Below are 137,471 nucleotides of genomic sequence, written 5' to 3' on the forward strand. Positions count from 1 at the left end.
GATTTGCAGACCGATTAAGAGTAAAGAACGGTGCTGTGCCGTCTATATTGGATCTGACAGGATTGTGCAACATCATTCGATTGTGTCGAATCATTCCGGTTGCCATTTTACAACATTGGACGTTTTCAAAACAATTTCCCCCAAAGTGCATCGACGAGTGAGTTGAAACTCATTATAATATGCAAAACTGTCATCCACTCACAGCAGTGGGCGTTTACTTCCAAGTTTTCAGTGCGAGACGCCCATAAAAAACGAGCGTTTCTGAGCTAGGCTCAAAACTAGGGTAGAAAATAGCCTATTACTTATTCATTTTGATGTTTTTGAATGCAAAAACCAAGCGAACGTCATAAGTTGACCTCAGAAAACAATATAGTAAAATTTAAAAAGCCAGTTCATGACCCCTTTAAAAGCTTTACAGTGCAGAGTTATAGTTTATATTTATTCTCATGCTTCTTTTTAGTGTAGCTTTAGTGAGTGATGGAAGAAAGGAAAAGAATAAAAACTACCGTGAATAATTAGAAAAAGTAAGATTTCACGATGCACAAACAAGCAGTTACGGCACTGCTCACTGCTCATGCACACAACATACAACAGAATGACTGAGAAGCATGGAGGAGAAAAATTTTACCAGGCAGTGAGGCTGACAGGATCCGTCTTAGACTAGAGTTATTCCACTTGATCTGGTTCTCCTGCAATCAGAGGGAAGTGCAGGAGCAGGTCATGTTCTTTGGGTTGATATTTCCAGGTTTACGCATTGCTGAATTAACTCAATTGGATACAACAAAGTTCATCGACCTGTTTACGAAAACCTCACAATGCAACATCCTGTTAGCATCAAAGACGGCGATGGGAGGGGAAAATAAAGATGAATAGAATGAGGAAAGAAAAAGCTTTATTTTATTTTCATCTCCACAATTAGCACTCCATTAGAAACAGTCTGTCTCGAACATCCTATTGAATAAAACAAAATAAATCATTATATTTTAGTAAATAATGCGGAACACAACAACTTCAACCGGCTACTTCTTGGCACAATGTACTGTATAATCTGCATAAATATATTGGCAATGGTTTTAATATAGTTTTATAGTCGCATCTGTTTGGGGAAAAATAAAATAAAATAAAATAAAATGCACCTTCTGTACGACACATTTGTAAAAGTGCAAAACAACCTTACATGTGGCAGCAGATACACCAACTGATGACATTTTGACAAATATTTCAACATGCTCGTATGCATTTGAGAGTACACGTAAAAAAAGTAATGCCGAATGTTACGCAAAAAAGGAGACCAAACACATATTTCTAAGCCTCCATGTTTTTTAACAGTGTTGCTCATGGCACGACAATGCTACCTCCGCATTATTTTCTATTTTCAGTAATGTGACCATCGCTGCTAATTCTCTTCTGACTCCATATTTCAAGCGCCATTTGTTTAGTTGCTTGACCGAGGTGTTTTATAATGAGAAAACAAAAGGCACAGCCTCAAGCCCAGTGTCTTCATGCCGCCATCATTAAATCAATATCACACCCAACTATTTTCAGTATATTATTTCAGATATGAGTTTCATACTCCACGGCAGGGATCGATAATCATTTCTGTAATGTCTCATCGCTCCAAAGCCATTCTTTCCGTCCACATTTATTAGATCTTATTGCTATTGATCTGAATCTTTACGTGTGCCAATTCTTTACATCCGTTTCCTTTTAACTTGTCATTGACGGAACACAAACACATCATTGTTACAGTGGATATAAATTGTGGTGAACGTTTCCAAGTGTCCCAGGTGGATGTTATCGTGAGAGCGTAACATGCTCACCCCTGTTGTGCCTCCAGTCCACTAGGGGCAGTGTGGAGAGTCCTTTCATGAGAATAATCACTCGGCTCTCTGCCACTTGCTTTGAAGCGTTTTCAGCCTCTCACACAGTCACCTCAGTCTTACTGTTGGTTACAAAGTAGGGTTGCGTTGGTAGGTAATGATGACTGCGGGCAGTGTGGAGCTCATTAACTCGCTCCATCGTGCACACCTTCCTAGGGCCGTAGGTTTTGCGGCGACCCGCAGTCTCTGCGTTCTCCCAGCTCCTGAGCATGCCGGGGTTTGCGATTGTATTGGAGCTGTAGGCCATCGCGGGATGGGTCACGTTGGCTTTAATGCTTTTGGGCTTCTGTCCATTCTGCTTGAGGCACGGGACCTCAGTGACATAAGAAGCTGTGGGCTCCACATGCTCCATTCTGACTGTATGAAGCGGCAGGCTTCCCTTAGCCGCCAACTCGACCAAGTGGCGGTGTTGCTTGTTGAGGAAATCACCATTGGCTTTGGCCGCTGACGAAGAGATAGAGAGGAAGAGTGAGGTTAGTTCAAGCTCAAGGGAGATTGCAGTAATGTGAAGTTGTCATACATAAAAGTTTCATATAGTGAGAAACTGAAATTTTATGTACCCAGTTCAAAAAAGCATTACTTGAAATTATGCGACAAAAAATTGCCTATCACTGAGGAAAAAGTAGAACAGATGCTATTACTCCTGAAGAGAAAAAAATATATTGGACTGTTTTGAACATTATGTTCAATTGCTGTTGTTTCTGTAGAAAAGGGGGCACACTGTGTACCTACTCTAATGGTTGTTTTTGGTTGAAAGGTTATAGCATAAATGTTGAACATATTATACAGATGTTAAAGAGGTCATGTCATAAAAAAATTAATCATTAAGAAGGGGTCATATCATATTTTTTATTATTTATATTTTTATGAAACTTATTTTTTTAAATGTTTTTGTTTTATAACAAAATCATAATATAAAATAAAATATGTAATATTTTAAAAGAAATATTGGTAACACTTTACAATACGGGTGCACTAATATGCATTAATGCATGCTTAACTAATGCACAGATAATCATGAGTTAATGTATAACTCTTGAAGAACTACAGTAAACCATTCATTAATGATTACTGCATCAGCAACTAATAAAGATTCTGTAGGATTAATAGATTAAGTAATACATGAATTGCTATTAATTCAATGTGTCGTTGTGTATTAATTTCTTAATAACATATTTTATTAACTAATAGTGTAAATTAATGTGTTAATTACCACAATTAGTCAAATGCACTTCAACTTCCAGTTGTCTGCTTTAATTAATCGTTAGCTAATGATTTGCAAAGGCATCATTATGTTATGACTTTACTTGTTGGGGCACATCATTATTAACTAGTAATTTAGTAATTGAGGTATTTTGCACATGAATTTGCACTAACAATCAAATAATTAATCATGTATTAATGCATATTAGTGTACCTGGAAGTTGAAATACAAAGCTTTGGCTTATTCTGGTAATTAACATATTCATTAACACTACTAGTCAAAAATGAGTAAATATGGAATTAATCCACAATTACATATTTAATTAATAACAATTAATGTATTAACTAATACATTAACCTTACAGACTCTTAATTAGTTCCTAATGTGGTAATCATTAATGAATAGCTTAGATAATCATTGGTTACACATTAATTCAGTATTATCTGTGCATTAGTTAAGCATGAATTAATCCTTATTAGTGCACCTGTATTGTAAAGTGTTACCGAACTATTTTAAAAAAAAAATTAAGTAGGACCCCTTTAAATCAAATTTATTTTAATAATTAAAACGATGTTCATCTGAGTGAAATGGATAATCAAAAAAATAAAAATAAAAAAATGGCTGGGACTTGGTTCTCTCCATCGGTTGTTGATATGATGGAGGCAGATCTGATTGTGAGCTTGAGGTCTATTGTAAGAAAGGGGCGGGGTTTAAGATTGCACAATACGGCACCGTTTTCAACTAAAAACGTAAAACGTTTAGTTCCGTGGGGAACAACTATTGAAGCACACCCAGTTCACAGTTGGTTCTTTAATCCCTCTCAAAGAAGAGTAGTGTCAGCTGTCTTACCTCGCCTTCTTGAAGTTAAGCAAACACAATCACCACTGAACACAATTTGGGTAAAGGAGACCAGATTGACTAGGCAACGATATGGAAAAAAATTCTGTAATAAATTGGTGATTCAAAAAATGCAAATCACCAATTTATTCATTTCAATGTACTGGCCACCAAAGACACGTTCCATCACTAAAAATCATCTCCAAATCCTCACTGTAATTTTTGTACCAACCCTACCAACACGTGGGAAAATTCATGCATATGGTGTGGAAATGTGAGAAGGTTTTTTGAGTTTTGGGAAAAGATTACATCAGTATTGTCTAATAAGATGCAACCAGCTGTACTCCTTCTCTAAATGATGATTCCAATTTAGGTTTCACTGAGCCACAAAGAAAGATCTGACTGGCAGGTCTAACATCTGCCAAAAAGATAATTGCACAAAGATGGCTCCCAATAATTTATCTGTGCGACACTCGCCATTTCAGTTACATTATATAGTAATGTTATAACTTTTAACAGCTAAGCCAAAGCCAACCCTGCTCAACCTGCTGCAGATGAACTGACAGGAAAGCTTTAAGATGGAATGATTTAATTTGTTGGACAATTTGAACTTGTAAACCTCTGATGATCTTTGTTATTATACTTATCCTAAGTTTCTCATTTTGCAGTCTGTATCTGTGTTTTGTGTTTATGAATCAAAATTTTTATTGCAATTTTATTACAAGTAACAGTGAATCCAATCCAAGAGTTGAACAAGGTTTTATCTGTTTAGCAATTCAATCTGTGGACAGTGTAAGTACGGCATGTCGCGTTCCTCTGGGTGATGTGTCATTTAACCAGGTGATTCATGTTTGTAAGGGGATCATTACTCTTAAGCATACTGGGGATCCTAGTGTGGCTTCCTCAGTCTGCTTTTGATGGTCGGCTGCTTTGACGACCTTGAAGATCAACTTTTCACGCTTAAAACGAGTTTGGTCTGCGGTGTGATGATAAATCTTATTTATTGCTCGTCTGCCCCTGTGGGAGAAGACGGAGACGTTGTGCGTAGCGGACATTTTTTCACAGTTGCACCGCTCCCTGTATCAGATACATGGATCATCACAGCAGACGGGTGAATCAATTACAGTGCTCAACAGTGCACATCGTCAAGAGCCACAATCAAGATGAATCGTGGTTTTGTAATAGTGCCCCCATCGGCTCGAAAGTCCGTGACTCCACCACGCATGGAGTTAGTGTCATCAGGATCTCAAAGGGTTTTGGTGGGAGGATATTCTAGAACAGGCCTTTATTAGAAGCTCCACTTCTCTATGTCGGGTGGAAATCCAATTTTGTGACCTTAGATATGTATTTGGGGACTGAGAGAGAGAAGTATTGATTTGTAGAATTGGGACTTATCAGCACTAACACCTCTGCACCTTTGGGAATTTTCATGGAAAAGGCCATTAAATAAGAAAAAATAACAATGATTCCAGAGGGTCAGTTTTTCTCTGCTCTTTAGGCATCGCCACATTGATTGAGGAATTCTCAGGAGAAACAATTGTGGCAACAGTTAAACCATGGCATTATATGCATTTGTGTATTTGTATTTAGCAGACATTTTTATAAATAGCAACTTCAAAACAGGGTTATATATTCAAATCCACCAAAAAAAAATGTGTTCATAAACAGCTGGGGAACATGCCTCTCTATACATACCACCTAGTGGTTACACCATGATTCTACGCTTTTTCTCTATACTATAACCAGAAGGTGCTAATTTTCTTCAAAAAATATATTTTTTTTTCTGAAGGCCCAAACTCTATATTAAACAAAAATATTGCATTAAGAATTTAAAAAAATATATAATAATAATAATATATATATATATATATATATATATATATATATATAGAAATATATATATAGAAATTTCCATTGAAAAATAGACCATAAATATTGCATAAATATTAATAAATTCAATCAAATTGTCTCAAAATACTAAATTAAAAAGAATAAATATTATATAACAAAAATAAATTGCATTGGTTTTGCTGGGATGGAAGAAGTTTCATTTTTAGGCCTCCGGTCACTTCTGACCGGGAAGGCCCAGGACGTGACTCATAAAGGAAGACCATCAGAGGGTTAATACAAGGGGGTTGTAAACATTTCATGTTTTCTAATATGCCATTTCATATTAAAACATATTTTATCTGATTTTTTTTTAAGTCATGAAAATGTATTGTAGTTTAGTTTCAGTTTTCCCAGTTATGTTTATTTCAATCTCTGTATGTACACTCATCGCCCACTTTGAATGTGAAATGAACGTCAAAATGGATTTTTAATGATGAAATAGAATAGACAATTTTAAAAAAATTGCATTGGTTTGCAAAATTTGCAAAAGTGCATAGACTTTCTAGCATTAATATGAGGCTATAGCAACATTTAAGTAAAGGACAGTCTGTTTTGCACATTTGATTGGCACATTTGACACATTAAAGCTACACTGTGTGATTTTTATCCCCATCTAGCGGTGAAAGGGTATATGACTATCCAGTGAATATTAGTTTCTGTTCCTCTCAATTCCGATTTCGTTTTAACTCCTACGGTGGACAATGTAGTCCAAGATTAACATGGCTTCCAGTTCGACCTCGTCCATGAGTGTTAACTCAAACGTAAACGCGAAAAGCGAAGCTTGAATTAACGGGTATCTTTGGCTAATGTACTTTCAAGATGGAGGGGCAACATGGCGACCGACACTAGAACCCCTTACCCGTATGTATTTTCAATGGCATATTATACACTCACGAGAATACTTTATTACTTGAACGAAGTAAATATACATTAATGTACATATATTGATGTAATAATGTGCATATATGTTTGAAATATAAGTGTTTTTAGCTAAGAATAAACTAAAAGAGTTACACAGTGTAGCTTTAAGCTACGAACTTCCCGGGCCACAAAGAATGTAACTCTATGCTGAGTAGTCTAAAGGTATAAGATTATTATTATTATTATTATTTTATGTTTTTTTTATGTTTAGGGGGCTAGATAACTGGTCATAGTCAGTTGATTACTTCATTGTATTGTTATTGTTTATCACTGGCTTTAGTATCATAAAAGTATGCATCTGTTAAAGCATCTGTTTGTGTTATGTGACGGTGTCGCAATGAGTGTGTATTTTATAGTAAAGCAGACACAATTAATTACTTTTGGTGTAGTGGTAATAGCATAGTAACCTGTCTGTATTAATGTCAAAACTGCTGAAATTGTGAATCTAAGGCTTGGTGAGTCAAAATGGCTCAGGCGATTTTCCTTTCTGTGTTATGTAGTGATATAATTCAATGCTCTTCCATCTGTATTTGCTCAGTAGATTTTAGTTTCATAGTTGTTGTAGCAATAGTTTTTTTTTACAGTCTGATAAATACACGAATGGGCCATATACTGTAAGTTTTTAAAATCTGGTAATAGTTTGTGTTACATCACCGCCCCCACTTGTTACAGTACATCATACAACCCCTTCTTTAGTGCTCAACTGGTGCCGGCTCTGCTTGAACATGACGATGAGTTTACTAAACTCAAATTGCCTCAATAGTCACCAGATCTCAATCCAATAGAGCACCTTTGGGAAGTGGTGGAATGGGACATTCGCATCATGGACGTGCAGCCGACAAATCTGCAGCAACTAACATTGATATTTCAACTTCAACATTGATAATCATAAGAAATGTTTCTAGAGAGCATATTCGAATGATTTCTGAACGATCATGTGACACTAATAGCTGCTGAAAATTAAGCTTTGCCATTTCATTATATACATACACACACAGACAGTTTTCCTAATAAGATATATTTGAAAACTCCCAAGTGAACTGTAATGAGGTACAGTGACTCTCTTTCAATACAGATCCAGTGATGAAACAACTCTCAAAGCCTCTTATTCTGGGATTCATTAATCATTTGTAAAATATTCTGTGGTAAATGCTATGTTCAATATTGCACAGGAAAGATCCACATGATAGTATAACAATGACATGCTAAAAATGATCCTTTCGAGCGTACTGTATATCCTTACCCACGGCCTTCAGTGAGGCGTATTTGTTGAGCTCTTTTGCCAATTGCTGTTGCTCATAGACATGGGATAGCTGGTTGAGGGCTGGATACTGGTGCGTTTGCATCATGTTGTTTATCTGGCCGCCTTCTGCAAACAAACAAAAGAAAAAACATTGTTAAAGGGTTGCATCATTATTTTGTCTTAATGTACACAATGGTTTAGTCATCCCATATACAGTAATATGTCTTGCTTACTGCTGACTAGTGTCACTTGGGATTCAATTGCCACCAATGACTAAAAAGAAACAGACACATAAAGGCTCTAAAACTTTTTGTGCATCCAGTAGGTCGCCGCCGGCAGACGAAAGAAGAATCCAACTGAATGGATCTGATAATGAGCTGTGCGATGATATGTGTATGCGGCTAGTGTCGCAACCCGGTCCAATCTGCCTCCTGTGATGTGACAGTCAAAGAATAAGCGATGGTATGTATATACAACCGCTCGCATTGATTTCCTCCCTTGACTTCCTCCTGTTCATAGAGATGAATTGTCAGCGGTGAATGACGATCAAAGAGGTGTAACCTGCGTGGCAAAGCTGTCAGCGCAGAGCTCCTGTTGTGACTAATTAATCACTTAGCCCTGCAGCAGGGTTGCTGACACACGTCTGTACGGAGCGCCACGCAGTGAGTCATACCACACCAGACATCACACAGATTACTGCTCAACAGAGCTTCTGAAAAACACTATAGACTATACTGTACACCCATTAGCACTTTTCTCCAATGTTTTCGTCAAATAATAACAGATCATTTTCCTTTGTTTTGCCGAAGAAAAATATCATTTATTTATTAACAGAAGTTCGTCGTTACATCCTTTTATGTAATGTGCAAAATTGGATGACTCAGGGAAACGGATACTGAACACTTTGAGTGCACCAGTGGTCAAGTATTTGAGTAAATGTCATTAGTTACTGTACTTTGGCTACTTTGTATCAACACTGTAAAATCTAACATTGTTCTTACTAAGAATTTTATGTTAACTTTACTTAAAGTGCAATAATTTGTTGAACTTACTTAAAATTTCTTAGTAATCTGTACTGTTTGCATGTGTGCTTTCGTTACTCAGAAAAACCTAGTAAACGTTACTTGACTGGTTTGAGTACCATTTTCAATTTGAATTGGCTCATTTTCCAGTCATCTTGAGTGTTATTGTCAATACACCTAAATATTTTTGGGAGAACATCAAAATTCTTTAGTTGACTTGTTGATTTCCCTTTCTCACCATTATTGTGATTGATGTTCCCTTTGGTTGGGCACTTGGAACTTAATTTATATTATGGTTCTCTTCCAATTGTTTGCAGTGATGCAACTTGAAATCATAATTATTTGATTTCAAAGGAAGTGAAGTAATTTATATATATATATATATATATATACAAACACACATTCTTAAATTAATTAATAAATTATATATAACATAAATATATTTCATGTATAATAATGATCTTTTAACATTTTATTGCTAACGCTTATGGCATAAATCTTTAATTGGGTTGATATAATCCCTTTATATTTGTGACAATATCTTGCAATTTTGGTTGAGTCACACACAGACTTCAACATTCAGCATGCAAACCACAACAGTGGTAACATTTTAAAAAACTCTAAAAAACTTTAATTAATTAGACATTACAATTTTATTTGCTGTCTCTTTTCAGTATAACCCCAATAACGATAGCAAATAAAATTGTAATAAAGCCAAAAATAGTAAAATAAAGCAATTAATTTATTCATGCCGCAATGCACTCTGGGAGTACACTTCCTCGGTTCACAGATACTGGAAAGTAAAAGATCAAGTATAGTATAGAAATTATTTTAAGTTACTGGAACTCTCTTGTAAGTGTACACTACTAGGCATGCACTTAAGGACTACATATAATTCCTATTTCACTTTACTCAATTTTTTGAGTGCAATCGGTTTGCATGCTTTTTTCAAGTAAGGTGTACTAATTGGATTTTACAGTGAAGGATATAGAGTGCCGAAGTTATGACGTCACTTTGTAGGACAACTCGGAGGTTAGCGGCGCATGGGTTTTCTCGATTGAAAAGCTATGCATTTTCCCCATAGACTTTTGGAAAATCGCAAAAAATAAGACTAAGAGTTAAGTGACCCTTACACTTTTTGTCTATCAAGAGAATCTTTACAAGTTAATCCAAAATGTATACATTTTGAAGCCTATATAAAATTTAAAAAACACAAGCAGGTTATAACTGGTGTGTTTTATGTCATAGATCAAAACGTGAAAATATTTACAGGCTTAGTTCACCACAGATCTTATTTCAGGCGATTTAGCAAAAATCAGCCCATTCTCATCCCAAGGCGTCATGTACTGACGCTTTTGCAAATGCGTATACATCCAACGCACATGGCACCCTTTAGCGTCAATATGAGACGCAGATATATATTCCTCCTAGTGGTCTAAACCTACCCATAACCGAAGCATTGACACTAAAGAGTGCCATGTGCGTTGGATGTATACGCATTGTCAAAAGCGTCAGTATATGACGCCCTAGGATGAGAATGCGTTGCAAAAACCCATTCAACTCAATTCCGCGTTTTGGCCTACAAGTGACGTTATAACTTCGGCACTCTATTAGCAACTTTTACTCTACATTTTTGAATAAGTATGTCCTCTTTAATCCAATTCATTTGTAATGACTAATGTAATGGCACCTAACTTTTTCTGCAGCAGTTTTTTTCTTCTGTTTCACCCTTACAAATGTGAGTGTATTAGTTGGTAGCTGCTGGTTTTGCAAGTGTTTTATATTTGAGATGAGGACATGGCTGCTGAGGCCAAAACCAGTACGTCCACTGCAAGTGGGCTTTGACTTTTTAGGCTTTAATTAGAGTTAACATTATTTTATGTATCCATAATATTGAAGGATATTGGTTGATGTCCTTTTTGAGCACTTGAGCTTAACTGAGACTGTGTCAAACTGTGTCAATATTGAGGTGTTCAGGTTTATTTTGATTTTAGAAAATAAGCATGTGATTGCTCTTCTCACAACTTTTTCTTGTTTTTTACTGGTATGTCTCTGAGGTGTTGAGTATTGCATCTTGAGTAAAATACTTAAGTACTGTTACAATAAGATACTCTGTTGCCTGCTCAAGACTGTGTGATTTCTGCAATTCTATAAGATCTTTACCAATCACACTATATGACATGGATCTAATAAACTTGGGTACGTACTTTGAGTATGTAAACTATTAAATTGTAGGCTACGACACAATTTAGTATAGAAGAATAAAACATCATTATTAGCATGCACTAGTGGTAAACAAACAGAGCAAGATGAATCTCACTTTGGCAGTTGTGAATTTTATGTGTGCTGAAAAAAAGAAGAGGATGCGAAAGAGAAGAATATGGACACGGTCATTGCTAGGGAAAAGAGGCCAACTTGGAATGCATTTTGCAAATGGAGGTTGATGTAAGTAGTTTTAAGTTTAAAGGAGTAGTTCACTTTTAAAAAAAACGTTTGGTGAAAATTTACTCACCCCCATGTCATCCAAGATGTCCATGTCTTTCTTTCTTCAGTCGAAAAGAAATTAAGGTTTTTGATGAAAACATTCCAGGATTTTCTCCATATAATGGACGTTAATGGGAGCCAAAACGGTTCAAGGTCCAAAAGATAGTTTCAGTGCAAACTGCAAACTGTTCAAAGGGCTTTAAATGATTCCAGACGATGATTTCAGCGCGTTCGTGACTCTCCTTTTCGAACTCGTTCATCAAAATGAACGAACCTTTTTTCGAGTCATTTGGTTCATTCAACGAAGAAAATCAACGAATTGACTCGGGGAAAAAGATTTGTTCATTTTGATGAACGAGTTCGAACAGGAGAGTCATGAATGCGCATCAGAGCAAGCCGAGCATTCTAGCTTATAAAACTTCAACTTTTTTGTTTTTTAACGATCGATCGTTTCGCTTGATAAGACCCTTATTCATCGTCTGGAATCGTTTAAAGCCCTTTGAACAGTTTGCACTGAAACTGTCTTTTTGACCTTGAACCGTTTGGTTCCACTGAAGTGCATTATATGGAGAAAAATCCTGGAATGTTTTCATCAAAAACCTTAATTTCTTTTCGACTGAAGAAAGAATGTCATGGACATATTGGATGACATGGGGGTGAGAAAATTATCAACAAAAGTTTTTTTTAAAAGTAAACTACTCCTTTAAGTGCCATGTCTCTTTGATCAATATGCCGTAGGTCGTAGCAGCAAACACAATTGACTTAGATGATCATGCAAAATTTTTCACACTTTTAGAAAATTATTGCAGGCTGTCGTTGGTCGCAAGGCCGTGACAACGGCCGTCTTTGACCCTCTCTCACTGTACAACATTGGACCACCGTTTAAGAGCAATGATCATAGCCACGAGTGGTCATCTTTCACCAAAAGTGAAATGAAAAAGTCTAAAGTAAATGCAAAATAACATCTGTACAATAGAAGGAGCAGCTCAAACATGCCTTTCACCTGCAAAGCTTCTGCGGAAAGAGCAGTTGCAGGGCGGCAAGTTCAAACTAAACGGACTTTTAAGAGATACGGTATACAGTTATTCAAATCACTTATTAAACAGCATTTCGCCACATAAATAATTATGGACATAAGATACTGTATGTCGATTTCAAATTGTACCTGTTTGTATCTCATAATCCAACAGTGTACAAAACAAAAGTCCCAAAATGGCAGCAGCTGCGTTTGTTTGAAATAAGAGAGAGCGAGTCCACGATACTGGATGGCATAATTAAACAACTGTACACAAAATATTTATTCGACTGAGTTTTAATATTTTATTAGCTCACCAAATGCAAAACTTCCACGAAGAAAAACTGACTTGAGTAACCCAGATGAGCCTCCATTATCTGTTTTGAGTGTTGTTATCTGGGAATAATTTAGCTGCATGGCACTATTGACCAATCAGAATCCAAGTATTCCACAGAGCCGAGTAATAATAAAGTGAGATTAAATACATAAAGTATATTTGTGTTATTTAGCATATTTAATTACTGCCAGTTTGATTCATATTCTGAATTCACATTTCACTGTTTTAATTCTTTTTGAGAAATACTGAATCTGTTTTTGTGCACATGAGATGAGTAAATAAATGCTCACATTTACTCTAGAACTACAATAACCATCATGTTTACACAGCACCACAGAATGCCTTTGCATAAATGTGAACTTTTTTAAAATCCTTATTTAAAAAGTAACTCAGACATTTTGTGAATTTAAAAGTAGTACATTTCTTTACTAGTTACTTGAAAAACGTAATCTGACTACATAACTCATATAACCTACAACACATGTGACACTGAAGACTGGAGTAATGGCAGTAATTTAATTACTCCAGACTGGAGTAATTTATTACAGTAGAAAACAGTCATTTTAAAAGGTACACTGTGTAGGAATTCCGTTTTTGTCAAACGGCGACTCCTGTACTGTCGTAAATAACGTGTGGCCCCTTTAAGAGCTGCGTGCGCTGGGTTAATTCTGTTTGATGCTCATTTTTATCCTATTTTAAGTGAAATCCTGACCGAGTGAGACTCTTATCCGGTTTTCTTACGCGGTCAGTTTCTTGTTTTCTTTTCCTGGATTCTTCCGAGCCTGTGGTCACGTAACGGTTGTAAAGCGATATGTTCTGAAGGCATTCTCCAGGTCACATGACCTGGCCAAAGACGGTCCGTTTCCTCCAAACTTCCATAGGAATTATTTCGAGAGGGCAGCCGCACGGAGCGCGGAGCATTGATAGTGTCAAGCGCTGTGTATTGGCGTTAAGAAACATTTAAAATAACTCTTTTGGCCAAAAGTTACACAATGTGCCTTTAAGTTTTAATACTATTTCCAAATATTATTGAATTTACTGTATCTTGTCTAAAGATTTGGTGAATATAAGTGACTTCAATTCTTTAGATAGGGGAGCGAGCCCTTTAAATACTTAAAATTTTATTTTAATCTAGTTTTAAATGACAGTTTTAAATTTTAATCTAGTTTTAAAGGACAGTTGTAAACTGTTTATTGTGTCTTTTTAATTGATTTATTTTTTTACATTTTTTTTTTTTTACAATATTTTTATTCATTTGGTACAAACCCAATTCCATAAAAGTTGGGACACTGTACAAATTGTGAATTAAAACAGAATGCAATGATGTGGAAGTTTCAAATTTCAATATTATATTTAGAATACAACATAGATGACATATCAAATGTTTAAACTGAGAAAATGCATAATTTTAAGGGAAAAATAAGTTAATTTTAAATTTCATGGCATCAGCACATCTCAAAAAAGTTGGGACAAGGCCATTTTTACCACTGTGTGGCATCCCCTCTTCTTTTAATAACAGTCTGCAAACGTCTGGGGACTGAGGAGACAAGTTGCTCAAGTTTAGGAATAGGAATGTTGTCCCATTCTTGTCTAATAAAGGCTTCTAGCTGCTCAACTGTCTTAGGTCTTCTTTGTTGCATCTTCCTCTTTATGATGCGCCAAATGTTTTCTATGGGTGAAAGATCTGGACTGCAGGCTGGCCATTTCAGTACCCGGATCCTTCTTCTACGCAGCCATGATGTTGTAATTGATGCAGTATGTGGTTTGGCATTGTCTTGTTGGAAAATACAAGGTCTTCCCTGAAAGAGACGATGTCTGGATGGGAGCATATGTTGTTCTAGAACTTGGATATACCTTTCAGCATTGATGGTGCCTTTCCAGATGTGTAAGCTGCCCATGCCACACGCACTCATGCAACCCCATACCATCAGAGATGCAGGCTTCTGAACTGAGCGCTGATAACAACTTGGGTTGTCCTTGTCCTCTTTAGGCCGGATGACATGGCGTCCCAGTTTTCCAAAAAGAACTTCAAATTTTGATTCGTCTGACCACAGAACAGTTTTCCAATTTGCTAGAGTCCACTTTAAATGAGCCTTGGCCCAGAGAAAACGCCTGCGCTTCTGGTTCCCGTTTAGATATGGCTTCTTTTTTGACCTATAGAGCTTTAGCCGGCAACGGTGAATGGCACGGTGGATTGTGTTCACTGACAATGTTTTCTGGAAGTATTCTTGAGCTCATGTTGTGATTTCCATTACAGTAGCATTCCTGTGTGTGATGCAGTGCCGTCTAAGGGCCCGAAGATCACGGGCATTCAGTATGGTTTTCCGGCCTTGACCCTTATGCACAGAGATTGTTCCAGATTCTCTGAATCTTTGGATGATATTATGCACTGTTGATGATGATAACTTCAAACTCTTTGCAATTTTTCTCTGAGAAACTCCTTTCTGATATTGCTCCACTATTTTTTGCCTCAGCATTGGGGGAATTGGTGATCCTCTGCCCATCTTGACTTCTGAGAGACACTGCCACTCTGAGAGGCTCTTTTTATACCCAATCATGTTGCCAATTGACCTAATAAATTGCAAATTGGTCCTCCAGCTGTTCCTTTTATGTACATTTAACTTTTCTGGCCTCTTATTGCTACCTGTCCCAACTTTTTTGGAATTTGTAGCTCTCATGAAATCCAAAAGGAGCCAATATTTGGCATGGCAATTCAAAATGTCTCACTTTCAACATTTGATATGTCATCTATGTTGTATTCTAAATATAATATTGAAATTTGAAACTTCGACATCATTGCATTCTGTTTTTATTCACAATTTGTACAGTGTCCCAACTTTTATGGAATTGGGTTTGTATTTATGTGTACAGTAAATGTTTTGCTGCTATTGGAATGACGTGAGTGGCGAGCCGTAACACACCAAGTATGTGTTTCAAGGATGGTGAGATCAAAAAAAAAAAAAAAACACAAAAAAAAACTCCATGAAGCCAGTCAAATCGAATATACTATAATAAAAATGGGGAGATAAACACCTCTGTTTTGAAGGACATTTGTCGGGGTTTTTTTTGGGCTAAAATGTTCCTGTTAAGTATACATGCTGTTCATTTTGTACACCAGATTTTTCGGCCTACTCTTTTGAAAATTTGACAGACGTAGCAGTATAAGTGGGAGTGATCCCATGCTTGGTTCTATTCAATTTCCTGGGTATCTTAGTGTTTGTTTTGTTTTGTGTAAGAAGCTGACTCATTTCCACTGGGAGAACTTCCTCCCAAGTGTTTGGTTGCAAATTGCCTTTACACCATCTTCTCCTTGTGCTATCGTTCTCGTCATGGCAACACACGCGTTCATGCTCTGTTTGCAGTGTGTGCAGCCAGCCTCTTGTATGGGTTCCACCACCCACATGCTAAGCAAGCTCAGTGCTTGCAGTTGATGGACCTTCGGTGTTTGTTCCGCTGTTGTTAAATACCCCATCTCTACCAGCCCGCCGAACTAGGAAACATTAACAAGCCCATTAATTAGCAATTGTTATCTGACACTGAGGAGGAAGATGGTTTTGCTGGGATCACATGGAAATATGGTATTAGTGGACTGCAGTGTGATCTGCTACGAGGATATAAAACGCCCCTTAACAGCTCACAGCGGATCATCCCTATAATACAGACCGTAGTAAGTTTGTCAGTCAAAGTTCAACGGTAACAGTGGCGTAGACCATTTTGCAAGATGTAAACAAGAAGCATTTCCTTTTTCAGTTTTTTAACACTACATAAAAGCTGGGATAAAATACAACCAACAGAACATGTAAAGCTGAAACAAAAAGTTAAACAACATCTTTAAGATGTTTTCTTTACATGTGAAATAAAGGAAACAGTTACAAACTGAAACAGGAAGTGTTTCTGGACCAGTGTTGTTTACATCTTGCAAAATAAGCTTTTAGGGAAGGGTGATACTTAATGAAATGAACTGTAAAACTATCCTAAGGAAAAGATTCAGTGAGACGACAGCTTACAGCAGTTGTGAAGAGAGATAATCACTGATTTTTAAGAGTGGTGAGACAGCCGAGTTGATTACAGAGTGTTTTTTTTTTTTGAGGATGTAATGAAAGATTATATATATATATATATATATATATATATATATATATATATATATATATATATGTATGTATGTATATATATGAAGAGTTCAGATGCAAAAGCCTCTAAATGCCATTTGAAATTTTCTTCTAGAATGATGATTTTTATCAAGCTTGTATATTTAAGTTCAGTAATTTCACTTAAATGGCAATGATAATTACCTATTAATTGTTATTTAAGTGAAATTACTGAACTTAAATATACAAATTTGATAAAAATCATCATTAAAGAAGAAAATTTCAAATGGCATTTAGAGGCTTTTGCATCTGAACTCTTCATATATATATATATATATATATATATATATATATTTATATTCACTTCACACAAACAGTTATTAATTTAAAATTAATGATTGGTATTTGGTTATTGGAAATTTGTTGATAAGTTATTGGTAAATCTTCGTGTTTAATAAAATCATCATATTCATGCTGAAAATAGATAATCAGTCAATTGGCTTATTTTATATTCTAGCTTGTCATCGTTTTAACAAATGTTTTCATTTGTCACACTTCTGACTTTGCTAGATCAGAAATTTGAAAATGAATATACATCAAAGTTCACAAGCAAACACTGATCACCATTATGGTGACTTCAAAACAATTCCAGTGGTAAACAATTCAATTTCTTACAGTGACATGGTTAAAAGACAACTATATAAAGTGAACTCACAGTAAAACAATAGCAGCAAATGACTGTGATGTTCAATTCTGCTGCTGATTAACAAAAATTTGTACGAAAATTACATAGCATTCAATGGTTACAGATTACACTGTAGATATGGCTACGGTAATTTATTGTAAAACACAGCATGCTATTTTTTGACCCCTCTTATAAGGCGGTCAAAAAACAGACAGATAGTAAACTTATAACCACAACTACTCTTTGTGCAGGGACAAATTTGATTACTATTTTACTGACTTGTTTAACTTGATGGATACTATTTGGCACTTCACAACTCCCATTCAAACGGACAGATAGCAGAAGCCAGATAAAAGTATAAGCTGCTCTGAATAAGTTAGGTCACAATTCATTTTGAGCACAATCCTGTGAAACTGCTGCATATGAGCGATAGAGAAGAAGTGTGTGTGTGTGTGTATGAAAGCTGTTTGCTTCCATCATGATCCGCTATTGTGCTTTAAATGAGCTGGCCTGAGAGAGGCAGAGCATTTTCTTCCTTTAAAAATGAGGTCAAAGGGCACTTGATCATAAATATTTGTTTTCTTGACTTCTGTGCACATCTACTCCACACTCTATGACACATGATAAGAGGAGAAAGATATACTGTATGAATACATATTGCTAAACTAACATGATCAAATAAATGGGTGAATGATGATCAAAAGATAAACAATAAAATATACAGTGTAAACCATGTTAAACATCCGTAAATGTGCCAACTCTTAGAGAGTGTGAGATTGGACTGCTTGGTGTTATAAACACTGATGTCCTCATTATCCACTCCATATGTTTATTTGCTCACTAGTGCTCATTAGACATGCAGGATGCTGCCTCTCATGAGAGAGCGCCACAGAAATCCACACAAAGTCATTACCAACAACCTACAAATGTCAGAGTATTGTTGCATTTCAAACTGCCTGAAAGTCAGACAAAAGATGAAGCACGATATATTTCAGATCCACTGAGTTGATATGAGAAAGAGTGTGAATTAAAATAAAAGGAAAAAAAAAAAAAAAAAGCCAGGGACTGGTATGTGGAAATCTGATAATGAAAATAATGTATTATTTTTGATTTTGATAGATTTGGCAAACCCACCAGAAATATGAAGGATAACTAATAACACTGAGATAAAAATTGCAGTATTTCTTTTGCACTAAGTGTAAATTGTAGTTAGATGCTATTTATTCTTTGTGCAAACAGTGTCAGTATATTATAAAACAGTATGCAATAATAACAACATTCAGTGACTATATTTAACCCCTTAACGTCTGAATTTATATAGCTGTATATAAAAAAATGTTTTATGTGTGTTTTTGCCTTTAAGTAGATGGTAAATAATGTTGAGATTATCAATTTCACTTTTGCACAACAAATAAATAGAAATTTTGGTATGTTGCAAATCTGCAACAACGGGCATAATGGTCAATTTGGTATGTTGAAAATCTGCAACAGCGGGCATAATAGTCAATTTGGTATGTTGCAAATCTGTAACAGCAGGCATTAATGCTCAATTTGGAGTCTATTTGGTATGTTGCAAATCTGCAACAACGGGCATAATGGTCAATTTGGTATGTTGCAAATGTTGCAAATGTTCCTGACCGGAGAAATCCTCGTGCCTAAACAGGAAATAAGTCCGTCACTTTGAAACAAGTGCTTGTCGAAGGTCCATAGGTCCGTAGTGAATATGCACAAACCGGCATTGGGGGAATGCAGACGTTATCTCGGCTGGTTGACTGAGTCAAATGGTTTGTTGCATATTTGCGACAGTGGCCGTTAAGGGGTTAAAGTCATAAATGAATGGCGTCTTATTGGGACATTAATTTGCCTTGTTCCCAAAGGCCTACCCCACCTGATAAACAATTTATTCCCACATTGTTGGACACTTTATTTCCACTTTCGAATATTTTCTTCATTTTAATTTAAAATAATGGCCTCTTTGAGCTGATATGCGATGGGAAGAGTGAGAAGAATGAGCCACAAGATGAGCTATTTGCACTTGGTTTAAATAGACACTCAGATGAAATATATGCATGTTTTTGTAATTTAAAAATATTATAACTCAGCTGTTTAATCAATGAATAATACAGTAACACAGTTTTGCATTAATAGATACACTTTTAATGGAAAATTGTGCTATTCTTTTGTATCATATTCAAGCCATTCTTTCTAACTGATGCTAAAACATATTGTAGGGCCCAATGATGGACTGGAACGGCAACATTAAAGCATGAGTAGAGGAAACATTAGAGAGTGGAATTCCATTTAGAATTCCATGAAAATAGTTGAGATTCATTGAAATGATACAACAAACAAATAAACAAATACATAAAGTTAAACAACTGCTTTAACAATGAACTAATACTGAAAAAAGTGATCCAATCTAACTCTTGCATGACAAGCTAATATCTGATGAAGATAAATGAATATGTATCCATAAACGTCTGTCTAGATGAAAAGCAGCCAAGTGATCATTTTGATGGAGTGCTATGAGTAAAACAAAAGTTTTTAAATACATTCAAGGCCAGGTAATGGACAAAGGTTCTGAAGGTAATCTATTACAGGTTTAAAGTGCGACTACTCGTAAGAAAAGATCCAGGCGCCGTCTGAACAACACCACTGATAGTCTAAATGCTCCACTGAGTCAGATAAACAACCCAAATATCATTCAGCTAACTAAATCCCCTTGAAAAGCACCGTCTTTTTTGAAAGAATGCAAGGGTTGCAATGCCACCCTGTCTCGCTCCAGCACCCTATTTAATACATTACTGGCCTGAAAAAGATGTAATGCCGCACCTTAAGTTATGCATGGGTGTTTTCCGTCTTGTACTGTATCTGGGTCAGAAGCCTCCCTTGTGTCTAAAACAGCAGATGAAAACTGCCACTGCTGGACAGTGCTGTGCTATTATGATAGTTACAATCATTACACTTTCATTTGACAGCTTCTTTCTGATGAGAAAAGTTGAAATTGCTCTGCTCTCCAGGAAACACTTAAATCAAGAGGATAGCCATCAACTGAATGGGACAGCAAACGCGTCTTATGTGCTCTGTGTTCACTGCAGCTGCTGATTCGTAAAATATCACCACTTTGATTTAAGAGATCAATCTGTCCTTGTTAGATGGAGGATGGATGGACTATAATGCCCTTTCACTTTGATTTGAGGTTTGTGTGTGCAGTGATGGAGACATAGCTTACAGAAATGTGCTCTAAGAATGTTTCGCTAACTTCCCATTAAGTATAAAAATGCTATTTCTAAATCTTCTAAATGTTCTTTGGTCCCACTTTATATTAAGTGGCTTTAAGTACCATGTACTTACATTGAAATTAATAATTTGATACAATGGACTTATTGTGTACATACATACATGTTTTTATATTGTACTTATATTTAAAAAAATACCAGCTTACCTGTCCCTAACCTTACCTGTATCCCACCTCAATAGCACAAAAAGGGATTTACAATACAACATGGGCACAATAAGTACATTGTACTTATTTTTAAATGTAAGTATATAGTACTTAAAGCCACTTAATATAAAATATAAGTTTTTTTAAAGTTTGTTATGTGAACATTAGAAAAACATTAAGGGAGTGTTTTCTCTGTTTGATAATTTTGCATGTATTGTAGGAACAATACATTTAAATGAGTACATAGAAATGTAAAAAACTACAATTTTGTCACCGTTATTAAAGATCTATCAATCCATCTGATAAACCTATAAACTCTGAAGGTGTCATGTCTGATATAAGTTGGATTTTGAGTTGGTTTTGCACTGTATAGTTCAGTTTTCTGTTTCCTTTGTCATAGTTTTTCAATATGCATTCTTTTCTGTACTTGTGTTCTTGTGGATTTGTGAAATGTCATCAGTACCTAAGACATTACCACCATACTTATACTGTGTTTGACCCCCTTTCGCCTTCAGAACTGCCTTAATTCTTACATACCATTGATTCAACAAGGTGCTGAAAGCATTCTTTAGAAATCTAGGCCCATATTGATAGGATCCAGGGCACAAAGCTCCCATTCCATCACATCCCATGCTCTATTGGGTTGAGATCTGGTGACTGTGGGGGCCATTTTAGGACAGTGAACTCATTGTCATGTTCAAGAAACCAATTTGAAATGATTCGAGCTTTGTGACATGGTGCATTATCCTGCTGGAAGTAGCCATCAGAGGATGGGTACATGGTGGCCATAAAGGGATGGACATGGTCAGAAACAATGCTCAGGTAGGCCGTGGCATTTAAACGATGCCCAATTGGCTCTAAGGGGCCTAAAGTGTGCCAAGAAAACATCCCCCACACCATTACACCACCACCACCAGCCTGCACAGTGGTAACAAGGCATGATGGATCCATGTTCTCATTCTGTTTACACCAAATTCTGACTCTACCATCTGAATGACTCAACAGAAATCGAGACTCATCCAGTATTCAACTGTCCAATTTTGGTGAGCTCTTGCAAATTGTAGCCTCTTTTTCCTATTTGTAGTGGTCATAAGTGGTACCAGGTGGGGTCTTCTGCTGTTGTAGCCCATCCGCCTCAAGGTTGTGCTTGTCACTTTAAGACCCAATGCAATACAACTGTTTACGCCCACTTAAGACAAAACCGACTGTGTTTACGAGGATATTTTGACATAACTTTGTGTGTATTTGTGCACTATATGAGAGGAGGGTTTTTTGAGCAGGTACTCTGGATATGGCTGCACAGAAAACAGTGTGCGTCATCCTGCACTTGAATGCAACACACAGGATTTTGATAAGAGGAATCAAAATCGAAATAATCCAAAGTATTCAATTCCTGACCTCAAGTATTGAGAGTTCAGAATGGCAGCACCCTCTACTGTACAAGCATGAATTTGCATTTCCTTTTGCATGTGCACTTTTTGAGTGAAAGGGCCTTTACCTTACACGCCGTCAAATGTCCGTGCGAAACAAACTACATCTGGGGAGTGATCTTTTTTATTCCTAAGATGGTAAGGGAACAGTCATAAATGCCATTAACCTCAGTGACGGTTAGGTTTAGGGACGGGGTTGAGGTAAGTCATATATTTATATATACAGTAATAACGTTAAGTCAACGGCGTTCATTAACACGCTGAAAAGCGATTATGCGTCTTGATAGCACGCCAAAAATGGAAAAACGAATTGGCGTGTCATACACACGCGACTTCATGAGATCAGTCTGGTTTTTGCCCAGCCCAGATAATGGGTAATGCAAAAAGTAACCAAGTTCCATTAAAGGTAACCAAGTAATGCTATTCAGTATTTTTAGGGAGTAAGGCATATTGTAATGCATTAATTTTTTTCAAATAACTTTCCCCAACACTGATCTTAAGTGATGCTAAAGTAATGCAACAGTGACTTCACCCCTAGGATCTTGTTTACATCGCGAGACCAAAGTGAAACCTACAACAAAGAGATCATTTTGAGATTTTAGCAGGTGGAGAAAATGTGTTGGCATCTGCTTTACCATCTGTATGTCAATCAAACCTACGCCATCTGTTTTGATACCCCCGTTTATCACTATACATTTACTACGATTTATCTTTGCGCCATCCACTTCTAAACATCCACTTGCAATAGCATCTGCCGGAAAATCCCCAGACTCCTCAGAGAGCTTGAGGTTAAATATGTCAAGGTTATCATAAAGCACATAGACTGAGAACAAATCAACAGTGTGACTATAAGATACCTTTCCAGTTTCTCATTAAAGATGCAGGAGGGTATTTCGGGAGCTGCACATCCCTCTGGGATGGAAGTGGCAGAAGGGCATCTGAGCTCGCAAGTGATATCTTCTGCAAATCAGAGAGGACTATTCTCTGCGTGTCTCCCACTTGCTCTTGACATTAGCAAAGTGCAGCCATGGCAGGAAGAGGGAAGCACAGTGATTGCCAGATGTCAAGTATCAGCGCCCGTGAGACACTCAGTGCCCTCACCATTGTTTTGTGGCTTTTGTTGTACGCTGCGTGTACAACTGAGGATGTGGACAGTGGGGTCACATAAGGCTATTGCTAATTAAGTCACAATTTGGCTTTTGTCTTCAGGTGTTTGAGAAAATAATGAATGGCAATTTTATTTGTGATGAATAAAGCGTGATCTTTAGCATTGAATAATCTGTAATATAAAACAGTTTAAGCATGAAATTAAGAACTGCTTGCCAGATATTCAAATGGAAATGAAATGAAACCTGGCTAAAATGTTTTCGTTAAAAACAATTACTGGTAACACTTTACAATACGGGTGCACTGATACGCATTAATTCATGCTTAACTAATACACAGATAATCATGAGTTAATGTATAACTAATGAAGAACTAAACCATTAATTAATGATTACTGCATCAGCCACTAATAAAGAGTCTATATGATTAATAGATTAAGTAATACATGAATTGCTATTAATTCAATGTGTCATTGTGTATTAATTCCTTAATAACATATTTTATTAACTAACAGTGTAAATTAATGTGTTAATTACCACAATTAGTCAAAGCTATGCACTTCAACTTCCAGTTGTCTGCTTTAATTAATCATTAGCTAATGATTTGCAAAGGTATCATTATCTTATGACTTTACTTGTTGGGGCACATCATTATTAACTAGTCATTTAGTAATTGTAGTAATTTGCACATGAATTTTCACTAACAATGAAGTAATTGATCATGTATTAATGCATATTAGTGTACCTGTCATATTATCTGGAAGTTGAAATACAAGGCTTTGCCTCATTCTGGTAATTAACATATTAATTAACACTATTAGTTAAAAAAATGAGTTATTATGGAATTAATCCACAATTACATATTTAATTAATAACAATTAATGTATGAAATAATACATTGACCTTACAGACTCTTAATTAGTTCCTAATGTGGTAGGCATGTGCCGGTATCAAATTTTCATGCTGCGGTTAATTGATTGAGCTTTTATTGCGGTATACGGTATTATCACGATATTTTAATGAAATTATATTTCAAGAAAAACAGATGCATTGTGGGTCTCTAAAAAAAACCTCAACTTGTATCAATGTGTAATTGTGATTTTCAAAACATATGGTAAACTAAACCAAATTGTTTAAAGTTTAGTGACAACATGTTACAATGACTGGTAGGTTACTGTTTGTATTATTCAATTAAATTCTTGGATTTGATTTCAGTCTTAATTCAATATTGACTCATTTGGATAAATATTAGGCAGGCCTCAGTCTGTTAATGTTTCTCAAGAAAAAAAAAACCTCACATAATGCTGTAAACATACAGAGAGAAATTAAATATAATATTTAGCAAATTACTCCTTGCTATTTTCTAATGTGCTGGTCATTAAATGGCTTTCCTGAGGTAAATGTAACGTTTTGACACAACTGTTCTCCTGCAGTGTTACTGACCTCTTTCCGTGTTTGAAAACACTGATTGATCGTTATTATGTACAAGTAAATATACCTTTCGGTAAGTTATACTGTATCTTTAAATAAAAACGAAAGTAACATGATGATCGGTTTACTTGAACTGAGGAGCAACGATCTGTGATCAGAACCTAAGAGCTGATTTATCAACTTCAATTTATCAATAACAACTTTCATATCAAAAGTAACCTGCTCTGTCTAGTCTGTCGGTGTCAGTGTCCTCTTTGCTCTGTGATTTTTCTCTGTGGGAGAGCGTGTGAAAAGTGTCAAATGCGTTAAGCGCCTTTCAGACAGGAAGCGGAATGCGCGACGCTGGTTCAACGTTGCCCTTCAGATACAACGCGATTTGCTATTTTACAAATAAAAAGTTTAACTATTTTGAACTTTAACACCGGCATGGTCGATGCAGGTCGACGCAGCAACAAAACATCCCTGCGCGTCGCGCGCGTATTCCGCGTCCTGTCTGAAAGTCAAGCTTGAGTCTCAAGCGGAATGTCTGAGAGTTTGGCAGCCCTGCGGGGATAAATCGTCGGGAGCGTTCCGCCATGCTTCTTCATCATGTGAGGATTGTTTACATTAGACTAGTGCGCACTGTCGCAAGCACACAGTGCTTATACATGTGGGGATTGTTTACATCAGAGTGCGCGCGTGTTCTGCGCAGCACGCAGTGTTTGAGCGGTTGAAGGAAAATAAGCAGCTAATGCGCGCTCTAAAAGTCTAAATTCGAATCTATTATTTTCCACTGTATTTTGAAGAGCCCGCGATAACAATATCGTGCATATTCATTACCGCGATTTATCGCATTACCGAATACCGGCACATGTCTATAATGTGGTAATCATTAATGAATAGCTTAGATAATCATTAGTTACACATTAATTCAGTATTATCTGTGCATTAGTTAAGCATGAATTAATGCTTATTGGTGCACCCGTATTGTAAAGTGTTACCCAATTACTTTCATTGGTTTAGTTCAGAGGTTTTCAAACCGGGGTCCTTCGGGGGTGTGTGAGTTAATGTTAAAGTACTAACTGATGTTTTTGTAAAAAAGTACATAAAGTTTGAAAAGGGAGTATTTAAACTAGGTCTCTTCATGCATTTTACTCATTGCATAGCTGGTTTACATGTCCTGCAATTGTACATTCATCACTCAAACTAACTCAGATAGATGTTACACCTTAAAAATGGGCGTACACGCCAGTTTATGGAAGTTTGGGAGCTGTGCAATTGAATTTATTTATATCAAATATATTGTCGAGATCACATTTTCACAAAGTCCAAAGTGCTGATCTACATAGCCTCCTCTCTTGTTCTCTCATGTGCCGTTATTTTCCAATAGAAGGATCATTCTAGGATATGAAATGGGGTGACAGCAGCAGTACTGGAGAGATGGTGCTGCAAGGCAATGGACCTCGTGCCGTTAAATGAAAAAGACTGATGCCAAGGCATGCCGTTCTTCCAAGGGTGAACAGTCCATGTAAAATTGTAATCTCATATGGAACCTCAATATCCCTTTTAGCAAAGTTTGAAGCTTTTTTGCCAATGGAGAGCATGCATGAGTACATGAGAGTACAAGAGATGAGAAGCTTATAAATATTATACATCACGGCAGGATTACAGCGTAACACACTTGCAATATGACATTAAACCAGAGAAAGCTTTGCAACAAACTTCTGTTAATTGGATCTATAAAACTAACATTTTGTGGATATGCAATGGTGTCGTTGTATTGGAAACAACATCTATGTCACCATGATTATCAAAACGAACAATTCTTATTTTGTATGGAATATATTTATAAATGGTTTACATGGCATGCACATCTTTATTTTTATAGGTAGTATACATAATTCGGTAACACTTAACAATACAGGTGCACTAATAAGGATTAATTCATGCTTAACTAATGCACAGACAATACTGAATTAATTTGTAACTAATGATTATTTAAGCTATTCATTAATAATTACCACATTAGGAAGTAATTAAGAGTAGGGTTAATGTATTAGTTCATACATTAATTGTTATTAATTTAATACGTAATTGTGGATTAATTCCATAATAACTCATTTTTTAACTAATAATGGTAATTAATATGTTAATTACCAGAATAGGCAAAGCCTTGTATTTCAACTTCCAGATAATATGACATGTACATTAATATGGGTTAATACATGATTAATTACTTCATTGTTAGTGCAAATACATGTGCAAATTACTACAATTACTAAATGACTAGTTAATAATGATGTGCCCCAACAAGTAAAGTCATAACATAATGATGCCTTTGCAAATCATTAGCTAACAATTAATTAAAGCAGACAACTGGAAGTGCATAGCTTTGACTAATTGTGGTAATTAACACATTAATTTACACTATTAGTTCATAAAATATGTCATTAATGAATTAATATGAAGAGTTCAGATGCAAAAGCCTCTAAATGCCATTTGAAATTTTCTTCTTTAATGATGATTTTTATCAAACTTGTATATTTAAGTTCAGTAATTTCACTTAAATGGCAATGATAATTACCTATTAATTGTTATTTAAGTGAAATCACTGAACTTAAATATACAAGTTTGATAAAAATCATCATTAAAGAAGAAAATTTCAAATGGCATTTAGAGGCTTTTGCATCTGAACTCTTCATATACACTGACAGATTGAATTAATAGCAATTCATGTATTACTTAATCTATTAATCATATAGACTCTTTATTAGTTGCTGATGCAGTAATCATTCATTAATGGTTTAGTTCTTTCTGAGTTATACATTAACTCATGATTATCTGTGCATTAGTTAAGCATGAATTTATGCATATTAGTGCACCCATATTGTAAAGTGTTACCCATAAATCTCCTAAATATCTGACCCATCGTCTTCATCCTTGTCTAATTTTCTGTCACTCTACATACATCATCTGGTTTCATTGAACCGATTGGCTATGAGCTACGTACAGGCGCATTTGATAGACATTCATAGCCCCAATAATACGGCTCTGGGGATTCGTAAACTACGCCTCAAATACGAGAAAATGAACATGTGGTTTCCAGACCACATCTAATTCTCAATGATATGTGGTCTGGCATGTTTTACTGTATTTTTTTTTTATTAAATAAATGCAGCCTGGTTGATCATAGACTTATTTCAAAAACATAAAAAAAATCTTACAGATCCCAAACTTTTGAACAGCAGTGTAAAACACAAATATGGAAGAAAAGACTATTGCAACTTCTGATTCATGTCAACTTAAACTTTCCTGCTATTAGTTAGGCCAGTGGTTCTTAACTGTGTTCTCATGCTCTCATTCATTTCTTATGATATTCTTTATTCCCTTTTGGTATTTTCAAAAAGAAGTAGGACATGAAACAAGCACAACAACTTAGGGGATATCCTAACCAATAGCGAATAGAAACTCGAGCCTTATCGCAGGTCTGTTCTGAAAGAAACATTTAATTCATCAACCTATAAAATTCTGCCTACTTAGGACAGCAAAATAGGCTATTTTATGAAAAAAAAAATGCAAAAATGCAAAGAAAATACTTGAAATAATATCTATTATTCCTAATGTCAAAGGCTGTGCATTCAATCAATCTCGGCACAAGATTTTAGTGCAAATTCATTTGTCACCTGCTAAAACCAGCAGCCAAACGAGACAGATGCCAATAGGCTGCCTGACATGCTCTCATCCATGAAAAACAAGAACAGAACCGGCAATTGTGGGTTCAAAGATAAATCACACTTTTTTGCATTTAAAAAAAAAAAGATACATTTTCCAATTATACACTGCTGTTCAAAAGATTTGGGGTTGATTTGGGGTTGACTCTAATGCTCACCAAGGCCACATTTATTTGATAAAAAATACAGTAAAAAACAGTAATATTCATCCATTCACAATACCTCTTATCCTTTCAAGGGCTCACACACCAGAGTCCCAGACATTCATACTCTCACTCATATGGCAGTTTTTGTTTTTCCAATTCCCTATCCAGCATGTCTTTGGACTGTGAGGGAAACAGAAGTACCTGGAGCAAAACACATGCTGACACGAAGAGAACATGCAAACTCCACACAGAAACCTCCTGGCTCAGAAGGGCCGATATACTATATCCATTGAGCCGACGTGCCACCCAAAAGAGTAATATTGTAAAATATATATTTAAAATAACTGATTTGTATTTTAAAATGTAATTTATTCCTGTAATGCAAAACTGGATTTTCAGCATCATTACTCCAGTCTTCAGTGTCAAATGATCAATCAGAAATCATTTTAACATGCTGATCTGGTGCTCAAGAAACATACTGTATTTATTATTATTATTATCAATGTTGAAAACAGTGCTGCTAAAATTTTTGGTGGAAAGTGATCCATTCTTTTATTAATTTCTTTAAAGGGGTGGTTTACTGCTTTTTTCTTTGCATGATTGTGTTTATGGGGTGCAATATAACATGTATTCGTGGTTTTTCTTTTTTTTTAATTCTTATTTTTCATAAATTTCACCTTTATTGTCAGCCGCGTTCTCCTCTGTCATTTGAACGACCGGTTGACTTCCTGATTCTATGAAACCACTCCCTCAGAAACAGGCAGTGGGCTCAGATTGGTTAGTTTGGGCCGGTGTGTTGTGATTGGCTAAACTGTAGTATACGTTGTCCGCAAATTCACTCCCATTACCTTTACAGGCGAAAGTTGCATGCGTGTTCCTGTCAAATGTAAATAATGGTGTCGATACTGCCGTATCAGTTTGAGCCAGAATCAGACCCAGAAAGCGGCGATGAAGAGAGGCAAGCAGAACCTCACCACACACGGCTCTTACTAAACGTTTCTGAATGGTAATTTGCCTATATTTTTTTTTAACTTTATACACGTTTGTTTTACACAATATCATCGAACTGACTGGCTACTATAAACACAAACAGCGTTGGCATTGGTCTACGTTCTAGATCAAATCATAAAAAACTAAAATAACGTCAATCAAAGAAAATAACGTCATAAAGTATATATATACATGAAAAATACATTTACAACATTAGTACATATACAAATTCAGGTCCATAATGTTTGTATGCGTTTGTTGTAGACACAAAATAGCATAACCTAGCCTAGTGGCTATAAAGTCAGCGCTGGCATTTGATAAAACTAAAACATTACGTCTGAAATTATACATGCAAATACATGTAAAATGATGAAGTCTTAGCCTACTTACAGGTTGTGGCGCAACAACTGCTGCTTCTGGTTTTAAAGTAGGAACTGCTTCACGTTTTAGTAATAGTTTCTTGTTGAATCCGGCACTGAATTCATGGAGATTGTTTTTATAAAATGCGCAGCACAGAGAGCTAAATTACGATCGTCATTTTCAGGAACATAATCAAACATAAATTGTATCCACTGTTCACGAACAACAGTGTCCATGGGAAGCCCAAACACAGAAGACCTGACAGCTGGATGAACATAACATACTTTTGATGAGCCACAGAAATACTGTATGGCCATGCCCTTTTTTTTGCATATTCCGGAGGGAGGGTTGATGTAAATGTATGGGTTAGTGACGTATAAAACCCGTTGTAGTCCCATTCGAGACGTTTTCGTAGGCTTTAAACTTCCTGATTTATAAAAGACGATATCTCTGCTTACACTAAACTTTCAGCGCTGCAACTTTGCAGATACTATTCATGCACCAACAGCAACATTACACACTATTTAAAATGAAAAAAGTGAAATCGCAATCAACCACCCCTTTAAAAAAAATCTGAACCCAAACTGAATTATACTACATTACTATACTAATATATTAACTACACAATAATTGGTTTGAAGGCAAATTATGCATTATGCACAGTTTTAATACTTTGTTAGTCATTGAGCCACTGAGTTATACTGATTTAATGCATAATACAGCTATAATGATCTTTGTTTAACTTATGATGCTCCTGAGATGGCCATGGGCCTCTCTCTCTCTCACACGCACACACACATGAATCTATTAACAACACTGATTTAAACTGCCGATCATCAGATCCATCCACTGTAACACCTATTTCACAATTAACTCCAGTCATTGCCTTTGGGGGAAATTTGCCATCACTATAAAATCAGAATAACATTGTAAGTCTGTCTCTGTTGCTCATTATAAATTCTAACCTGAGTCCTGCCCCTGCTGTCTGGGATTTCATTTAATGAAGGAGAAATTAATCATAAACATTTTCACTGTGGTGTTTGATGGAGTGGCACTCATCCATTACCACTGCATTAAACAGCACATTCAATTGAATCTAACTTAATCTTGCCTGTAAAACTGCATTTGGATATCCTTTCGACCTCTCGGGGAGCTGATTATTCATTAGGGCCTCAACTGTGATAAAGAAAGCTAGCTGTCCACTTAAAGTTGAAGTCGAACAGACAGGACGGAAACGATTCCTGTTGCTGTCATGTCAAATGATAAACAGTCTGGAGGTGCTAAGTGTTCTGCTGAAAACAATAATCTGTAATTTTCCCTCACTGTTGCATGCAACATGAAATGAATTATGCATTGTTTTTTGGGCAGTAGTGTGTTGATCTAAGGATTGGGAGCTGTGCGCTTTTGTGAAAACCATGACAACAGACACACTCAGTCATGTAGGGAGAGGAGAGCCACAAGGGATGATTCAAATCAATGCATACATTAATGACATCTACGTATATAGGTAACAAAGGTAGTCTGGGAATGATGTGATTCAGTAGGTGCTAACAGGGGAAAACCCCTTCCAATGGTGGTTGTTCTCATTATGCTGTCAGCCAATGTTTTTTGATTAAAAATGTTCCGTAACAGTGGAATTCGATTCCCTTTGGTGTCATTTCGACATCTTATGTGCGTTTTATCTGTCTTGGATGGTGGCAGCTATCAGTTTGGAACAGTGTATTTTTTTTCTAGGCACATGAACATCTTGACAATGGGTATGGTGCAGTAAAGTGAAAAAGAAAAGATGTTTTCTTCAGCTTCCCTGCTTTGCTTGACTAGAGAGTAGATAGCATTCGGACAGCTTTCCTTCCAGTCCATCAGTCTTTGCTTCTTTAAAGGGATAGTTCACTTTGAAATAAACTTTTGGTGTGTTTTAGATTACCTCAAGGGCATCAAAGATGTAGGCGTCTTTGTTTCCACAGTAGTTTCAACCGTACTTGTGTCTGTCAGTAATATAATGCAGGTCTATGGTCACCACCTCTAAGGGCATGCACAGAGAAGTCCAAATTAAACATGATTTAATGACTCGGAAATGTACAGTAAGTACACATTGTTGGCCTAAGACATGAAACGAGCGGTTTGTGTGAGAAAACGAACAGTATTTATATAGCTTTTACCTCTTGTAACCACAGCCACAGAGCGCCCGCGCCCTCAGATCACTTGGACGTGGCTGTGGTTATAAACCTGCATTATACAGTATGACGTAGTGTTGGGCGATATGCTCCATTTTCATATCGTCCTATCGTCAGCCTGTGAGATCGGCGATACACGATATTATCGTGAGGGGGCGGGGCTAACTTATTTGATTATTAACTTGATTATTTAGCCTACTCATTAATTTGCTTGTTTTATTAGCCTTTTATATTCGAGAATTGCTAGCAAAGGTGGAGTGTTTATTAATAGGATCAGGTTATTTCCTGGTATAGTGAAGTAAAAAAAAGAGATCCTAATCCTTTTGTTTGTCAACGGGAAATTTACGGACACATTAGCCTATTCTCATGCCATTACATGCAGCATTTTGGTCTATTTCTGCACGAGATGAAAACACGTTTTAATAATTTCTTGGGTCAGAAAGAGTCGGAGTTTGCGATATGTGTCCCCCTACCAGTGCGCTCTCTGCGCACTTCACATGCGCACTTCAGTAAGCAAGAAGTACGCGGGTTAATGTGTTTTAAATGCCGATAGAAACAAGAGCAAGGGCCAAACGTCTAGCTGAGTCGATCGGTTTATACTTATACTTATGACTTGACTCTGATAAAGGAAACGTTTATATGACCACATGCATTGTCAAGTTTATTCAACATAATCAGGTTAAGAACGTCGTCATGTAAACGCGCTCTATCTCTGAAAGTGAAAGTAAAAACGGACTGCTTTCGGCATCTGCATTAACGCCGCGTTCCCTCAGAGACGACGATGATAACGGTAACTATAATACTATTTTAGTGATATTATTATTAATACTATTTAGTAATTGTATTGTTTTTAGTGTTAGTGTCATTAAACGTTTTGTTAATGTGTTACAGAAACAAATACTGACGAACAACGATGCCGTTTTCATCTGTACGAAATTGAATTTTGCGTCTGTTAAAACGAGCACACTTGATAATTTGTGAATGGATCACCTTGCGATTGAATTTTGATGTGGGATGTTTTTTAGTCTGTTTTAAAAACATTCTCTTAGAGGAGTCCTCATTAGTGCGTGTGTTGTTGCAATTGTTATGAGGTGTCGTTGTAAATTTAGGCAAGGCAAATTAATTGTAGTTCCTAATATTCATTTAATAACAATACTAGCTTTATAATAATAATAATAATAATAATAGGCCTAATAATAATAATTTAATACATTATGGTAAAACGAGCCAATTATCGTATTGATATCGTCAAAGGCATCTGCCATCGGCGATATGTCAGACTATCGTCGATACACGATACTATCGTCTATCGGCACAACCCTAGTATGACGGACAGACAAGAACGGTTTGACCTAAAAATATCAAAACTGAAACTGCTGCGGAAACAAAGACATCTACATCTTGGATGTCCTTGCAGGTGCTGTGCCGTCTATATTGGATCTGACAGGAATGGTGCAACACACGGACTCTGGGTTGAACATGTACGGGCGAATCATTCCGGTTGCCATTTTACAACATTGGACGTTTTCAAAACAATATCCCCCAAAGAGCATCGACGGGTGAGTTGAAACTCATTATAATATGCAAAACTGTTATCCACTCACAGCAGTGGGCGTTTACTTCCAAGTCTTCAGTGCGAGACGCCCATAAAAACCGAGCGTTTCTAAACTAGGCTCAAAACTAGGGTAGAAAATAGCCTATTACTTATTCATTTTGATGTTTTTGAATGCAAAAACCAAGCGAATGTCATAAATTGACCTCAATTTAAAAAGCCATTTCATGACCCCTTTAAATAGTAATAAGCAGTGAACCACCCCTACTACCACCAAAATTTTAATACCAAAATTAAAAAAAAATATATGCTGATCAGAGGAGGAATATTCAAATCACTGTTGTGAGATGCATTTTTAATTTATTTTAAAAAAGCTTAAATAGGATGAAAAATGAACATCACATCATTGACCCATTTATGTATGAGACAGTATAAAGCTCAAAAGAAGCAACCTACATTTACTGTAACATTTAGAATCATTCCAAAATGTAGTATGAGCAATGATTTCCATTTAGACCTTACGCCAACCACATACTACACAATTTTAGCCCTGTTTTCCGCTGAAGCGCTGATACCGAGAGATATTTAGCAGGTCTGCGATCCAAGTCCAGTAGTGTGAAATGTGTTCTGACTGGAACTGACATCGGCAACAACAATAACGCACAGTCACATTAACCATAGTTCAGTGAATTGTTGCTGGCAAAATCCAGTCATGTCAGACACCCACACAATAGGAAATTTTGCGTGAAATGGAAAGATTTCCCTGCACACAACTGCATGATTTGAAAGTGACTTGTGATCCGTGCTTTGTACATCACTACACTATTGACAATGGGCCTTTTTTGACCACAACATTTCACTAATGTGACCTTACTCTACAGACTGGCAGTGGTGGGCCATTTCATGAGAATTAATTTTCTTTTTGAATTTCCTCTTGCAAAAAAAAAAAAAAGAATTAAACCTCACATTTATTATTTTTTTGTCATTTTATTAGGATTGGAGCATCAAAGATTGCATTTCCTTGTGACAATGGGCACCCCGGTGGGGTTCTGCATGCGAAGTGAAGTTAGCACTGGCATCAAGTAACAGACCAGTACGAGCCCCATTTCAGTGACGCACATCAGATGGTCACATGTCCCTCTTCCCCCAACGTGCTGGAAGAAATAGGCTGCCAGCCTGTCCTCTGGGTGTGAAATCAGAGCCAGATCTCCTTGGTGGAGTTCTCCGTGTGGGAAGACCATGCTGACCTGAATGCAATCCCGGTGGGGGGCTTTTGCCATTGTAGCATGGCAGCATTGGTGGCTATGGTCGCTGAGCCAACAGAAATATGCTGCTTGCCTCAAGGAGCGTGAACCGTGGCCCAGTAAATGGGATGGGATGGTGCCTCAGGTGTGTGTGTGTGGGGGGGGTGCAACGAGTACACACGCTATCCCCTTACACATAGCCAAGTCCAGTGAAAGGAAAAAAAGGGTTGCCGAAAAGGGAGGAAAACAGTTTTTGTAATCTATATTATTAATTATATAATCAATGACTTTATTGTTTTAGCGCAGAAACATGAGCACTCCAAAAAATTTGATTTTTAAGATTTTTAAGACTTTGAAGATTTAAGAATTAAGATCTTACCACAGTTATAATCTCTATTTATGATTTGTCTTGCATCTTATGGTTATAAAACAGGACTAGCTTACAAAACTGACATTTTTGCATGCAGATCACAATTCATCATCTTGACTAGAAATCTAAAATAACACTGTTTAGTGGTGATCCATTTCCAAATGAATAACTGGCTGTGTCCAGAAACTGATTTCAGAAAGACTTCTAAAGCAGTGTCATGGTTTAATGATGTACAACAAAATAGAGCGAGCTTTGGTGAAAACTAAGCAAATATTGAATTAGTAATTTCTTGCTAGAAATGACATCAGAAGTGGTTGGTCAAAAACTTACAATTACACACAACTTGACCACAAACCCCAACTTTCAGATGCCATCTTTATTTCTTAGCTCAACTGTCACAGAGTGGAAAGCACAGGATTGTGGGATATCCAAGGCAGCAAGGGATACATCTATGCTGCCTTCAAAAATCGATCAGATGAAGGCATCTCAGGAGACAAGAAGTGAAGTCAGCATTGGATTCAGACGGGCTTTGATGCCTTCCTACATTGCAAGGCATCCTACAAAAGCACAATTTTAAGCTTTCGGATGCAGCCAGTGTTTTTGAACGAATTCAATGATTCAGTCAAAAGGAATTCAGCTCATTACTGAATGAATTAGTGAGTGATTCAATGACTTATGGGGCAGTTGTGGCCTAATGCTTAGAGAATCTGACTTATAACCCAAAGTTCACGGGTTCAAGTCTCCGAACTGGCTGGAAATGTAGGTGGGGAAGGTGATTGAACAGCGTTCTCTTTCACTCTCATTATCCACAAATGAGGTGCCCTTGAGTAAGGCACCTAACCCCCAATCACTCGCCAGGCGCCGCAGCAAAAATGGCTGCCCACTGCTCCGGGTGTGTGTTCTTAGTGGGTGTGTGTTTAGTAGCCGGGTACTTAGAATTTGTGCTCTGTGTAACCCCTCGACCCGGGTCCTACTCGAACCCTAGTCTCCGGCATGAGAGTCGGGTGCTCTAACAAGGAGGCTAAAGACTACAGCAGCTAGCGTCTGTTGCTAAAGCGCCTATTGAGATCAGAGGAGTGAGGTTTATTTGCACAGCAACTACTAGCTGGGCTCACTTACATCTGCATTTCATCCATCCAAACATGGGACACCATACGGCTACACGTCATGTCACTTTCACTTAAGCTTAAAGAGCACCTATCATGGATTTTTGAAAACGACTGTTCATATAGTGTGGAATATAGCTCTAGTATGGGAATGAAAACATCCTGCAAAGATTTATATCTGTAAGTGCACCGAATATAAAGTTATTGTCTTTCAAAAGTGAGAGTCGACTCTGAGTCTATGAAATGAATTGTTTTTGAAACGAGTCATTAGCTGTTACGTGACGTAGACAGGTCATTGGCCGCTCCCAACAGACTTGAAGTGACGTCTAGAACACATTCAAATACTTCAGCTGAATCGCATCATGTCGAGAAGACGCTGTGTTCTACATTGCAAAGACAGTTCAGCCACTTGTTTCCATTGTCCAGGGACGAGCATGTGAAGAATCAGTGGTCAGAGTTCATATTTGTTACAGTATAGAGAGCCTAAGTCCCGCCCCTCCGCTTCCGGCTCATGGGACCTTATTTCGGAAAAAATATGAATTACACATATGATGTTTGTCAATTTAAAAGATAATTCTGAAAGTCAAAAACATCGCAGTTTGTCATACAACAGAAGAGTAACATTTAGTTTTATGTGAAAATCGCTCTATGAACTACATCTCCCGGGAAGAGAAACGAGATCCGCTGCTCGTGTGTGTGCAGTCTGGTACAAAACACTCGGGTATGACGGCGTAACGTTACGATTATAATGTAAGACTATAGAAACAATGACAGACAGCCTCAGTAAAGTTGGCTTCATTCATTGAGAGAAAATGTGCGCCTTTGGGGTTTGTAGTCTTTGTAATTACGTATTTTCACAGTCTTATACCTCAACGGTTTTACATCAAACTGCGACTTTCTTTACTTTAAAATGTATTTTTTAAATTTACAAACATCATATGTGTAATTCAGGGCATAATTCAAACGAGATCAAAATATTTGTTGTCTCTCGCCATTGACTACCATTCAATATTTTTCCGAAATAAGGTCCCATGGGGGTCGACCGGAAGAGGAGGGACTTAGGCTCTCTATAGCCCGAACCTTGTGTTCTAATAATTTTAATGACGAATCATTCGCAAACCGGTTGTTCCCGAAGGAGGGCTCCGTATCCAAATGTATATGGATCAGGTTCGTCCTCCTCCGAATCACAATCTGTAAGTAATATTAATAATGTTTGCTGTTAAGTTTTCTGTAGCATGCACAATATAGTTATATTGTGTTTTGTGTGTTGTGTACACTCCGCGCAGCTTCTAAGCGAGGTAAAGTTAGTTTTGATTTTGATATTCACCAGACATTCATTGAAAAATGGCAATTACGCTTAAACGACTTTTTAGCCAAATATGACTTCGCTCTATATAATCAGCACTGCCCCTCAAAAGCCGCCGCAATGCGAGTATCGCTGGGAAAAAGATACTGTAATGTAGATTTAAGAGAATATAAGATAAGAATGACTCTTTATGCGTTTTAAAGTCCCCCTGTGGTGAAAATACAGTTTAAATGTTATTTATATGTCTATGTGGTGTTTTTAATGTGTTTAACACAAACCAAGTGCAAATTCATTAGTCAACACCATTGCTGAGTGCTCTCTTTAAAACTGCAGTGAACCAAAGACAGTCTCCAAAACACGGTTTGAAATCGCGGGTGTTTCTGACATCACAAACAACCTAGTAACCATCATGTTAACATGTGGGCGGGATTTAGCAAATCATTAACACCAAACTAGCAGGGGAGTCTCGAGAGATGCCAGGTTATCCCGGTATATTATTCAATGGGTAGATTTAGCAATATAGCGGGTGTATGGTGCATATTACGATGTTGTGATGAACCATATGCCTTTCTCCACTAACCTTCTGAGTTGTTCAAAGCATTTCTGATGATTGTTAGAAGGCAGCTGTCTGACTTTGAGATGGTGAATGGGAACATGGTTTGTGTAACATTAGCAAACACACTATTAGCAGTCAAGCAAAAGGCAAACCATTAATTACCATTATTGTCAGGTTTGTGCAGGTTGCTGAAGACGAGGCCACAGGAACGTCAATGTAATTAATTTATTTACAAACTAAGCTTCCAGAAACATACAGGAACAAAGGGAGAGAAAAAAAAATCTAGTAATTCAGTACACACACAACCATGGACAACAACCAACAAACACTGAGGGAAAACAATGTACTGGGGCTAACGGGATAGTTAACAAGACACAGGTGATGGGAATTTCTAATTAAACAGACAGGGAAAAATTAACAGGACTTATGGCGCGTTCTATTATAGCCAACGAACCGACTCGGACCTCGGATATGACGTCACGTCCACACTTCAAGCGTTCTATTATGTTTTGCGTGTCCGAGTCGGAGAAAAAAATGGACGCCACCCGGAAAGCTGTTGTAATGGTAGCACTTGCCGAGTACCAGGCACTTACATTAAAAAAAAAAAATATTATGAATTCACCATATCAAAATGCAGCCATTTGAATTTGAAAATGTTCACTTTATTTCATGTTTTTCATGTTAATCTTCTGTTAGTAATGCCAGCAACATTAGCAATTGCACTCACAACAACCGATTCCCATACCTACAAGGGGACGCAGTAATACACGAGTGATTATAATCGTCATTTAAAATACCAAAAACAATGAAAACAATTCATACAAGTCACACAGGGCGCAGCCATCTTGAATTCCGAAACGGAATTCTTGCTCGGTGTCCTCGCGGTTGTCCGACGTCCGAGAGGAGAAATCCGAGGAAAGGGGGCATGTTGCTAGGCAACGTCTGTCGTCCGATTCGGATCTCCGAGACGGATGAATAATAGAACGCACCATAAACCAAGATCACAGAACTGAACTGAACTGAACACATCAAAAACGTGACAGTTATGTGTCTGACGTAAAGAGTGTTTACTTTTTTTTAGTAAGTTGAGCAAGTGAATCTCTGAGTTGCTGTGAGTGAGTGGAGGCGGGGCTAGTTAGCATATTCATGGGTTCCCACATACATGAAGCAAGAGTGTAGAGTTGCATTTAAGGAATTTTGAGGCATGAAGATTTTTTTCCCCAGGTAAACTTTTAAATATGCCATTTTGGTGATCAAAGATTAGTTTTAAGGGATTAGTTCACTTTTGAAAAAACTTTTGCTGATAATTTACTCACCCCCATGTCATCCAAGATGTCCATGTCTTTCTTTCCTCAGTCGAAAAGAAATTTAGGTTTTTGATGAAAACATTCCAGGATTTTTCTCCATATAATGGACTTCAATGGGAACCGGATGGTTCAAGGTCCAAAAGATAGTGTTAATAACAGTTTCAGATGCAGCTTCAAATGTCTTTAAACGATATCAGACGATGAATAAGGGTCTTGTCATGCGAAACGATCGGTTATTTCAAAGCTTATTCCAAAAATGTAACTTTTCTAAGGACAAATGCTAGCCTTTCTCCATTCTGTGAGGCGCCTTTGCAACGTCACGTAGTACGTAATTACGTTCAAATGGTCACGGGCGACGTATAGCCAGAAGTACAGAGTCAGTGTTTACAAGTTGAAAGCATAGGTTGAACATGAAAACTAACTCAAACGCCGTTTACAAAAAAGGAATTAAAAGGGAAAACAACGATGTCGGACGATTTTGATTCTGTACTTCCGGCTACGTCGCCCGTGACCTTTTGAACGTAATTACGTATTACGTGACGTTACAAACGCGCCTCACAGAATGGAGAAAGGCTAGCATTTGTCCTTAGAAAAGTTACATTTTTGGAATAAGCTTTGAAATAACCGATCGTTTCGCATGATAAGACCCTTATTCATCGTCTGGTGTCGTTTAAAGACATTTGAAGCTGCATCTGAAACTGTTATTAACACTATCTTTTGGACCTTGAACCATCCGGTTCCCATTGAAGTCCATTATATGGAGAAAAATCCTGGAATGTTTTCATCAAAAACCTAAATTTCTTTTCGACTGAGGAAAGAAAGACATGGACATCTTGGATGACATGGGGGTGAGTAAATTATCAGCAAAAGTTTTTTCAAAAGTGAACTAATCCTTTAAGGGATCCAATTATTGACTACATGCGGGACTTTAAATTAATATCTTACATTAAGAATTGGTTTTGAATGAGTTACGCTGACTGTGTTTGCACTTCTGTTGGTGTAAAGAATAACTTGAGCTTGTCAAATGAAAACTTTAGCTTTGTTAACACTAGGATATGTGTGGCAACATTTAAAGGGTATTAGAGACATTCTCTCACAACAATATTTAATAATAGCATTTCAAAGAGAGCACATTTTTAAATCAACTTGCCCTGTCTGTCATATCAAAGATAAGTCATTTTTAGATTTTACTCTTTGGCTTTTATGAAAATGAAGCAGGAGTAAAGTGAAAAGTTAGACATCTATTTGATGGCTTAAGATTAACATGCCTCTAGACATCAAATCTTTTTGCGGTGAGAGAATCTTCTACAAAGACACGCTTGAACTAGATATGAACTAGGGCAATTCGATGTAAATGGACTTATTGCAAGTAGTGCCAAAGGGAAGAATAATCACATGGATGAAGAATAGGTGAGAAATCCATTCTGTTCTTACCACTTTTTAGTTTTTGTTTTAAATTTAAATTTTTGTTTGAAAACAGACAGGTTTTATTTCTCACTTATCCTTTAAGTCCATACAGAACATGCAGATGTGTCATCTCAACACAGTCTCATGAAAATGGGTATCTATACCACGAATGTCATTTCTCGTGGAATTTATATGGCAAAAATGGTTTTTGCGTGCATATGCTACGCACTAAAAAACCCTGGGGTAGGTTTAGGGGGGAGGGTGTTGGGGAGTTTGCTTATTATACGCCAAAAGTGCGAAAAACGCGTACCATATACACGTAAAAACTGTTTTTGGCGTATAAATGGCACGAGAAATGACATTCGTGCTATAGATACGAACTTTCATGAGATCGGGCTCGACATCTCATAGACATTGGAACAGTGGGGGGCGGGAACAGGATTCAGTAAGGATTATTATTATTATGCATTAGCACACATTGTGTATTATCATACAATTCATACGCGAAAATTCATGCGTTTTCATTTTTTCAGGGTTTTTTTTCTTGAGTTAGTATTTTAGCACTTCCGGTTCCCTCACCCTAAAGTTTATGGGTTTTTTGAATGGGTTTTTGCTAAATCGCCTGAAATAAGGTCTGTGGTTAACAAAGCCTCTAAATATTTTCACGTTTTGATCTATGAAATAAAACACACCAGTTATAACCTGCTTGTGTTTTTTTAAACTTTATTGTGTCTGCTTGTAGTTTTTTAAACTTTATATAGGTTTCAAAATCTATAAATCTTGTATTAACTTTTCTAAATTATCCTGATAGACAAAACGTGTAAGGGTCACAACTTTTTGTTGAACGCCGATCTTATTTTTTGCGATTTTCCAAAAGTCTATGGCGAAAATGCATTGCTTTTCGATCGAGGGAACCCATGCGCCGCTAACTTTCAAGTCAACTTTGGCCCTCTGTAGAGACACATTTAGTGTGATCGGGTTGATTTATGAGACGCGCTCCAGTTCACGCGCCGGCGCCTCCGTTTCCTAATTATATTATCTACTATATTTGCTTCTTGTTAATTAATCCAGTCAATGTGTTGATGAAAACATTGATTAAAATGAAGGTACAATTTCTACAAAACGAAATTCACTTAAAACTTAAAACTTAATAAGTGGTCAGAATTATGTCTGACCCATTCCAAATGTTTTCAAGCACTGATGGACCAAAGAGCATGCATTTCGACATTTGCAGTAAAAACTTTTGCAGTAAAATGCATTTAATACCAATATATTGAAACGTCTTATTATATACTCCATTAATAAAGGAGTCCAGACACTGGAGAAATATGTCCACATGCATTTTATGTTTAATATGAGGGAAAAAGACATGCATGCGTGACACAAAAAAATCTTAAACTTTTAGGTAGCTAAACATTTTTTAGTAATTCTGTCAGTTACACTAATGTTAGATTTCACTGAAAGCAAATTGGATTGGAGACGTAAAGTGAACGAGATGAAAAGGTTAACTCTGTGGCGATGCATGTGCAAAACAGATTTAACTAATCATAAATTCAATCAGGATACATAACATAGCCTACTATAGGCCTACACTAAAAGATGTAATCTGCACCTGCATCATTGTAAGCAGATCTTTGTTCAGGTGTTTGCATTGGCACATAGCTCGAAATAAATACAGCGTAATAGATTTCCGCTGTTTCTTTTGGGAAACCCCATTAAGGTAATTAGTTTGAGCTGTGGCTCTGGAAAAAGTTCCACTTCATCTGCAAGGTTCAGTTGCTCAATACACGGTGGGAGGAAATGCTTTTGTTCCTCAATTCAGGTCACTGACATGCAGAATTTAACAGCATGTACTGTACTATTGAAATCACACTGGGCTTAAGTCTTGATTATTTCATGCAATGACCAAAAAATAAAGCATTCTTCAAGACTTCTTCCTAAAACCACGGGTACTCTCTTAATGCCAAGCTGTGGTGGTAATGGAGCACGGTACCATATCCACCAGAATACTCGGTCATTTCGGGAAAAAGGTCTAGTAATTTTGCACTTTCTGTGAGGTAGCTACACCTCTTTGATAGGATCATTCAGCACATGGTGGGTGAGCATCTGGATTGTGAGCTTCTCAGAGGAGGAATATGAAGAATACTGGATCGGTTTATGTGGAAAAAAAAATCATTTCAGTCCATATGTCAGTATGTGCATGAGCAAATCTGTTTACCACAAGAAAATAAATTAGGAACATATAATGCATTTTCATCTTTAATGCCCTGAAAGGGTTTGTTCACCCAGAAATTTAAATTATGTCATTAATGACTCTCCCTCATGTTGTTCCAAGCCCGCAAGACCTCCGTTCATCTTCAGAAAAACAGTTTAAAGGAGTAGTTCACTTTAAAAAAAAAACTTTTGCTGATAATTTACTCACCCCCATGTCAACCAAGATATCCATGTCATTCTTTCTTCAGTTGAAAAGAAATTAAGGTTTTTGATGAAAACATTCCAGGATTTTTCTCCATATAATGGACTCCAATGGGAACCAAACGGTTCAAGGTACAAAAGACAGTTTCAGTGCAAACTGTTCAAAGGGCTTTAAATGATTCCAGACGATGAATAAGGGTCTTATCAAGCGAAACGATCGCTCGTTAAAAAAAAAGTTTCCGTTTCATAAGCTCAAATGCTCGCCTTGCTCTGTTCTGTGATGCGTGTTCATGACTCTCCTGTTCGAACTCGTTTATCAAAATGAACAAATCTTTTTTCGTGTCATTTGGTTCATTCAACGAACGAAATGAACGAGTTGACTCGGGAAAAGATTTGTTTGCTTGACAAGACCCTTATTCATCGTCTGGAATCGTTTAAACCCCTTTGAACAGTTTGCAGTTTGTACTGAAACTGTATTTTGGACCTATTGGAGTCCATTATATGGAGAAAAATCCTGGAATGTTTTCATCAAAAACCTTAATTTCTGTTTGACTGAAGAAAGAATGACATGGATATCTTGGATGACATGGGGGCGAGTAAATTATCAGCAAAAGTTTTTTTAAAAGTGAACTACTCCTTTAACATAATTTAGATTTAGCCCGAGAGCTTTCTGTCCCTCCATTGAAAATGTATGTACGGTATACTGTCCTCGTCCATAAAGGAAATAAAGACATCATCAAAGTAGTCCATGTGACATCAGTGGGTTAGTTAGAATGTTTTGAAGCATCGAAAATACATTTTGGTCCAAAAATAACAAAAACTACGACTTTATTCAGCATTGTATTGTCTTCCGGTTCTGTTGTGGATCCGCGTTCAGGTACGCTGCTGATGTGTATTTGGTGCGGCTGAGTTTCGTTCACAGTCTGAGGGAGACACGCCATAAACAAAACAATCTTCGCAAACATTTCTAAGGATTTCCACACAGAGGAAGACTTGCATTTAAATGATTGAACCCATATTTATATGAACCCGAATACATGGACACACTAGACACACGTCACCACTGAACGCGGATCGACAACAGAACCGGAAGACAATACAATGCTGAATAAAGTCGTAATTTTTGTTATATTTGGACCAAAATGTATTTTCGATGCATCAAAACATTCTAACTAACCCACTGATGTCACATTGACTACTTTGATGATGTCTTTATTTCCTTTCTGGACAAGGACAGTATACCGTACATATATTTTCAATGTACGACATGAGGGTGAGTCATCAACGACATTATTTTCATTATTGGGTGAACTAACCCTTTAAATCTTTAAACGTTTTCAATAATACATCTAGAGTTATGAGGGGGAATCCAGTCTTTAATCTAACTAGCTTTACATATTTAAAATAATAACAGCAGTTTCAGCAGCCTTTCTGTTGACTCATGTTGAAAGAAAAAGTCTCATATCTACATTTACATTTAGCTGATGCTTTTATCCAAAGTGACTTACAATTGCTATATATGTCAGAGGTCGCACGCCTCTTAAGCAACTAGGGGCTAAGTGTCTTGCTCATTGGTGTCTCACAATGGATTCGAACCCGAGTCTCTCACACCAAAGGCATGTGTCTTAAGCACTTCACCACCACCACCACCACCACCTACCTGCCATTTTAGAGAACTTCTTTTGTGTAAGATGTGTTACAAAATCTGTTAAGGGGTTGTTGGCAATCAGCATCAAAAACTTTTACCAGGAGTCTTAGCCTTTATTTTTATCTACACTCTTTGATAATTAATTCAACCAACCACATCTTTAACGTATCTTTAAGCTTTAAAACACATCTCAACCGGGTCAACCGGAGAATTCAGAGAATTCTCTCATATTTAGATCGCTGGAATTACTTGCGTATGCAGTGTCTGTTCTCCTGATTTCGGTTCAAATCGAATCTCATATGGAGTAACCCGGGGGACGGTGTATTAATTCGCTCGGTCAGAGGTTAAAAGCAGTCCAGATAATTACACCGGTTTATGGATTAAAAGCCAGTAATGCAAGAATAATGATCATGATCTGTGAATAAGAGGTGAGTATAAATGACACTTTGAATGACTTTTGTCTATTGGTGACAGAACTAATATTGATTTAAAGGTCAAATCTGCGAGTAAAGCTTATTTTTTTGTGGGATTTTTCATATGTAATGGTTGTCTGCATGTGAACAACACTGTAAAAAATATTTTCATGATTTGTAATCACAACATTTTTTCTTTTGTCAAATCAACTTAAATCATTTATATAGTTGAGATAACGTAATATTTTGAGTTTCCGATGATTAAATCAATCTCCTTCATTGTATTAGTTAACTTAAATTTTAAAGTTAAACCAACAATATTTTTTTACAGTGAAGAAACATACTGCTAAAAATGCTTTCCATTGTGTTTCTATTTTTTTTTTCAGTGTGTCTTTTCTTATTTAAAAACATTTAAGAGTCTATAAGTTGCAGGTGAAGAGCAGGTGGATAAATAAAAAATAAAGCAAGAAAAACCTCTCCAGACTCATATGAAAAGGCTCTTTCACAGCACCATTGAAGTTCTGTATATCACATACAAAGGATGATTTTGCACCGATAAAAAAGGTTGTGCTACTGCTAAAAAAAAAATTAAAAAAATAAAAAATACCACAAATCGAGTGCTCTCAGAACCATTTTTTCCTAATATGGTCTATATATTATTGTTCTTAGTCTTTGTTTTTGTAAAAAAAGAAAAAAAAAAGAAAAACTTTCTAATGCAGATATCAAAGCATGAAAATAAGCATGGCAGTGAAGAAAGATTGACATAATCTTTACAATTCGATTTCCAGCTACTGACTCACTTCCATAGTGTCAACCAAAATGGATCCCTCTTAAGGGGGCTTCAATACTCTCACAGAATTTTGTATTGTTTAAACACAGATATATTTAGTGAGTAGATAACCACAGAGTGGGTGATGTAATCACTCCAGAAAGAGAACAAATGAGAGTTTAAACATTTATGATGAAGCCATTCATTCGATCCCGGCGTTAAAAAAATGCCATGCACACAACAGCCCACGGTAGTGACAGTAAATAGGCTTATTTCACAACAGCATTGTGCTCTAAGCATCTCCTTTTCTCTTATAAAGTACACATATGCTATGTATAGAATAAGAAAATCAAAAGTGGTGCAGAACCAACAAAGTTTTGCACCACAAGCAAAACTTTGAATACTTAATATGCGTTATATATATGCATTTCAGTACGCAAGAGCATTATATTGCGTAGAGGTGTATTGAGCACTCGAGCCAGGAGAAACGATGCTTTTAGACAGTTTCAGGAGCGTAAATGCAGTGCATAGTTTATGCTGAGCTCGTGGGGAAAGAGAGGAAGTAGGCTACAATCAACTTACGCATGTTGTTTGCTCTCGCTTGCACAGTGTCATAATGCTGTGTGTGCATTCCGATGGCCTCCTCATGCTGACCCTGACGGGCGCCTTGCATGACGCTCGCAACAGCTCTGTTGAAGGACAAGCAATTTGTTAGCTTAGTATGCATTGAATTGCCTTGCATTGTGTAATCATGCTGTATTTAGATATCAGAGCACAGCTGAACGGCATACAGTGATATAATGTCGGTAGACTGACATCTATTCATTCAGTGCTATTGCTGCCGCTGTCCAGAGTGCTGATTCAAAGAGTGCATGTTTTTCTGTGAGCCGCTCTTTCAGCAACCTGCACACTGTGGGCTGTGCAGCTCTCATCAGAGGTTTTGACCCACTATATCAGTAGGAACAAGAGATTTACACCTCCACCATCCGAGCGGAGTAACTTAATGGTAAAAACTGACAACCAAACGTTATGTAATGGGATATAATATCTAAAACGGTGTGTTCAGTTCTCTTGGTTTGCATGTGCAAGCTAACCATGCTTTCTTGTGAATTTCTTGAGATCTGTGATTCAAGAAAGCCTTTTAAAAGAGAGCTTGCATAACACAAATACATGAATTTAGAAACCATAATGAACATTCGCAGGATTGTTTTTGCTCTAATTAGGCATGAATATGCATGGGAAGGATAGACACAACAGTTAATGCAGAGCTATGGCAACCAACATTTTTGGCTCAAAAGCTGCAAAATATTGAGTTAGTGAGGAAATTCTTTTTTTTTTTTTACCCATTCTTGGATGGAGTATACAATTTGCAGCCTACGACGCCATTCATACAGAGTGCGTTAAATTTTTTAATTAGTTTTTAAATATAATTTTTGATCATGCATAAGACCAAGATCTTGAGCGATTTTTTCTTTTTTGTAAACTATCCCATCAAAATTAAGTACATAAAATAAATATAAATTATTATTTCCAAAAAATGATCATCTGCGATATGCTCCATTCTAGTTGTTTTTGAAAGCACCACGTGTGAATGGCCCCTAGCAGTCACTCACAATGGATCGTTTGTTCAAAAACAGAGAGATGCGCAATTTTAAAAGCGAACATCTCTTAACTACACAAAAATGTATCGCACACTCTGAAAAAGAAAGTCAAAGACATCGGTCTAGCTCTGTTTACAGGGAAAACATTAAAAGCAGTGCAGACCGACACAAATCACATCGTTTTTATCATAAACTACTACTAATAATTTACTTAGTCAAGCCAACATAACTATCAGTTACCTACCGAGACATGCTCTCTCTGTGAGGTCTGTGAGCCTTTTCTAGTCCAAGTTTGGTAAATATCCCGACAAGTGCCATGATTGCCACTATTCCACATATTATATATACAATCAAGTTTGTTTTATCCTTGGTTGGATCGTGTCTAGGGTCGATGGTTTTCTTATACGGTGTCTGTCCTGTTAACCATACTGGTGTATCGTAATTTTTACATGTGCTCTGATCCAATCGAGAGTGTTTAAAAGCGCAGCAAAATCGGAAGCCACAAGTGCCGCAACAAAATAAATAATTGCCTGTTTGACAAACGAACGGCGGATCCCACTGTCCCATGACATCATAGTAACCCCGACATTTGTCTTCAGTATGTGGAGGTTCAGAAACGCTCTCCTCATCCCGGGACCCATTGGATCCAGAGAGCATTATAAAGCCCTCGAGCTGCTGCGCTTCCCCGTCCGCGCTGTACAGCAGCACCAGAACTTTCACAAAGAAGTATTCTAACAGCAAGACTGTCCATTTCATCATGTAGTCTCCTGGGGGCTTCCTTGGAAGGATAAATTGAGACGGAGAAACGACTCACTGACAGCAGGGCATAAATCCACACGAGTGAACAAAGCCATTCGGAGAGGTTTGCATTTTCAAAAAGGTCAATTTATACTGCAGTATTTTCTGAAAGTCCACTCTGACAGCTGCTGATCGCAATCACAATTGTTCTGCTGATTCTCAAGTACTTTTAGCCCCCTGAAAGCACAGCGCCAACTACCCTGAAGGCTGTCTTTGTTTGTGATGATGACTGGAGAGCTGAGGCAGAACTGTGGAGCGCGCGCGCTGAGAGTGGGAGAGACAGTGCGTAAAGGGAAGGAGGAGACATGGGAGGGATTGGACACGAAAGAGTGTTCTTGTAGTAAAGAATAACAATGAAAAGTTGCCGTCTGACTTGAGTTACTATATGAAACTTGTATAAGATTATACGTTCTTATCAGGTGCGTAAAATAACTTTTGAAGGCTCCAGCCTAAAATAATAATACATTCGCGACATAAGTAGCCTATGCAGCTCGCAAATCAATGCCAGTACACAACTGGACTATGCATATATATATGAGAAAAGACTATTTAAATGCTAAAGGTTTGTGGTTTATTTGCGCAATGTGTGGGTCTGCGCAACCCCTTTCTGAGGTCTCTACAGTGCCTCTAATATTATATAATTCAAAGCCGCAGTTGAGCTGCAACTTTTTTGGATTACAAATTATCCAAAATAAAATAGTGAGCAAATACATAACCAGTGTTCAAAATGACCTGCTTGCCCTAGCTTGATTCAAAACGGTAAGCTTGTAATAATGTTTTTAACTCCCAAGTGTACGGTGGCCGAGAGAGCTCACCGCGCTGATGAAGACGAATGCAAATACAAAAAACGTGTGCAACTATAAAAACACGTGCAAATACAAAAAAACATCCGCAAATTAAGAAAAACATCTTCATCAGTTCCACAACACACGTGTGCTCCAAGTACTCACAACACAACCAAATACAGAAACGCGCTGCAAACGTTCACAACACCACCAAATACAGAAACGCGCTGCAAGTAACACGGTCCACACGGAAATGTTTCCGGGGAACCAAATAAGTGACGGACCCAACTGGGACTTGCTTATTGCTCGTGAGCTTCCCTATGCCCTACTCCCTTCAAAGAGCAGACGGCAAAGCTCTTCAAGTGGGAATTTGGCGTGAGCATGACCTAGTGTGTCATTTATGTAGCCGCTTGGAACTTGATGAAGGGAGCAACAACAGACAACGTAATATAATTATTTTTACCTTGGATGTTCCTATGACAACACAGCACTTTGTCAATCAGCTGTATAGCTGTTCTGACGACAGAAATATAATGATTAACATAACAGTTGCAAATAAATTATTTATTTTTTATTTTTACTTTATAAAAATCTGTTAAAATATCCGTTTTATATATCTGTATGTCAGTGCCAATACATTATTATACATTTAGGAAACTTTTCTCATGAAAATTTAAACATAAAATGAAACTATTTGTATAGTGTAACTGATGTATAGATATCTTGCCTTCATGTTCTTCTAGATCTTTTTTTATTTATTTAGTTTAGTTTTCAGATCATTGTTCTTTTCTCATTTGTATTGTGATGACATTGAACATATTGTTAACACATGTTGTATATTGTACACAAGTTGTATGTCATAATAATTTGAATCTCGGTGTTTTGCGAGGGAAAAGTCAAAAGAAATTAAATAAAACAAAGTAGAATTTTGAGTAAGCAAGGAGTATAGACGAACTATAAAAAATATAATAGTATAATATTATTTATATACAATATTACTTTAATAATATAGTTTATTTGTATAGTTTATTTATAAAAAAAATATAGGCTTTGACTTCTTGTCAATAAAGGTTTTTTGCTGTAAGCACGTCCTGTGGTTCCAGTCGGGTCCGTCACTTATTCGGTTCCCCGGAAACATTTCCGTTGTGGACCGTGTTATTTGCAGCGCGTTTCTGTATTTGGTGGTGTTGTGAGTACTTGGAGCACACGTGTGTTGTGGAACTGATGAAGATGTTTTTCTTAATTTGCGGATGTCTTTTTGTATTTGCACGCGTTTTTATAGTTGCACACGTTTTTTTGTATTTGCATTCGTCTTCATCAGGTTGCAGCGTGGTGAGCTCTCTCGGCCACCGTACAAGTGGTACTGGTGGATTTCCGCGGGAGTTTCGATGTCTTTGCATCATTACGTCACATATGTACACACACATAAAGAAGGAGTCTCAGCTAGTAGGCTGTATTGTGTGTGAGGATGTTGGAGGTGGAGATTTATTGCCTTTTCTTACAGTACTTTATATAATTAAACTTATTCATTTGATGGCGGACCCAAAGTTTCTAACTACAATCACCAGTGACAACTAGAGATTCACACGCTGTAAGTGGCTTGAGAAAAAAAAGAGATGCAACCAGACCCATGCGAAAACAAGGATAAATATTGGAAGGGCTTTGGAAAGGTGGCGTGTTCCCTATCAAGGCTACGGAACTTCGACATTATGAATGTCGTATATGGAATATGGAAACTCCTCCTCCACTTCTGCTGAAATCTTATAGGCTAACCAGCAAAGCTGGCCAATTAATGCAAATATGCAAACACTGAACATGTTGCAGTATAAAAGCAGACGCAGCGTCAATATTCATCAGAATCTCTCTCTTCATGCTCAAATCGTGTGCTATAAAGCTGATACTACATCTACATCTATTAAGGATTTTTTTTGCCGTCAGCAAGGGTACGCCAAAGATACGTTGTACTGTCTTCTGCATCCTATGGCGACTATTTGCAACTTGTGCTCGGGTCCCATCGTGCACATGCACCTGTTCTGCATTGCATGCATGGGGTTGGCCCACGCCGAGTCGGCCCTCAAGGATGGCGGGTCTTGGGAGCACTGCGCGGACATGTCCCTTCGAGTTCTCAAGGCCAGGTGGGATGAAGCTCGCGCAGCAGTGGCGATCGGGCCCACTGCCACCTCCGAGCCGCTGGTGGGCCCCCCCAACTGTGGAGTCGAGGTACGGCCTCCGGTGAGTTTCCCCAACGCCACCTTTCTCCTGGGAGGTTGCCGAGTTTGTCTCTTTCGGGGAGAGTGAGGAGGAGGACTCCATGTCCCTGTCTGCCTCCGAGAACTGGGGCGCGGATCAGACCGCCCCGGAGCTAGTGTATTCAGACCAAGACACCCCGGCTGACCTACAGGACGAGCTTTTCCGCATCCTTTCTAAGGCCGTCGAGGAACTGGACCTCTCTTGGAAGGCCCGGATGAACCCTCCAAGAGCAAGCTAGACACGTCTTTCTTTCTTTCGAGCCACCAGGCCGCTTCGAGGAGAGGAATCCCGTTCTTTCCTGACGTGCACTAACACGCCTTGAAGTTGCGGGTGGCCCCACAATCAGTGCGCACCCTCACTTCCACCCAGGCAATTTTTGCCCCCACACCTCCGCATAACCCCCGTCGAGGAGACCGTAGCCGCAGACCTCTGGCCTCGGACCTTGCCAAGAGCCGGATCCTCACAGATGGTGCAACAACCAGTGGCAGGGTACGGGGAAGAAACGGGCGGCCTAGAGGAGCCCGTGCAGGAAGGCCATCACATCTCCAGCGAGACCCAAATAGTCTTCCTGACCGCCTGGGCAACAGGGGAAGAGAGCACCAGGCTGGCCCTGCCCCCAAGCGCCGCTCTCTACAGCACTTAGTCCCTTGGCGTTCCACGAGCGTCACATGCAATTGTTTAGTGAATGTTGTGTCAAGTGTGTGTTCATAAAAGCAAACTACCTCTTAACAAACAGAGCTTTTTTACCCGTCTTCCACCACACACCATGTTACCCGCCCTGCTCTCGAGCAGCGCAAAGTCACGGTTGTTAACTATAAGGGCAGCTCGCGGACACAAGGTGTTAATTCACAGCCCACACACAGTGGCGATGACCACAGGTTTAGATCAGTCCACACTCACTGAAGCACTTTCAGACAGCGTGGGAAGCTATTCCGGGCATTTCCCCGTGCTAATAAATATAGTTTGGCATGGTTACACTTCAGTGCAAACGCAGACCACCCCGCTTCCGCGGCATATTCCAGTCATTAACTTTGTCCCAAAACACGCATATACTGATACAGGAAATGTGTAACTTGATAGAGATGAAAGCGATAGAATCAGTTCCCCCGAGCGAGCGGGAGAGCAGATTTTACAGCCGTTACTTTATAGTGCCAAAGAAAGGAGGAGGTCTCCGCCCCATTCTGGATCTGAGACCTGTCAACAGAGCGGTCCACAAGCGTGCCTTCAGGATGACCACTTTAAAGCAGATCTTGGCGCAAATTCGCCCCGGGGATTGGTTCGCTTTAGTGGATCTAAAGGTCAAGGACACATACTTTCATATCCAGATAGAAGCATCACAGGCGATTGAGGTTTACGTTCGAGAATGCAGTGGATCATTACACTGTGCTTCTGTTCGGTCTAGCCCTCACGCCCCGAACGTTTTCGAAATGTGTGGAAGCGGCGTTTCTCACCTCAGGTCCATCAGGATGCGCGTCCTGAACTATCTGGCTGCTTCTTGCCCAATCGAAAGAAAGGCTGATCGGCCATGTGGAAGCCCTCCTTCACTGGGTTTGAAGGTGAAGAATCAGAAGAATGTGCTCTTACCAAGCCAGACCACCACTTTTCTGGGAGTGCACTTGGATTTGGTGAGAATGAGAGCGCGTGTCTTGCCCGAGCGAGCGGAGGCGCTGAGCACTTCTCTCGGTCTCTTCAGACCTGGCAAGCTTGTCACCTAGGACTGCTGCATATGAGACTGCTTCAACACTAGCAGACGTGTCCCTTCAAGTAGCGTTTCGGCAGAGCAGAGGTCGATCTCTTCGCGATGAGCGAGAACACGCATCGTCAGACGTTCTTCTCACTGTCTCGCTCTGCCCGGGAGGAGGGCGCGCTGACTGCGTGGTGGCTGAAAGTTTGCCACCGCCACCCCTATGCTTTTCCTCCGGTGAAAATTCTGGTGTTGTACAAAATCAGGAAGGAGAGAGCGGCGGTGACTCTGGTAGCTCCGAATTGGCCAAATCAGCCATGGTTCGCAGACTTAGTGGAGTTACTGACAGGACGGCCATGGGAGATCCCGCTCAGGAAGGACCTGCTGTCTCAGGCAAAAGGATGAATCTGGAATCTGGCTGTGGAGCCTCCATGCGTGGCAGTTACAAGTTCGCAAGCATTGAGCACCATCGCGGAAGCGCAAGCCCTGTCCACCAGGCGCCTGCATGCCCTGAAGTGGGGAGTTTTTTTGAAATGGTCTCAGGAAGTCGGTATCGACCCAGAGAGTTGTTCTGTGAAATCCTGCATTTTCTTCACTACAGGATGGATGAGGGGAGCCTTCCATCCACTCTGAAAGTGTATGACGTCGTTATTGCCCCTTTTTATCCCAACGTTGACGGGCAGTCTATTGGTATACATGCATTGGTGATCAGGTTCCTCAAAGGAGCCAGGAGGTTATGCCCTGAATGGGCCATCTTCGGTCATCTTTCACCGTGGCATTTGGTTTTGGATGCGTTGTTGCGCCCGCCTTTTGAGGTTTCTGTCAAAACGTCTCTGCTCCTCGCATTTGCATCAGCAAAGCAAGTTGGGGATTTACAGGCCTTCTCTTTGAGTGAAGATTGTATTCGCTTTGGGCCGGGAAACTGTAATGTGACGATCAGGCCGAGGCCGCGCAGATTGTTTCACTGCATCCTCTGAGCCATCAACTTCTCAGGCTTTGGATGCTCAGAGTGCTGTGTGTCCGGTCAGAGTGCTCCGGGATCGCTCGGCCGCTTTCTGACAATCGCACCAGCTGTTTGTGTGATTTGGTGGATGCAACAAGGGTAATCAGACCAGCTGTTTGTGTGCTTTGGTAGATGCAACAAGAGACGGGTGTTCTCAAAACAGAGGCTTGCTCACTAGATTCTGGACACTATTGTTTTGGCTTATGATTGCCTTTGGCAGGAATGCCCCCTTAACATCAATGCCCATTTGACAAGGGTGATTTCCTCTTCATGGGCCTGGACTCAGGGAATGTCTATTCAGGATTTATGTCTTGCAGCTGGCTGGTCTTCTCAGAACACCTTTGCCAGATTTTACAAGTTGGATATCCTCGGTGGTGTCTTGGGTGCTCTGGTGAGCTGATTTGTGTTTACATATCATTTTATGTGGGCAACTCTGCGCTAAGCTCATGAGTTTTTCTATATGCTGATTGTGTAGGTTTTAATTGTTGTCACCGCTGTGCGTTGACCTTCACATACTGTTGTGAGCGAGCGATTGGTCTGTTTTGGCGTATCAGAGCTTGGTTGTTCGCTATTGGCTAACCTTAGCCTATCTTGCTTGCTTGCTTTCTGGGGAGGCAGTGTTGGTATTGGGTATGTTGTCAGTGGAGTGTTAGGCTTCACTGTGGGATTTTATACAGTTCCTATATATGCCATTCATAATGTCGAAGTTCCGTAGCCTTGATAGGGAACGAGAAAACCTTTCGTAACCTTGGTACCCTGAGAGGCAAGAAACGAGACATTACGCTCGCCGCCGCGTTTGCTACTTATTTAAGAGTTTGTTCGATTCTGATGAATATTGACGCTGCATCTGCTTTTATACTGCAACGTGTTCTGTGTTTGCTTATTTGCGTCAATTGGCCAGCTTGGCTGGCGTTAGCCTATAAGGTTTCAGCAGAAGTGGAGTAGGAAACGAGTTCCCATATACAACATTCATAATGTCTCGTTCCTTGCCTCTCAGGGAATTGCCTCTCAGGGAACTGAGGTTACGAAAGTAACTGAAGAGGTTCTCCGTGTTTGAAGGGGTTCAAAGCGGACGCATTTCAATAGTCATTATGTAACTGCACCACAATTTGCTTAATTCATACAGTTACGAAGTACTAAACTGAACTGCAACCAGGTAGCCCAGGTAGCCTACACATTAAATGTAGACACACAATGCTGATGTTGTTAACTTTAACAATTTGAGAAACAATGTCAACGTATAATTTGCACGGTTTGACGTCATATCATGAGCGATTGCATATTTAATCAGTGCGATTTACTGCAATTCTTTTTACCCCTTTGTTGGCCAGAAGAAAAATGCATGTTATTGCTCAGACGATATTTTCCAGTGAAAATTCTTATGTTATTCATACTTTCAAAAAGTAATATCTGTGATTCTAAATCACACCGGCACTGCGACTGACAGTCGCACCTGAGACAGGTCTCTCTGTAGGCAAGGGCGTGGTTAGCTGGTGCCTACTTACATCACAGGGCACCACAACTAACAATAGGTTCAAAAAATTCAACTGCAGTAGCCACCGTTCAACCTGAAGAGGGCAGCACTCAGACGTTTTTACACCATATATTGTAGAATTAAAAAATGTTACCCAAATGTCCAAATTCGATGAACAGCAATAATAAAGCTCCAGTCTTACAGATACAAAAAAAACGTTGGTTTAGGGTTTACCCTTTAATGAAATTTATTTTGCAAATATTTTGCATACCTGTAACTAAAGCAGGTATGCAACATATGGTATAAAACAAACACCATATTTATTTTTATTCAGTTTGCACATTTTCGAGTTGTAAAAAAAAAAAAAACAATCTAAAAAAAATATTTCTGATTAAACTATATACCTGAAAAGGTCACAGTTATGGTCACAGTTATGTGGTTTTGAAATATGTGGCAAAGCAAATAAAATGCAAAAACTATTACTTCTGAAAAAGTTTTTTTAAATTGTATTTTATTTATCTTCCCAGAAAAGTTATAAAAAAAAAACAAAATTTATTTATTTTCCAAATGAGAAATAAAAGCCCAATGTGACATGAAACATAAAAAAATATATCATAAATGCCCAATGTGACATAAATGTAACATTACAGATCTTTGACAAGGAGTGGTTGTATTTAATATATAAGTGTCCATATATAGGCTAAGTGTCGTTTTCCTTGTCTTTGTCTGAAAATATATCCAAAATGAGCATTAGAGAGCCGGTTTTCGAGTAAGATTGTGTTTTTCTCATAGACTGTAAAGAGGAGTCCGAACATTCTCAGGCATTGCTAATACATCCCCAAACGCATCGATTCAAGAACGCAGCTCACTGTTATTAAGTAACCAATGCTTTTATCTGGTTTAGCAACGAACGCCCTCATTTTATTACCAAACAGAAAACCGAAACGTCATCGTAGGAAATCCAGATTGAACATTTTATTGTCATATACTTTCAATGGCAGAGGACGAAAGTGTCTTTCTGAGGGCGAAGGATCGGAGTTATAAGGGACTGACAGAAGGTAACGTTATGGTTAGCTGAGGATAGCTAACGTCGATTTACATTATAGATGATGCAGTGAAACTTTTATTAAGACAGTATGTTTTGGTTTCTAGTCTTTGATATATTTTATAAGAACTGCAATCCAAGTTTATAATTCCTTAAAGGATTCTAGTCTTTTATATATTTTATAAGCACTGCAATCCAAGTTAGTTCCTTGTAAAGTCTTTGACAAGCACACTAACGTTACCACTTTGATAGCAGACCTTGCTTTCAGTAAGTATTCTGTCACAAATATCAAACCACCTTCAGAATGTGCAGAGATAGTTGCAGGTCAATTTAGTTAGAAACTGTAACATGTCACATGACATGTATTAACCAGCGTCGACCTAATATAGCTAAGTGGGTTAAAATGCGCTAAATCAGTGATTATCAACTTTTTCTTTTTTGCTTTTGCATTAGGAGGAAGCAGATTTAAACATATCAAACGTTTGTAGTAAACCAAAACCAACAATATTCAATTATTCACCTGAAAATGGAAAATATGTTTAAATAGCAGAAGTGCTACACGATTTCGAATATGCACCACAGTACCCATAGAGTTTGCAAGGACAAACCATCTTTGACAATAACTACAAATATACAGGTATGGTATTTTCCCTCTTAGAAAAGCCTGTTTATTTTGCAGTGAAATAAAATATTTAAGTACATTTAGCAACGTTTTTCCATATCAGAATAATAGACATGACTGTAATAATAAATCTGAAGTTTTTCTTGTATAAAGGGCTGCAGTGACAACATTTTTGTAGGCTAGCCTAACCCAGACGTTAGCGTCACCCTGGTTCCCTCTGTAATTTTTTCAGTTGGCTTTTAGGTTATTACAGAAAAGCTCTGTGACCAACAAAAGTTTATGACTCGTTCTTGTTTTGTTCTTCATCATAATCTTTGACAACTTTTATGCTTTTTTAAAGCTTAAATACTATCAGCAGAGGATAGGACTAAACGCCATAAACGTCAATGTCACCACCTGTAAGCACCAACGATGCTTTGTCTTTATTTAAAAAAATAAAATAAAATTCCCTGAATGTTTGAGTTAGCATAGTTCATGATTAAAAAATTAAAATATCTTGACCTTGTGTTAACCACAGACTTTATTTCAGGTGTTTAATCAAAAACCCATTGACTTTGACGATAAGAACCGGAGGTTATTTCTGGGTTTTGGACTTCCAAAATACATAATTCCTGAAGCAATCTATTGCTACCACTAATGTTGGTAGTGCCGAGATCAAAAGTGCATTTTGGGTGTTGGACGTTTTTGCCAATAGGGATTGCCACAGCCATTTCTCTCTAGTTTTCTCTAGTCATATAGCTTCTTTAAATCTTTTTCACCATTCTTGCCAGTGGTGAATTCCCAAGTCCAAATTAACCATGACTTAATGACTCGTAAATGTACACATTGATAGCCTAAGGCACGAAACAAGAGGTTTGTGTGAGAAAATGAACAATATTTATATCATTTTTACCTCCAAGTGGTCTAGGTCAAACAGATAAGAACGGTTTGACCTAAAAATATCAAAATTGAAACCACTGTGGAAACAGTGAGGTAAGCTAAAACATACTAAAAATTAATTTCAAAGTGAACTTTCCCTTTAACTTTGCGATGAAATAGATATATTCCATTTTGTGACACAGTGCAGTACAAGAAAAAAAATGTGGCGTGTGACATTTTGATTAAAATGAAGAGGCCAAATAAAACAATGGGATTAGATGCATAGGTAAATTGTTCACAATAATATCATTAAAATGCATTTAGAAAATAGATTTTATGCAGACTTTCAATCTTTGGTTTTGGTGTATTTCAGTAAGAGTTTCAAGTGTTTTCTGTCCCTGTGTGGTTTCTCTGCTCTCTGTTTATGTAAATCCAGTCTGAAATCTTCAGACTAATTTCTTGCTTATTCTTTACTTTGCTCTGGCAGTGTTGACATCTGCAACTTTTTTTCTTTTCTTTTTTTTTAATGTGAAAAACCTACAGCAGTGGCTGTTAGTGGATGCTGTGAGTTGAGTTCATTTTAATGCTTTATCACAGGAGGCTTTTATCTTGACTTATGATTAGGTTAGCAGTATTTGAAGGCTCTGGGAGTCATCTGAGATATCCCTCTGATTTATGTTTGCTGAAAGAGGCTTGTGCTTATCGGCTGTCATGGCAGCTTTGTCTGCTCCTCTCAATTCATGTTGTTAAAAGTTGCCTGAAAATAGTTTCCAGTCTTTGGGGACTGTACATGAAAGCATTAGACAACAAACAAGATTCCAGGCAGCAGATGGTAGATTTTAAATGGTCAGATATCATGTGTTTTTATTATATTTATTTCTTTTAACCAAGTTTTGTGCTTTCCCAAAGTGATGCTCGGAGCATAGCAAACGAAAGACAAAACGAATGGATTGAAACAACTTGGCCTGCCCATAGAGATTTGCGGTGAAACTTCATGCAGCATTACTAATAACACACTACACAATCTTGTCCAACTCCCAAATGAATGACTCTTACGAACTGGTTCTTGTAGTGAATCAAAAACATCCTCCGCAACTAGTGTAGTCCGATTCACTCCCCAGGGAATGACTCTAATGAGCCAGTTTTTTTAGTGATTAAAAAATATACTGCACAATGTACCAATGTAGTCCGACTCTCCAATGAATGACTCAGTTATATAAAGTGATTCTGTTTAGTGAATCAAAAACATAGAGCACAGCCAGTGTCATTTGACTCTCCAATGAATGACGGTTATGAGCCAGTTTTTTTCAGTGAATTTAAAACACATACTACACAATCTTGTCCAACTCCCAAATAAATGACTCTTATGAACTGGTTCTTGTAGTGAATCAAAAACGTGCACCGCAACTAGTGTAGCCTAGCCACTGAATAGATTATGCTTATGAGCAGGTTCTTTTTAGGGAATCAACAACAAAGAGCAACTAGTGTAGTCTGATTCACTCCCCAAGGAATGACTCTAATGAGCCAGTTTTTTTAGTGATTAAAAAATATACTGCACAATGTACCAATGTAGTCCGACTCTCCAATGAATGACTCAGTTATATAAAGTGATTCTGTTTAGTGAATCAAAAACATAGAGCACAGCCAGTGTCATTTGACTCTCCAATGAATGACTGTTATGAGCCAGTTCTTTTTAGTGAATTTAACGCATACTACACAATCTTGTCCAACTCCCAAATAAATGACTCTTATGAACTGGTTCTTGAAGTGAATCAAAAACATAAACCACAACTAGTGTAGCCTAGCCACTGAATAGATTATGCTTATGAGCAGGTTCTTTTTAGGGAATCAACAACAAAGAGCAACTAGTGTAGTCCGATTCACTCCCCAGGGAATGACTCTAATGAGCCAGTTATTTTTAGTGATTCAAAAACAGAGAGCAACTAGTGTAGTCCGATTCACTCCACAGGGAATGACTCTAATGAGCCAGTTATTTTTAGTGATTCAAAAACAGAGAGCAACTAGTGTAGTCCGATTCACTCCACAGGGAATGACTCTAATGAGCCAGTTATTTTTAGTGATTCAAAAACAGAGAGCAACTAGTGTAGTCCGATTCACTCCCCAGTGAATGACTCTAATGAGCCAGTTATTTTTAGTGATTCAAAAACAGAGAGCAACTAGTGTAGTCCGATTCACTCCACAGGGAATGACTCTAATGAGCCAGTTATTTTTAGTGATTCAAAAACAGAGAGCAACTAGTGTAGTCCGATTCACTCCACAGGGAATGACTCTAATGAGCCAGTTATTTTTAGTGATTCAAAAACAGAGAGCAACTAGTGTAGTCCGATTCACTCCCCAGTGAATGACTCTAATGAGCCAGTTATTTTTAGTGATTCAAAAACAGAGAGCAACTAGTGTAGTCCGATTCACTCCCCAGTGAATGACATGACTCTAATGAGCCAGTTGTTTTTAGTGATTCAAAAATATACTGTGCAACCAGTGTAGTTCGACTCCAATGAATGACTCAGTTATATGAGGTGATTCTGTTTAGTGAATCAAAAACATAGAGCACAGCCAGTGTCATTTGACTCTCCAATGAATGAGCCAGTTCTTTTCAGTGAATTTAAAACACATACTACACAATCTTGTCCAACTCCCAAATAAATGACTCTTATGAACTGGTTCTTGTAGTGAATCAAAAACGTACACCGCAACTAGTGTAGCCTAGCCACTGAATAGATTATGCTTATGAGCAGGTTCTTTTTAGGGAATCAACAACAAAGAGCAACTAGTGTAGTCTGATTCACTCCCCAAGGAATGATTCTAATGAGCCAGTTATTTTTAGTGATTCAAAAATATACTGCGCAACCAGCGTAGTTCGACTCCAATGAATGACTCAGTTATATGAGGTGATTCTGTTTAGTGAATCAAAAACATAGAGCACAGCCAGTGTCATTTGACTCTCCAATGAATGACTGTTATGATCCAGTTCTTTTCAGTGAATTTAAAACACATACTACACAATCTTGTCCAACTCCCAAATAAATGACTCTTATGAACTGGTAGTGAATCAAAAACACCGGAACTAGTGTAGCCTAGCCACTGAATAGATGATGCTTGTTATGAGCAGGTTCTTTTTAGGGAATCAACAACAAAGAGCAACTAGTGTAGTCCGATTCACTCCCCAAGGAATGACTCTAATGAGCCAGTTATTTTTAGTGATTCAAAAACAGAGAGCAAACTAGTGTAGTCCGATTCACTCCACAGGGAATGACTCTAATGAGCCAGTTGTTTTTAGTGATTCAAAAATATACTGCGCAACCAGTGTAGTTCGACTCCAATGAATGACTCAGTTATATGAGGTGATTCTGTTTAGTGAATCAAAAACATAGAGCACAGCCAGTGTCATTTGACTCTCCAATGAATGACTGTTATGAGCCAGTTCTTTTCAGTGAATTTAAAACACATACTACACAATCTTGTCCAACTCCCAAATAAATGACTCTTATGAACTGGTAGTGAATCAAAAACACCGGAACTAGTAGCCTAGCCACTGAATAGATGATGCTTATGAGCAGGTTCTTTTTAGGGAATCAACAACAAAGAGCAACTAGTGTAGTCCGATTCACTCCCCAAGGAATGACTCTAATGAGCCAGTTATTTTTAGTGATTCAAAAACAGAGAGCAACTAGTGTAGTCCGATTCACTCCCCAGGGAATGACTCTAATGAGCCAGTTATTTTTAGTGATTCAAAAACAGAGAGCAACTAGTGTAGTCCGATTCACTCCCCAGGGAATGACATGACTCTAAGGAGCCAGTTATTTTTAGTGATTCAAAAATATACTGCGCAACCAGTGTAGTTCGACTCCAATGAATGCCTCAGTTATTTGAGGTGATTCTGTTTAGTGAATCAAAAACATAGAGCACAGCCAGTGTCATTTGACTCTCCAATGAATTACTCCAATGAGCCGGCTCTTTTTTGATTAATCAAACACACTCAAGTCACAATTAATTGTGAGACTTAAATCTTTCATTGTTCATTGTTTAATTGTTTCGTCTACACTGTTGCACTACAAGATATGACGATATGTAGCTAAAGATAAATCAGAATCATAAAACTCTTTTCCCTTCTTGGCTACACTGCCAGGATCAGGAACAGATTGAAATTCTGTCTTTTTCTTTTAGCTCTTGAGACGTGCTGCTCTGTCAATCTCTTCACAAATACTCGACATAAGTGAGTAGAGTGAAAAGCTAAGACAAGGATTGTATGATGTTCCCAGCTGGGGTATACTCTTCATTTATATTTTGACCAAGTTTTAATGCTGGAAGTCTCGCAAAGAATCATGGGTAAGAGCTGTGAAAGTTGATGTTTTTGTTTCCTTATAACACAAGGTGCCGTGAAGGTGTTATACCGCTGAAGTTTCTTTAAGACACATTGCAGGTGTTAGGGATGTGCCCTTAGCTGACTCTTTCACTTGAGAAAAGGATTTTTATAAATACTTTAAAACAGTTTGATAGTAAGCATCTTATGTAATGTTTAATTATGTAAAGCAGTGTATGCATTATACACAAACAGACCATTAATAATTTAGATTTTTACACTAGATAGTTTGTCAGCTTCATGTTATTTTCTCTTGTCCTACCCAGATGAACAGAAGGACTGGAGGGGGCCTTTTTATTTTATCCAGGCTGCAGACCCTCAGCTGGGTCTGATGAAGGCATGGAGGATTGGTGACTGTGATTCAGGAGGTGATGAGTGGTCTGAGGAGGTCCAGCTCACAAAGCAGGCAGTACAGGCCATCAATAAACTACAGCCCAGACCTCGCTTTATGATCCTGTGTGGAGACCTGGTCCATGCTATGCCCGGTAAGCCGTCTTTTCCACTGAAGTTGTTCTGATGGGATGCAAACAGATAGGTCTCTCCTGATATTTCAGATCACATCTTAGTGAAGTACTAAAGGGATAGTCCACCAAAAAAGGAAAATATACTCATTCTCTCATGCCGTTTAAAACCTGCGTGCATGTATTTTTTTTTAATGCGGAACAAAAAAAGAAGAATGTCGGTTACCTAAACGTTTAGCTATAATTTAGGCCCGTTGACTTCCATTGTAACTACTATTTGGTTACCAACATTCTTCAAACTATTTTCTTTTTGTGTTTTCATTTTTGAGTGGACTATCCCTAAACTAAACAGTCGGTTGGGGTTTAATGATGATAAATATACACTCACCTAAAGGATTATTAGGAACACCATACTGTGCTTGACCCCCTTTCACCCTTCTAATTCTACATGGCATTACATGTACATTATTGCATAGCATCTTGCAGTTGATGGAGATTTGTGGGATGCACATCCAGGCCACAAAGCTCCCGACCGTTCCACCACATCACAAAGATGCTCTATTGGGTTGAGATCTGGTGACTGTTGGCGCCATTTTAGGACAGTGAACTCATTGTCATGTTCAAGAAACCAATTTGAAATGTTTTAAGCTTTGTGACATGATGCATTATCCTACTGAAAGCAGCCATCAGAGGATGGTACATGGTGGCCATAAAGGGATGGACATGGTCAGAAACAATACTCAGGTAGACCGTGGCATTTAAACAATGCCCAATTGGCACTAAGGGGCCTAAAGTGTGCCAAGAAAACATCCCCCACACCATTACACCACCACCACCAGCCTGCACAGTGGTAACAAGGCATGATGGATCCATGTTCTCATTCTGTTTACACCAAATTCTGACTCCATCATCTGAATGACTCAACAGAAATCGAGACTCATCAGACCAGGCAACATTTTTTTCAGTCTTCAACTGTCCAATTATGGTGAGCTCTTGCAAATTGTAGCCTCTTTTTCCTATTTGTAGTGGAGATGAGTGGTACCCGGTGGGGTCTTCTGCTGTTGTAGCCCATCCGTCTCAAGGTAATGCTTTGCTAAATACCTCGGTTGTAACGAGTGGTTATTTCAGTCTTCTATCTGCTTGAATCAGTCGGCCCATTCTCCTCTGACCTCTAGCATCAACAAGGCATTTTCGCCCACAGGACTGCCGCATACTGGATGTTTTTCCCTTTTCACACCATTCTTTGTAAACCCTAGAAATGGTTGTGCGTGAAAATCCAAGTAACTGAGCAGATTGTGAAATTGGCCCGTCTGGCACCAACAACCATGCCACGCTCAAAATTGCTTAAATCACCTTTCTTTCCCATTCTGACATTCAGTTTGGAGTTGCAGGGAAGCATTTTCTCATCAATGGCAGGGAAAGGGTTAAGATTAATTTATTTTACAGTTATGATTGAAGAGGTAGGGTTTGTGCCGAGTATAGTCTCTTTTTCAAGTTCTTTATTCTTCTATCGTCTCTAATCTTTGAGATGGCTGTTATTATGAAATGGAGCTGTGGACCATCTGCATGAGCCGACAACTACCTGCAATCTCGACACATATCTAATTGCCTCAGCTCAAACTGCAAAGCACATAGGGAAATGAATAAATCACCTCCAAAGATCAGGCGGCAGTTATCCTGCACACATGAATGTGTCGACTGGAAGTCACCTGTGAAGGGGATGAGTGTGTTTATTCATTAGGTTTCATGTGTCAGGTGTTTGCGTTAATGTCTTGTGCTTGAGTGCCAGTATCAAAGCGGCAGTACATTTAAGCAGTCGTAAATGTTTGTCACCACATGAATTTAAATCACCCAAATGTTGACAGTAACTGTTTTTTTAATGGCTGACTTCTCAGATTATCCCCTTTCAGAATCTGAGGGAACTCTGGAGTGTCATATTTGCTTGGTTTAATATGAGCCCAGGTTTGTGGTTTCCCTGCTGAATGTAATTTATAGGTCAGGTTATGATAAGCTGCCTGTAAAGGCACAGCAATGGAAGAGACCTTTAAATGGTCTGGCGTCAACACCCATTAGTGTCAGGCCAGAAGAGCAGGCAGATGATGCCGTATGCATTACACACCATGTCCGTCATGCAGCCTGTCTGCTCTGCACGGGCTTCACCAGACCTATGCCACTTCCTCCTCACCAGTTCTTCATTGTTATTCGCTATGAAACAGAAGCTGTGATAGTCTTTTCTTCCCTTTTTTTGACATATTGTCTGAGTGAAACTGTCCGCTTTTTAAAGAGGAGAAAATGTAGGGATACTTAATTTGCTTCATGCGGAATTGGGGATTGTTGGATGATTGTGATTTGCTACTGCTGATTTGAGTGACAGGTTGTCCCGCCCTCACACCACGCCAGTAAACGTGTCATCAGAGATTAAAAGAGTTGTCGTTGCAAGTAGGAGGGGAAGTTATTTTGATTAAAGATTACGAGGGCGCATGAATAAATAAAATTATGTCTATGGATAAATCATTAATTATAAATACTGGAGTATTCCATAAAAAAACAAAGAAGACAACAAATGTCAGTTTCAATTTCATAGTGACTTAAAAGTCCTTGTAAAGTCAAAATTAAGTATGTGTTCTGAGTTTGTCACACCACAGAAAAATGTGTTATTAGCCACCCAGCCAAATATGAATGATAAAAAAAGCCAGCAAGTACATAAAATAAGCTATCAAAATCTTGAAAAAATGAGCAGTTATCTCTGTTCTCAAATGCTTGGGGCGTGTCCGCTGGCTGCGCTGAAACCACGCCCACTAGCGGGAAAGTTGTCGAAGGTGTTATGTGATACTGCTTTCGGGACGGGAGGACGAAGGCCGAGGCGGGAGCACTACAGAAGCGGGTGTTGGCAGTGATCCTCAGCTCTTCATCAAGGTTGGCTCTGCACAAAATTGATCCACCTCTTCTTGATGTGATCATTTTTAGGAAATTTAAATAAAGACACTGATCTGTTTTGCACATGATCGCATCAAGGTAGTAGCCTATGCATTTCCGTGTGTCGAAGGCATAGCTAGCTAGCAAACTGTAGACTGTAGTAACTAATAGTGCTGACAGTAACTCGCGATTGAGCGACAGATGCGAATGTGCTCTATTGTTAGGGGAGAGATCAGCCTCAGTGGCTTTAGTGCGTCATCAATTAGGGGTGTGTCCACGAGTTCAGGGGCTCCAGAGCATCATCGATAGGGCTGGGTATTGACACAAATTTCACAATTCGATTCGATTTCGATTCACAAGCTTGCAATTCGATTTGATTTCGATTCAATATTGATTATTTTGGATATCAGTTATAATAAATGGCAAATTTTCTCAAGAAAATCAAATCTCTTAACTAATGCTGTAAACTATGGGAGTCTAGTTGTAGCCTACTAGGCTTCATTAGCCTAATATGAAGGTAATAATGAACTGTTACTGTTTTGTAGCTATACAAACACTTAAATTACACTTTTTTAAAAAAATTTATAATAAGAAGATTATATAAAATATAAACATGTATATGGTGGCTGTCATAAAAAGCTTGCCAGATTTATTCAAATATGCATTAAATATTGAAGAACATTAAGATTATAATGCATATGTAATATGGTGTATATATTTAGCAAAATATATATATATAAATAACTCTCTAAAGTTATTTTTTCAAGATGACTAACGAGTTTATGTGGGTTTTCTGAGGTAAATATGACGATAAATGACATTGATAAGCTGTTTAACTGACATCTTTCCACGGTTGAAATGCTGATTGAGCGAATCAATGTGACATGATACGGATTTTGATAAGTTGTACTCTAACTTTTAACACACTTTCAGATGTTCATTCATGTTTATTTCACGCTGTGACTGGTATTATTAAGCCGGAAGAGAGATCAGCGCTGCTGCTTCTCTTGAGCTGCGCCAGAGCGATCTCACGCCACAGCGCCAAAACGCTATTTATGTTTTTGAATTTCTAAAGAAAATAGACATAATTTGAAAATCGAGACTTTGTTTCATATCAATAGTAAAAAACGACAAAGATTATTGCAATTTTTTGGATGCGCGCAGCCGCGATACAATGTTCCATTCATTCAAATGAAACAGGATGACTAATCAATTTTTGAGATTTAAGAATCGATATCGGTTCGTAAAAATGAGAATCGATTAATATCGAGAAATCGATATATATTACCCAGCCCTAGTCATCGAGCCCTGTTTTAGCCCCACCCAAAAATCCGTAAAATAGCAATGATGAAAAACTGTTTAACGGTCTAACTCCGCATTTCAGTTCTTCACAGTTCACAATCTTTGTAATATGTTTTAGCAATACATTTGTAACATTTATAATGTGTTTAGAATTTTTTTTTGTAGAATTGCCTTTACAGGGACTTTAAGTATAGCCTGGTTCAACCAGACTCTAGTTCATTTCATTTCCACATGGAGTCTGGAACCGCTCCACTGAGAAACGTTTTCTTCCTTGTAGGCGGGTTCACTATTAAAGTTCAAATCTATTGGATCTGCCCAAAGTCACTCACGATCTGCCATAGCCAATCGCTAACGGGGTGTCGTGAGTGACGTATGTCACGCGCCGAAATGGCTGGAAACAACAAGTCCGAATGATCAGAGGATTATGTTTACATTTACAATAGAATTTCAGTCAACGAGCGCCGCAGGTTTTGCTTACATCAACGTCATCTTTCTCAGCCACTCCCTCTATTCGCTGATTGGTCCAACAAAAAATTGATTTCTGGAAACCTAAGGATATGGAGCGATCCCAGACCTAGTTACTGAAGTAAAATGAAATTGACCGGAAGTGCGTAGGAGGGCGCAGCCAGGCTACTTTAAGTAGGCTTTAGTAGCAGAAGTTGGTGAAAGAGAAATCCCCCTCAAAGTCGTATTGATCTTTTCCTCACTATTGATGTTCAGTAAAAGAGTCCACTTTCCTTTGTACTAGGGCTGCATGATCTATTAAAAATAAAATCGCTATTGCGATATGGCTTAGTGTGATTGTAAAACCTCCATTGACGGTTAATTTTATCCACCATGATGGACTGCCATTGTAATGAAACATCAACAATGTTTATATTCCATTTCCTTCTTTATCGACCACCAGAAACTCTTTCTCTGACAATATTAGCTCTTGCCAATAAATGAAATAAACTTGTATAATGTCAGCTGTCTTACACCGCTTCGTTTAGAGACAGTTATGGATCAAACAGCTGGCAATTAATATATTGTGGCTGTGCTTGCGAATTTCATAAGCCTTGTGGTGGAAATATATCTAGGCCTATAACTTCTCCCAAACTACACTATTACTCATTTATTGTTAAACATCAAGTCAGATACATGTACTACAAACATTTCATATTTTCAAATTTAATACCATCACTGTAAAAAAAATATTGTTGGTTTAACTTAAAAAAATAATTAACCTGGTTGCCTTAAAATTTTAAGTTCATTGAAATGAAAAAATTGAGTTAATACAATGAAGGAGATTGATTTAATCATCAGAAACTCAAAATATTATGTTATCTGAACTACATCAGTTATGTAAGTTGTTTCGACAAAAGAAAAAATGTTGTGATTTACAAATCATGAAAATATTTTTTTACAGTAAAGCCAGTTTCTGCCTAAAAATCATTAAGCTAAAAAAAATGCTGGGTTGTTTCAACCCAAATGTGGGTCAAATATGGACAAACCCAAATGTTGGGGTAAAAATGCAATAAAAAAATGTTTACAGTTGAAAGTGAAAGTTGAAGTTGGGTTAACCCAATATTTGGGTTTGTCCATATTTTACCCAAATGTGGGTTCAAATTACCCAACATTATTTAGAGTGTTAAGATATAAATTCACAATTATGAGAAACAAAGTAACAATTATGTATTTTTTTTTTTTGTTTCAGGTGGAAACAAGCCCCAAATTAGTTTTTATTTAAATGACCACTTTACCCTATAGCCTAATATCCCTTTACTGAAGTTTCATTTTTACTCACCCAGCTGCTGCACTGCTGGATGAGATGTTCTTTCCTACCATGGTGTTAACAGTAGGTGCTGTTTTGGAACCTCTTGTAAACATCGCATAACCTAGAATTTGTGTCTTTTTTTAAGTTATGCGCATGGCTGGTTGCTGAATAAACTCAGTGCCACATTAAAAACAAACAAAAAAGCAAATAGTGGGGTAAAAAAAATGAGAGATAAATGAGATAAAATTTATGATTGCGCATCTGCACAATCATAAAATGTGTGTGTTTGTGTGATAAAGTGTATATGTGCAAGATATAGATCTCTGCTGTGTTGTTAGCGTTGCAGGCCCCTGGCAGAGTCCTCATTAAGTGTCTGGATAGCTTGGGTGCGGGAGCTCCTCCGGAACCTCTCAGTATTGACCCCAAGGCTTTGCTGGGCTTTTTCTGACTGCAGCAATGAGAAGAGGCTGCTGTTTGGATGGCAGGGATCCGTAATGATTTTGTTGGCCTCAGTCTCGCTCTGCGTGGTGTGTTTATCCTGCAGGTTGGGCAGTGAACTCTCAGTGATGCATTCAGAGTCAGACCATAACACCTTGCGCAGGTCCTGTGTGGTGCAACTCGCATAGTAGAGAGCAATGCTATCTGACAGGAGGCTGTCGGGCACCTGTAAAAGAACACCTGTATCTTGGGGGCCATCCTTATCTTATCCTGGGAATTGAGGCGTTGCTGTATCTTCCTTATCGCTTTTTTCTTCTTCTTTCGACTCGCATGAACCTGAAGCATTCATCCTTGTTTTGTACGTGTTTGAGTGCTGGAGGCTTGCTGTTTGTTTTTGATTGTGGGATTGCAGCTCCTATGCGCATTCTACTATATTTTTCAGTAGTGAAATATTTCAATGTGATATTTGTGAAATTTTTCCTCACATATATGTCATTCCAACCTCTATTGACCAACTTTATTCTGTGAAACGCAAAAGGTTTTTCTCACACAGTGAAAGTGAATGGTGACCAGGGACTGAAAATGACCAAAGATAAAAAAGAAGGTATGCCAATTTATAATATATATTTTCTAAAACCTTGATTTTGGTTTGTTTAAGCTACAAATTGTTAAATCAAACCGTTATTCACACACACACACACACATTTAACACAGGTTCAAATCTTTAGGATCGTTCTTGTGCATCAATTTAAAGTGACATTTTTGTTCTTTGTCCTCAGTGTCGTCATAATTTTGAGCTTGGGACTTCCGTTTGGTCTCAGTTTAAAGAAGACAAATAGCATTTTATTTTTGAAGTAAAAAAAAAAAACAGTTATAGATGTTTAAGTTTATGAAAATGATTTATGAACATTATTTTATATAAAATATATATTTTACTAAACATGTTGAACTCTAAAACTGCTGGAAAATCAAAGCCATAAATCTAAACAAGTTGTGTTCCAAATTTGAGGTTGAGTATCTCAAAAACAAGCTTTTTTATTTTTATTTTTTTATTTTTTCACACCGCCGTCGGTGTATGAATGTGTGTGTGAATGGGTGAATGTGAGCCAATATGTAAAGCGCTTTGGTGGCCATTAGGTCTATGAAAGCGCTATATAAATGCTGTCCATTTAGCATTTACCATTTTTTTTGTAAGATTTGGGGGCATTTATACACACAGTGGTTGAATTTGTGATTTGCAGTGGAGGATAGTTTTTTTTTTCTTTCAAATACACACACACACACACAATATGTTTATTACACACATACAACCTACACTCTGACATCCATACCAACACATACACAATTATCGCTGCATAATTTATCCAGTTCGCTCTATAAAATGTAGAAGCAGAAAATACAAACCCAATTCCATAAAAGTTGGGACACTGTACAAATTGTGAATAAAAACAGAATGCAATGATGTGGAAGTTTCAAATTTCAATATTATATTTAGAATACAACATAGATGACATATCAAATGTTGAAAGTGAGACATTTTGAATTGCCATGCCAAATATTGCCTCCTTTTGGATTTCATGAGAGCTACAAATTCCAAAAAAGTTGGGACAGGTAGCAATAAGAGGCCAGAAAAGTTAAATGTACATATAAGGAACAGCTGGAGGACCAATTTCCAACTTATTAGGTCAATTGGCAACATGATTGGGTATAAAAAGAGCCTCTCAGAGTGGCAGTGTCTCTCAGAAGTCAAGATGGGCAGAGGATCACCAATTCCCCCAATGCTGAGGCAAAAAATAGTGGAGCAATATCAGAAAGGAGTTTCTCAGAGAAAAATTGCAAAGAGTTTGAAGTTATCATCATCAACAGTGCATAATATCATCCAAAGATTCAGAGAATCTGGAACAATCTCTGTGCGTAAGGGTCAAGGCCGGAAAACCATACTGAATGCCCATGATCTTCGGGCCCTTAGACGGCACTGCATCACACACAGGAATGCTACTGTAATGGAAATCGCAACATGGGCTCAAGAATACTTCCAGAAAACATTGTCAGTGAACACAATCCACCGTGCCATTCACCGTTGCCGGCTAAAGCTCTTTAGGTCAAAAAAGAAGCCATATCTAAACGGGAACCAGAAGCGCAGGCGTTTTCTCTGGGCCAAGGCTCATTTAAAGTGGACTCTAGCAAATTGGAAAACTGTTCTGTGGTCAGACGAATCAAAATTTGAAGTTCTTTTTGGAAAACTGGGACGCCATGTCATCCGGCCTAAAGAGGACAAGGACAACCCAAGTTGTTATCAGCGCTCAGTTCAGAAGCCTGCATCTCTGATGGTATGGGGTTGCATGAGTGCGTGTGGCATGGGCAGCTTACACATCTGGAAAGGCACCATCAATGCTGAAAGGTATATCCAAGTTCTAGAACAACATATGCTCCCATCCAGACATCGTCTCTTTCAGGGAAGACCTTGTATTTTCCAACAAGACAATGCCAAACCACATACTGCATCAATTACAACATCAAGGCTGCGTAGAAGAAGGATCCGGGTACTGAAATGGCCAGCCTGCAGTCCAGATCTTTCACCCATAGAAAACATTTGGCGCATCATAAAGAGGAAGATGCAACAAAGAAGACCTAAGACAGTTGAGCAGCTAGAAGCCTTTATTAGACAAGAATGGGACAACATTCCTATTCCTAAACTTGAGCAACTTGTCTCCTCAGTCCCCAGACGTTTGCAGACTGTTATTAAAAGAAGAGGGGATGCCACACCGTGGTAAAAATGGCCTTGTCCCAACTTTTTTGAGATGTGTTGATGCCATGAAATTTAAAATCAACTTATTTTTCCCTTAAAATTATGCATTTTCTCAGTTTAAACATTTGATATGTCATCTATGTTGTATTCTAAATATAATATTGAAATTTGAAACTTCCACATCATTGCATTCTGTTTTTATTCACAATTTGTACAGTGTCCCAACTTTTATGGAATTGGGTTTGTAGTAATAAAGCTAGACTTTGCTTTATAGGCTAAACCTGATAAAACGGCACCATCTAGTAAAACATAGTAACAATTTACATTTTGAATCCTTGCTAACAGAATGAAAGCCTATTAACAAAGACTGCATGATTTTACAGTTTTTATAGTACATAGTGTAAAATAGATGTATTAAAGGAAATGGAGGTGAAATAGGAAAATTCTAATACAAATATATACTTCTGCCAATATGCAGTAACACAAAATGTGGATTTTTTTTAAAAAAAGTAATTTTCTTTAGCTCACCAAGACTGCATTTACATGATTAAAAACAGAAAAAAAACATAAAAACAGTAATATTGTGAAATAAATTACAATAAAAAAACTGTTTCCATTGTAATACATTATCCTTCATATGATCATTCTTATATGCTGATTTAATGCTCAAACAATGCTCAACAATATTGATGATAATCTTATTATTATGGATGTACGACTAAATATTTTCTTTGGATTTTTGTTTGTATTCTATGATAAATAGAAAATTAACAGTTTTTGTTTGAAATTGTTAGAAATCTGTCACTGTTGATCAATTTAATGCATCATTGCTGAATAAAAGTAAAAACTTACTGATCCCAAACATTTGAATGCTAGTGAATATTCATGTAGGTCATGTCGAGATGTGTCATGCCATAATTAACATCAGTGATGCCAAGGGAATTTATTTACATGTCTTATAACCATCAGAATAATTTAATGATAATTTTCAAATAATAATCATTTCATTTTTAAAATGGACTTGTCATTTTTTAGAGCTTGACAGTTTGACAGCTGGTCACCATCCACGGTTTTTGGTGAACTATTCCTTTGCATCACCTTTGTGTCATTGCATTGGCAATCTCGGGTTTTGAACAGCCCCTGTCAGTCAACATTACCTTCATTAGACACGTGCTGTGATCTCTTCAAGCCTCATTGGTGACCAAATCTGTTTCTATTTCGGCACTCTACCTCCTGTGTTCTGCCGTCCGTAATGAACAGTGAGCGGCAGCATGTTGGACAAGCAATGTTCCGCACGATAATTGAAGAGCTGCCCGTGATATCGACAGAGAACCCTTGTGAGCTTTCCGGTTCAAGGAGTTCTCCTGGCTAGCTGCAGGAGAGATCATCGAGGGAGGTGATTAGATTTTGAGAGCACTGAACCTGATGCTTTCCTTATGGGGACTATAAAAACATTTGCCTTGCACCTGTAGCCTTGTGAGTGCTGTGGTAGGGGACATTGCAGAAGGTGAGGCAGAGGATTTCTCTTCCTTCTGTTTCTCCTTCCACATAAGTTAGGCTTTTAATTGCTGTTGAAAGCGGATAAAAGTGAAGTTCTCTGAGGAGCAGCTGCACATCAATGGGCTGACCAGAGGGAAATCAGCTCTGAAAGAGCCCTCTCTTCTCTGTATGTTTAGCTGATAGAGATCTCTTCTGGGAAAGATTTTAATAGGTTTCTGTGGGATTTGGCACTGCTGGGAGAAGGGGGACCTGTTGAGTTTGAATGTTACATAATTCTAAAAGAAAGTCGAATTGAAGCTCAGATTCAGATATTGATCACATGGTGAGACTAGTAATTGACCTATTCGCACCGAGAGCACAGAAAAAAAGAAGTTGCTTTATCTCTGTATGGACCCATCAGACACACACTAATTAATCATCACATACAAAGGTTTATGAAACTCCAAAACTAACATCCCAAAGGAACTGAACAACAGGGCTGAAACAGTGTCATGTTACAGGGCTGATAAGGAGGTTTTAAGACCAGACAATGAGGCCCCGTCCACACTACTGCGCTTTCGTTTAAAAACGGAGACCTTTTACTACGTTTGCACCTCCCGTCCAGACTAAAACGGCAACATGACATCATGACTTTTGCGTCAACATATACGCCACTTGAGCTATCCGCGTGTATGCGTGTATGTCTACGCCGTTAAATGTCCGAGCGAAACGAAGCAAAATGTAGATCTTCATCTTGGGAGCGATATTTTTTTTGCTAGGATGGTAGGGGAAGACTCAGGCTACGTCCACATTAATCCGGATACATTTGAAAACGGGGTTTTCGTTTTAAAAACGCTCTCCGTCCACACTAGCGTTTTCAGGCATTTTCCGACGTTTCAGTGTGGATGAAAAACTTCTAAATTCACTTTACTGAGCATCCGTGAAACTGGGAAAATAAATAATAATGTTATCGCACAATAACAGGATAATTTTATTTAGCAAAATATCTCACCATCACTGATGCGTCCAGGTCGCATTCTGTCGCCATATGTTTGGTCTAAAACGCAAGGACAGCAGGTCTGTTTTGCCGCAGGACAGCAAATGTAAGTACATTAACTGTCATCTTTGCAGTACTGTGCTATGAAGAATAGCACATATCAAGTAACTTAGAAAGTAACATATTTTAGCAACAGTGTAAAAATGAATAACATAACAGGCACAATACCGATAAACATGAATATCTATTGGTACTATATGGATCACATGACTAAACTTACGTCATCGTTTTGGATGGGGTTGGGGTAGTCATATATTTATAAAGTAATGTTACATTAAGTCAACGGCGTTCATAAACATGCTGAAAAGCGATTATGCATGTTGATAGCACGCCAAAAATGCAAATACGAATTGGCGTGTCTGAAAACTGAAAAAACGAAGACCTAAAACGGAGAAGTTTAGAAACGCTGCCGCTCCGTTTTGCGTTTTGAATCTCTGGAGGGCGTTTTAGTGAAGACGGAACAAAACAGAGGAGTTTAGAAACGATGATGCAGAGGATGACGCTCGGCTCTATGCAATGACGTGTCCTTCCCTGATTCGTCAGCCACTGTATACACTGGCACGCGCATGCCCAGTGTTGGTGAATGGTCACGTGATCCGCGTTTTCAGTCGTTTTAATCAATTCTAATACGAGATCAATTCTAATACGCAGATACAACGCTGGTGTGGACGGAGATCGTATTCGTTTTAATTCTCCGTTTTTAAACAAACACAGTAGTGTGGACGGGGCCTGAGAGAGACAATGGGAAGACAGGAACAATCTTTAATACAGACTGTGCTGCATTAATCATAGATATATGTGACTGATCTATAAATGAACATGCCGTAGCATTGTGCAAATGATTTACTGTGATCTACTTGTGTACTATTTTATAGTATGTACCTTGGTATACAACCAACTAACGATCAATGTAAACGCCCGCCTGTATCATGCCTCTTACCTAATTAACCCTGATTTAATGACTCACACTTTGATGGACATCACCTTCTAGAATGCAGTGTCGATGTGTTATATCTATCTGAGCATTAACCCCCTGGGGACCAAGGGCTATTTTGGGTCCTTGGGATGTTTTGACATGCACCGACATCCGTGCTTTTTTCAGTTATTTATAAACATGTTAATGGCAAAGGTGTAAATTCACTCTATATAGCACAGACGGGGCTACCATAATATATGGTCAACATGTATGTACATGTTTGTATTTTTAAGAGAATATTGTTTATGCGTGGTTATAATTTTTTTTTAAATGAAAGTTGCTGAAATAAGACCACAAAACTATACTAAATATGTGTATCTAAATATGTGTGTGTCTTCTTTTTTGTCAGAAGAGGTTTATGTGTGGGAGTGGGAATGGCCTATCAATATTAATGAGATTCAGACCAGGGGTGTGAATGACACTCCCCCAATGGCTAATGGCCCATCAAGTGAGGCAGCCTGAACAAAGAATGAGAGGAGATTCAAAGGTTTTGATTTTCAATCTATTTTATTGTAATTCCTCTATGTGGAGAAACGAAATGTTCTAAATTTGCTCTAAGGAAATCAAATGTGAGTAAAATAAACAAAATAATTAAAAAACACGGGGACGCGTTTTTGGTCCCCAGTGGGTTAATGAAGGTATAACCACGCTTGGGACTAGGGTTGTGCCGATAGACGATAGTATCGTGTATCGACGATAGTCTGACATATCGCCGATGGCAGATGCCTTTGACGATATCAATACGATAATTGGCTCGTTTTACCATAATGTATTAAATTATTATTATTAGGCCTATTATTATTATTATAAAGCTAGTATTGTTATTAAATGAATATTAGGAACTACAATTAATTTGCCTTGCCTAAATTTACAACGACATCACCTCATAACAATTGCAACAACACACGCACTAATGAGGACTCCTCTAAGAGAATGTTTTTAAAACAGACTAAAAAACATCCCACATCAAAATTCAATCGCAAGGTGATCCATTAACAAATTATCAAGTGTGCTCGTTTTAACAGACGCAAAATTCAATTTCCTACAGATCCAAGATGAAAACGGCATCGTTGTTCGTCAGTAGCCTATTTGTTTCTGTAACACATTAACAAAACGTTTAATGACACTAACACTAAAAACAATACAATTACTAAATAGTATTAATAATAATATCACTAAAATAGTATTATAGTTACCGTTATCATCGTCGTCTCTGAGGGAACGCGGCGTTAATGCAGATGCCGAAAGCAGTCCGTTTTTACTTTCACTTTCAGAGATTGAGCGCGTTTACATGCGACGACGTTCTTAACCTGATTATGTTGAATAAACTTGACAATGCATGTGGTCATGTAAACGTTTCCTTTATCAGAGTCAAGTCATAAGTATAAGTATAAACCGATCGACTCAGCTAGACGTTTGGCCCTTGCTCTGTTTTCTATCGGCATTTAAAACACATTAACCCGCGTACTTCATGCTTACTGAAGTGCGCATGTGAAGTGCGCAGAGAACGCACAGGGGGGCACATATCGCAAACTCCGACTCTTTCTGACCCAAGAAATTATTAAAACGTGTTTTCATCTCGTACAGAAATAGACCAAAATGCTGCATGTAATGGCATGAGAATAGGCTAATGTGTCCGTAAATTTCCCGTTGACAAACAAAAGGATTAGGATCTCTTTTTTTTACTTCACTATACCAGGAAATAACCTGATCCTATTAATAAACACTCCACCTTTGCTAGCAAAATAGAAAAAAGATTCTCGTATATAAAACGAAGTAGGCTAATAAAACAAGCAAATTAATGAGTAGGCTAAATAATCAAGTTAATAATCAAATAAGTTAGCCCCGCCCCCTCACGATAATATCGTGTATCGCCGATCTCACAGGCTGACGATAGGACGATATGAAAATGGAGCATATCGCCCAACACTACTTGGGACAATGAATCGTAAATTTACTAGAGCAAATTTCCCACTCAGACATTTCACCATGTTTGTTGGTCCAGTCAAACCTTAGGGGTTGGATCTTTCTCAGGCTTTATAAGAGACAGTCCACATGTGACTTCCCTCTCTTAGTTTTTCATCCAGCCGCAAACACTGTTTCTGGTGATATTGGGGGCCCCCGAGGGCCCAGCAGGCCTTGATCCAACCAGATACGGCCTCATGGAGGAGAGAGAAGACTCTCACAAAGAACCCAAGGACAATCTCAGGAGTTTGGAACCAGGACTCCAACCAACAACGATATATCACAATACAAAAAAAGCAACAATATGTATTGTGGATAGTTCACCCAAAATAAAAATTACTGTGAGAAAAAATTCACGTCTACAGAGTTTTAGTGTCAGTACTACATTAAACTACTATATAATAATGCAATGGGGGGATAGTTTTGGGTCCTGATAATGCCAAATTGTCTTATCTTATGTTACCAGTAAAAAGTGGCCTATACATTAAATATATCTAGTCAGCGTCAGAGTAAAAACATATTCGTCTAAAATAATTCTGTATTTTCAGCTTCACAATCATGAATATTTTTATCCTGGTGTCTCCATTGCCCTGTGCATTGGGTTATCAGCACCAAGTCCAAGCCTATTCATTTACACCCACAATGTAATATCAAATTTAGCATTTTAATCAACAGTACATTTTTTGTTAACCTTTTTCCATATGTTTTGGATTATCGCAATAATATCGCATTGTGAATTCAGTATTGTGATATGTATCGAATCGTGACGTGGGTATCGTTGCACCCCTATTTATTATAAACTTTTAATAAATAATTCAGTCAACTTTATGTAATTTGAAACCTGTAAGTTGTATGGACTACTTTATTGTTGCCGTTTTTTTCCCCTTTGAACTGTCTTATGGAAAAGATCTGCGTGTTGACTCTTTTTAACATTTTAGTGAGGTGCTCAGTCAGTAGACTAAAATAATGGTCTGTTGGTTTAGTTTTCTTTGTCTAGCATTCACAAAACTGCAGTCACTAATGCCAGCTCTAATTTCAGCTCCGCTACTCATTGGGTTTCAAATTCACAGCAGGCAATTAGCAAGATGCCCTACTTGTCATATTAGAGGTAACCCAAGGCTGTTATTAACGAGCTTCAAAACTCAATGCTTGACAGTCTGCCTTTACTTTAGAGAGATGTGGTTAGGCTGGATGCTTCCCCATTTTCCTCAAGAAATAGTAACTTCGTTCTGAATCCTCAGCATATTGCCTGCTTCAGTATTCTTTTGAAGATGGAAGGAGACATTGCCGATAGTATTTATGTACTATCACATGCCTCATGTCTGACGCTGTAACTCATTTTATACAGAAAACTGGCTGTTCCTGCTGTGCTCAATATCTCTTGAGGATTTAACTAGTTTTTGTAATTTGTAGCCTTTCTGGTCCTGTTGTGCACAAATCATCTGTATAATATTATATTGTAAAATATATAGAAATATAACTTTTTCTGCTTAAAATTCAGCTCAGAATATCCTGAAAATCGGTTGAATGTTGGCTTTCTTAAATTCGGCTTTTCAAACAAGAAAAATCTCTTCGTTTTTCAGGAAATGCGTTCAGAGAAGAACAGGTTAAGGACCTCAAAGAAGCACTGAGAGGCACTGACCCCGACATTCCTCTGGTGTTCGTCAGTGGCAACCACGACCTTGGCAACACACCCACTCCAGACACCGTGGAGCAGTTCTGCCGTGACTGGGGCGATGATTACTTCAGCTTTTGGGTGGGTGGAGTGCTGTGTTTGGTGTTGAACTCTCAGTTCTTCTTCGACTCATCAGGCTGCCCTGAGTTAATGGAGGCCCATGAGGTCTGGCTGGAGAGCCAGCTGCAGAGAGCCATCCAGAACCCCTCCCGCCACGTGCTTGTCTTCCAGCACATTCCGCTCTTCCTCCGTACGCCCGACGAAGAGGATGACTACTTCAACCTGCAGAGGGGAATCAGAGAGCGCTTGATCCAGAGATTCAAACAGGCAGGTGAGACGAAAGCTCTTGAGCCTTACACTTCAAACAAGACAAGTTGCAGGTCTTCCTACCTCATTTCATGTTTTTTTCAAGTTTTTTCTTTCTCTTAGGATACCACAGTGTCTCCTACAGGATTTTGTTTAGCCTGTCCCCCAAAATAGGCTAAATAGTAACTAAAATATATATATTTTTTCCAACATGTTTTAATATATTTAAAAAAAAAATTAGTTTACAGATTTAAACTGACTTAATTTTACAGTTTATTGCAACAAATCACTAAAACTGTTCTTTATGTTGTCATAACAACACCAGTAATTATATTGATTTCCAAACTAGCATAACTAGCGGGTTTATTTACTCAAGTCAGACTTGACCAAAAAATGATGCACCTCGTGATAGAGATTATTTCCATCACAACATTTATTTCCATCTAGAGATGCATCATTTTCTTGTCAAGATCTTGTATTGTAAGAGTCCATCACTGTAAAGTCTCCTCCAGCACATCCCATAGAGTTTTTAGTGAATTGAAGGTCTGGTTTCAGAGGTGCCAATTCATGTGTGAAAATGATTCTTCATGCTCACTCCCCAACCATTCTTTCACAATTTGAGCCTGATGAATTGTGACATTGTCATCCTGGAGTATGGCCATGATGTGTCTTCCCACATGGTTGTTTAAGAAATGAAAAGCCACACACACACACACCATCAGTTAGGTTTAGAAGAACTGCTGCCAACCATTAAGCATGCTAGAAACATAATAATCACTGTAATAATGACCCAATCATAAACTCTTAGGCCGTGTGTCCACCAAAGCGTTTTTTCCACGCCCCTGGCGTATGTTTTCAATTGTTTTCAATGGGAGCGCCGCGTTTTTTAAACGCCATGAGCGTGACGAGGCGATGAGCGTTTTTACTGGTCGCTGGAAGTTGAAAAATGTTCAACTTTGGATAAAACGCAGCGCTCATCACTGTCACATTTTACCCAGCCGTCCAATCACAGTGGAGGAGGGGCGGGACTAAACCACACCGACCAACTGTCACAACATTCAAACTGCTGCATATATTCTGTATCATAGCAACGAAACGTCTCAACACAAAAAAACCAAAACGCTCTCAAGCGCCAAAAGCACGGCGTCTTCAGCAGAGCGTCTAGCGTTTTTAGCTGGCTAAAAATGCTTTGGTGGACACAAGGCCTTAAGTATTTGCCTATTTAAATCCAAACAGCGACTTTTTTGTGCGTGACTTTGGGGTCTACTAGAATAGGTTTTCATGATTGAATATTCAAAAAACACTTTTCACACATTTCATTACATTGCAGCACCTCTCTCTCCAGTCTGTCAGTAACGCTCTGTTTAGTTCTGGTCACTATGAAGCCCCCTCTTGCGAAAAGCATAATGTGCTCTGATTGGTTGGCTGGACCAGTGTTTTGTGATTGGACAACCACATCAAGCCTGTTTTGTAAATGTCACGCCCTTTTACTATAACCCTGGGTTTTAACACACTTCTAACGCAACTCATCCAGGCCTCCGCCTCTTTTTGTGTATCCCTTGGCATGGAATAACACCCAAGTTCACCCAAAAATGAAAATTAATCATTAATTACTCACCCTCATGCTGCATCAACCCCGTAAGACCTTCTTTCGTCTTCGGAACACAAATGAAGATATTTTTGATTAAATTTGAGAGGTGGATCACTTCTACATAGGCTCCTAAGGGATCGAAACTTGACGGCCCATAAAGTGATTGAAGAAAATGTTTAAATATTCCATGTGACTACAGTGGCTCAACGATAAGTTTATCAAGCGCCAAGAATACTTTTTGTTTGGAAATAAAACAAAAATAATGACTTTATTCGACTATTCCTTTTCTTCCTTCTCGGCCCGAGACGAGAGTTCGAGAGATTTCCACAACGCATGCACGAGAACTGAACTGAAGTAGTAGAATAAGAACGCAATTCTCGCGCATGCGTCGTGGAAATCTCTTGAACTCTCGTCTCAAGCCCAGAAGTGAACTATCCCTTTAAGTTAGTAATATTGTGACATGTTCATTAATGAAAGAAAACTCAAGACTACTACCGAGGCATTTCATGGTGTTCAGAAACATTATTGATATAGAGAATAATTCCCTTTGAAGGGACTTTTTGCTTTGTAACTTTGCAGACATTTTCATGCTCAAACAGAAATAATACTCACTAAAGAAAATGAGTCCTGTGAATCAGTGTGTATAGTATATTTTTTATTAAACATTTAAGATATATTTGTAGAATAGCCTGCACAATGAAATGAATGAAACTATGATTTTCGGCCTCTGTGATGCCAACCAACTGCCTCACAACTATTAAAAAGAAGCCAAAAAGATAAGGAATTAATTAAACTGGATTAAAGTGTTACTGTAGTTCACCCACAAATTAAAATTAATGTCTCACCCTCATGTCATTTTAAGCCCGTAAGACCTCCGTTTATCTTCAGAATACAGTTTAATATATTTTAGATTTAGTCTGAGAGCTTTCTGTCCCTCCATTGAAAATGTAAGTACGCTATACTGTCCTACAACTGAACCGGAAGACAATAAAATGCTGAAAGTTGTAGTTTTTGTTATTTTTTGGACCAAAATGTATTTTCGATGCTTCAAAACATTCTAACCCACTGATGTCACATGAACTACTTTGATGATGTCTTTATTTCTTTTCTGGACAAGGACAGTTTACCATACATACATTTTCAATGGAGGGACAGAAAGCTCTCGGACTAAATCTAAAATATCTTAAACTGTGTTCCAAAGACGAACATGAGGGTGAGTTATTAATGACATCATTTTCATTTTTGGGTGAATGGGTCATCTTTTATGGAGGATGGGTTAAATGTAAGCCAATGAATGCTCATTGGTTGAGCGACGTTGTACTCAAGTGGTAAGACTGGATAAGTTTTGAATGTTTTGCAGACATCGCAGCTTTGTTGTCTCCACCAAAATCATCTGTAACTCCATGACTTGAGTGAGTTTTGCTAAGATTCAATCTCTATAGTCATGAAAAATGTGACATCTTTAATATTAGATTTGAACTTTTATCTCTCATTTTATAAAAGCTGTGTTAATGGAAATGGAGTAGTTTTTCCATGACAATAGTAGCCATGTGGACAAAAAAGTTCCTTCAGTAATTTATTTATTTTTTAATTTTTTTATTTTTTCATACAAAAGTGAAACTTTTTGTATTCAACAAAACTAAAAACATATGCAATTATCATTGGTTTTTACTCAATTTACAACTGTTAATATTGGTTTTCTAATTTGTAATATCTGTTAAGTTATTTTACTTTTTTGAAAAATAAGGGCAGAACAATTGTTTTTTCTTTTTTTGTAGTAAATACAAACAAGTTGTACAAGACCATGAAACTATCAGTGCAAGAATGCTGCAGTAAACGGCACATTAATGGCCACATGCTGGAATAATGCTTTTGTCTTGCCCGTGGCTCTTTAATTATGCTGTGAGTGCCCTGGAGTGCTTTTACAGGATGTATAGTAAAAGCTTTACAGACAAGAAATATGCAAGTTGTCCATATGCATTTTGGGATTCTATTATGAGAATGGACTCTATAAGAAGCATATTTTGTGCATTATTGATTTTAGTACTCAGAGAATGTTGGATCAGAGCAGATGTTGTTTTATTTAACAGCTGTGTTGAAATGCACAGCACACATTACTCAATACTCTATTCTCATGTTGATATCTAATGAGCATTTTTTGGAGTTTGCAGTCTTTTTGCTTCAGTAAAGATTTTCACTATTAACAAGCAACTCAATAGGCTATTTTAGCCTTAAGCATTAAATCTGCTATTCAAATGTGAAATTCATACACAAGGATGTTATCATGTAGCTTCAAGAAAAGAGAAATGGCAGTGTTATTGTTACAGCTATCAAATGATATGCTCCTCTAAATGTGTCAGATTGATTTACTCCCAGTTATACATAGTAGTTCTGGCACCACACAAACTATAAAACAAGCTGTGCTATTTATGTTGGAAATCCACTGGGTTGTGGTTTATGTTAGCTATGAGGGGAAAAAACACACATTTTTCTTTGTTCCAAAAGTTAGTGTTCAAAAGAAACAATATATATTGATTTTTGTATGGCCAGAGAGATGCATCATGGTGCAATGATATTGAAAATCGATTTAAAAAAAAATGGGCAAAACAGAAAGATTCAATCTCTATAGTCATGAAAAATGTGACATCTTTAATATTAGATTTGAACTTTTATCTCTCATTTTATAAAAGCTGTGTTAATGGAAATGGAGTAGTGTGTAATGTAAATAAGTCAGGCACTGCTGTGGACGACTGAGAGGGGCTTGATCAGAGGACTGACACATCCACTCCACGGGCTTCCTTCGAAACGACACTTTTACTATTTATATAGTTGTTTCTTTGATCAAAACATGGAGAATGTTGAAATGAAATTAAAAAAATCAGCCAATCCTCCAGAATATCAGAGATCACTGTTAGAGGATAGCACAGCCACTGCCCACAAACTCGTTTTAGATTTAATATCATGCTGCAAATGATATTTTTGTGATTTTATACCACATTTTCTAAAAGGCAGCAAGGCTGTGAGAAGATGATCCTTTTTTGGAGACATCTGCCTTGGGGAAAAACATGCTGATCACTCCAGATGTCTGTTAGCTTTGAGGTTTGTACAGTGGGTGGCATTTGTAATGAATACATATAATACACATTTCCTGATATCCTGAGCTGTTTACAGACCTATATTCCTCTGCAGTACTGATACTCGAATGCCCTGTAATGTCTGTCTCTCAGGTTCTCTGTGCTTTGTGATTAGGTTTGTGTTAATAATGTATAATTGTTTGTTGGTCATGGTACATGAGTATAGAGTGTAGATGGTAGATCTCAAGCTCACCTTTTTATTAACTTAGGCTACGTTCACACTGCAGGGCTTAATGCTCAATTCCGATTTTTTGAAAAAATTCGATTTTTTTGCAAGGCCGTTCACATTTCCAATTAAATGCGACCTTTTGTGATCTCCTGTGTGAACGTGAAATGACCCAGAAGTGACCCGCATGCGCAGAAGAGTAATCAACGGTCCAAGGCGTCACTTGTTGTTTGCAGAATAGTTCTTTTTTTTCATATGTTGCGAGCTTTTGTTTTATTATTATTATTGCCACAGCCCATATACAAACACAGACAATAATTATTTTATCGACGGGCAGTTTGCACACAAATGTAAGATTTTTACCGATCCTCACCGACCTCGTCATAAAACCCGTTTAATTGATAGTGCGTGTCCGCGGCGCTCCTTGCTTTGTCACCGGCGGCCGCGGTGTTGCCAGATTGGGTGGTTATTCGCTATATTTTAAGGCATGTTCACATGTGTTTTAGCCAGGTTTTCGCTTGGAAGGCTCTATATTTGGCACGCTACTGTACAAAGTTATACTGACAGAGAGCGCACGTTCACATACACCAGAATGAACGTGTTCACAGTAATGTTCATCAGGCAGTAATACAGTATGTTTATTTCGGGCGAACGTGAATAATATGATACTCGAAAATATGAACGCGTTCATGCACTATCGTTCATTGAACGCGTTCAGGCACAACACTGGGGAAGAGACACGTCTGCAGTGGCCCATAACAGTGAGGAAACGCGTTGGAGTTAGCGTGTATGGGCTAGCTACAGGTGCTTGCAATGACGTGCGGGTCGGATATATGTGACCTGGCCGTTCAGATTGAAGTCGCATTTCAAAAGATCGGATACATATCGGATTTAGACCACATACCCAAGTGGCCTGGGTCGCATTTGAAAAGATCGGATCTGTGTCGTTCAGACTGTCATGAAAAAATCAGATACAGGTCGCATAGGGGCAATAAAATCGGAATTAGGTCGTTTCAGCCTGCAGTGTGAACGTAGCCTTTAAGGTCCCGTATTATGCCCCTTTTCACAAGATGTAAAATAAGTCTCTGATGTCCCCAGAATGTGTATGTGAAGTTTCAGCTCAAACTACCCAACAGATCATTTTTTACAGCATGTTTAAATAGTAATTTTTTGGGGCTCAGAAAACACGCTGTTTTAGTGTGTGCCCTTTAAATGCAAATAAGCTGCTGCTGCCAGCACAGGGGGCGGAGCTTCATGAGCTCGCACTCAGTCGAGGCTATTTTCTGTTTAGTAAAATATCTTGCTTGGCATTGAACTTTGAGCTTTATAATTTTACAGATATTATTTATACTTTAACAACAACATTACACACTAACTAAAGTTTGAAACATGGGATCATGAAGAACGGGACCTTTAAGGCGGGCGCACATGGTGCGATTTTTTATTTTATTTATTTTTGTATTTTTTTTCTGTTTTACAACCTCGCAGATAATTTTTTTCTCTCAGGAGAAATCGCGTGGAAATCGGTTGTGCTCGCATGTTGCGGCTCATGTCGCATGCTAGGAAGATACGACCTCTCGACCTTACAATAAGTTTTTAAACATGTCTAAAAAGTTCGGGAGTTGTCGGCATGAATTCGTGAGGTGTGTGCGGTTGAATGAGCCGATTTGTCGATCTATCTGAATATGACCAATCAGGCAACATGACATCGTGACTTTTGCCTAAACATACACGCGACTTTCGAATCAAGTAGCGTGTTATCTCTACGCATTTTGAGCTATCCGCGTGTATGCGTGTATGTCTACGTCATTAATGACCGAGTGATTCCGCGTGTCTGTACACGCCGTCAATGTCCGAGCGAAACGAAGCAAAATGTACATCTACATCTGGGGAGCGATCTTTTTTTCTTCCTAGGATGGTAGGGGAACACTCAAATGCCATTAACCCCAGTGACAGTTAGGTTTAGGGACGGGGTTGAGGCAAGTCATATGTTTATATATACAGTAATAACTTTAAGTCAACAGCGTTCATAAACACGCTGAAAAGCGATTATGAGCGTTGATAGCACGCCAAAAATGGAAATATGAATTGGCGTGTCATACACACGCTACTTCATGAGATCAGTCTGAATCAGGAGCTGAAGCAATCCACAGAAGAAAGAGGAAAATGGCAGCGCCACAGCAAATTTGGACTATTGAAAGGGAAGCCTACCACTTTAATATGATTTTAGGGTACTTTCCTGTTATCCGGCCCCCACTTCAAAAAACAGTCAAATTAAATTCTTGGAAATAGTTAATTCCCCATTCATCCAATAAGCAATCAACAAAGCAATATAAGATCATGACAATACTTGTGGTGGCCAATGGATCTTCACTTCTTCCAGGATAGCATTGTAAAGTCGGCACGAAATCGTTCCAATGGCGGAATTCGATTAGTGGTGAAGGTTTCAAGCGTGTTGCGTCTCTTCCATGGCAAAGTGAATTTTAGTTAAATGCAACACATTTAATCTTATGTATTAACTCGTTTCATCTGACTCCATAAAATGAAAAGGTTTATCAATGATATCTGTGCATCATTTAATACGTTAATGCTCGACTATTCCTTTTAACTCTAATGAAAATAAAGTCAAAGTCTGTTAGAATAGTCAAGTATAACAATTTATTATGTCAGGTTAATGTATTATTACAGTTCCACAAGATAATCAGAGCAAATCATCGAATATTTTAGGACAAGAAACTTTACCCAACATATTAACTACATGAGCTGAGTCTCGAAGACACGGCATCATGGGCTGATCTGATACAGAATAGCAGCCCTGATCTCTTGTGCATTTTCCTTAAATAGAACTAGACCTGATCCAATCACCAAATTTACCTGATCTAATCACCAAATTACAATGGAAGGTTACTGAATCCCCCACCATGCTTACTGGGGGAAGGAGAATTTGCACTCAGACAAAAGGTAGACGGTGTTTAACTCAAAGACGCATCCTTTTGTGTGCAAGACATTTCTATATTCTTAAAAACCTTATTACCTTTTCTTTTACTTCTTTGGAAATGAGACATTATTACCAGTCACCCTGAGACTTTCAAAATGATTCTAAACAGTCCTTAAAGATTATCACATTCACATTAAAAACACATATTCTTCTTTGAAAGTACCGATTTTAGTATGATAATGATTAATAAATGCATCCACAATTATCAATGAACTTGATAAATGTTAAAGACATGTATGCTCAAACTCAAAAAGCCTTTGCTAATGCTTCCTTTTACAGTACAGTACTTACAGTGTACTTAAAGTGTACTTACCTAGAAAGTACTGGCTAATATAAGGTAAGTACATTGAACAGGGTTAGGTTTAGGGCTAGGTTCAGGGTTAGTACTAGTTATTACCCAGTAATTGTAGTTACTAAAATAAGTATATTGTATTTACATGGGTAACTGGACTGTAAAAGGAAGTGTTAGCAAGCCTTTCAACTTGTGTGCAAAATTCGGAATTAAATGAATGTACAGCAATTTGTAGACTACAAATATAGTCTGTATATGTTGTAGCCATAATAAGCGCAATGTTTCATATTTATTATAATGTTTTTTCCCCATCTATTTTTTATTATGAAAAGTAGAGATTACGCAATATATTGGGAGACATGGCCAGACATGATTTTGACCTTCATTAAGTGTTGTTTTGTAGAAAGCCTTTCTTTAAAGTGAATCTCGTTTTGTATAAATTGTATCTTAATTTTAATAATTTTTTCATTAACCAATTGCCTGGATTTAATTAATCAGAAGCAAAATAGCTGGATTTACAAATGTACATCTTGATTGTTGCAAGCACACATGTCAAAATAAAGACTACCACAACAACCGTTGAATTGTCCTGGTTTGAGACTGTTAATATAGTAGTCAATGTCACCAATTTGGTGAACAGATTCCTCAGTCTGAGAGAGCAGAGTTTTTATCAGTGTTTTTGCCACGAAACTTTGTGCGATTTCTTCGGAATCCATCCAGCCTCTGAACGATTTTCGGATAAATTCGCTCGTAAAGTGTGCGTGGACGTAGGATCTTCCGACCGTCAGAATTCGCACCGTGTACGTCTGCCTTTAAAAACTTTTTCTTTGTGAGTTGACAATTTAACAATTTGCACTGTGATGTCACAATTCATTCTAGTAAGATTAAGGCTGTGTTTACACGGAAACGATTCTGAAGAGAAAACGCAAAAGTGGCGTTGCGTCATCGCTTTTTATTTTGCGTTTAGACGAGCGTTTTGTGTGGGAAATCCGCGTGCAAATGGTGACACAAAAGTGTGTGAAATTCAATGTAGTATGCACTTCAGGCGGCTAGGAGTGCATACTACAACACAAAGTCCACGCGCCTGCGTACAACCTTCACTGTCAAGCAAACTTTTGCGTTTTTACCGTTTACACGGGAACGCGACGGTGGAGCGTTTTTAGGATTTCCACTCTGGAGGGTGGTTTCACTTTTTTGCGTTTTTAAGCTTCAAAAACGGCGTCGCCGTGTAAACGAAAGGCACATCCGATCCGTGTAAACAGGGCCTAAGATCCAATCATAAGCCATTATGCACATGTTTTATTGAATATCAGGCCATTCATTGAAATTTTCTATTGAAAGTTCTATTGGATGTGCCCTTAACCTCTTGCACATTTCAATATTCAATATTTTGACTAATTTGTGGATCTTTAGTGTAAGGATATGTGAATAAGAGTAAAGAACTCATCTGTTTAACACATTTGTTTGTTCCAAAAGCATTCCACACATAATTACCTTTAAACCAGGCACAGAAAAAGACCCATAAGATATGAATGTATTTATTTATTTATTCTTTGGTTTTACTTTGAGATCCATTCTAATGGCATCTTAAGGCTGTAATCCGTGCACAGAAGATTGAGCTAGAATTAAGTGAGGTTTTTTACAGTATGTTTGTGCGCTTGGTAAACTCCCTTGATTGAATCTAAAATAGTACTCTTGACAACCGCACTTAAACGCACAAGCAGAAAGAAAGCTTGTGCTATCTTAAAAAGCAACTTGTGTTTATGAGCCCCCTATTATAATGCAAACCATTTCATTTTAAATTACCATTCAACGTTTCTCACTGCCAGTGTGCTATCTTGTAGTGTGTTAATTAGCAGTGATAAGCCAAGTATTTCCTCTGCTATTTCAGCTGTAATAGCAGTAGAAATGAGCACGGGAGTTGGTTAATCAACAGAAAGCTTGTCACCAGCTGAGAATTGTAGGTTAGCTGGCAAGCATGTTGTTTTTAGGTAGACAATGAAGAATTGTCTGTTTTGTGGAGGTTACGGTGTGATGGAGTACCCATTGTTATCAGGTATCTGTTAGCAAAGCCTTGGCTGTGTTTTTGTGTATCTCAATGTCTTGCATCATTATAAGGAGTGTTTCAAGGGCATAGAAATATACTGTAACTCGCCCCGTTTGGCAAAATCCATTTGAATGTTATTATCATCTGTTTGTCGTTTCTTCAACTCTAATGTCTTTTTATTTGTGTCTCATATTGCACTCATATATACTTTCTAGCTCAAATACTTCTGATTCAGTACGAAACAATAATATTTTACAATGCGCCAATAATTATGTCATGTTGTGGCTGTCAACCGATAAATGCCAATATTGAAGTTCTACATTATTTTGTCCATTTATAAAAACTAAAATCAATAGTTGTTCAATCATGCTGCAGTGAATTTATGTATGCATCTCAACATTTTAATGTACAGTTTGAAAAAGTTATATTAATCTGCTTATGATTACTTTTAACAGTGTTATTAAATTTGTGTTCTTTTACATAATTACATAAATGTTAGGTGATGGCAAAGGTATAGACCCTTTTACAGGTGGTAAACATGGTGACGTTTTTTTTGTGGGCGGAGCTTAGGTGGAGGCAGAACGATCCCTTTGGCTGCTTCACTAACGCTAGTTAGCAAGGATTGTTAGCTTGTTTTTTTAACAATGACTGGAGAAAATCCGATATTATCTTAATGTGTAAGGTCACCCAGTGTCCAGGACCGCGATTGTTATTTCCAAAAGTTATTTTTAACAGACAGAACCAGATTGGCCGACCTGTAGCCGCCTACACGCTCACTCAGTGCATGGATGATCTGACAGGATTAACGTAGTTAATTCACTTTGTTCACCTCCAGTTTTCACTTTGTTTTGCCTCCAGCTAGCGCTGTGACGTAACTGTGACGTCGGCGCAAAAGGGGTCTATTCCACATGTAAAAATTGTTGAAAAGAATATTATTAAAGGGGGCATGTCTTGATCTTTTGACATATAAGAGGTCTTTGTGGCGTTAAAGCATGCATGTTTCAAAGATTAAAACGTTCTCGTAATAAACAAAGAATTTTTGTATTCAATCTCCAAACATTATGCGGGTAATCTGTGACGTCACATGGGCAAATACACATGCATATGACTGCCTCCAGTGCAAGACATAAATAAATTATTATACATTATCACACCACTGATTTTCAGTCGTTATTTAAAGGGTTAGTTCACACAAAAATGTTAATTATCCACGATTTACGTACCCTCAAGCCATCCTAGGTGTACACTCACCTAAAGGATCATTAGGAACACCATACTAATACTGTGTTGGACCCCCTTTTGCTTTCTGAACTGCCTTAATTCTACATGGCACTAATTTAACAAGGTGCTGAAAGCATTCTTTAGAAATGTTGGCCCATATTGATAGGACAGCATCTTGCAGTTGATCCCAAAGATGCTCTATTGGGTTGAGATCTGGTGACTGTGGGGTCCATTTTAGTGCAGTGAACTCATTGTCATGTTCAAGAAACCAATTTGAAATGATTCGAGCTTTGTGACATGGTGCATTATCCTGCTGGAAGTAGCCATCAGAGGATGGGTACATGGTGGCCATAAAGGGATGGACATGGTCAGAAACAACGCTCAGGTAGACCGTGGCATTTAAACGATGCCCAATTGGCACTAAGGGGCCTAAAGTGTGCCAAGAAAACATCCCCCACACCATTACACCACCACCACCAGCCTGCACAGTGGTAACAAGGCATGATGGATCCATGTTCCCATTCTGTTAACGACTCTACCATCTGAATGTCTCAACAGAAATTGAGACTCATCAGACCAGGCAACATTTTTCCATTCTTCAACTGTCCAATTTTGGTAAATTGCAATTTGTAGCCTGTTTTTCCTATTTGAAATGATCCGTCAAAAACGGATCATTTCAGACATAGGGGGTTGAAAGTATGAGGGTTGAAAATAAATGTTATATATTTGTTTTAGTGTTTTGTGCAAAAAACTTTATTAGCATTGTAAGTGAACCTCAAGGAACATATTAATAGATAAACAATAAATAGCATGACCCCTTTAAATATCCAACATTGGTCGTTAGCAATAAAATAACAAAACCAGACAAACATCCAGTGACAAACACGAAATGTATCCTTTTTAAATGTGTTTTCCCTGATGTGAAACAGCTTTGCTGTGTACAGGAATCAGCATGATTGAAATTGCTAAGCACAGTGCCAGTCGCCTTTCATGCATATTTTGATTAAATCATAATTACACATACACACAAAACTCTGTCCCTCATTTAAAGGATCTACAGTGATAAATGGGTGCGATATATGACCGGCATAAGCAATGTTCTCTCTGCACAAAATCATTTTGTATTTCCTTCTGTCATGCAAATTATTTCTGGCAGAGTTTTGTGAATAATGTATCCCAGTGGCCTAATGACAGCACCCACAAACAGGCAGTAACACACACACACACAACCCACAAAATAAACCGTTAATGCAGTCTGAGTAGTTTGAATAGACGAGACTTGAGGATTTACATATAATCTCATGTATCAGGGAGATCCGTTAGTTCTTCTGTGGCTGGGAATAGAGACTTCTAGAAGCACGTTTAGTGTGTCTCCAGAGAACTGAACGCAGAATGGCATTATGCTTCCTTATTGGACTAGATTGCTGGCGTATTTTATGTGAATGTTTATTTTTAGTACGTACTATTCTCTCACATTCTCAGCAAATTTCACCTCTCTCAGCCAAAAGGCATGTTGATCCCTAGATACTACTATTCTTGCAGTAATGAGCCCATTAATTAACAGGCAGATAAATGGGATTTTCTCAAATGTATCTTCAAGAAATGAAATAATGCAATTCATGAGTTGGAAATAAGTCGCTGAGAGCAGTGGACAAAATTCAAGGGAATGTACTGTATGAACAGCACAGAAAGGGGCTTCGTTCATAGTACTGCTGTTGGCATTAGTGTAGAATCCCACAATTCCCAGAGGGATGACACTTTTTGATCATGTTTAGATGGACGTCTTATAAACATGTAGAAAGTGACTTAACATCATCAGATCTCCACAACTAAATCCATAATGGCACTGTTTGTTGTTAAGCGATCACAGCTTATTAATCAACATGATTACAGGACTGGTGGGAGTATGGACACACTGAAATGTTCACAGCCAAAAATCACAGCCGAGAAAAGAAGCGACTGGAAGCGTGCACGCATTTTTTAGGCATACAAAGCAAAACAATGCCCCAACAGAGAGACACGGACAAGTACAGTATGATTATCTGAACAGAGGACAGAACTGTTTATTTTAAAACCTCAAGATGAAATACACCTTCTATTGTAGCATTAAAAGCAAAAATCATGTTTTTCTTGTTGTAAGAACTGTTGCTGTTTTCTTGTTGTTTGTACTTGTATTTGAAACACTGTGCAATATAAAAAAGATCTAAACTATAAAATTATTTAAACTCCCCACCGTACCAACTTTGTACTTAAAGGGATTCTCCACAGTTTTTGCAAATTAAACTAATATGTTATTCCCTTAACTTAGACGAGTTGATACATACCTCTGTCGTCTCAATCGCTCTGGCGCGCGAGACACTTTGATAGCACTTGTCTAGCCCAGTTCATTCAATACGAGCCAAGCAGAGAAGCGACCAAACACCTCCACGTTTTCCCTATTTAAATACAGTTACATAAATAGAGTAACTCGACCAAGAACGGTGACATAAAATAAAACGTTGCGCTTTTCGAAGTGTGTAAAATGGATAACTATTTTCTATGGTGGAATACCACAGCAAGTGCTTGGGAGCACTTCGACTCGGCGCAGTAATATCATCACTCGTGAAAAGTGCTCTCTCCCCTCTCACTCTCCGGAGTGATGATATTATTGCGCCGAGTCCATAGATTATCCATAGTCCATAGTTATCCACTTTACACGCTTAGAAAAGCCCAACGTTTTTTTGTGTGTCTCCGTCCTAGGTCGAGTTAAACTACTTGTGTAACTGTATTTAAATAGGGAAAACGTGGAGGTGTGTGGTCGATTCTCTGCTTGGCCCATATTGAATGAACTGGGCTGGTTAAGTGCTATCAAAGCATTTTACGAAAGACAGCTTCCAGAATCTCCACGAATTCAATGCCTGATTCAACAAGAAACTGTTATTAAAACATGAAGCGGTTACAACTTTAAAACCAGAGGCAGCAGCTGTTGGGCCACAACCTGTAAGGCTGTAAATGTATTTCAGACGTAATGTTTTAGTTTTTATCAAATGCCAGCGCTGGGTTTATAGCCTCTTAGTTATGTTATTTTGTGTCTACGACAAACGCGTACAAACATTTTGGACCTGAATTTGTATATGTACTAATTTTGTAAATGTATTTTTCATGTATATATACTTTATGACGTTATTTTTCGATCTGATCAAGAACGTAAACCAATGCCAACGCTGTTTGTGTAAATAGTAGCCAGTTAGTTCAATGCTATTGTGTAAAACAAACGTGTATAAAGTTCAAAAAAAGATTTAGGCAAATTACCATTCAGAAACGTTTAGTAAGAGCCGTGTGTGGTGAGGTTCTGCTTGCCTCTCTTCATCGCCGCTTTCTGGGTCTGATTCTGGCTCAAACTGATACGGCAGTATCGACACCATTATTTACATTTGACAGGAACACACATGCAACTTTCGCCTGTAAAGGTAATGGGAGTGAATTTGCGGACAACGTGTACTACAGTTTAGCCAATCGCAACACACCGGCCCAAACTAACTAATCTGAGCCCACTGTCTGTTTCTGAGGGAGTGGTTTCATAGAATCAGGAAGTCAACCAGTCGTTCAAATGACAGCCCAGACAGCAAACTGACATTGAAACAACGTTGATTTTGCTCATCGAATTAACGTTGAACCAACGTCAGCCGCGGCATTCTTCAAAGCTAAATGAAAATCGAAAATTGGTTTGCTTTCATAACGTTGAAACAACGCGTTGATTTGAAGTTGATTTTCCGTTAGTTTTGAAAGAATGACGCGTCTGACGTTGGTTCAACGTTAATTCGATGAGCAAAACAATGTTAGATCAATGTTGTTTCGATGTCATATTTCCACGTTGATTCAATGTCAGTTTGCTATCTGGGAGAGGAGAACGCGGCTGACAATAAAGGTGAAATTTATGAAAAATAAGACTTTAATAAAAAGAAAAAATACAAATACATGTTATATTGCACCCCATAAACACAATCATGCAGAAAAAAAAGCAGTACCCCCCCCCCCCCCTTAAAGGGAATAACGTAGTTTAAAAATGAAAAAACGGTGGAGCATCCCTTTAATAACTGGTACTAACAAAACAGACAACATTGAATCTGGTAAAACACCATGAATCATAAAACCAGAGAACAACAAAGAACTACAAGATTTGTTATCAAGCAATTTTCTTATAGTTTGGTACACCTCATGTGTCCTAGTCATTGTTGTAGTGTAGTCAACATTATATAATTTATTTTGCACACAATTAAAACGATCACAATAATGCTGTATCCACAGCAATTTGATCTGCTCCAGAAACTCCATCTAGACATTGAAGAGATATCCTGCAATTATTAGAAGTTCTCTCTTCTTTCCAAAAGTCAGCAATATTATTATTTAATAACTTCATGGCCATAGAATCAGCCCTCAGGGTTTGCTCATTATTTTTACAAATAAAGCGAATAGCACACTTATATTTAGCACTAGCAAGTTTCTTATGAGGTGGGGTAGAGGATGCTACGGCTACTTTGTCGAATTTTGTACTTAAGCATCTAGAGGTAACTAAGACTCACGCCAGGATTTTATTTGTCGATTTCTCATCCGCTTTCAACACGATACAACCTCATGTTTTAGTAGAGAAGCTGTTTTGGTTTTGATTTGAGGATTGTTGGTTGGATCCTTGACTTCCTAACTGATCGCATTCAGAGAGTAAGGGTTAATGGTTGTTTATCAGAGTTATTGTATTCATCCACATGGTCCCCTCAGGGATGTGTGCTTTCTCCACTCCAGTATATTCTATGTACCAATGATTGCAGAAGCAGGCATGACAATAGATTTATTGTAAAATTTGCAGATGATTCAGCTATTGTCAGCCTTCATGGTGCTGGCGAATGCGACCATGGCCCTGTGGTTGAGGATTGTGTACATTGGTGCAACGATGCATTCTTGCAAATAAATGTGCTAAAAACTAAAGACATGCTTATTGACTTTAGGCGTAATCAAACTGATCTGAAGAGAACAGCTATCAAAGAGCAGGAGGTTGATGTTGTGGAATCATATAAGTATCTGGGTTGTGTGATTGACAAGAAGTTGAATTTTAATGTTAATGTGGAGATGATTTGCAAAAGGGGCCAGCAACGTCTGTACTGTCTACAAAGACTGTCCAAATTTAAAGTTGATAGGTCCTTGATGATTTTATTCTATAAATCTTACATTGAGTCGGTTTTAACATTTAGTGTGTTATGTTGGTATGGAAGTCTTGGTGTGAAGAGTGCTTTGGTGAAAATAGTAAATACTAGCAGTGAGATCTTAGGAGTTCAGCAGAGTCAGCCTGCTGGCCTGGACACGGCAGGTAGTAAGGAAAGCCCGATCCATTTTAATGATTACTTCACATCCTCTCTATTCTGAGTTTTAGTTTTTGCCCTCAGGATATCGACTGAGATTTCCCTCGGTTAGAAGTAACAGGTATTATCATTCATTTATTCCTACTTCCATTTCTCTCTTGAATTTGGGTATGGGGGTAGTAGGTGGAAGGAAGTAGTTGTTTGGGTTTTGTGTGTGCTTATTTTAGTGTTAATATGTAAAGTTACCTTTTAACTTTTATTGAATTTATTCATGTATTATAAATTGTCCTTTTGTATGCTGTCTTGCTGTAAAATTAATTGCCCTTCAGAGACATGTAATGTAAAGGAAAGTAAAGTATACTCAAGCTCCGGTCCTTGTCTTGGTCTGCCTGCCATAATTTGGAGGCTTCCTGGGCTTCAGCATGGTACTCTGCCACATACTCGCTCCAACCAGGTTTAATATTATTTACCTTACTCTTATGTTTAAAATATGGCTTACAACAATCATACAAAACATTTACCATATCATTATACATAGAGCAGATATCCCTCCCATGATTTTAATCTTGTTAAATCACATACATACATCACATACATCGCTTACATCGCTACAAATTATTGCATCCTTAAAGGGATAGTTCACTTTGAAATTAATTTTTGATATGTTTTAGCTTACCTCAAGGGCATCCAAGATGTAGGTGTCTTTGTTTCCACAGTATTTTCAATTTTGATATTTATCGGTCAAACGTTTCTTGTCTGTCAGTCATATACTGGATGTTTAATTAAACATGATTGAATGACTCATAAATGTAAGTACAAATTGATGGCCTAAGACACGAAACGAGTGGTTTGTGTGAGAAAACGAACAGTATTTATATCGTTTTTACCTTGTGTAATCACAGCCATGTCCAACTGATCTGACGGCACGGGTGCTTCGGTCTGCGCATACGCCGGAAGTGATCATTTGCACGTCTACGTCACTCATTGTTAACACAGAGATTTCGGAAGTTTTACCTTTCACTAAACATATTTACATATAGAGGAAATCGCAACGATTTCGATATATCTAAATATGTTTAGTGTGTTTTCCCCAGTTTTCTGGTTGCATTCGCTCTGCCAGTAGAAACTGACGTAAGCCGCGCTTGTTGTTGTGACTTTTATTTTGATGGTGCGGCGCACCTTTATTTTGACAGCGCTGTGAACGCCAGAGCCTGAGTCACACAGTGCTCCCATTCTCAGTATTCATTAGTTTGCGATCTGTCTAACAGTCCTGTCTAATACGTTGTTAGATTTAACTTTTATACAAAGAAAGACAGTATATAAAAATGTATTAGCGTATGCCGTATGGTTAATGTTCAGTGTTGCTAGCCAGTGTTGTAGTCGAGACCACCTCACTCGAGTCCGAGTCGAGACCGAGACCAGAGAGATTCGAGTCCGAGTCAAGGCCGAGTCCGAGTCGAGTCCGAGACCAGAGACGGTCGAGTCCGAGTCGAGACCGAGACCAGTGAGGGTTGATTACCTAATTTACTTTTATTTACTTAGAGAAATCCTTTTTTTTTTTTTTTTTACTGAATTTACTTAGAGTTTAACAAATATGATCAGTTTAGGGTAAAAAGGCCACATAGTAGGTGGTGTTAAAAGTAATTTTATTACAATTTGTCAGAAATTGTAGAAAATCAGAAAATCACCAATCCCTGGGCGTGTCAATCAATTTAAGTCCGAGTCCTTAAAAAAAAAATGTTTGAGTACGAGTCAATTCCGAGTCCAAATGCACACGAGTCCATGACAAGACCAAGACAATTAATGGTCTCGAGACCGAGTCCAAGATGAGTCCGAGTCTCGAGTACTACAACACTGTTGCTAGCTGAGCAGAAACCAGACTGATCTCATGAAATGGCGTATGTATGACACGCCAATTCGTATTTCCATTTTTGGCATGCTACCAACACGCATAATCACTTTTCAGCGTGTATACGAACGCCGTTGACTTAACGTTACATTACTGTATATAAATATATGACCTACCCCAACCCCGTCCCTAAACCGACCCGTCACTGGGGTTAATACCATTTATGAGTCTTCCCCTACCATCCTAGGAAAGAAAATATCACTAGCCAGATGTACAGTAGATTTTCATTTTGCTTCATTTCGCTCAGACATTTAACGGCGTGTACATACACGGGGAATCGCTCAGACATTTAACGGCGTAGACATACATGCATACATGCGGATAGCTCAAAATGCGTATAGATAACACACCACTTGACTTGAAAGTTGTGTGTATGTTTACGCAAAAGTCATGATGCCATGTTGGCAGAAACACATAATCATGTTTCTCTTGGTGTCCTCAAAGTTGCGTTGGATTTTCTCATAAGGTTTAGAGATCCATGTTCGTAGAGTTCGTTTCTAGAGTAAATATATAGGCTGTAATCTGTGTTTGTTCACAGCCTTTTTTTTTAAATGGTGGGTGCTGGCGTTTCTTGTGCTTTCGACCAATCAGTGTATACTAACATCACGGATAGTTCCTATAGTGCTGGTTTAGACCCTACTCTGAAGTATTGCCAAACGGCAAAATCCTTCCGCCAAAAAACTTCCAAAAAGCTTCCGCCAATAGTTTTAGGAACTATGAAAAGCTTCCTCCGGTGCGAAAGCCCCTTTTGTGAATGTATTGGCAGTAGCAATCTGCAGTAGCAGCGTAGCAGATCTATTCCGCCAAGATTTGTGTAAAGTGCCCATTATTTTGTAGCAGGTTTAGGTTGATGTGTAGTTACAGTAGATGTGTGCAGTCATTAACAGTATTGCATGTCTAATTATTCTATCTGGTAGTGCAGTAGAGAGGATGTCCTTAGAGTAAATGACTTGTTTTAGAAGTGCTTTGATTTTTCTTCCCTCTCCTCAGTTTCACATCTTACTTCCCCAGATAATTGGGCTCTCTTTTTTTTATCCATCTTGTTTCTGTTGCTTGCTTCCATCAAGTGGATTAGAGGTTATAATATGTGAAAGATGCTTGAAATGTGCATAATCTTCCCATTGAAGTCATTTACATGCTATTATAATTCATCCTAATGTTTTGTTCCTGTTGTTTGAATTGTTTTTGAAAGGTGTCTGCTTTATATGCTGCATTGTGTAAGTCTAAGTGTCAATGTAGTGGTTTCATTTGCAGTGTTCCTCTTTGTCCAACAGAGCATGCAGTTAGCTATCATGTGAAACAACTAGTGAAATTTAGATGAACTCGTCTTGACAGGAAACAACAATCTGTAATTATACCTCTCAACATTGTGTTCCTGCCATAATCAGTTTCTCCTTTCTTCTTCTTCTTTTATGTATTTTGGCGTTACATCTCCTGTCCTACCATCATCCCTGTGGTTTTTGGAACCTTTGCTCTGTCTGAATGAAATGCATGTGAGATTTTGTTTCCTGCTTCTGAATGCATCCATTACCTCAGCATGGGGGTACCACCTTTTCAGAATTCTCTTCAGAAATGAAACCTCGGCTGAACTGCGGAAGAGCCACCTCCAATCTCACTTCCTTCACAATAGAGAGAGCTTATTTGTGCCTTTCCCTATGGGTGACTTGTTTGATGAACTATAGCGATTCTGCATTCGGCCCGTTTCTTTAAATTCCTGAATGGCAGAGCCTCGGCCACGGCTGCATGAGAAGCTTCACAATGGTTATGCAGATCAACGGGGAAACTCAATCTGAAGCGGCCGCCACCATGCCGATATGGATTTTCAGTCTATCAGCGTGGAGACATGGTCAATCAGACAGGAAATTAAGTTGATTCAGTTGGTTTGATCAGAGTCTTGCGTATTGTAAGCGGATTTACAGTCAAAGAACCAGATAAGATGAATGAAGACCCGGGGTCAAGAGTTTAGTCAATTGAAGGGTAGTTTGTAGTTTCATCAGGCAGTTGTCAGCTTCAAGACTCACATGGAGTTTGTAGGCCATCCCGCTAACAGTTACAAAGATCACAGCAATTATACCCTTCACCAAGGTCTAAGCTATATCATTACTTCTGGTTGAATGATTCTGATTGGCTAAGAAATAGATAAACATAGTAATTTTCCACACATGGACTGATGCACATCTCCATAGTCTGTACTGCTGCCACCAGGACCCTGAGTAGGGTACCAGTGGTTTCAACAATCATATGCATTTGATTTACACGTCTGGAATCTCCTCCTGAAGAAGTGGTTTGAGCGATCGGATTTAAATCGTCTCGAATGGCATTTAGGTATACCTGTTTTTTTCACGATCAGATAGCTATCAGATCACAAAACACGCATGAAGTGGACAGGTGTAACATCTCTTCAATGAAAGGTATTTAGGAGATTATCCTCACTTATTTCCCCCCGGCCTTAATCTGAGACCGCGTTGTTCGCGTTGATCAAGCACTCGGCCACTATCAGAGGCCTGGCGTTTCTTTGAATACCGGTTTTTATTTGAGGAATTACGGTAGTCATGCATGTAGTAAAAGAATGCATATGTGTGCAGGCACATTTCTTTAAAGCTACACTGTGTAACTCTTTTAGTTTATTCTTAGCTAAAAACACTTAGTTCTTTCAAAAATATATGTGCTCATTAATGTATATTTACTTCATTCAAGTAATAAAGTATTCTCGTGAGTGTATATAATATGCCATTGAAAATACATACGGGTAAGGGGTTCTGATGTCGGTCGCCATGTTGCCCCTCCATCTTGAAAGTACATTAGCCAAAGAGGGACATACCCGTTAATTCAAGCTTCACCTTTCGCGTTTACGTTTGAGTTAACACTCATGAACGAGGTCGAACTGGAAGCCATGTTAATCTTGGACTTCATTGGCCACCGTAGGATTTAAAAATAAATCGGAATTGAGAGGAACAGAAACTAATATTCCCTGGGTGGTCATATACCTTTTCACCGCTAGATGGGGTAAAAATCACACAGTGTACAGTAGCTTTAAAAAGTGACATCACCAACTACTGGCCTGGCAAGCATGATACAGCGTTTTTAGTCATTTTTGATGATGCGTGTTAACAGGGATTGTTTTGTCAATGTTGTCGTGTTCAAAGAAAAAAAATGTTTCAGTTTTTTTTTGTGCATTGTTGTCGTGTAAACGTACCCCTAATTTACTTAAGCACCTCAAACAAAACTCTCAAAACTGAAGGAATTTCTTTCAGTGATCCAACTAACCTCGCAAACGTTGGCAAATCCAGCTATTTGTGCCAGGACCATATCAACCTGTAGCTCAAGATTGGTTGCCCACTGAAGCTAAGCAGGGCTGAGCCTGGACTAACAAGACCAGGCCCCTATCTAAATGAATGGGCAGAGAGTCAGAACAGCACTTTCACTGGTCACTGGGACATAAAAACTGCATGTATAGAAACAGCAGTAAAATATGATAAAAAATTGCTGAAAATGTTTGATGACTTGGCTCCAAAATAAGGTTTAAAATGCCGTTTTCCCACAGGTTATACTTTTCCTACGCATGCGCAAGGGTTCTCTCGCTACACAGTTTGAGACACAGTATGTGCGAGCTCTTGCTCCCTCGCTCTAGATTCCGGGAGATTTTAACTAATTTGCAGGCATCAGCGAGCCGCTATCAGTCTGCGGGAGACACCCGGAACTTCTGGGAGACTAGGGATGTCTGATATTTACACAACGCACACATACAATGCATATCAAATCTGCCACCTTTTCAAACAGTAACATATTTTTCCGCTGTCGCAAACCTCAACTGTGCGCATGCGTCGATGGAACCAGACGATAGGCTTAAATGTTTCCCGGCTTGACTGTTAAAAGCAGACGATTGGCTGTCCAGCGGGAGGGGCGGGACATGTGTATACAACCACATCTTTGGTGTTACAGGTTTTCCCTATAAATTTGTATTAAGGATTGAGGAAGTGGCATGTCTCTATATAAATAGTCTCTGGCCTGGTTAGTACCTGGATGGGAGACCTCCTGAGAAAACCAGATTGCTGCTGGAAGAAGTGTTAGTGAGGCCAGTGGTGCTCACCCTGTGGTCTGTGGGGGTCCTAACGCCCCAGTATAGTAATAGGGGCACTATACTGTCAAAGAGCACCATCCTTCGGATGAGGCGTTAAACCGAGTCCCTGACTCTCTGTGGTCCCAGGATGTCTTTCAAAAGAGTAGGGGTGTAACCCCGGCATCCTGGCCAAATTTGCCCAGTGGCCTCTATCCATCATGGCCTCATCATACCCATATATATATATATATAAATGCAAGCTCCTTAAAAAGAGCTTGCATCAACCTGGTAAACACCTTGATTTCAATGGATTAATATGGACTTCCATTTGGATTCAAATAAAGTTTTTAAATCAGTTGATGCATTTATTGGGAGTTGAACCCCCAATTGACATTAGAGTTGCTACTGCCATGCTCTACTGTTTGAGCGACAGGAAGTTGTAACGAGTCAGCCAATCAGATTAGAGCTTGCCGAATTGAGAATGTACCCTCCATTTTTGTAGACAATATGCATCATCAAATGGACTGTGGGCATCTGTAGGTGCGAATCCGAGACTAATATGATCATGAATTGACTGTGTGTGATTTCACTGTCTCATTTCAGGGGTGAAAGCTGTGTTCTCTGGTCACTACCACAGAAATGCAGGAGGATGCCATGACGGGCTGGATATGGTGGTGAGCTCAGCGGTGGGTTGTCAGTTGGGGAATGACACTCACGGTGTGCGAGTGGTGGTAGTTACTGAAGATGATATCATCCATCGCTACCATAGCCTGGATCAATTAACCAAAAGAGGAATGGATGAAGACCTGAAGAAATTGTTGGGTTGAAACCACCTCCAGGTAAATAATTATGCAGTCATGTATTTATCTTCAACATTCATTATAGAAACTTAGAGATTTCAGTTTTTTTTTTTTTTTTTTTCTGTATACATCAGCAATACGTTAGCCACTTTTGATCTTTGATACTCACATCATCTGTCTCCACACTTTAATCATGCAAATGCGTCTGAGAATTCAGTTTAATCACCTCATCTTACTAATGGAGTGAGGAAATGCTAGGGTACAATGGTAGTTTAATAGTGCTGAACATTTTGGATGACAGTTTGATGAGTTCCCTCTTTGCTCCTCTCTGCTCATTACTCTGTTCCGTCTCTGAGAGGAGGGAAGAGGGGATCTCCATGGTAACTATTGAAAGACATGGCTGCGGTGACCGGGACATCGAGTCACTTGTACTGTGGGTGGATCACCGAAAACATAATTGCTGACCTCACCTCACACTTGGACGAGAGCAACCGAGTGTGACTGAACAACTTAAACGGCAGACGTACAGCAATAAAGACATTTTAAATGACCAATCTCTGATTTCAATCTGAAAAAAAATCAGACCTCAAGTCTTCCTCGCAGTGTCATTTATGCGACTGGATGTTTTCCAGCTTTCTCTGGATCTTTCCGTCTAATATTTATATGTTATGTCTAATGCTACGACCATACAGGGGGGTTCAAAAGTTTAAAGTTTTCATGATAAATTATGTAAAAGACATTCAGTTCAACTAAAAACTGAACATGATTATCAGAATGATTTAGTATTTTATTTGTGCTCCTTTTGCTTTAATAGCAGACACTTGAGTTTCATGAACATTTGCCTCACTGTACAAAGGTGTTCACATGATCAATTTATGGTTAAACTAGCCTACAATAAGGTATAATTTGTTAACTAACATTTTTATTGCATTTATTAACCTTTGTTAATGTTAGTTAATAAAAGTACATTATTCATTATGTTCGTTTAGAGTACATAAACTAATGTCGATGGACACTATGATTTATTGTAGTAGTAAATGTTAAAATTAACATTAAGATATTAATATATGTTGGACTATTGTTTGTTCGTTAGTAACTAATGTTAACAGATGAAACCTTATTGTAAAATATTCAGTTTATGGTATGTTTCTTTGTTTAAATTCTATAATTGACGTGTTTAATAGAATTAGATTTTAAATTCTGTACATGGTTATATTTTTGTACTGTACTTAAAATAAAAAGAAATATTAATAAAAAAAAAATGTAATGCTTTGACTGTTGTCTCTATTTTCACAAATGAGCTTTTGTTTTTAAAGGGTTAGTTCACTCAAAAATGAAAATTAAGTCATTAATTACTCACCCCCATGCTGTACCAACCCCTTAAGACCTTCGTTCGTCTTCGGAACACAAATGAAGATATTTTTTATTATATTTGAGAGGTCACTGCTACATAGGCTGCCTAAGGGATTGAAACTTGACGGCCCAGAAATTCAATGAAGAAAATGTTTAAATATTCCATGTGACAACAGTGGCTCAACTATGAGTTTATCAAGCGACGAGAATACTTGTTGTGTGAAAAAACAAACAAAAATAACGACTTTATTTGACTATTCCTTTTCTTCCGTCTGGGCCTGAGACGAGAGTTCAAGAGATTTCCAAATAAATTATGCCGTTTGCAGTGCCCTTCGAACTGAACATGTTCATTCCCTTCGGATTTGAATCTCACTTAAGATGGCGAAATACCCTGTGAAGTCCACTTCGCAGTCCACCTACGGTCGAATGGAACGCACCTTTAGTCTGGCTCTTTCAAGCCCATTTCCAATCAAGCGATCTCATTGGAACTCCATTGAGACAAGTGAAGCCCGTTTTTGGCGATTCTTTTTTTTTTTTTTAGCACTTCCGTTCCTGACGCGCAAACTCAAACTGACTCAAACAGAGCTTGACGACGTATATGTGACGTGAGCAACCCATCTGTATTCTAGTGGCTGTGGCATGATAAATCTAGGGCTGCAACAACTAAACGATAAAATCGATTATAATCGATTATGAAAATCGTTGTCAACGAATGTCACTATCGATTAGTTGGTCTGATTACGTCACAGGGATTGTTTACATGCTACATGCGCTTCTTACATGCGCTTCATGAGGCACACACGCAGTCTCTCTCCCTCGCCGGTCTGTGCGCAACACGGACGGTTTGGAGCACATTATCTTCTGTCTCGCATGCGCACTCTTGATTCCGTGAGTTTGAACTAATTTGCGGGCATCAGGAAACCGCTATCAATATGCAGCATACACGAAAATCATTCACCTTTCAGCAAATTCGCCGTTTTGAAACCAAAATAGGTGACCTGCGTTAATCGTGTATACTTTATGAAGCCATACTGTAGTATAATGTGAGATAGAAATGTATATTTAAGTCATTAAATTCAAGTTAACGTAAGCTTTTCCCTCCACTGCGGCTGTCAGTCATTCTCTATTCGGTGTTCAAACAGCGCGTCGCGTTACAACAGTTAACATGATGATCTCTTTCCAAGATGATTCAATGTTATTATTATAATTGATCCGTAGATAAAGGTCTATGGTTTCGTAATATAATGACTATCTTGCTAGACTTTTATTGCTGTAACTTAATCACTTTCTACTGAGTGTCGATCACAACACTAGAGTAGACTCGGCGCACTATAATTGTTCTTCACGTGCAGTAGCCTAACTGAAATTTAAAACTGTTAAAAGAAAAGGCTTAATAAACTATTGCAAAGATACTGTATAATACACAGTCAATATTGCTTCCTCACTAAACAGCTGTGCATCTAATTTTTTCGATGTTTTTCATGAATGTATAACAACAATACAAAGAGCAATGTGTAATGTTTTACCAGAGATAGTGCTACACTTATTGTCTCTTATTTTTTCCCCACTAAGGAATGTTTTTTTCACTAAATGTTCAGATTTTATAAAATTATTGTGCACTTGTGATTTTTCTAGGCTAAGTTTTTCTGAGTTATCCACTTATCTAGTTTACAATAGCATTTTTGTCATAGGTTATGGTCATATATATTTTTTTTATTTGTTGTTTTTCTTTATAATGAAGTTGTCTGTATTAAGAAGATTGTTTAACACACAAAAGAGTGTGGTTTTTAGGGTTTTATTTAGTTATAATAAACAAAAAAATGAAATAAATTTTTTATCCGATTAATCGATTAATCTGAAAAATAATCGTCCGATTAATCGATTATCAAAATAATCGTTAGTTGCAGCCCTAGATAAATCTGAATCATTCCCTTCTGAAACTCGCAGAGGCAGAGATTGTGAGTAGGAGCTGTCCATGAGCTACGAGCAGGAGAAACTTTTGCTAGGTATTCTGATTAATTATTTTGTCATTTTGCCTCCACGTTTCCCCGATTGCCCGCGAGCTTCTCCTCCTGTCCATACGGTAATCTCTCTACTGTGCGACAGAGAGTCGCGTGGTTATGACTCAATCGTTAGCCTACTTTTACAAAAAAAAACTGCTTCTACGGGGCCATAACATAAGCTACAAAGTAATGGAGCATTTTATACATTGTCGTGTTTCTTTTGAAAGAAATAATGGACAAATGGAGTCTTCAAACGGCTCAGATGTAAAGTTATTCGCTGTCAAAGTGACGCCAAAATGAATGGGAGTCAATGGAAATGCTAACTCAAGTGAAGTTCTGCTACAAGATGGCAGCTCCCGCGAGGCTTCAACTTCAGGTCGATGGATTACCCCCTTGTTTCCAATCCGTCGAAATCGCGGCATCAATCAGAAATGTTGGGGCGGGCTTAACACGATGACGACAGCGCTGGGTAGCCTACAAAATCTGCATACGTCATCTCCTTTATCGCTCTGATTGGTTTTAGGTCTACCTGCGACCAGAGCCATTCAAAAACATATTTAACAGCTCTGCCCGCGACGTCAATTGGTGACGCCCCTCTGGAAAAGATTTGTCTATAACGCTTTGCCAGACCATAACTCAGTTACAACTGAGAATGGTCTGGTTTTAACCAGGCTATGCCTGAGCCATAAATGGCAAAATATTTAGGTCTTTTAATAATCTTAACCATTTTAATCGCATATCACTGGTCAAGACATTAGCAAGAATTTGGCTAATACTGTAGATTAAGTAACTTAACACGGAATATCCCTCCCCAAATTGCAGATGCCTTTTTACAGGAAGAAAGTGATTTTGCACTCATTGTAATGGCTTCAAACAGTTCATGAGTAGCTGAAAAATGTCTCCCAGTTCAATTGAGTTCATTGGAATATTCACTTTAGGATTTAAATCGGATGGACTTGTTCTCAAGCCACTTCTTGGTTGTCTTTGCAGTTTGGGCAAAAGCGTTGTCTTGTTGAAAAATAACATCCGATCATTCCTCTTTAGATAACATTATTCAGCAATATTCTCCTGTACTCCAAAGCATTAAAGGACTTTTTAAAGTGAAGCAGCGCAACAGTACCAATAGCTAAAAAGGCTTCTCGAACAATGATGCCTCTTCCTGTGGTAGAGATGCATTTATTATTTCTCTGCAGATTTTTTTTGGATCATCGACATGCAACTCGTGTTTCATTGTGATTCATCACTCCACACATAACTTCCTGCCAAAAACATCATTGCTTTTTAAGTAGTGCATTCGCTTACATTTTGCTTTTTCATTGCAATAATTTGTGGTAAAGACAATGAAATGCTTAGTTTTTGTTTATCCATTTTGGCCAATTAAAAAAAATAAATAAATAATGTAATAATGTAAACTGGTTTGTGATTTTGTGAATTGAATCAGACTCGCTCGCTTAAATCATTGGAGCTGTTACTGAGTTCACAGCTGACTCCCTACTGAACTCCGGGGCATTTTTCATTCATGTCAGATTAAAAATGAGCAGAAATGGTCACTGTCTTATGTAAGACTTAAATTATTATATTTACTGACTTATTGTTCATATGACACAATATAGTGGGAATATATCTAAAACAAAAACAGTCTTTTTACTAAAAATACTTCTGGTCATTGCTTGGAGAGGTCCAATTTTTAGATGGAAACGACTGTAAGACAAACTTGGTTTGGGAATAAAACTAAGGTAGGTGACATGTTGAAACAATATTTCACTTTTTTATTCAAACAAGCAGGAATATTGGTAACACTCTACAATTAGGTTTCAATTGCATATAACTACATTAGTTAACGTGAACGAACAATGCTACTTCTATAGCATTTTTATGTTTATCTTAATGTTAATCTCAACATTTAGCCAATAATACATCTGTTCAAATTAGTTATTACACTCTGAGCAAGAACATGAACATTAAAGGGATAGTTCACTTTGAAATTAATGATTGGTATGTTTTAGCTCACCTCAAGATGTAGGCGTCTTTGTTTCCGCAGTAGGTTCAATTTAGATATTTTTAGGTCAAACCGTTCTTGTCTGTCAGTCATATATTGCAGGTCTATGGTCACCACCTCAAACTCAAAAGCTTGCACATTAAAGTCCAAATTAAACATGATTTAATGACCTGTAAATGTAAGTACACATTGATGGCCTAAGACACGAAATGAGCGGTTTGTGTGAGAAAATGAACAGTATTTACTGTATACCAATTTTACCTCTTGTAACCACAGCCACGTCCTAGTTATCTTAGGGCAAGGGCGCTTCGGTCTGCGCAAGCGCATATCTAATGTTATAACTAATGTTCATGAGACCTTATTGCAAAGTGTTACCAAAGTATTCTTGTGATGATATAAGGATATTTAAATGACACAAATACAATCAGAATCAAATTGGGAAAAAAATAGTCCATAAATGAATCGGCAATAGAAAGAACAACAAAACAATCTTTCCCTTTGCAAAGACCTGATTCAGTGAACCTAGGAATAAAATGTCCCTTGTCATGTTTCCTTGTATTCTCTCCAGCTTCTTCCTGAAGCAGCTGTTGTATATTGAAAGAATCATCCTGTGTTCTTTGTTCTGATCTCAAGCCCGAGGGCAAGTAATCAGTGTAGTAATGTTCAGATATCTAATGACTCAGGGAAGGAAGAGGACAGGGTCGGCTTGAGGAGACTGCGGGTGTTTATTGGAAAGAAAGAAACAAAACAAACAAAAAAACTTCACGCACACAGCGTTTAACTCAGTCCACTAGAATCAGCAATTGACCTATGGCTAAGCCACGCCCCCTCCACTCACTCGGACACAGATTCAACATTCGGGGACAGGTGCTATGGCAGCTGTCAGACATTTCACAGGAGGTAGTTGGTGATTTTTGGAGACCGAAAGATTATATATCATCTCGAAGTCACCTAAAGGGCCTTAACTATGCATCGGAGGGTTATATCATTTTATTGTTGAGAAGGTCGATGAATGTACAGGTCACCGCGTAAATGAGATAAACCGCTTATCGTTGCCATAACTGTTTGGTTCTACAGTATTTACATGAATCATTCAGCACAACATCATTAACATTTGTTATCTCGGTTATTTACAGATACGCTAATGAAGCTACATGATGTACAACACAGCTAGAAGCTAACGTTAACGCTTTCTAATGTTAGTCTAACCTTAGCCTAACGTTACGTTAGAGATTTAAAAGATAACGTTCAAATCCGTTGTTGACTTAACTTAGATCAGATAGACCAACGCCACTTTTGCGTTATCGAAGGGTAACGCCCCCTTTTGGGGGAAAACACCTTTATACTGTCTATGGGAAAACAAATGGATTCCCATGAGAACAGAACTTGCACTAGATCTGCAAAGTTTCTTGATAGCAAAAATGGCACAAACTTAAAGAAGCTAACGTTACTGAATACGGGGTTACAGAGGTGTCCCTTTGAAATGGTCGAAAACTGGATTAATGACCCCACACAGCGGCCAAATATGGACTATTCAGACATCTAACGATACCACTATCTCGTGGAATCACCAAGTAAGCACGTAGCCTTTTTTTTTCATTAACACTCACACAGTATGACAAACTAGACGATGAATGGATCATATTTAACTTGATTTAAGCTATTGACATAGTCTAATAAGGTAACGTTAGCTGCTAACAGCTTAGTCTTTCTAATAGCTAGTCGACAACAAAACTGTCAATAGCTTAAATCAAGTTAAATATGACCTAAGTGACATGGCCTCATCGTCTAGTAGTTTGTCATAGGCTACTGTGAGTGTGTAAATGATAAATAAATAAAAAAAGGCTACTTACTTGGTGATTCCACGAGATAGTGGTATCGTTAGATGTCTGAATAGTCCATATTTGGCCGCTGTGTGGGGTCATTAATCCAGTTTTCGACCATTTCAAAGGGACACCTCTGTAACCCCGTATTCAGTAACGTTAGCTTCTTTAAGTTTGTGCCATTTTTGCTATCAAGAAACTTTGCAGATCTAGTGCGAGTTCTGTTCTCATGGGAATCCGTATGTTTTCCCATAGACAGTATAGAGGTGTTTTCCCCCAAAAGGGGGCGTTACCCTTCGATGACGCAAAAGTGGCGTTGGTCTATGTAGACTTCCTTGTTTAATTTATCCACGTTTAGTTGGTGTGGTCTACCGCATAACTAAATCGCATAACTTAATCCAGAGCAGACACTTATCTCGGGTGAAATGTGGCTTGGGAAAGGGTAAAAAAATACACACCGTCGTCCAGCCTCTCGGGAACCTAGTGTCGGAGTTGCATGTTTCCCATGCACACCGTTTGACCATTTTAAACTTAAAATAAGAAGAAAAAACGAATGGAAACTGACTAACTGCAATGCATTTCAATGGACGTGGAAGCAGAGAATGTCCGAGTGTATTGGGTCAGCTGTGCACTGTGATTGGCTCATCGCATTTGAGGGCGTGGCTTAATTATCCAATACGTTTCTCGCACTCTCTGGCTCTTCTCGTCTCAGGTTTCCCACACTCTTTCCGCTATCTTACAGCTCACTGCGAGTTGCACTCACAGTTCTCCGCTGGTCTCTCGCCCCTTGTCTTCTTTCCACATGGCTTGTATTCTCTCTCTCTAGGCCAATCACTGAAACAAGACGCAGGTGTTTTCAAACAAGACAAGGTCATTTGCACTTGACCCACTTACGCCGCACCTGTTTCCCAATCTTCTCTCCCGTTACAGACTCCACTAGGCCACGTCCCCCTTGCCACATACCCCCACCACTGCCCAACTCAGGTCGGGGAGCCAGCTCCCAGATGCTATAGGTGAGATCGTGCAGGGATCATGTTTGTGACTGATCTTATTAGAGACACGCTCAGGGGCGGCTCGCCCATAGAGGGCGCTGGGGCGCCGCCCTCCCTCCGACCTGTCTGTCTGTTTTTTTAATATATATTATAATTGATCATTTTGAAAAATAATCTGTGTTAATTATATGCTAATAATTGTTTTACTTTGAAAAGTGTTTTGAACTCACCAGAATGATATTTGCATTCACTTTCGTTACTTTTATCATGTTGGTGTAGTAGTATAGCCAATAGGCTGTCTTCTCAGGGCGCCAGTTCGCTCAGCCCCACAGTGCTGGAATTTAAGCCAATGGTTCCCCGGTTGCTATGCAAAAAAGTTTATATTTCGCCAATCAGCGTCGTCAAATTTTATGGTTTGGGGGCGCTGAAAATATCGCCCACAGTATCAGATTAGGGGAGTGCACCGTGCACGCGCACCACGGGACATTTTTTTTACCTCAGATGAGAGCAGAATGGCAGCGCCAGTGACGTCGAGTGGAAATAACCTGTCGGTCTCTGTCACTCACTCACTCACTCACTCACTCACTCACTCACACACACATAAACACTGTTTCACACACATTTGATATTAAAATAGTTATTATAGGAATATTAATACCTGTGTGTTTGCTTTGTTTTTTTTTTATGTTTTTAAGTTCTGAGTTAGATTACTGTGTTTCATACTAGTTAAAATCAACTTTCTTCTCATACTTGGGTGTTACCCTCGAGAATGTTGTCCCACCCTCTCTTTCTCTAGTATCAACAGATTGTTATCCATTATCCAATTTGTCAAAAAATAAATATGTAGTCTACAGCTGGGGATTGATTAAACTAGATTGTTGTATTACCTAATATTTTTTGTATTACCTATATTATAATTTATCAATATTATGCGTTTGCACTTTTTTCTGTCAGCACACAGAGCATAATAAACATGCAACTTGTTCATTATCATTAACTGTCAAACTGTTATTATTATTATTGTATTATTTGACCATTGGTATTGACTGTGTTAAGTTATTTTATTGGTATAGGTAAGGGCATGGCCTAAGGCCTAAAATGCACCAGAATGCAGGAAATCACATCTACTAAATTCAAAATTTTATGGGGGGGGGGGGGGGGCCCCCAGACCCCCCTCCTATTCAGCCCCCCCTACAATATTTTTCACCAGCCGCCACTGGACACGCTAATTTCTCAGAGACAGCGCAGGAATGTCATAACACCAGAAATTAAAGTAATCACTACATTGAGATATTTGGCAAATGGGAACTGTAATAAAGCAACAGTGATTTGGGTCTGTCACAACCTTCTGTAAGTAGTGATCACAGAAACAATTACAGCACTTTTAGAACCTCTTATTGAGTCGCAGTTCATTTAGTTTCCACTGGACTTTCTTACCTTGCAGGTTAAAAAAAAGCATTTATGAATATACAGGCTTCCCTGGTGCGCACAAGCAGGGGAATGAACCGTTAATAATTTGCGCTATAAGCTCCCACTTCTGCTTCTTGCTCCATGCTGTGACACCTGACCCAAATTTTCCTTTAGTGATGGCCTAGTGTTCATTCACTAACTGGGCTAACAGTAAACACAGTTCTTCTGTCCAGTTGGGCTTTCTTGTCTTTCTTGTTTTTTATTCCATGTTTGCTGTATTAAAACCAACATTCACTTAAATAGACAACAATCAGTCTAATTGGAAAGAGTGGAGCAATTTTTATCCTTCTAAGCAGGGGTGTAAATCAGAGCCTTAATGACGATTCAATACGATACCAATTTCTTAAGCCAACGATTCAGTTATTTTCGATACTTCAGAATTTCCCGCAATTTGATTCGATTTCATACAATTCAATGCTAGATATTTTTACATGATATCTATTAAGTTTCAAAACCCAAACATATTTGGTTACCGATGTATCCTCGGTTCTCATAGGCAAGACGGCTCGCGTGCCTATTGGCTGCCCTGCAGTTTCTAAAGTAGTTTTTATTGCCCATCCCACTTACTTCTGACATAGACAGGCAGCATTGCATGTAGATAAATTCAGCTTTAGAACAGGAGGACATTTGACATTTAGCAGGTTGGTTTTCTTCACACAGCAGAATTAACTCCTACACTGAGTAAATCACAGGGCATCAACAGCCTGACATATTAACCACCAATAATAACCACCTGCCGAATGGCCAAAACTGGCTTTACAGCGGCCATATAGAAGAGTAAAATATCCTTTAAACAACAGTTAATTCCTGCCAGACCAATCAATTCCTGTTTTAAAATTTAATATCAAATCCATCAGTTTGTGGGAACAGTATGTGACAAAAGATGTCCAAAAATGTCAGAAATTCACAGTATTCATAAAAGAGTGGGCAAAACTACCTGGATGACCTATTTCTTCCATACTACACACATTCGTACTGTATAGAAAGTACTTTTTTTATTAGCCATGAAGTAATTATTCACCTACTCAAGAGAGTATGCGATTTATTTGTTTATTTTGTTTATTTTGTTTATTTTTAAGGACCCCATTAGCTGAAAGTCTGTAGTCAGCTAGTCTTCCTGAGGTCCATTCTAAAAATTTACATTACAACAACAACATTTCAATCATCACAGTTATCATATACACATTTCATATATATATACATACATACATAAAGACATACACATGTACATACAATCTTCTAATTTCAATTCATGACAAGGCGAAAAATACATTTACAATTATCATAATCAAGAAAAAAGAAAATATATAAAAACCTACATCAACACATAGCACCTTAGACTTCCTTTAAATGACAGCTTATTACAAATCTGACGAACTTCAATGGGAATGTTATTCCAGATGACACAAGCTCTATACAGGACGGTTTTCTTCATAAAATTCGTTTTTGGATAGGGGGTCATTATGTGACCGTTATTTGCCTTTCTGGTGTTATGATTGTGCACTGAGTTACAATACACTAATTGATTAAATAGATAAATAGGCATTTTTATTGTTGTTGTTTTATATATCATAGGGCTTAAAGTAACTGTTATTCTTTGGCCAATGTCTTTATGAGTGAGTTACTCAACTGATTCGTTCGAACACTCATTCAGAACACATCACTGAGTCAGTGAATCATTCAGACAGAATATTTAAGTCACCATGATATCAAAATGGGCAATTCTTGTTATATATATATATATATATATATATATATATATATATATATATATATATTGCAATAGCTGAGTAACTATAAATAATTTATCTGTTTACCTTGTAATCTTTAATCAAAATAACTTCCCCTTCCTCTTGCAATGACATATTTTCTCTGATGACATGTTTACTGGTGTGAGGGTGGGACAACCTGTCACTCACATGAGATCACCGCAATAGAGAGCCTAAGTCCCGCCCCTCCGCTTCCGGCTCATGGGACCTTATTTCGGAAAAAATATAAATGGTAGTCAATGGTGAGAGACAACTTATCTTTTTATTCCGTCTGAACTGTGCCCTCAATTACACATATGATGTTTGTCAATTTAAAAGATAATTCTGAAAGTCAAAAACGTCGCAGTTTGTCATACAACAGAAGAGTAACATTTAGTTGTATGTGAAAATCGCTCTATGAACTACATCTCCCGGGAAGCGAAACCAGATCCGCTGCTCGTGTGTGTGCAGTCTTGTACAAAACACTCGGGTATGACGGCGTAACGTTACGATTATAACGGAAGACTGTAGAAACAATGACAGACAGCCTCAGTAAAGTTAGCTTCATTCATTGAGAGAAAATGTGCGCCTTTGGGGTTTGTAGTCTTTGTAATTACGTATTTTCACAGTCTTATACCTCAATGGTTTTACATCAAACTGCGACTTTCTTTACTTTAAAATGTATCTTTTAAATTGGCAAACATCATTTAATTCAGGGCATAATTCAAACGAGATCAAAATATTTGTTGTCTCTCGCCATTGACTACCATTCAATATTTTTCCGAAATAAGGTCCCATGGTGGTCGACCGGAAGGGGAGGGAGGGACTTAGGCTCTCTATAGAAAATGACAATCCAATAAATTCCTGATAGTCAAAATCAAGTACAACTCTACATTTGTTCTTGTTTGAGAAGTCGTTTCACTTCACAATAGGAACTAAAAGACTATAAAGATTTATACACCAGGTGTAAACGGGAATGTGTTTCCCTCATCTACTTGTGGTCAGATCGACCAATATTAATACCAGATTTGAACAGGTTAAATTGTCAAAATGAGTGGAAAGGCAGCCTGTAATGTTTGCATGAAACGGAAGATGCGAGTCTTTTCTTACCCATTGTGACAAATGCCAGAGTGAAACGGCTTCTCGAACAACAACAAAAAAACGTAGCACGCGGCTTGATTTTGTCCATCGTTAATTGATTGGATTGTTATGGTGTGTTGTGATCTCAAGTAAATGTGACCAACGCATTCATGTCATATACTGACGCTTTTGCCAATGCGTATACATCCAACGCACATGGCACCCTTTAGCGTCAATATAACAAGCTTCGGTTATGGGTAGGTTTATGTCTGGGGTAGGGTTAGGGTTAGACCACTAGGAGGCGCCTTCTGGCCCATATATATCTGCGTCTGATATTGACGCTAAAAGGTGCCATGTGCGTTGGATGTATACGCATTGGCAAAAAGCGTCAGTATATGACGCCTTGGGATGAGAACGGGCTAATGTGACAGGTTGTCCCAAACGTCATCAGAGAGGAAGATATTTTGATTAAAGATTACAAGGGCTCATGCTTTTATATATATATATATATATATATATATATATATATAGCCTATATGTATATATAATTATGGGCATGGATAAATCCTTTATAATAAATCCTGCAATATTCCATTTAAAAAAGAATTGTTCATTTTGATTTCATGGTGATTTCAATACCCGGAAAAAGCCATTCTTATTCAGCCAGCCAAACCTGACCCCTCGTTGTATTCTTACTAAAATGTCCTCTTTTCCATCAAAATAAAGTTTCTGAAGCGAGAACTTTCCACAAGCCAACACCTCAGGCTGTCAGTCAGCCCTCATACAGAATTTGACAGATTGCTGCACTGTCTGCCCATCTGCACATGCTATTTTCGATGGAGTTGGACAGTAATAGACTCATTTTCAGTATGCATTGAGGTGGAGGGCACATTAGCAAAAACACACAGACACACACTACATCATTAAGATGCCTCATTGGCATTGCAAAATGACTTGGTCTATTAATACCCTTAAAAATAAGACTAGAAAACCCTATTCGTTTTAGATAGATTGGGATGTTTAACCTCAAAACGTGCTTCTAATGCAGTGGAACTTAAATACGACCTTGTGTTGTTTATTCTTCTAAGCTCTGTGATTAATTTCGTATCTTTAATTGGAATTTCGACTCATTTTTACCATTGTGTTATTCATGTAGAAGGTTTCTATATTTTGCATTGTATGAACATCCATCCCTTTCTTACTTGTTCTTTTAAAATCCATGCAGTAAGAATGCTAATGCGGATAATCTACCAGCATATTTTCTCACAACAGGCAGCCTTGATTTTCATCCTCTGCCTCAATTAGATTATTACACATGATATTAATATTTGGAATAAAGGGAATGAGCTAATGTTTTTTAAAAGCGCCTCTTATCAGCCACACTGCAGTTTGGATTCAACACTAAGAGCTGTTTTTTTTAATTCATTGGCACCAACACCATCTCATCAAATGGAGCAGCTGGAGTATAATTTGTAGAAATACGAAATGTGTTTCCACTTTCAACCACAAACTATTTTGTTTTTATTTGTTCTACTGAAATGCACTCTCTCTATTAGTGACTCACAGCAGTGCATTTTGAATGTGAGAGATTTTCCCAAAAACACTCTGTATCACTGATGGATCATTTATCATGTAACTAGCCAGTGTATTTTGTATGAAGGCTTAAATTCCCATGAGAATTTTCCCTCAGTTGTTTTGGAGTTTACTTCATCAGGATCGCACTGTTCTCACTGTAACTTCATTTGGTAATGTGCAAACCAAATATACCACAGTGTTATTCATGCACCTTGGTGACTTTAATCTAGTTTGTGGTAGACTCTGTCTTAAAGTTGATAGATCCTTTCAACTTACTCTCAGTCTCTCTCAAACCCCACTCTCCAAACATTTAAAGAGAAAGTTCACTGTAAAGAAAATATATTCTGTCAATAGTTACTCACCCTCAGATCATTCCAGACCTGTACCAAAACCTCTTCAGTAGGTTTAATCTTCTTTTATGCCCCACAGAAGAAAGAAAGTCATACAAGTTTGAAAAAAAAAACCACGAGTAAACGATGAAAGAATGTTGTTTTTTGGGTGAACTATCCCTTTAACCCTAAAATCATTTGATATGCAAATATCTAAGGCCTCTAAATTATCAACATGATAAAACCTTCTGCATGCCTTCTGTTGTCTGGCTGATAGTTTATACTTTTTTAGCCAGCCAAAGGCCTTTTAGTACTTCTAAATCCATGTTGGCTCATGGAACGTGTCTTTTCGCTGTGAAATCTAAATGTAGGAATAACTTTTATATTGAAATATTTTAATGTGAAAATTTACTGGATTTAAGCAATTTAGAAATGTCAAATTGTTTCTACACTCTAAAAACTGCCGCGTTGTTTTAACCCAAATTTGGGTCAAATATGGACAAATACAAATGTTGGGTTAAAAATGTAAATTAAAAATGCACAGTTAAAAGTGTAAGTTGAAGTTGGGTTCAAATTTGAAATGACATTTTTTAACCCAACATTTGGATTTGTCCATATTTTACCCAAATTTGGGTTCAAACAACCTATCATTGTTTACAGTGTAGATTAGTGTGCAGAGTGCAATTGTAAAAAGCTTTATTGGCAACTTTATCACAAAAACCCAAACACAAAATGACCAGCTAACATTATTTCATTAATCATATCATCAGCATATGGGAAACTGCTGCAAAGAATATTCAACCCGATCTCACGGGAATTCGTACGAATTTTACGAGGTGGCTAATTCGTAACAATTCGTACGACCTCACTCGTACGAATTAGTACGATTTTGCTAAATCGTACATATTTTACAAATTAGCTAATTCGTATGAATTTGTACGAATGACCTACCCCTGACCCCGCCCCTAAACATAACGTCACGTGGGTTTATACAAATCGTACAAATTCGTACGAGTGAGGTTGTATGAATTAGTACGAATTAGCCACTTTTGAATCACTTGTACGAATTCGTACGAATAGGTCGTGAGATAGGGTAGGAAAATAGCACCTGAAAGAACAACTCGTTCTCACGACCAAATCGTACGATTTCGACGCATGATTAAAAAGTGTCTAATTCGTAATAATTCGTACGACCTCACTCGTACGAATTAGTGCGATTTTGCTAAATCGTACATATTTTACGAATTGGCCAATACGTATGAATTCGTACGCATGACCTACCCCTTACCCCGCCCCTAAACCTAACCATCACGTGGGTTTATACAAATTCGTACGAGTGAGGTCGTACGAATTAGAACGAATTAGACACTTTTTAATCATGCGTCGAATTCGTACGAATTGGTCGTGAGATAGCGTAGGAAAGAACCGTTTACCGGACCATCGAGACCTTCAAGGAAAGAGGCTTCAGGATGTCCCAGAGTGTCCGGCAAGTGCCAGGACCATCTCCTCCTGAGGAGTCTGAGGATTTGTGGCACCAGCAGTACAGAACTTGTGTGCAGGTGTGTGTGACAGTGCTTTTATGTCAAGAAGGGCAGCAAAAAAGCCACTTCTCTCCAAGAAAAACATCAAGGACTGACTAAAATACTGCTGGAAGTGTAAGGATTGGACAGCAGAAGACTGGTGCAAAGTTATTTTTTGTGATGAAGCCTGAATTTTTGTGACATACTGTATGAAATAATTTATTGTCCGGACGGAGTAGGAAATGTGAACGCTACTATGAGATGTGTCGTGCCAACAGTGAAGACCATCCATATGTGCTTGCTTTTCATCCGAAGGAGGCTCTCTTAAAATTCTGCATTTGATCATTATAAGCAAAGAGCCCAAAAATGGTGATTGATTCCGAGCACTAAAAAGGCAAGAATGGATTGATCAGTCAGGATTTGGTCCAGAAGCTGATATCCAGCATACCAGAGCGAATTGCAGAGGTTATGAAGACAAAAGATCAACACTGTACCATTTCTTGAATGTTTTTCAAATAAAAGCCTTTAAAACTTATGTAATGTTTAGCACTGTTGTCCAGTATACCACAGAAATGTAAAAAAAAAAAATCTATACTGAAGCAGCCATTGTTGTAGTCGAGTCACCAACTGTCGAGTCTCGAGTCCCAGTGTTTGAGTCAGCAAAGAAGAGTCCGAGTCGAGTCACCATTACCTGAGTTCAAGTCCGAGTCGAGTCTCGAGTCCCGTGTTCGAGTCCGAGTCGAGTCTCGAGCCCCCAGTGCCTACATTTCTCCACTCTGGCACCTTTAAAGAGCTGATAAAATTTATAAAAGAGGTTCTACATTGAACAAAAATGACACCACTGTCACGATTGCAAAGGGAGTTTATTTACTGATTTGATACACTTTTCAACTTTACACTTTGTATTAAAAGAAAAAATATTTTTAAATAAGTGTTAATTTTTAAATGAGTATTCCTATGCATAAATGGGGGTAATCTTTGAAGGATGAACAAACAATGTTTTAGTCATCACATTAAAAATATATTTTTAAATATAATACTATTTGAGTTTTGAAATGCTGGAAAAAAGATGTGTGATGTAGGCTACTTTTTTTTGCCAAACTTCCACGGTTACAAGTTAGTGTTATTAAATCCGTGAATGTTGCTGATCTGTGGACTTAAAACCTATAACTAGTTAATTCATTCACACCACGTCAGCGCTGTTTGATCGGTTAATAACGGAAAAATGTTAACGCTTCTCACTAGATCTCGCAACAATGTTATATTCAGTGGCGAATTCAAATGCTTTGTTTGTTTACTGGATCTCTCTCAGCGCTGTAGTAGTGTCTCTTGATCAAGATCGGCTCGCGCTGCACTGTTGTTGGTGGTCCAAACTGACAGGGCCGGCCCGAGGCATAAGCGAACTAAGCGGCTGCTTGGGGCCCCCTGGCCACCAGGGGGCCCCCTAATCGAGGTTATTTTTTATTTTTATTTTTTTAGATGACTTAAACAAGTGACATACATCAATGAATGAATGAATATGACTGAATGAATAGTTCAAGACAACAAAATTCTGATTTAATGGTCAATATACCTGCCTACAAGTTACAACTGCTGCTCTGTCTGCCAGCGTTTAAGTCATACGTATAATCTTCTAGACACCTCGCGCGTGCATAGACAATTCGTGCGCAACTGCGCCTAGTCACTGTATCGGTTTAAGTTGGAGAAAATAGCCCGCAGGAGAACTTATCTTTCAAGGTGTGAGGGTAGCAGTTTGAATAAATAATAAACATAGCAGTTTGAACTCTTCTCCACTTTATTATACCACACATCAGATCTCCAGACACCCGCGACACTCCAGTAACCTAGCAAGTGCGCACGACCCATCTACGGCAAGCCCCGAGGGGAAAAATACATTGCATACACACATACAACGAGCCCCAGAACATCATAACCGGTATTATAGTAACAGACTGTGTTGATTATGTCATGTACTATATAATAAAGTCTGTTACAATAATAATAATAACAATAATAAAGATTTTGAGGATAGTTACTCAACTTGTATTGAGACAGTTGAGAAATAGGCTAGTAATATTTTTAGTTTTCAACAATAGCCTCCTGAGACCCAGAAAGTTTTTTTTTTTTAATTTAGTTTTTTTTCATGTCATCACGTTGTTTAGAGCATAATAAACAAATGGTAAAAAAAAAAAAAAAACTTTTTGAAAAATTATATTTTATTCATATGTAATACTTTGTCCTCTGTAGTGGACACCAGGACTCAGTTGTTAAAATTAAATGGCATACAATGTGTAGGCAAAAACAATGGGATTTTTTTTCCAATCACCAATACATTTTGGGGTTTCAGGATTTTTTTGAACTAAAATTTGTATAAAGATGATTATCAACTATGTTATGAAAGATATAATGGAATTAATTGATACACCAACTTACTTTATGCAATATATGGGTAAAATTGGCATAAATTAATATTCCCATTCAATGCAAAGTATCTATACACTGTATCTAATTTGCACATTAATGTGTTCTTGGAGCAACATTTAATGAGGAAAGAAGTGTAAGCATTGGCGTAATAATAAGCAACATTTTAATAATAATATCTAATATGTCATAAGAATATTGACGTATAATTTATTTACATATTCACTTGTTATGTCTCCCAGAATGCCTGATAAACATGATTTATGTCCTGATGTTCTCTACAGTGGACATGAATGAAATCAATGCCCTGTAACGGAAAGTCGTTTTTTTTCATTTGAAACCCCATAACATTTTCATGAGATGTTGGTTGATGAAATACAATTTGAAAAGTAGTTAGATTTAAATTATAATTACAATATATTACCATATTTCAATAAGAGTGCTACATTTGATCACTAAATTAATGTTAGACATTTTTAAAGACCAAGGAGAAGTTGTTTTCATGGTGAAACCTCCAAACATTTGGTATCTCTGTATTGCCCTGAATGTGCTCTTTACAGGACATCCAGAAAAAAAATGTGACATGCATGGTGTCAGAGAAATACACTAAAATATAATGTCCACTACAGTGGACAAAAGTCTATTCCTGGGTCCCAGGAGGATAGGCCAAAGTATCATTGCTCTTACGTTTCTAATTTCTCAGTTTTGTCATAATTTTAGCAAATAATTTATTGTATATGTTTTGAGACAGTTTTAAGACTGTTTTCAAACTTTTTTATTTAAGTAGGCATCTATTTTTTTATTAATACATAACCTCAGTGTATTCATTTATAATGTATCATTTTTGCGTGACATTTATGTCAATAATCGTCAAACACAGGTGACTCCGCGTCGTGGGAGGGGCCCCCAAATCAAATTCTGCTTAGGGCCCCCAAAAGGCTCGGGCCGGCGCTGCAAACTGATAAAGGTCAGTGAAGCACAAAATGAGTTTAGTTCCGCTTTCATTACGTTTGCCATTTGAAACGTTAAGTGGTCGCGTCAGTGCAGATTTTGTTCGGCTGGAAAACTGGACCAACTGTAATGGTTCGGTTTGTAATGCGAGTTCAAGTCCGAGTCATCAGTCCACGAATCCAATTCGATTCACGAGTCCAGAGAATGGAGTCTCGAGTCGGACTCGAGTAATCCATCACTGGAAGCAGCAAACTTTGCGAAAGACAAAATTTGTGTCACTTCCAATACTTTTGGCAACAGCTGTACTTTATCCATACATCTTTTTAAATAGGGTTAGTTCACCCACACTGTAAAACAATATTGTTGGTTTAACTTAAAAAAAATAAGTAACCTGGCTGGTTGGCTTAAAAACTTAAGTTAATTGAAATGGAAAAATTGAGCTAATACAATGAAGGAGATTGATTTAATCACCAGAAACTCAAAATATTATGTTATCTGAACTATAGCTATAAATTAAGTTGATTTGACAAAAGAAAAAATGTTGTGATAACAAATCATGAAAATATTTTTTTAAAGTGCAAAAATTATGTCATTAATGACTCACCCTCATGTTGTCCCAAGCCCATAAGACCTCAACACCAAAAGACAATACAATGCTGAATAAAGTCGTAGTTTTTGTTATTTTTGGACCAAAATGTATTTTTTTAAAATGCTTCAAAACATTCTAACTAACCCACTGATGTCACGTGGACTGCTTTGATGATGTCTTTATTTCCTTTCTGGACAAGGACATTATACCTTACATACATTTTCAATGGAGGGACAGAAAGCTCTCGGACTAAATCTAAAATATGTTCAAGATGAGCGAAGCTCTTACGGGCTTGGAACGACATCATTAATTGCATAATTTTCATTTTTTGGAATGTGAAAATGTGAATATCAAATATGAAAGAAACAAAATCATATTCTCCTACATCATGAGCCATAAAAGCCTGGTGTATCACATATGATAATATTTAAAAAAAAACACATAAGCAGACTTGTATTGTCTTTTATAGACTATATGTCTAAAGGTTCAATACATTAACTAAAAGATTGTTCTGTTATTTCATACATCAGACTTTACAGGGTTAAAGCGGCAGAGCACGAATCCTGTTTACAGTGAGTGCACATTTGGACTTGTTTTTACTGATGATTGACATTAAGAGCAGCACAACTCATGTCACCCTTTGAAAAGACTGATAAAATCCAGCTGCCCTCTGAGCCGTCGTCCTTTCCTGCCTCCGTTAATCTCGTGCTTCTTGACATGACCAGTCAGTCACCGCAATGCTCCATTACTGATTGTTTGTTTGCCTCCTCTCTCTCCTCTCCACCTCATATCATTCTAACATGGTGATGTTTGAGAATGGCTCTTATTAAACTTTGAACCAGATGGAATAATCGGTTCATCTTTCACTTCCACCATTATAGTAGGGCTTCCTCTCCTCCTCGAGTGCTTAGTCAGTGACCTCAAAAAATAAAACAAGCTCTGAAAAGCGGGACTCTTATTTTTTTGCTTTCTGCCCTTCTAACATCCAGATACAAAAAAATAGACCAGCGGTGCTCTTTCATGTTATTTGAGGTTACTTTATTTCAAACAAAAAACCAGAGCACTTGATGAGATTAGGAGCTTTCTGAGACACAATCTGTACATGTTTCCCCCCTTTCTATTCATCAACAAACAGCAAATATGCAAGATAAATAATGAAAGTGTCAGGCTGACAGAAGAATGCACTCAAGATTACTTAGAGATGCAGTTTATTTTCACTTCACTTCCTATTTTGACAATATATCAATATTGAAAGCTGAATGTCAACACCTTTACATTTGCATGAATACTGTATGTGATAGCAGTTATAGATTTCACATTCATAAAAGTGTCCAGAGAGGCATGGAGTCCAACTAGAGTTGGTGGATATGGAGATTTTCTATAACTAATTCATCTGTTTGCATAGATTTTCTGTATTTGCTACAGCATTTTATTAAGTAATTATGTTGACTTGATAGCAATGTGAAAATAATTTTCTCTTTATTTTCTCTGAATGAAAAAAACAATTATAAAAACATCCTGGTACATGCTATGCTCTTCATAATAGCTCTTTAAATCAAATTCCTATTTATTTTTAAGCATTCCCCACTTAAACTGTGATACACACTCTTTCAGCAGCACTCCACTGCTCTCTCAAGGCCATTAAGTAGCAATGCACACACTCATGCACTGATTTCTGCAGCCTTCTGAAATATGTGCAGGGAATAGAATAGAATAGAATAGAATAGAATAGAATAGAATAGAATTTTCCAGCTTTTGGGACATATGAGTCATAGGGTCTGATGTACCTGTACTGAGACATACAATAAATATTGACTATAATCTGGACAGTTGGTGGGGTGAATTGAGAATGTTTACAATAAACATAATAAACAGGATAAAAAAAAATCATGCTTGGTAAATCAAGTATGATATAAAATTTTCATAGTTATGACATGTCTTATACGTAAACTTTTATGTCAGATTATGATTTTATCTACTTTACCTCATAATTTTGACTTGGTTTCTCATAATTTATGCGATAAGGTGGTCAATTAAATCTCATATTTGACTTTTTAATGTCAATGTGGACGTTATTGGGGGTGAGTAAATTATCAGCAGTTTTTATTTATTTATTTATTTTTTAAAAGTGAACTACTCCTTTAATGCCATATCAGAACAAGAGTGATCCACTTTCTGATCCAAAATATCGGCACAAAAGTAAGATGGATAACCTGGATCTGGATAGCAGAACATGATCCAGATTCAACTTTTTGAACAACTGTGCTCTAAACGCAAGAAATAACTGTTAAAAATTCGTTATTGTGTTTTTGTGTTTTTACCTCCAGTGCAGCAGATGGCGCTACTAAAAAAAAAAATCCCATTCTAAACAGCGCGACATCACGTGACACAATACGCTTTACTTTGAAACCGTATCGAGTCAAACTTGTGTGCTAATGTAAAGTACTATTAAATAATGTAACCAAAATAAGATTTGCTCAGTTCTTTTTTTGCCTACTACCGGCAAAATATAATAAATATTTACTTGTAATAATTACTTTTATATTAAATAGTAGGTTTATTCGCCGACTCGTCCTTTTAAAATGCAGTAACCTTAACTTAGATGAACTGCTAGAGTAACGTCCTGTATTCATGTCATCCAGCACACCAGACACATAATTTGAACTCTATCATTGTTTTAAAAAGATGTCGAGTCCGCTGCTGGAGTATGAGACGGAGATGTTTGTGAGTGTGTTCAGCACAGACGGGCTGCTGGTCACTGCTGAGGGACTCGGGATCGACCGCATCCTCTTACACTTCATGAGGGTGTATTCAGAGGAGGGCAGTCTAGTGCTCTTATTAAACACGACCACTCCTGAACAGGTGCGACAGGCCGATTTATCGACTTATTTATATACTTCTACTGATCTACAGAAAGAGGATAGAGTTTATTGACATGGCAAATCAGTGACAGCAGTGTGATATGTAACTTATACGTATTTTACATTTAGCTAATTTTTTATAATATGCAGTTTTATATATTCAAGTGACCTGTAAAGAAGCTAAAAGGTGATAAAAGTGTTTGTATTGAATGAAAGGTTAGAAAAGTCTACAGTATACACACTATACTCATTTTCATTATATGGACTGCATTGTTGTACTTGCACATTAACCCTGACTGACATATGAAATTACAGTTTGTTGAAAATTTGGACACATTTTTTTTTTTACCTTAAATCATATGTTGACAGCATCTAAATATGATACTGTAGGCTTTATAGGGTTAAATTGAATTGAGAATATTTAAAATAAACATAAGAAATGAGAAAACATGCCATGGTTGGTAAATCATAAGTATGACATAAAATGACACAGCTATTTATTCAACTATTTATCTCACAATTATGACTTTTTGTCATAATTATGATTTAGCAAATCATGTTTGTTTGGGCCATCGGTGCTCGGGCCGTAAATATGATACAGTAGGCTGTAGGGTCAAAGAGATACAACAATAATGATGAATGCATGAATGTGTATGCCTGTTGAAGGAGTATTTTACAGAGCAGCTCCGTGCTGAAGGAGTGAGCCATCTTCCCCAGACTGTGACCAGTGATGTGCAGAGTGCCGACAGATATAATGTATACACTAAAGGAGGAGTTCTCTTTGTGACCAGCCGCATCCTAGTTGTGGACTTCCTTACGGACAGAATTCCTTCTCACCTCATAACAGGTCGGAGGAAGGTTGTTGGGAAGATGAAGCTGTTTCCATTAAAATTGAAATATAAAGAAGTTGTGTTTCTGGACTGACTGATATTATTATCGTGTGTTTGACAGGAATCTTGGTGTATCGCGCCCATAAGATCATCGAGTCTTGTCAGGAGGCATTCATTCTAAGACTTTATCGGCAGAAAAACAAGACTGGGTTCATCAAGGCCTTTACGGACAAGGCCACATCCTTCTCTTCTGGCTTCTGTAAAGTCGAGCGAGTCATGAGAAACCTGTTTGTGAAGAAGCTTTTTCTTTGGCCAAGGTATGGTGGCTTTATTTATTTTATTTTTTTTCATAGATAGTACTCTTGAGTATGTATGATTTTTGTGAATGTTTTCTTAACCCTCTGGGGACCAAAAACGCGCCCCCGCGTTTTGATCGTGTTTTTTTTTTTCCACATAGCTGCAACATAGACTTAAAATACTCCATCATTAATGGTCATGTAAATAAAATCAATACATGATTATAAACTATAATGTTTTTCACAATATAACCCAATTCACAGTTTTATGTGAATGATTAGGCAGGATGATTTTCAGATCATTGTGAAGAAAAAACTCTAGGCCAAAACATCCATTAGTCAAAAGTAATGTGGACGCATATTTCGTGGCCTTATTTCAGAAACTTTCATTTTTAGTTTTTTCAATAACCACGCATAAACAATTTTCTCTCAAAAATACAAACATGTACATACATGTTGCCCACATATTATGGTAGCCCTGTTTGTGTTAAATATAGTGTAATTTCACCTGTGCCATTAATATGTTTATAAGCAACTGAAAAAAGCACAAATGTCAGGGCATGTCAGAACATCTCAAGGACCCCAAATACACCTTGGACCTCAGAAGGTTAATCTTATGTATTTGCGACATGATTTTATTTGCTAGATTTCAAGCATCAGTAAACACAACGCTAGACAAACACAAGCCGGATGTGGTGGAGCTGCATGTGTCTTTGACTCCAGCGATGAGAGCCATTCAGAGCTCTATTTTGGACATCATGAATGCCTGCTTGAAAGAACTGAAGCGCTACAATCCCACTCTGGAAGCAGAAGACCTCTCTCTGGAGAACAGCCTGGGCACATCCTTTGAGAAAGTGAGAAATCCTCATATTCACAATTTATTTATTTTTGTTCCATTTCTACATTTTTTGACTCTATACCTTTTAATCTGACATCTTAAGCCTAGTTCACACTACATGATTTTAAGCCCGATTTGCAAATCTTTGAGCTCGCCGACAGGTCAGGGTGTTATCGCCGTGCAAATCGCGGGGGATTAGCGGGCCATGAACGCTCGCCAATCTGTTACTATGAAAGAGCCAACAACGCATCAAAGACGCTCGCAGACGTGCCACCGAGCCCAGAAAAATATCTAGCATGCTAGATATCCAGAGCTGTTGCACGACTTAACCCCAGTGATGTCATGAGCTACAGCCAATCAGAGCAAGGCATGGGTTGAGGTCACCGGGTAAATCTTCTTTTTTCTTTTTGTATTTTTTCTCAGAGCAAATCATCGCACAAACAGTTTGCAGCTCTAGTTTGACGTCCATATTCGCGTGTTGTGTTCTACGTCTTCTTCGCTGGGTATTGGCGCACGTGCTGTTTCGCGTCATTTCCGGTTTGTTTTATCGCGTGATTTTTCGTGTCGTGTGGTGTGACTTGGACAACTTGAACACTCCTGATTTCACTGAGAGCAAGTCTTGTAGTGTGAACCGCACAGTTCACCCCGACGTTGTGGCGATATGGAGACAAAAAGATCCATATCAGCTTTCCACGTTTCTTTATGGGCGGAAACCAATGAGGAAATAGCTGAATAAAAGAGAGCTAAAACGGAAGTAAATGAGAGAAAAAAAGAGTGATGGGGAGACCCAAGTTACCTGAAGGACTCTGCTGGAAATTCTGTGTGTACGCTGCTGGGTGCGATTGCCGAAGTGACGGAGAGATAAAGCTCTGCCGGGGGTGTTGCGTTGCCTGGAGCCACATAAGCCAGTTTGATTCGCCTGCTTCAGGTAACTTACTGTTCTTGTTGTCCATCGCTTTTAACCTCACGCCAAAGCCTTCGAACACTTCTCTGCACCTTTTAACTTCACGAAAAACCCTCATTGTCCCGGCCAGAGATTCCCGGCCATTGCACTGACTGTTTCACGTGGAAATTGTACACACGCACACACATACACGCGCCGAAAACGCACGTGCATACACCAAATACCTTACTGTATTTTTTTTTTTCTTCGTTTTGTTTATTGCATTTTTTTTTAAAATGTTTTTGTTGATGAAGTGGAACATGAAAGACTGAGGAATTGTGGACACTTGTGATTCAATGACTTTGACTTCTCTTTGAGTGAAAATCTGAATGTGAACTTGAAATTGTTCCATTGGTTTTGTCATGTGAAAAAAAAAATAATACAAACTCGGTGAAAATTGAATTGTGGGCATCAGTTTATTATTATTATAATTTTTTTTGTATGTAACAGTGGTCAAAGCTATCCAGCATATATATATATATATATATATATTGGTTTTTGTGACAAGTTGATCTTGTCTGGTGCCCGAATAATTTTAAACCAACCTAGGTTAATTGAAAACACAACGTTTTAAAATCATGTAGTGTGAACTAGGCTTAAAAGTATGAATTTGGAGAGTAATAATGATTATACATAAATATATTCTTTAAATGACATCATGTTTTTCCATATGTAGACAATTCGTCATTACCTTGACCCACTGTGGCATCAGCTTGGGTCCAGGACCAAGTCTCTCGTTCAGGACATGAAGATTTTAAGAACTCTTCTCCTCTACCTCACTCAGTATGACTGTGTCACCTTCCTCAATCTGCTGGAGTCTTTGAGAACCAGCCAGAAAAGCTTTGGTAGTAATTCAGGTACAGTCAGCTGATTTGTTGCTCTATTTGAACTCTTCGGACATGGAGCAAATCATAGTCCGTAAAGTCGCCTGATTCTTTTTGTTCTGTTCTGAATCAGGTTGGTTATTCCTTGACTCGAGCACATCAATGTTTGTAAATGCTCGCAGCCGTGTGTATCGCATTCAGGAGTCGAAGAAGAAACTGAAAGTTGGAGAGACTGACCAGAAACTAAGTGGCTTAGGTACAACGTGTTTGATGTATAACGTTTCTTTTAAAGGGTGTTTACATATTTCCATTTTTAAACACACTTGCTTGTATCTTCTTTTCTGTTTGTGTATAAAACTAGCCCCTCCAAAAAGAGAGCTTGTCCTTGAGAGAAATCCAAAGTGGGAAGCGCTAACAGAGGTGCTAAAGGAGATTGAGAAAGAAAACAGCAGCTCTGAGCGTGAACCAGGTAAAATCATTAGTATAGTAAACAGTAAACGTTTCATGACTAGCATTCATATGCAAAGCATCAAGGCCTTGTTTACACCTGCTATTTAGATGCATTTTTGATCCAGTGTAAATGGGGTCTAATGGATTTTGAGCTTGTCCACTTTCAACCACTCCCAGAGGATTTTGACCGGATTGCTTTCATAGGGTAGACAGACGCTCATGTGATCAAATGTGTTCGAACAGCAAAAAAAGACCCCCTCCGCTCTCCACCTTCTGACATAATGCATAAACTTTGAACGAAAAACATACCAAGCACAATGTTCTCTCACCATTACCGATTTCTAACACGCACTCACAGGGTTCGGTGTGGTCTTGCGGCTTTCAGAGCAGAAACGAAAGCCGCTATCCATTTGTTTTTCTACATGCATTTACCCACCCATAGACCCTCCCCTCAAAGAAATCAGGACAGAAGTGGTTGAAAGTGGACAAAAGAGACTTCAGGTGTAATTAGGAAGGTTTGGTGATCCGATCGACCAAATTGCGATCTTAATACCAGTTGTAAACCGGGCCTAAGTCAAATGTGTTCTCTGTACATCAGGCCGTGTGTTGATATGTGCCAGTGATGACCGGACATGCGCTCAGCTGAAGGAATACATCCAAAAAGGAGCAGAACACCTACTGAATCGCCTTTACTCGCGCACCATTGGGAAAGAAGATCCTCATCCTGATCTATTGAAGCTTGACAAAGGCTGGCCCAAGAAGAACTGTGCTAAGAATGGGCGGCTGAAAAAACCCAGAGTCAACTCAAAGAGAGCAGCAAAGATCGAGAGACCGTCGAGAGTCTCTCAGATGGAGGGGCAGGAGGAGGGTAGAGCTGAAAAGGACCTGATTGGGAACAGTGAAGATGAAGGAGGACTGGCGGAAGAGGTGGAGGAGGAAGAGGAAGAAGAAGAGATTCTTCTCGATCTCTCTTCAGATGACTACTATGGAATTCTTAAAGAGCCTCTGACTGTCATTCACCCACTGAAGGGTTGCAGCCACCCCTACAGTTTGACGCGGGTGTTGCATGAGGTTGACCCCATGTTTGTTGTTTTGTATGATGCTGAACTCAGTTTTGTGCGGCAACTGGAGATTTATAAAGCTTGCAGGCCAGGAAAACCTCTCCGGTGTGTATATTGGCATGGAGCAAATGAATATTCTGCAAAATTATTAATGTCTTTACTGTCACTTTTGATCACTTTAAAGTGTTGAGGAATATAAATTAATACAAGTATTAATTTCTTGCAAAAAAAAAAAGATACTTTCCCCAAACTTTTGAACTATTTATATATATTTATAAATAATAATAATTTATAAATATATATCAATTTACAAATATAAATAAATATTCAACTTGAATTCTTTTTTTCCTCTTAGTGTTTATTTTCTTATATATGGAGGCTCGACAGAAGAACAGAGGTATCTTACAGTTTTGAGCAAAGAAAAACAAGCATTTGAGCACCTCATAAGGTTAGCTGAATATATCCTGTTTTCTGAGAAATTGAGAGTTCAATGCCATTCGTATTTTTTTTTTGTGACACCACTCATTTTAAAAGCTGTTTTTTTTCTCTTTAAAATAGGGAAAAGGCCAGTATGGTTGTGCCAGAAGAGAGAGAAGGCAGAGAGGACACCAATCTAGATCTTGTCCGCAGTCAGGAACCCGCCAGTGCTGCCACCAACACCCGCAAAGCAGGTAAACCTCCACCATTCAACATGAAATATTCACACAATACATTATGCTATACGTAATGTTTTGATGCCTAAGTTCATTTGTAGATTTTTTTAAATTTTATTTAGAGTTGAAAGGGGTCATGAATAGATGAACATTTTCCTGGACCTTTTGACATGCAAGAGTCATTGTACTATAAAACATCCTGTAAGTTTCAGAACCCAAAACTTCCTTGTTAGTCCAAAAAATGCTTTTATTGAAACCAAGCTAGTAAAAACAACTCGTTTCGGATTTTGTCACATTATAACGTAATAGTGCATTGAAAAAATGATTTTATAATCGCTGGAGCCGTCAATCAAACAGCACGAGTTTATTAGAGACTGAATTCTGGACTCTCCCTAAAACTTGTGTTATAATCAATACTACATCTACACGGCACAATTTACATTAAGTGTGCACTGTTAATTGTGATGAAAGCATTCGTGATAGGGCAAAAATCATGTTATGACGATGAAATCTCACTGCTTGCATGTGCTCAACAGACATGTCTGTCATCGGCTTCAATGCTCATCGCTGCAACGTTTCATGTGACGGGAGTAGATAAATATAATGCTATTAAAGGGATACTCCACTTTTTTTTGGAAATAGGCTCATTTTACAACTCCCCCAGAGTTAAACACTTGGGTTTTACCATTTTTGAATGCATTCAGCCATTTTTTTGATATTTAGAAGAATATCAGTAACCAGACAGTTTCTGATCTCAATCACTCCCTTAGTATATTTTTTTTCCTACTATGGAAGTCAATGAGACCAGAAACGGTCTGGTTACTGATATTCTTCTAAATATCAGAAAATCGGCTGAATACATTCGAAAACGGCAAAACCCAAATGTTTAACTCTGGGGGAGTGGTAAAATGAGCCTATTTCCAAAAATAGTGGAGTATCCCTTTAACAACACTGTTCAAGATTAGTTAATCCTGACAGCTGGAATAGTAAAAACTTGCTAAAAGTTTTCAAGATAGTTACACATGTAATACTTCTTTAATATGCAAAGATGTTAGCCAATCACAGCAGTGGGCATTTACATCTCACACCAGACACGCTTTCAACAGAAATTATGACTTTTTTTGATGCACAAATCATACTAACATTATAAGTGCACCTCAGGAATGCCATTAAAAAATGCCATTCATGACCCCTTTATTTTAGACAAAATAGTCTAGAAGAGAATTGTACAGAGCCCCCCTAGTCCCACTTTGGCAAAAAAAATTAATTATAACTACCTCGTGGCCCCAAGATACTATCTCGTGGCCTCAAGATATTAACCCGTGGTCTCACGATACTACCTTGTGGCCTCAAGATAGTAACTTATGGCCTCAAGAAACTAACTCGTGGGCTCAAGATAGTAACTCGTGGGCTCAAGATAGTAACTCGTGGGCTCAAGATAGTAACTCGTGGCCTCAAGATAGTAACTCGTGGCGTCAAGATAGTAACTCGTGGCGTCAAGATAGTAACTCGTGGCGTCAAGATAGTAACTCGTGGCGTCAAGATAGTAACTCGTGGGCTCAAGATACTATCTTGTGGCCTCAAGATACTAATTCGTGGCCTCAAGATACTAACTCGTGGCGTCAAGATAGTAACTCGTGGCCTCAAGATACTAATTCGTGGCCTCAAGATACTAACTCGTGGCGTCAAGATAGTAATTTGTGGCCTCAAGATAGTAACCTGTGGCCTCAAGATAGTAACTCGTGGCCTCAAGATACTAATTCGTGGCCTCAAGAGAGTAACTCGTGGCCTCAAGATAGTAACTCGTGGCGTCAAGATAGTAACTCGTGGCCTCAAGATACTAACTCGTGGCCTCAAGATAGTAACTCGTGGCATCAAGATAGTAACTCGTGGCCTCAAGATAGTAACTCGTGGCCTCAAGATAGTAACTCGTGGCCTCAAGATAGTAACTCGTGGCGTCAAGATAGTAACTCGTGGCGTCAAGATAGTAACTCTTGGCCTCAAGATAGTAACTCTTGGCCTCAAGATAGTAACTCGTGGCCTCAAGATAGTAACATGTGGCCTCAAGATAGTAACTCGTGGCGTCAAGATACTAACTCATGGCGTCAAGATACTAACTCGTGGCCTCAAGATAGTAACTCGTGGCCTCAAGATACTAACTCGTGGCCTCAAGATACTAACTCGTGGCCTCAAGATAGTAAGTCGTGGCCTCAAGATAGTAACTCGTGGCCTCAAGATACTAACTCGTGGCCTCAAGATAGTAACTCGTGGCGTCAAGATAGTAACTCGTGGCGTCAAGATAGTAACTCTTGGCCTCAAGATAGTAACTCTTGGCCTCAAGATAGTAACTCGTGGCCTCAAGATAGTAATTTGTGGCCTCAAGATAGTAGCTCGTGGCCTCAAGATAGTAGCTCGTGGCCTCAAGATAGTAACCTGTGGCCTCAAGATAGTAACTCGTGGCCTCAAGATACTAACTCGTGGCCTCAAGATAGTAAGTCGTGGCCTCAAGATAGTAACTCGTGGCCTCAAGATAGTAACTCGTGGCCTCAAGATACTAACTCGTGGCCTCAAGATAGTAAGTCGTGGCCTCAAGATAGTAACTCGTGGCCTCAAGATACTAACTCGTGGCCTCAAGATAGTAAGTCGTGGCCTCAAGATAGTAACTCGTGGCCTCAAGATACTAACTCGTGGCCTCAAGATACTAACTCGTGGCCTCAAGATACTAACTCGTGGCCTCAAGATAGTAACTCGTGGCCTCAAGATACTAACTCGTGGCCTCAAGATACTAACTCGTGGCCTCAAGATAGTAAGTCGTGGCCTCAAGATACTAACTCGTGGCCTCAAGATACTAACTCGTGGCCTCAAGATACTAACTCGTGGCCTCAAGATACTAACTCGTGGCCTCAAGATACTAACTCGTGGCCTCAAGATACTAACTCGTGGCCTCAAGATAGTAAGTCGTGGCCTCAAGATACTAACTCGTGGCCTCAAGATACTAACTCGTGGCCTCAAGATACTAACTCGTGGCCTCAAGATACTAACTCGTGGCCTCAAGATAGTAACTCTATCTTGAGGCCACAAGATAATTATAATTAATTTTTTTTTGTCAAAGTGGGACTAGGGGGGCTCCGTAGAATTGTAATAGAATTGTAATAGAATTGTAATCTCAACCATTTATCGGTTATAGGCAATAATGTTCATGTTATTATCAGATTAATGGTTCCTGCTAGAATAACAATTGTGCATGCTTGAAGTTGAATACCTTTTGCGAACATTTGTTTTTCTTTAATTAGGGGGTCGTGAAGAGATTAAAGAGCCTCATCGAATCATTGTTGACATGAGAGAGTTCCGCAGTGAGCTCCCTTCCCTTCTGCATCGGCGTGGTCTCGACATTGAACCGGTCACCTTAGAGGTCGGCGACTACATATTGACTTCTGAGATCTGCGTAGAGCGCAAAAGCGTCAGTGACCTCATTGGTTCCCTGCAGAGTGGGCGTCTCTACACACAATGCCTCTCAATGTCTCGATTCTATCGTCGCCCTGTGCTGCTTATCGAGTTTGACCCCGCAAAGCCTTTCTCCCTTGTGGCCCGCAGTGACTTTCGTCAGGAGATCTCTGCCAGCGACGTCACCTCCAAACTGACCCTCCTCACCCTCCATTTCCCTCGCTTGAGGCTGCTCTGGTGCCCATCTCCCTATGTGACGGCAGAGCTGTTTGAGGAGCTCAAAAACGGCCGCGCAGAGCCTGATGCCGCTGCAGCTCAGGCCATTACGGCCGAGTCGGAGACCGTGACGGAGTCAGCAGACATGTACAATCCCGGCCCTTACGACTTCTTGCTTCGTATGCCTGGAGTCAATGTAAAAAATTTCAAGAGCCTTATAAAGCACGCTTCCTGCCTGGCTGATCTTCTAACATTTAGCCAGGAAAGGCTCAGTGAGATATTGGGTAGTGGCAGCAATGCCAGGCAGCTTTATGAATTTCTGCACAATTCTATGAATGTGGTGCCTGTTCAGAAGAGCAAGTAGAGATTGTGAAAAAAGAAAGAAAAGAAAAGTATTTTGCGCTGTATTCTCAGGTTTGGTAATTGTGTCGAATTGTCGAAGGGTTTTTTATTAGGGCTGTCAAACGATTAATCGCGATTAATCGCATCCAAAATAAAAGTTTGTGTTTACATAATATATGTGGGTGCACTGTGTATGATTATTTTATATATATATAAACACACACACATGCTTGTATATATTTAAGAAATATTTTCATGTATAGATTTATATATAATTTATATTATAAATAATATTTTTTTTCTTAAATATACATTCATGTGTGTGTATTTATATGTATACAAAATAATACACAGTGCACCCACATATATCATGTAAACACAAACTTTTATTTTGGATGCGATTAATCACGATTAATTGTTTGACAGGCCTATTTTTTATATTTATTTTTTGAAAATGTTGTTTAAGCAATAAATGTATTGTATTTCTGAATATTTAAATAACTTGTATATTAGATTCAAACTTTTCAATTGTAATTTTGTAATGACTTGTGATGTAGTATGTAGTCATACTGTATATTGTTGATAACTAGACATTTAGATTATTTGCTTAATTTTGGCATTGGCTGGAGGGAAATTTCCACTCATAAAATGTAAAATTTTTAAATAAAGTATTTCTGCAGTTATTTCTGTGTGGTCAACATGTAATTTAAAGGGATACTGTTAAACAGTTGAACACTTTTACTGTTTTTGAATCCATTCAGCTGATTTTCTGAACTTTAAAATGTAATTTTTTTCCTCTTAGTGTTTATTTTCTTATATATGGAGGTTTGACAGAAGAACAGAGGTATCTTACAGTCTTGAGCAAAGAAAAACAAGCATTTGAGCACCTCATAAGGTTAGCTGAATATATCCTGTTTTCTGAGAAATTGAGAGTTCACAGTGACATTTTGTAATTTAAAGGGATACTCCACTTTTTTGGAAATAGGCTCATTTTACAACTCAACTACAACAATTTTCTGATATTTAGAAGAATATCAGTAACCAGACAGTTTCTGGTCTCATTGACTTCCATAGTATTTTTTTTTTCCTACTATGGAAGTCAATGAGACCAGAAACTGTCTGGTTACTAATATTCTTTGAAATATCAGAAAATCGGCTGAATGCATTTGAAAACGGGGAAACTCAACTGTTTAACTCTGGGGGAGTTGTAAAATGAGCCTATTTCCAACAGAAA

At 38.2% G+C, this 137,471-nt stretch overlaps 3 protein-coding genes across 3 annotated transcripts; 2 read left to right on the forward strand and 1 right to left on the reverse strand.

Annotated features, from left to right (window-relative positions):
• Positions 1–1,768: 1,768 nt before the first annotated feature.
• On the reverse strand, positions 1,769–49,109 carry shisa9a (shisa family member 9a). Its single transcript, XM_039685367.2, has 4 exons — positions 48,340–49,109; positions 47,077–47,183; positions 7,976–8,101; positions 1,769–2,324 (listed from the first exon to the last, which is right to left on the reverse strand). The coding sequence occupies exons 1-4, from the start codon at positions 48,852–48,854 to the stop codon at positions 1,921–1,923; spliced, it is 1,152 nt and encodes a 383-aa protein (XP_039541301.2). The 5' UTR covers positions 48,855–49,109; the 3' UTR covers positions 1,769–1,920.
• Positions 49,110–56,933: 7,824 nt separating this feature from the next.
• Positions 56,934–104,187, forward strand: cpped1 (calcineurin like phosphoesterase domain containing 1). Its single transcript, XM_039685462.2, has 5 exons — positions 56,934–57,147; positions 63,262–63,480; positions 79,678–80,100; positions 103,430–103,665; positions 103,983–104,187. Exons 1-4 carry the CDS (start codon positions 57,084–57,086, stop codon positions 103,651–103,653), a joined length of 930 nt encoding a protein of 309 aa, XP_039541396.1. The 5' UTR covers positions 56,934–57,083; the 3' UTR covers positions 103,654–103,665; positions 103,983–104,187.
• A 21,264-nt stretch (positions 104,188–125,451) lies between these two features.
• On the forward strand, positions 125,452–136,410 carry ercc4 (ERCC excision repair 4, endonuclease catalytic subunit). Its single transcript, XM_039685469.2, has 11 exons — positions 125,452–126,341; positions 127,007–127,187; positions 127,292–127,487; positions 128,113–128,320; positions 129,924–130,104; positions 130,205–130,327; positions 130,433–130,540; positions 131,120–131,687; positions 131,938–132,030; positions 132,141–132,253; positions 135,529–136,410. The coding sequence occupies exons 1-11, from the start codon at positions 126,165–126,167 to the stop codon at positions 136,257–136,259; spliced, it is 2,679 nt and encodes an 892-aa protein (XP_039541403.2). The 5' UTR covers positions 125,452–126,164; the 3' UTR covers positions 136,260–136,410.
• Positions 136,411–137,471: the final 1,061 nt, after the last annotated feature.

Source organism: Pimephales promelas, chromosome 17 (genome assembly GCF_988280905.1).
Source record: "Pimephales promelas chromosome 17, fPimPro1.hap1.1, whole genome shotgun sequence".
NCBI classification, from domain to species: Eukaryota; Metazoa; Chordata; class Actinopteri; order Cypriniformes; family Leuciscidae; genus Pimephales; species Pimephales promelas.

Bases quoted from the DNA above. Each gene is read 5' to 3' on its own strand.
- shisa9a (XM_039685367.2), bottom strand. From the start codon at position 48,854: ATGATGAAATGGACAGTCTTGCTGTTAGAATACTTCTTTGTGAAAGTT. The intron at 47,184-48,339 runs GTAGGTAACTGA...GTCCTTCAACAG, and splicing joins CACAGAGAGAGCATGTCTCG to AGCTGTTGCGAGCGTCATGC. The intron at 2,325-7,975 runs GTAAGGATATAC...TCTCTTCGTCAG, and splicing joins CGCCTCACTGAAGGCCGTGG to CGGCCAAAGCCAATGGTGAT.
- cpped1 (XM_039685462.2), top strand. From the start codon at position 57,084: ATGGCAGAGGACGAAAGTGTCTTTCTGAGGGCGAAGGATCGGAGTTAT. The intron at 57,148-63,261 runs GTAACGTTATGG...TGTCCTACCCAG, and splicing joins TTATAAGGGACTGACAGAAG to ATGAACAGAAGGACTGGAGG. The intron at 80,101-103,429 runs GTGAGACGAAAG...GTCTCATTTCAG, and splicing joins CCAGAGATTCAAACAGGCAG to GGGTGAAAGCTGTGTTCTCT.
- ercc4 (XM_039685469.2), top strand. From the start codon at position 126,165: ATGTCGAGTCCGCTGCTGGAGTATGAGACGGAGATGTTTGTGAGTGTG. The intron at 126,342-127,006 runs GTGCGACAGGCC...TGCCTGTTGAAG, and splicing joins ACACGACCACTCCTGAACAG to GAGTATTTTACAGAGCAGCT. The intron at 132,031-132,140 runs GTTAGCTGAATA...TCTTTAAAATAG, and splicing joins GCATTTGAGCACCTCATAAG to GGAAAAGGCCAGTATGGTTG.